This window comes from Rhinolophus sinicus, chromosome 3, assembly GCF_057876585.1.
Source record: "Rhinolophus sinicus isolate RSI-liver-muscle chromosome 3, RSI-T2T, whole genome shotgun sequence".
Lineage (NCBI taxonomy): Eukaryota > Metazoa > Chordata > Mammalia > Chiroptera > Rhinolophidae > Rhinolophus > Rhinolophus sinicus.
Genome location: NC_142503.1, coordinates 43,524,886 through 43,669,064, shown reverse-complemented (window position 1 = coordinate 43,669,064; position 144,179 = coordinate 43,524,886).

Sequence of the window (144,179 nt, the reverse complement as noted above, 5' to 3'; positions counted from 1 at the left end):
TTTCCACTTTCTCTATGGTGGTTTTTGAAGCACAAAAGTTTTTTATTTTGATGTTCAATTTAACCGTTTTCTGTTTCATTTTTGCTTTTGGTATCATATCTAAGGAGTCATTGCCAAAGCCAAGATCATGAAAATTTACCTCCATGTTTTCTTCTAATAGTTTATAGTTTTAATTCTTACATTTAGGCTCTTTGATCCATTTTGAGTTAACTTTTTAAAGTGTAAGGCAGTATACGGTAGAGGTCCAACTTCATTTTTTTGCATGAAAATATCCAGTTGTCCTAGCACCAGGTTGTTGAAACAAACTCTTCATTCCTTATTTCATTGTTTTGGCATCCTGGTGCAAAATCAATTACCTATAAATGTGAGGGTTTGTTTCTGGATTCTCTATTCTAGTCCATTGATCCATAAGTCTGTCCTTGTATCACTGACAATTGTCTTGCTTATATTTGCTTTACAATAAATTTTCAAATAAGGAAGTTTGAATCCTTCAACTTAGTCCTTTTCCAAGATTGTTTTTTCTATGTTTGGATCCCTTGCCTATTCGCATGAATTTTAGGATCAGCTTGACATTTTCTGCAAAGAAGCCAGTGGGGATTTTGATAGGGATTGTACTGAATATATAGATCAGTAATATCGTCTTTTAATCCATGGACATAAGATGTCTTCCCATTTACTTTTAAAATTTATTCCAACAATGTAAGTTTTCCATGTACAAGTCTTGTACTTCTTTTGTTAAATTTATTCCTAAGCATTTTATTCTTTTTAATGTCATTGTAAATGGGATTTTCTTAATTTTATTTTTGGATTGCAAAGTATAAATTTTTTTGTGCATGGATTCTTTCAAATTTTTTTATATGCAAAATGTCAACTGCAAATAAGTATAATGTTACCTGTGGGCTTTCTATAAATGGCCTTTATCAAGATGAGGAAATGTCTTCTATTCCAAGTTTGTTGAAAGTTTTTATCATGAAGGGGTGTTGGATTTTATAAAATACTTTTTCTACATCTATTGAGATGATTGTGTTGTTTTTGCCCTTTATTTTATTGATATGGTATATTTCATTAATTGATTTTCAGATGTTAAGCCAATTCTATTCTACTGATAAATCTTACTTGGCCATGGTGTATAATCCTTTTTATATGTTGCTGGATTCAGTTTGCTAGTATTTTGTGTGTGTCTTTGTGAGGAATTTTTTGTTTATATTTCTGAGATATTGGTCTGTAGATTTCTCCCCCTCTGGTCATGTCTTTGGTTTTGGTATCAGTGTAATACTGGCCTCATGAAATGATTTGGGAAGTGTTTCCTCTTCTTCTATTTTTTGGAAGAATTTGTGAATAATTACTAATAATTCTTTAAGTATTTGGTAGAATTTAGCAGTGAAACCACTAGGGCCTCAGTTTTTCTTTGTGAGTAGTTTTTTGATTACCCATTCAATGACTTCTCTTGATATGGATCTATTCAGATTGTCTGTTTTTTCTTGAGTCAATTTAGGCAGTTGTGTTTTCCTAGGAATTTCTTTCATTTAAGTTATCTAATTTATTGACATGCAATTGTTCATAGTATTCTCTTATAAACCTTTTTATTTCTATTAAGTTGCTAATATCATCTCATTTATTTGTGATTTAGTAATTTGAGTTTTCTTTCTATTCTGTTTTTCTTGATCAATCTAGCTAAAAGGCTTGTCAATTTTTTTGAAGAACCAAATTTTCATTTAGATTTCTTTTGTTTTTTATGTATTCTTTATTTAATTAATTTCCACTGTAATCCTTAGTATTTCTTTCCTTTCACTTGTTTTAAGTTCAGTTTGCTTTTTACTCAGTGTCTTATGGTGAGTATTTAGGTTATTGATTTGAGACTCTTTTTTAATACAGATATTTACAGTGATAAATTTCCCTCTACGTACTTCTTTAACTGCATCTTATAAGTTTTGTGTCTTCGTTTTCATTCATTGCAATGTGTTTTCTATTAATCTTTGTGACTTCTTCATTGATTTATTGGCTATTTAGTAGTATGCCATTTAATTTCCAGATATTTATACATTTTTCCAAATTCTTTTCTGTGTTTTGACTTTTAATTTTATTCTGCTGTGTTTAAGGAGCATACTTTGTATGATTTCTATCCTTTGAAATTTGTTGAGGCTTTCGATGTAGGTTTCAGAAATATTTTTGATATTGTAAAATAGCTCTTCTAAACCAACGCATATCTTCCCATTATACAATTGTTTAAAATATGCAAAGGATTTGTCACAAATCAAAGTAAAAATAAAATATTGTGTGTAATTCCTTTTCTGAATTCATTTGTTTAATCATTGAAATTAGCTGAAATTATGCTACTTTTGTGGAGACCACAGAATGATAAAGATCTCACTTACTTAATATTATGGTCTATGCAATATGTTATATATTCAAAATATATTATCTGTAATCCTCACTATAGAATTGGTTTCAATATTCCCATATGGAAAAGGAGGAAACTGAGTCTCAATATTTAAGTAACTTGTCCAAAGTCACATAGTAATGAGGAAATATTAGGATTAAGACCCAAACTTATTTCTACCATCATACTCTTCTTCTAAGGCTGAGGAAAAATAGTCACTCAGAAATCATTTATCCCCCTCATCTTTCTTTGCTTCTGTAAGACCCTAGGACCCATAAAGAGTCATATTTAGACTATTGTTGGCAGCCATACTGCCATTTTCTATTTCTACTTTTACCTGGTGCCTATTCTAGAAGTCTACTGCATCATATAATTGGACATGTTTATTGGCTCTTTCCAAAGTGAATTCACTAACAGGGGTAAAGGGATTTAGATCCTGTTACCTTTAATGCAAATGCCTTGATATTTTTGTAATTCCAAATTAGCCCCTTATTTTATTTTTATTTGGCTGGTATTGCACGAGTATGTTTCTGATTGTGTTGCTTTTATTTTTTCCATAAATCAGAGGGGAGAAGAGATTATACCAATGGAAAATTAAATCATAAAGATAATAAGCAGAATCAGAGTAAACTAGATGCCACATTTTACAAATTCTTTGGGAGACAGTCTTTTACTTTAAAAAAGGTACTCATTATCTTCACATGTTCAGTAATATTTAAATGTTAAAAATGAAATGTAAAAAACATTGAATAATTAGTTTGTCAGTCTCCATGAGGGCAGTGGCTGCCACATAATCTGCTTTTTATTTTCAATATATAGGGCAGGACTTAGATCCTGGTAAGTGCTCCGTATGTGGTTGCCAGATAAATTAATAAAAAATGAAATGACTTCTGAAAAGAATGTTTTTACTATGTACTACTGAACTTGTACTCCTTAATATCCTTCCTAAAGAATTTATTCATACGTTCCGCAAATATTTATTATGTACCTATTATGTGCCAGGTACTAAATAAGGAACTGGGGCCACAGGAGTGACCTGGGCAGAAGCAGGCTCTGATTTTGTAGCTCACTGATCATGAAACACGTAGTCACAGCAATCAGTAGATAAAATTACGGTAAGTGGTTCAGTGGGAAGCACATAGTACTAGAACATTATAGAAAATAGGATCCTCATTTAGTTTGCGGAAGGTTTCCTTCAAGAAATGACATCTTAGCAGGTGCCTGAAGGAAGTAAAGGGCTGCTGTGTAGATGTGGTCTCTTAGATCTGCACAGCAGATTTTGTGTTTTTAAAAATTTAATTTCTCTTGCCTTTAGATGGGGCATGCACATTTTAGTAATCTACAATGCTCACAGCCTTGTTCTGACTGGTCCCTGGACTAAGTAAAAAGTTTTGTTACCTGCTTGTTACCTGTAGGTAGGTCTCTGAATATGAGTATGTGAGTATTGGTGTAGAACCTTGGCTCTCAGTTTTTTGTTTTGTTTTAACTCAATTTATGGTAAGAAATGCATTCTACATCTTGGTCCAGTACACACTCATTTTCTCTCTGTGTATGTGAAAGAACCCACCTTTATTACTGATCTATTCTATTATTTGAAAAACTCTGGTCATGGTCCAATAAGTTCATTTTATTTCATGGGCTGTAACATAGTTTAAGAAAAAACTTACAGTTTGAGAACCCAGAGAAAAGGCTAAGCTAGGCCAGTTTTTCATTGTATACAGCAAATAATCACTCATCACAAAGAAGAAAGAGACAGCTTCCTTCCCACACAACCTCTCGAATTCTGAGGTCAAACCTACTATAATTCATGTCCTCACAGCCAGCTCCCCCATACGCTTGACTACATTGATCTCTAGAAAGCCACCACATAGGAAATGAGAAGCAATAACTGGACAAATTACCCTACTTAATTGCACATAACCTCTCAGAAGGCTCTTCTTGTTGGGTCCCCAGCACTCTCATCTTCATGTTGCAAGTTCAAGTTCAGAAGAGGGTAAAAATAAGGAAAACGGACAACCAGGCAGGAGAGGAAGAATCACAGAATGAGAGACGTGGTTGGGGCTTTGAGATAGCAGGCCCTCCTCAATAAAGTTTGTTCTATGGCATCTAAAAGGTTAAGTATTAAGGTTCTGAAATGGGACGTGGACCCACCTGAGGTCCCCTGGAAGCTGGAGTGGAGGCAAAGGCATGGAGGTGACCTGAATGAGGTGGGTCTCAAGTCTAGAGATACAGAGTTTGTGACATACTACAGGGTGTATATTTCCATCAAGGGTCACTTTGGGCAATGCCAAGGCAAAAAAATCAGCATGCAATCTTGCCTTGCTGGGAGAGGCCATAATGATCCACTTCCACTATGAATATCTGGAAATATTTTTCATGTGTCTGCCCACACCCCCCACTCTGGCCCCAACCACCCCCTATTACTGCATTATTTAATGGGATTAAGAAAGCTGGCCATACAAAGGGGCATCATTCAACACACTCTACTCTGAGTACAAATTTAAAAGAATATTTGGAAGGGACACTTTCTGGGCAGCTTTAGACAAACAAAATTACTTAATAACCCCTGTGGAAAAAATTACAGTAGGTTACAAGAGCAGAGGAAGTCATGGTAATTTGGAAACAATGTATGTTTCTCTGGAACAGACTTAACTAATAGAAGACACTTGATTTTGTTGGTGATAATTGCAAAAGATTTCCATGATGAAGTAGGTGAAATGCTCCCATGTTTGGAATTTTATCCCGAATTGTTTTAACATGTTGCCTTTCCCTTTGCTGGTACTCTAGAGTCAAAACACAGCATTTTTCTATAACCCTTGCAACGCTTGTATGGAATTTGGGATTGTTGAGACTAATTTAGACCTCTTCCCAAAGAGCCAGTTCTTGCAAGTACCAGACAGACCTTGATACACACAGCCTCACCCATACCATGGTAATAATTTCTGCTTAGTTTTATATATATTCATATATATGTGAATATATATTTACATATATAAATATATATTATATATATTTTTATACATATTTATATATATACATATATAGTCTCAGAACTTTCCCTGAAGCATACATGATGTCCTACTTGACATGTTTATATGGCTACAGCAATCTGTTAGGTTGGGTTCTCTGGCAGTTTTCCTTGGTTTTCTGGAGTTAAGTCCATCTGCTTTTGCTGCAATATGCTCAACATTAGTATGACTTGGGTAAGTTCAAAATCCAGGCTATATGTCCCACTTACACCTGGGGACACACACACTTTCTGTGGCTTTGTTATATCCCTCCTCTAGGCGATGTGCTTTGTTATACGCGTATATAGCTGGAGACTTATCTGTCATTCTCAGGCAGTTTCTGTGCCTCATTAGTCAGGATAATTGAGAACCAGCTGGATTTGTCAAACAAAGTCCATTGGCTTAGCTTCAAAGTCTTGCATTTGTGCTACATTGGATGATATTAGGAAGATGGCATTGGTAGCAGATCAACTCTGGTACCCAAATAGCCTAACGGCTTAGCGGCTTGACATAATAACTTATATGGTCTGTAGTGATGTCTACTGGCATGGGGTAAAGCGAGATGCTATCTGGCTGGGACCGATAGGGCCCCCACACCTGGAGAATAAATATTTGATGGATTATTGTTGGAAGTGTTGTTTGAAAATGTTTTAAACAAGGGGTAGGGGTGATGCTGAGTTGCAGGCCTAATGCCAAGTGGGTCCTCAGTTCCCCAGCTCCTACTTCCCACAGTTGGCTACAGCTGAAAGTTCACAGGGACACAAGCAGAGATAAAATGTGTTGGCTGCTTGGACTACTCCTTCCTGTCATCTCATTCCGTGTGTCAAGTGAGAGAAAACCTCCTGCAAACCCCAGACTTTGGGAGCCACAACCATATGGGCATTCAGAGTCAAGGAAAGCCTGCACCCAGGACTATAGCTTCACTGCACAAGCCTCTCATTCATTCCCCAGCCTTCTCAACCTGAGAAATAGGATATCTTATAGAGAGCAACAGCCAGAGATATCAAGCCTTCATCCTAGGGGAGATCATGTCCCATGTCAGACAGATTTGTAACGTCTAAGGTCAGAGGGCAAGCACCTAAGCCAAGTTCAGCATGTTCCTCTTACTGAACTTCCATCTGTCTGTGTGACCTCTCCTATTACTTCCACGTCTCTAGCCACTGTTTAGACTCTCCTTGCTGAACTCCTCTCAGCGACTCTCTCTTTCTTATTCCACTTCAATACTTCTCTTTTGAGTGGTTACTGGTGACTTATAACTCTACTCTTTCTTCAGCTTCATATGCAAGCCATCAGAGTGTATTATTCATGGGATTTGGAATGAGGCAACTCTGGATTTGATTTTCAGCTCTTTGCCTATTTGTAGTGGCAGCTCAAACAACATGCTTAACTTCTCATCTGTAAACCTTGCAGGATGTCTGGAAGAATTAACTCATCCCTTCATTCAGTAAATGCTCATTAAATATCCTAAAGTAGGAAAAGCAGAAAGCACAGTGCCTGGCCTATAAGTACAGGATAAATAGTAATTGTGATAATTATGATGAAAATAATAATAGAAGACAGAAGCAATATTAAATGCCAATCTAACCTGGTTCCCACATTCTTAGCCACTTCATTCTGAGCTCTGTAAATATCGATCTAATTGTTTCTATGGCCTTTGTTGGGCCTCAAATTTCTAGTTCATTCTCACTATAAACACCACATTTTGTGTGTGTGTGTGTGTGTGTGTGTGTGTGTGTGTGTGTGTGTGTGGCTTGGCACTTGCAAAGCTTCAGGTTGTAGTCTTTATTTTTTCCCCCTCTGGATAATGTAATAATCTATGAGAATTTGAACTCCATCACAAGGTTCAGGTATCAAATTACTCTCCCTAGAAGAGTTCCTGTGCCGAGAAGAAGTTGGATGGCATCCTGAAAAAATCTCTACCTGCCATATGGTGTGGCAAATGTCAGGAGGTAATTGCTTCCTCCATTCAAGTCCACCTTGCCAGGAACCTGATGCTACCTCTGTAACACACAACACCAATGGCTTAACCTCACTTTAGGCCTTCAAAAGAAACTACTTTGAATGTTTTGACCCCATGAATTCTCTGAAGTCTCCACAATCCAGCAGGGCCTGGGTTTCCCAAGTTCATCCTCCCAAGTACAGCTCTCTAGTTTTAGTTAATTGTGCTTGTTCTTACTCCTAGTTCTTGGAATTGGTTCTAAATTAATAAGAGTGTTCCTAGTACAATTACCAAGTAACTGTTCCCTTAGTATTTGTGGTTAATAAGCCCCAGCTAATAATCACAATTTGCAGGAACTTGTTTATAATTGTTTTGTCTATCTTATTTTTTTACTTAGAATAAAATACTAATTATTTTTTCTTTTTTACTTGTTTTATAGCTTATTTGTCATTAAGTGACAACTTCTACAACATGGGTACCTAGAGGACATTGTCTTTCCTTAACTGAATATGTTGTCTAATTTATTAACCACATGTATGAATGACTGGTCAAATTAATTGCTTTACAGGAGAGGCCTTGTACAACAAGGTTTTTGTTTATTTTTCTTGATCACATCCTTAAGTTTAGGTAAGCAACAACATATTTCATCCTTAACCTCTTGTCACCTTCATTTACTAATTGCCTAGCCATGTTGATGTTTTTTCCTAGGGTTACAAATTCAGGTCCCTAAATGGAATGGGATGGTCTTGTGCGAGAGGGCTAGAAAGAAATGGTGAAGCCATGCTTCACACAGGGAAGCCCAGTGGCGCTAGTGTTTCTGATTTTTCAGAATATTAATAAAACTGATACTAGAGATCCCCCAATATATCAACGGGCCAGACATAACGTAAGGAACAGCAGTTTACAACCCCCAATTTATTGTCTTAGGGCTTTTGTTTCTGTATTCTTTACATAATAAAGGCCAAGGTACTTTGACATTTGAGACAATTGCTTCTAGAGACAGAGAGACAGAGAGACAGAGAGAGAGGGGGAGAGAGAGAGAGAGAGAGAGAGAGAGAGAGAGAGAGAGAGAGACAGAAAGAGACAGAGAGAGAGAGACAGAGAGAGACAGAGGGAGAGAGAAAGGTAGGTGTGTGTGTGTGTGTGTGTGTGTGTGTGTGTAAAATAAATGACCATCCTCAATTCTATATCTAGACATTTTCTTGTTAACATAATGTCTATGTATCTGTGGGACTTTGTTTCTACACTCATATAATGTCTCACAGGTTTTTCTCCCACCGTTTAACCCCACAGGTAGAGATTACATAGTTCACAGGTTTCCTCTGCTCCCCGCCAAATCTTCAAGATTTTGGCAAAGGAAGCATCTCACTAACATTACGCTTAACAGATCCATAGGTTTTTGCTGAGTAATTGACAGCTCTCTCTTGATGGTTGGCATATCATATTCCCCTGACTTTCGTAATGTCGAAACTTTACTAGAATCTAAAATCTCCATTTCATTACTTATCCATTTCTTTACAGTTTCTTGACATGCTCTTAATTTTTCTGTGTCCACCCGAGAAAAACAGAAATCATGGTCACTATGAACTAGCCCCAATCTGTAGTGGATTATAATGTGAAAACAGCTTGAGAGACTCACACAGAGATACATGCTTATGGAGGAGAGATAACTAAGGGGAAAGCAGAGGTGCAGGAAAAAGACTGAACTCATAGAAACTTCATGATATCTTTGACAAACACAATTGGTACTTCTGCTGGAGAACAGTGAGTATACATTTATCCCAAAACAGCTCTAGCCATCCCCAGGAACCTATACACTCCACCCCATCTGCAGATAGTGTAGTTTCAAAAACATATTTCACTCTTCAAAAGTCTGGGCTAATTCTTAGATAAACCAGGAGAAATCTGAGCTATCTCGGAACAAAGGGTTTGCTTTTATTGCCCTAGTCAGATATTTATTTTCTTGTTCCATTAAGTTTCAGGTTCCTTGTCTTTGGCTGATTTTTTTTCAATAAAATTCAAAAGATTTTTTGCTTAAAATTCAAAAGAAGACTAAAGTTGCTGTAGTACTCATTGGGATCTTTACAGTTGGATTATGATGTGGTAGATACTGCCAGGTACCACTCAGATGACCCTTTCAAGACCAAGGTAGTCATTTCCTCAGCTTCCAGGATAGTCAGCTACTGATGGCTCACAGATGAATCTCAGGTAAGTATTTGCCCATAGACAAAGAGAGCTGCCTCACCCAAGTTAGCACAGCCCTCCTAGAGGCAGCCAGCCTCCAATGACTGGTTCCAGTGGTCTCCTTGCCTCAATTTGGATGATCTCTGAAGCACCATCACAGTACCATAGATCTCAATGAGACCAGCTAAGGCCTCTATTGCTACCACATCTTAATTCAATTTCTCCATCTTACAGCCCTGCTCTCATTTCCCCTGCAAGCTTTTCACATACAAATCTCTACCTCAGAGTCTATTTTCTGGGGAAATGACAAGAGAGAGTTGATACTGAGAGTGGTCCTAGGAAGCAGACTCTAAAATGGAATTTTTGAACATGATTATCTGCTGGCCAGCTGGCAATGAAAACCCCGTCACCAGTAGTAGGTAGGGTACCAAGAGCCCCTGCTGTGCTGTCCTGGCACAACTGCTGATACTACTACCAGTGGTGAGGTGAAATGGAACATCAGCTAAAAAGAATGCACTGGTTGGTGTGATACCTGAGGAGAGTGTGAAAAGTATGGGGAAAAGTAGTAACCACGAAGATTATGACATTGGGTGGAGGGCTGGTCTGGTGCCTTGCCCCAGGGCTCTGTCAATTCTCTAACCCTCTGACATGATGTAGTGTGAAGAGACCAGAACCACCTGGACAGTCCACAGAATATCACATTGGCCCATTGTATTGATGGCATATTAATTGGATTAGAAGGTCATTGTAAAAGACTTTTGCTCCTGAGGGTGGGAGATAAATTCTATGATAAAGATTTGAGTTTACTTCTTATCAGTGAAGCTTGTAAGAGCCCAGAGGCTCAGGGCATGCTTAGATATTCCTCTAAAGTAAACGGCAGATCATTGCCTCTTGCCTGCCCTCCTCTAAGAAGGAAGTACTGGTTCTAGAGGCCGCATATTTCACACCTGTGAATAATGCTTGACACAAAGGGTGAGAGCTTTGAAAGTGGAACCCAAAGTAGCAAATGCAGGCCATGGTACAATTAGCCTTGTACATTGGACCATAAATGCAGTCAGTGCTATGGTACTAGAGGCATCTGGGGAGCTAATAGCTAGCCCTGATTGGAAAATCACAATGTAGACCGCTACAGTTCTGGAGCAAGTCAGGCCATCTGAAGTCTAGAACCACATCCACCATTCAAAATAAAGTTCCTGCTATATTACTGAGCCCTGGTAGAGACTGAGCTTCTGACCTATATGATCAAGTGACCATGAAGCTACAGCTATAGCTAGATTCTGTCTACCAAGTCATAGGTCATGCAGTCTCAATAGCAACCCACCATATGATGGAAATGGTGCATCCAGGATTAAAAACATGTAAGGCCAGAGACACAAGTAAGCTGTACAATCAAGTGGCCCAGATGACCCTGTCATCAATGACTATTTCACTGGCTTCTTTCCCTCAGACCATGTCTAAGGCTGCATGGGAGTCTTTAGACTAACTGAAGGAGAAATTAAAAGACTGAGGTTATTCGTAGATGAGTCAGTTCAAATGTGGGTACAAGCTGAATATGGACTGTTACTGTACTACAGTGTGACTCAGGGATGGTCCAGAAAAAGGGCACTGAGTTAAAATCCTGCTGTTGGGCAGAGTTTGGAGCAATACATCTTGTCATCCACTTTATGTGGATTCTAGGAGCAGTGAATAGTTTCACTGGTTGTTCAGAGGTCTGGAAGGAAAACTACTGAAAGATAAAGAAGGGAGTGTGGGGAAATAGCATGAGCTGGGCCTATGAGAGCAGTCACAATGGGTGAATGTCATTATTTTGTCAATTAACACATCCCAGGGCATCCACCCAGAAGAGTGTCTGTCACAGTTCTAGGCAGAGAATAAGTGCCCAACAAGATGTATTAATTGGGAAATAACAGATAATGGTGGTTGTCCCGAGTAGAATGCAATGCGTAAAACTGTTTGAGACATAAAGAGGAATGATACCCCTCTGACAAAAAAAAAAAATTCTCATTTGAGATAGTTTTTAAAAATAGACGTAACTAGAAGTGAAAATGAGATGACAAACCAACATGAAGTAACACTAAAATCTTATTTTGTTCTGCAGCACATAACTATCAGTAGGGTATGATGAGGAGGATATTTTAACTTGGGGTCAATAAATGGGCCTCAGCATTTCAAAGGAGATTTAGTGAAACTGAATGGATGTCTGTGTGTGAGTGTATTAAATGTGAAGTGTTTCACTACCTTCAAAAACATTGGATAGTTCAAAGCGTATTGGACGCAGTCATGAGGTCTACATTCAGTTTCTTCTTGCTAACTAGCAAGCTTTCAGGCTTGAGTCTTTCTAGACCTTGATTTTCCTCATCTATAAAATAAGGGGTCAGACTTGATCAGAGACTTTCGTTTTTCCTGCTCTACTATACCTGTGTGCAGCTTTGAAACGTGAATGTTGCTTCCACATGTGCACCCAGACTTTGACAATTATGCATCAGCCCTGCTAAACTGACCATTTTAGAAATTCCTACTCCTTCATCACTACAAATAGGAAAAGGCTGAGTCAATATTGTACTTAAGTTCCCGTTCAATTATAAATTCCATCTTTTTTGATGTAGCTTCTGATAATAGAAATCATTATATAGAGGTAAACAGTAAGGTATTTTTTGTTTTGTTTTGTTTTTGGTCTCTATTCTTGTGCTTCTAGAATACTCTAGGACCTACACTTCTTTTCTCAATAGCTTGTCACTTTTTGGTAAGTGTGTTTTCATTTTGATCAAAATATTACAATTAAAAATTTAAAAATAACTGTATAATGTACTGTCAGTTTTACGCACTGCATGCTTTTCCTCTAAACACAAATATTTTCTTTGTCACTGCAGCTCTATAGAAAAGCAAAAAGAGCAAATAACAAGGGAATTAGAAAATAGTCATTTCACGGGAGTAATTAAGTAATTAAAAAGACATGCCTCAAGTGATTTAAATATGTGAATTAGATGAAAATAAAAAGTAAATTATGAACCCTCCTCAAATGGTATTTTGGCATATACAAGTATTTTTCTCTAAAAAAATTACTATGGGATATACTCCTACAAAATTTGAAAGTAACAGAAGATTAGTCATGAGGGAAATGCAAATCAAAATGACAATGAAATACCACTTTACACCCACCAGGATGGCTATAATAATAGAGAGAGATAATAACAAGTGTTGGTGAAGATGTGGAGAAACTGGAACCTTCAGACACTGCTGGTGGGATTTTATAATGATGCAGCCATTTTACAAAACAGTCTGACAGTTCCTCAAAGTTTACCATAGACTTACCCAGACTTTTTATATGACCCAATGACTCCACTCCTACCGTGTTTCCCCCAAAATAAGACTGGGTCTTATATTAATGTTTACTCCAAAAGACGCATTAGGGCTTATGTTCAAGGGATGTCATCCTGAAAAATCATGCTAGCGCTTATTTTCCAGTTAGGTCTTATTTTCAGGGAAACATGGTAGGTATATACCCAAGAAAAATGAAAATACAGGTCCACACAAAAACTTATACATGATGTTCATAGTAACATTATTCATACAAGCCAAAAAAAGGTAGAAACAACCCAAACATCTGTCAATTGATGAATGGATAAACAAAATGTAGTATGGTTATACAATGGAATATAGTCATGTGCCACATAATAACATTTCCAGTGAATGAAGGACCGCATAGATGATGGTCTCATGTGATTATAATGGAGCTGAAAAATTCCTATCGTCCAGTGACACTGTAGTCGTCATCACGTTGTAGTGCAATGTGTTACTCAGGTGTTTGTGGTGTCGCTGGTGTACAGAAACCTACTGTGCTGCCAGGCACAGAAAAGTATAGCACATCAAATTATGTACAGCACATAATATTTGATAATAAATGACTACTACTGGCTTATGTATTTACTATAATTTTTATTGTTACCATATAGTGTAATATTTCTACTTATTAAAAACAATTGCTGTAAAACAGTATGCTGCTTTACACCAGCAGTGGCTCCTTACATATCTTTACAGCGTCTCTTGATTGCATCATTTTTTCTTGTGCTTAATTTAATTTCATGTTTTGTACAGTAATATGCTGTACAGGCTTGTAGCCTAAGAGCAATAGGCTATATTATATAGCCTAGGTGTGTAGTAGATTATACCATCCAGGTTTATCTAAGTGCACTCTATGATGTCACACAATGATGCAATCACCTAATGATGTATTTCTCAGAACATACCCCCACCATTAAGTGGCAAATTACTGTATTATTCAGCAATAAAAATGAATGAAGTATTGATACTTCAAAATGATACTTCAATAAAAATGAGTGAAGTATTGATGCAGCAACATAGATGAACCTTGAAAATATTATGTGAAAGATGCTAGATGCAAAAGGCCACAAAGTGTGATTCTGTTTAAATGAAATTTACAGAGTAGGTGAATATATAGAGATAGAAAGTAGATTAGTGGTTGCCTAGGGCTGGGTTGTGGGGGGCGGGAAATGGGGAGTGACCACTAATGAGTATGTAGTTTCTTTTGGGGTGATGAAATTGTTTTAAAATTATTGTAGTGATGGTTGCACAACTCTGTGACTATATTAAAAACTACTGAATGGGTGAGTTGTATGGTATGTAAATTATGTCTCGATGAAATTGCTACAAAATGTGATAGAAGAGAGACAAAGACTCAGAATATAAGATAGAATGTACACTGCAACCAAGAAAGGATACAAGAAATCCTACTGTGACAACAATGCAGCAGGCTGACAAAATTGTACATATGAGAGCAAACAGGGCTACAGGAAGAATATCTTTAGTAAGAAAATAGGTGTCATTATACAAATCATCTTATTTAGAAGTACAGTCTGATATTGATAAAAAAGAAAGCATATATCTCTTCTGATAAATAAGAACAAGCCCATTAGAAAAAAAAAAATATATATATATAAATTAGCACCCAAATATGGCATGATCTTTAGCAAATAATGTTCAAAAAAGTGTTGTCTGAAACACAAAACTACATCTCCACTGGTCTAGTAATTTAGGAGTGAGGAGATGACCAACAGTCACTCAGAATTTATATGTAATGTCTTAGGCCAATAACAGAAAACAGAATCATTTCCTTGTGATGGGTTTGTATTTTTCCTGAAAATGATCTGAAATTTTGATTGCATATTTGTTCACAGAACAGTCTTTCCCTTTTAGTCATTTGCAGAAAAATCATCCAAAAATGTTTGTATCTTAAAATTTGTTTTTCTTTTATTAAAAAAAAAAGCTTTACATAAAGGATATTTTATGACATTTTCTTTTGAAATTTTTAAAGAGAGAACTGATCAAATTTTGCTTTCTGGAAAATTTAAACTTTTTCTCATGTAAGGAACATGTAGCTTAAAAAATAAAATAACCCCAATATCTTAATTTTCACAATCTCTTTTTAACTTAGGAAGAAGTTTTAGGATCCAACAGTTATAGTTTTGCTCTAGTTTTAAAGAACTTTTGGCTGAAGTTGAACAGTTTTTAAAATTTCAACTCAGCTTCTTCACATTTTAAGTAAATATATTTCTATCAAATTATTCCTATTTTAAAAAGTTAAATTACTTCTAGCTTACATAATTCACAATAATTTCTTTCTTTATATTTTTCTGTTTTTGAGTTTTTCTGAAATGACCATGCTCCTTTTAAAATAAGAAAACTGCTATTTAAAAAACTAAGTCCCTCAAAATTATCTTTGAAAATATTAACATGCAATGTTATGTTATTCAATATACAGTAACAGTTTGACTGATCAATATCTCCAGTATACCATACCTCAAAATATATTTTAGATTAAAAGCATATGTTAAAAAAATTCCCAAAACACAGTAAAAGAAAATAACAAACATTTGCTTATTATATATACTTGTATATACTGGATGAGAGAAGATTTTTATAAACCTCACATCAAAGGCAGAGCAGTAAAAGGAATAATAAAAGATTAGTCAAAATAAAAAATATATTTTTATGTGAAATAACATTAGCCTCAATAAAAGACAAAAAGAAAACAAAAAGGACATATTAATAACATGTAACATAAAATGTAGTTAATTTTTAACCTAAAAAAGATAAGCCAATACAAATAAAAGGGCAAAAACATAAATAAGAAATTCACAAAAGAAGAAATACAAATGAAATAAAGAAATAAAATATTCCTTCACTAATAATCCAAGAATGCAAATTGAAACAAAAATGAGATACCATTTTTCCTTAGCACAGGAATAAAGACATAGTAAAATAATGATAGAAGATATATATATATATATATATATATATATATATATATATATATATATATACACACATACATACATATACATATATACATGTATATATATATACACATAGTGGTGCTTCGGTTTTCAAACATAATCTGTTCTGAAAGAACGCTAGAGTTCTGAAACATTTGAAAACCGATGTGCGGTTTCCCCATAGAAAGTAACGCAAAATGGGTTAATACATTCCAGACCTTTAAAATCAACCCCTAAGACTGCAAATTTAGCATGAATTTTACTACCTAATGGTACCACAGATCCATAAAACTTACGGCTTTCGTAAACTGAAATGTTCGTCAACGGAGACTTTTGAAAACCGAGGTATCAGTGTGTATATATATTTGTGTTTGTGTGTGTGTGTGTGTGTGTGTGTGTGTGTGTGTGTGTATATATATATATAAATGCAATAATGTATTATATAAAACTTTATTAGCAGACCATGAATTTGCTGAAAGAAAAGATTTTTGTACAAAAATAAAGAATGAAAATAATTATGGAAACCATTATCCCTTTTTCTAAATTAAAAATTCTTTTTAGAATAAGTTCTGGGGATCTAGTGTACAACATGGTGACTAGAATTAATAACACTGTATTATATACTTGAAAGTTGCTAGGTGAGTAGATCTTAAATATTCTCTCCACAAAAATTAAATGGTAATGGGGTGGCCAGATGGCTCATATGGTTAGAACGCGAGCTCTTAACAACAAGGTTACAGGTTCAATTACCACATGAGATGGTGGGCTGCACCCCCTGCAACTAAAGATTGAAAACGGCAACTGGACTTGGAGCTGAGCTGCGCCCTCCACAACTAGATTGAAGGACAACAACTTGGAGCAGATGGGCTCTGGAAAAACACTCTGTTCCCCAATATTTCCCAAATAAAAAAGAAAAAAAAACACAGTTGAAGAAAAAAAATTAAGTGGTAATTATGTGACATGATGAAGGTGTTAGCAGAGCTATGGTAATAATCATTTTGCAATAGGTAAGTGTATTAAATCAACAAGTTGTATACCTTACACTTAACACAATGATGTATGCCAATTATATCGCAATAAAGCTGGAAATAAATAAAACTTCTTTTTAGTTAGGGAGTTCCTCTCATGTATGTATTATTGAAAAAACTATCACTTACTGCCTGTCATTGAACTTAAGATCTAACACAGTGTATGGTAACACAATATCTACTATTTATCTGAATGAATCCATATGATATATTAGTTTAATGAAACACTAGTTTTTGGTTTCCAGAGTTCTCCTTCCCGCATGGCCTAAGTCTTCAGCCACAGAGCCTCTCACCTCTCAGACCAGCATGTGGCGGCTGATTTTGCAGAAGAGGTAGGTGGAGCTCTTTTGTCAGCCTACAGGGCTCCAAAGAAATAAGGCCCTATTGTGTCCAGTCCAGGAAGGAGCAGCAATTCCATGGGCAGGCAGGTTTCAGCGAGCCCAACCACAGTGGCGCTATTCAGGTCAGCTATCCTTATGCTCAGCTGTTGACGCGTAAATCACCCATGAATTATTAAAAAATAATGCTAAAATATTTCCCATTTTTATACTCTAACAAAAATAATGTTAGAAGTTAAATTTAAGATCCTCTATAATAATCAACTTATGTCAGCCAGGTTTTATTTAAGGCCTACTTATTTCCATTTATTTAGGAAATGAGGTTACATTTGTTGAAGAAGCCAGGCCCCTAAATAGCATTGTCCCAGATATTGCTACCTAAAGAATTAATACTTAATAAGAATTAACATTTACTAAGCACATACTAAATTCCAGATAATGTTCTAAGTACTTTACATATATTAATTCATTTAATAAGATGAGAAAATTTTATAGTTAAGGAAAATAAGGGTCACCCAAAAGGTATCTGACTTGTCCAAAGTCACACAACTAAAGATGGCAAGGCCAAAATTTGAACCCTGGTGGTAGGGTTTCCAAGACTATGTTCTTAATTCCCAAGCTATTTGATAAAGATAAAAGAAATAATGACTGAATATGGAAGAATAGTTGGTTATTTTTCTGATTATAGATTATTGTAGCAAATACAGAGTTGGAAATTCATAATGTGCCTAAAGAAATAAAATTGCTATCTCACAATTTAAAGGAGAACAAAAAGGTTTCAAAATCAGGTAGGCTCTGGCTAGGATGGTGTGTTCAATGCAGCGTAGCTGGATTGTGGTTGCCAGCAATTTGCGTCTATTCACATGTAGGAAGCCAACACATTAAGCCTCATTCCCTCAGTCATATTGAATTACATTTTGTAATTTAATGAAATGTGAAGTTTGACTACGAAGTGCAGTCATCATCTCAAAGTGCTGATGTGATGTGTTCCTTGGCAATGGATCAACTGGACAGACCCAATTCCCAATCTCCCCTCCTGCTGAAGGTGATCATGACCTTGCCACCTTTTGGTCAAGATGCCAAATGCTTTTTTTCTACATCTTTTCTCAAAGTGGTTATGTTAGAAGTACTAATTATATTTCTATTTTTATCTTTTATCATATATTCTCTTTTCCTTTTGATAAGAAGTTCATGAGTAGAGAATGATGGAAAGTGTAGCCCAAGAGTTTGAATACTCTACGTGAGGCAGAGTCTTACTTAGAAGGACACTTTAGTGTCAACATAATAGAGACTTTTAAGTGTGCTTTTGTGTCTTTTAGAAAGATCCTAGTACTTTTGTAAATAGGCCCTGTTAGTTGAGCATAAACACACATATTCACGTATACACATGCTCACACTGGATTCAGCTGACTAACGTTATTAATATTTTTCATCTACCTTCATAAAAGTAATTGGACTAGATATTTTTTCTTATACTTTTCTTATATGATTTTGGTTATCAAGGTTATACTATCCTTACAAAATGAGTTGGGTATTTTTCCTCTATTTTTAAAATTCTTTTAACAAGAATTTATAATGTATGGATTATCTGTTTCTTAAAGTTTGGGTAAAAGTTGCCTGAAAATCTGGGCAGGTGGGTATTTTTGTGAGAAAACAATTTTATTTTTTTTTTGCTATAATTTCAAACTCTTTGATAGCTATTGATCTACTGAGATTGTCTATTCTTCAGTCAATTTTTATAATTTATGTTTTCTAGAAGACTATTTTACAAATATTAACTCAAAAATATGGAGGAACTTTGATAAACTAATTATAATAGGGAAATCCAAAGGCTATTGAGGTCTCTACAACCTAATAAAGTCTGATTTAAAAAAACAAGAACAAAAACCAAAAAAAAAAAAAACACAAAAAAACACCTTTTTATTATCAGGTAATTTTAGACTTATAAAATAGTTGCAAAAATAGGACAGAGTTCCCATACAGCTTTTACCCATTTTCCCCTAATGCTAACATCGTATACAGCCCTTTTGTAACAATGTAAAAGCCAAAAATTAACATTGCTATAATACTATTAACTAAACCATAAACCTCATTTGGATTTCACCAGTTTTTTCACTAATTCTGTTCCAGGATCTAATTCAGGATCCTGAGCATCGCACTTAGTTGCCATGTTTCCTCCAATACGTGGTAGTCCCTTGGTCTCTCCTTGTCTTTTATGAATTTGACACTTGCAGAGTACTGGTCTGGTTTCTTGTAAAATGTGCCTCAATTTGAGTTTGTCTGATATTTTCTCAGGATAAGATTAAGATCATGCTTATTGGGAAGAACACCGGAGAGATTTCACTTCACGGTGTAACATATTAGGGTTTAAATGATGCCAGTATGAGTATGTCTTATTATTGATGATGTTAACCATTATCATTTGGTGAAGGTGTTATCTGCCAGGTTTCTCCACTGTATTTTAGGGATAGATGATACTTTGAAGTTATGTAATATCCTGTTTCTCTTAAGCCTTTACCCACTAATTTTAGCAATAATTGGTGGATTTTGCCTGCAGTAATTATTACTATGTTGTTCTATGGTGATTTTCTATTTTCCTCATTCCTTGTACATTTATTAATTGGAATTCTTCTGTAAGGAAAAGTAATATTTTCTTCATTCTTATGTACTCTTTCAATTATTTATATCATCATGAATTTAGATTTATTTATCTTCCCTTAACTCTGAAATCTACCACTTCTCCAAGTAGCCCTGGTTACTTTTATTGATGAATGGTATTTTGAAAACAAGATTTGGACTGTGAATGTTTTAATTTTATTTTATAATTTGTGGCTTTTAAAAACTGAGTTTGACACATTTATATTGTATTGTGGAGATTGACATATTTGGAGTAATTCCTAACACCTTTTTAAATAAGTTTCTGCTTACTCTGCATTTTCTTTCAGTTTTTATATCTTTCCTGTTTTCTATTAACTTGATATTTTCTTTATTCACTTTTTTTTATTATTCTGTAAAGCTGTGGAGTGCTATTAGATATTTTGCTATTACCATTAAATTATTGGTATACTTCTTTAAAATTCTTTTTAGCAAAGTCCAATATTATTCAGTATTTTTAGCCCCATCTTGCACAAAGCATGCATCCACAGCGTCTATACGTCGAATCTTTTCCATCTTCAATGACTGGTATGAGTATCTCTAATGTTACTTCAACATTTTTAAATGTTATTTTCTTCAGTACAGATATTATAAGTGTACAATTTGGTCAATTTTCATAAAATGAATAATTAAATACACCGTATAAAGTGCATGCAGATCAAGAAACAGATTATTGTCAGCACCCATGGAAATCCCCACTAATCCTCCCATCCTGGAATCACACCCATTCTTCCCACCATGAGTGACCATTACTTGACTTCTAGCAGCATAGATTTGTTTTGCCTTATTTTGTACTTCGATGTAAATGGATTCATGCTGTATTTACTCTTTTATTTTTAGCTTCTTTCATTCAATATTATTTTTGTGAGATTTATCTATATTTTTGCATATATAAAAAAGTTCAATCTCAATGCTATATACTACTTCATTGTGTGAGTATAAAATTTATGTACTCATTCTACTCTTAATAGGCATTTGAACAGTTTCCAGTCTTGCAGTAATTATTACGGTGTTGGGCTATTTCTGATGTCTTTTGGTGAATATGTATAGAAATCTGAAACTACCATGATGTTTTTTCCATTTCAGGTGATCTGTTTCTTGTGTCTCAATGCTTTTAGAATTCTTTGCCTTCGAATTTCAGAATGTCATAAGAAACTGTTGATTGCTTTCCAATTACATTGCCTAGTGGAGTAATTCTTTTTCTCTGCATAATCAAAGCTTCTTTTAATTAAAATACAGTTATTTTCTTTTGTATTTTTAACTTTTTTAAGTACGTCATTCACACTCATGATTCATATGCAGGATTTCAGTTTTTGCATTTTGTATTCTACTGTTTCACTGATTATTTCCAGCTTCTTTTTCTACTTTGTCTACCCCTCTGCATGCTTCAGAATTTCCTCCAGCTCGTCCTCCATGTTATTGATTTGTCTTTGTGCCTTGTTGATTCTTGTTCTCTATCTTATCTTCTCTGTCTCTCTTCATATATAGATATAGATATAGATATGGTCTCTTTTGACTTATAACACTATTTAAAATTTTGAAATAACTTGTTTTTATAACTAAGATGGTACTTTTAAATTTCAGTCTATTTACTTTTCATTTCATCTTTTCTTTCCTTTTTGTTAGATTTCATGCATCTCTCTTTTTTTCTGTTATCCCTTTTAAATGAAAGTATTTATTACTTACCTTTTTTTTAGTTTCCCAGAATACATATTTTCAAAAACTATAGTTTGTTTGAAATATAGCATTTTCCTCTTTTTTACTGCAGATTTTTCTCATTTTTCCAATTAAAAAGGAGACAAGGCTATCTATAACTGTCATTTTCTAATAAAGAAGCTAACAAACAATAATTAAATAAATAGCATAGATGTATTCTTTTTGCCTTTCCTCCCTTATCTGGGTAAGTTTCCTGTTTCCCTTTCAAATCTAGGCTGAGTGCTTAACTGGACAAAATAATGTAATCTTCAGCCATTTATGTGATTCAGCAGCCTTTGGTTGGGGAGATAACTGGGGATTAAAAGCCATTATACTTAAAGAATTTTATGACTGTAAGCTTTTTCTATATATTTTTGAAAGTATTTCACTAAGTTTGCATTCTACTGAGTTGAGAGAATATTCTGTTTTCTTCAGTAGACTCTGGTTGCCAGCCATACTGGTGCAAATTCAACATCAAGAAATTCCCTTTACTATGTCCATTGTTTGGTGAGGGGGTATATATATATATATATATATATATATATATATATATATATATATATATATATATATATATATATATATATTTATTTCCCCACCACCAGCTTCCCCCCTTCACATATGCTTACACTCATAATATGTAGCAGCAGAACTATCTCCAAGTGAGTTGAGTCCCACCTCTTCAATGATCCCTATTCTAGACACTATTTCTTGATATTACCATTGTTAATCACCTTCTGATACAAAGGATATGAGGGGGAAAGAGCCCATGCTTTCCTCATGAGATCTATGACATCGAAACACAGCACAGAGATGGGTTCTAATTTCAGTGGTGTTCCCCACAGCTTCACAACTCTCTCAGTATTTGTCCTTTCAAACTAAAGGATATTTAGAGGAATTTTCCAGAATGTTTTCTTACTTGTCACAATTCATACTGCCCCATTATTCTCTCAATTGTATGGTAGCTTACTGAGTCTTTCTTTGCTTTGATTCAAAGGTCATTTCTTTCTGATAGAAATGCCAGAAATTTTGTAGTGCCAGATTGACACTATTACAAAGTTTAAGCGCTGGTATAATTTTATTACATATTTTTCCCTATCTATAGTCTTTCAGTTGGTTTTGATATGGCTAGTACAAAAGGACTGCTAAAATTATTTACAGGAGCGTCCAGTTAGCTCAGTTGGTTAGAGTGCTATGCTCTTAACAACAAGGTTGCCAGTTTGATCACCACATGGGCCACTGTGAGCTGCGCCCTCCACAACTAGATTGAAACAACTACTTGACTTGGAGCTGATGGGTCCTGGAAAAACACACTTAAAAGAAACAAAAGTTTTTTTTAAAAAATTGCTTCTACTTTTATCTTCTGTTAAATCCTTGTATTTTCAATATTAGAAGTTCTAAATATTTTTCTTTTGTTTCTATTTTAGGGAGTCCTGTATGGACCTACACCTTATAGGGCATAATGGGACAATTCACCACTTTCTTTATCTGTTCTATAAATGAGCCTTTTCATAAGTTAAGTTTAATACATATGTAGTTCAACTGTGGTTATGGAAATGCACTACCCAATTTGCTCACTTTTCTTTTCCTCTCTTGATTTTGAAGAGGCAATTACGTGATTTTTTTTTTTTTCCACATACTCAGAATTCTTTCTCTAGGAGGAATATTGCAATCTTCTTTGCCAATAGAATTTCTGTTGCAGCAATATGATAGAAATAAAAGTATTTTTTCCATAAGAATATAGTTTTAGTTCATTCCTCTAAGGTTTCCACTTCGTATATGGAATACATGCAACCTAGATATAAATAAGAAAGATTTTGAAATTGAATGGCAAAGAATGATGAGAGATATTTTAATATTGCTCTCATACAATCATCCTGCTTCAAAACTTCCCTTGATGGTAGTGTTACGGAATTGCAGAAAATGCAAACATAAATGTAAGTTATTAAAAGTAGCATTCTTCAAACAACAAGTGTTGGCAAGATGTGGAGAAAAGGGAACCCTTGTGCACTGTTGGTGGGATTGCAGATTGGTGCAGCCACTATGGAAAACAGTATGGAGGTATCTCAAAAATCTGGAAATGACCCTTATGACCCAGCAATTCCACTCCTAGATATCTATCTGGAGAAATCCAAAAACTCTAATTCGAAAAAAATTATGCACCCCTATGTTTATTGCAGCACTATACACAATAGCCAAGACATGGAAACAACTGATATACCCATCGGTAGACGACTGGATTAAGAAACTGTGATACAATGGAGTATTACGCAGCCATAAAGAAGAATGAAATCTTACCATTTGCAACAATATGGATGGACCTAGAGAACATTATGTTAAGTGAAATAAGCCAGACAGAGAAAGACAAATACCATATGATCTCACTTAAATGTGGAAGCTAAAGAAAAGAATAAATGAATGAACTAATCAGAAACAGTCTCAGAGACATAGAGGAAAAACTGAGGGTTGATGGATGGGAGGGGGGGTGGGGATAAGGGGGAAGTTTAGGGGATTAGAAAGCACAGTCAGCAACCTCAAGATTGCCATGGGAATACGAAAGTCAATTTGGGGAATGTAATGAATAATGTAAAGATTTTGTAGGGTATCCGATGGACACTTGTCTCATTAGGGAGACCACCTCAGGGATGATATAGATGCCTGATCACTACACTGTACACCTGAAGCTGAGCAATAATGAATGTCAACTACAATTATATATATATTTATAAGATTGTAGTTGACATTCATTATTTTATACATACATATATATGTGTGTGTGTGTGTGTGTGTGTGTGTATATATATATATATATATATATATATATATATATGTTTAGTTAGTTAGTTAGTTAGTTAGTTAGTTACAAGAAGTGGAGTACAGCATTGGGAATAGAGACAGTGGAAATGTAATGGCTGTATGTGAAGTCAGAGGGGTAGTAGATGTGGGAAGGGAGGTTATCACTGTGTGAGGGATATAAATGATAAATGTTTAACTATTACATTGTTTTGTACACCTGAAACTAATTTAAAAAATGTTAACAAAGAAACAAAACAAAACAAAAAAAATTGATTGATGAAAACCAAAAAAAAAGTAGCATTCTTGTGTTCTATAAACCTCTTGTTTCTACCCTATCACTTTCTTTTAAGATCAAATGTGAATCAAGGGCTCTCAATGCCAGTTTTCTAAAGGAAAGGCCAAAATGTGCACCAAGACCTTACCCGAGATGTTACAGACTCTAATGCAGATCATTTAGTGCTCAAGACAGCCTTGGCCCGTGACACTGAAGCTCCTGGACATGAATAAAAATAATCAAGTAGGCAGGAAGCTAGACATAGATTCAGTTGCCCCTAGGATAGGCTTAGATAATGTCCAACTAAATATTGTGGGAAAGACACTTTGATCATTACACAAATTATTGGAAACTCATTTAGTCAAATACTAGAATAGGTTTGACAATGCAAAACCAATTGTTCCAACAATGATGCTGCCTTAGATGTATCGCAGCTACTACTCATCGTGTCTGAATGTCACCACTGAGCCCACTCCTCCCACTTCCTCTCAACAGAGCGTTCCAGAAACTGCCCCCAGTCAATTAGGGTCAGCTAATCTGCCATCCCAAACCCTAAAGAGTTACTTAATATCCATAGTAGATTACCATTGTAAGAAACCTAAGGGAACATTCAATACCTTATACTGCTTGCCAATTATTTACTGAGAAATGCCCTGCCGTTTTCCTTGAAGACACTTCACAACTGAAAACATTTTGAGAAAACTTTGGGAAGCAATTTCTATTAAATATTCTTGGCTTATGGAATTTAGTTTATCTCTAATTTTAGTTATAACTGATCCATTATAAGGACATGATATCAATTCCTTCTTACATAGAGAAGGTTAGGAAAAAGTGGTCAAAGAGCTTGAGAATGTTGCCCTGTAGTAGAAGTGCTGCTGGAAACTTTCCATAGACGCTTCCTGAACTGGAGCACCTCATTAGAGTGAGGGCAGTCAGAACGAACTCATTTTGGGCCTTACTAGCACACTCCCAACAAAGGTGCACTACTAGATCCATGGAGAAAGAATGCATTTTTAATTGCCATTTTCCCATTTATATAAGAAACAAATAGTCAATGTCAAAAACTATAAAACAGAGAGAGATAGAGATGGAGGATTATAAAAAGAAATTAATAATGACCTGTTAGCCCAATCTTTGAAAAATTGCCATGAACAGTATTTATATGTAGGTGTTTTAAACACAAATTGAACATCAGAACGTATAACTGTTTTATACCCATTAGAAAGGCCCATTCTTACAGCATTTCCCTGCCCTCATGCACATTTTTATCTGTTGGCTAAAGCTTTTGAGGTTGAGAAGCTTCTTTCTCACTTAATTAAATCCCTCAAGCTCTGAAACCAAAGAAGAACAAACTGAGACCTGGCTTTTAATGCTCATATTTGTGTTCTTTAAAATTTCCATTAGAAACAAAGAAATACTTTTATTTGGAATGGGAACCAGAAATTGAATAAGAATGAAGGAAATGTCCAGATTTGTCAGTCTCAAGTTTACGTTAGCAGTTTCGCTGTTGGTTTTTGTTTTGTTTTTAGCATTTCCATCATTTGGATTCTCTTCTTTCCATCACCCATCTCTTTTTAAAGGATGAGTACTGTTTCAGTATTTCTCTGAAGCAGAATTATGCCATTGCCGAGCCAAATTTAAGCATTCAACCTACTGTTTAAATCAGAGTTGTTATAACAATGAGCACTGAAGTGGAGGAGGATGAAAGTATAGTCTGCATTTTACTATGGTTTCTAGTGCTTTCAGGCCTTACTGGCCCACCTGCAGGAAGGATGGGACCTTAGGAATTATGTCTGTTTACATTAGGCAACTTGTCCAACTATTCAGTGGAGGAACATTTGGAAAGGTTGTTCTTCCCTTTGGAATGTTGACTAGGTAGTACTGCATCCTTCCCTCCACATAATAAGAACTGCCCACTAACTCAGCTTTTTGGTATTGGTGTGTTTTTCAGGAGTGGCAATGTATTCTTTACCTGTCGAGGATGAGAAACCATGTGATGGATATTCAAAGATAACCCACAGGAGATTCCACTTTTAGGAAAACACATCTGTCAGTGAGATAGTTAAAGAATAAGGAACAGGGTGGGCAAGCTTCCACTGATGGAGTGGCAGAGCACACGAAGACAGGATGCCTGCCGAGTGTGCATGGGTGGAAGAACCCAGCAAGATGTTTGTTCTCCTCTTACTAAAAACCGAGTGACGAAGAAGATGAGAAGGCAGTTCTGGCAATGTTTCCATAAGAGCACACGAAACCCAGATCCAAAGAGAAGACGTGCCAAATGCTTGAGAAAAAAGCATAACCACAGGGACTCCTAAAGCTGTCAGCAGGGCCAAAAAAAAAAAAAAGTATTAAATCCACCCACCTGGTTAAATGAGCTATTCATCTTATGGCCTTGTGGATCATAATTGTCATCCCATTACTTGGGAATCAAGTATGGACCCTGGTTAGGGACCCATGGATGCAATTAGGACTGAAGAGAAGGGAAATTAAATTGTTGTATCTGATTTATCTTTTTAGAGTAAACAATGAAACAACTGTGAGGCATATACTGCATACTTCATGTCTTGGATCAACAAGGGAGCCATGCCAAATGTCAGATTAAATATTCCACAGCTGAAGTGTTTGCATAACTTTTCAGTGGCTACCATTTAAAGAAAGAAAAACAGTGATGGGCCTTTAAAAAAATATTCTCTTAACTTGACATGCTCACGGTGTACTGCCAGCAATTGCTCTCAACTTGGAAGGCAAGGCCATGCATATCTTGTCCCTGGAGTGTCAGTGCCAGCTGGCAAGCGAGGCCCAATGTTTCCATTCACTCCAGCAGCATGAAGCCCCACTGTGCGCCCTGAAGGTCGCAGCTGCACTGCTGTATTGTTTAATCATGTCTGCTTTGGCTAAGAAGCAATCCATTTTAAGAAGGAATTTTTTGGTTCTTGAAGTGTCTGTCATGTTTCAACAATTAGTTTGCAATCGCTGTGTATGTTTTCAGTTTGGGTTGGCTCTGTGGATCTGCTGAAGAAACTAGAGACAGTTCTTTTATTGAAACAAAATAAGTTTAAATAAATCAGCTTTATTGTCATTGGCTCTGGCATGGTTTGGAGTAAATTTAGCTTTATATTCTACAGGGTTGCTCAAGAGGTGATGCTCTTCAATCTCAGGTTATGTGAGGGAAGGGAGAGAACTGACATATCCCACACACCTACTAAGTGTCATGTATTATTTCAATGACTATTCCTAAATCTAAGGAAGTAGTTGTTCTTCCATTCATTTTACTGATGAGGAAATGGAAGTACTGAGATGGCCATTCACTTGCCCCAAATCACATAGTATAGTTAAGAGCATGGGCTGTGAAGTCCAATTGCTTTGTTTCATCACAGATCTGCAACTTACTCTCTGTGACCTTGGGCATATCACTTCACCTCTCTGTTCTAAGTTCCTCATCTAGAAATGAGAATAATAATGGGAATTCTTCACCAAGGATTAAGTAGAGTGATGTGTGTGAAGTGACCAACACACTAACTGGCCAATAAATGCAGCCACTGTTATGTGACAGTGCACAGATGTCAACCTAGTACAGCTCCTTTCCAAGCTGGTGCTGAGGGCACCTTACCACTCTGCCGGTCAGTGCCACTCTTCTCCATGGGGAAGGTTTAAGTCAACACTGACATTCAAGGGACTCAAAACAGAAGGTGATTTAATGCCCTTACTTTAAAATCATTTTCCCTATTGAGGCGAACAAGGCTTGTAGCTCTGGTTCAGTCTCAGGCATCTACAAAAACTCTTCTTTCTGCAAAGGAACGACAAAGAGAGGAAAATGGGAAATATAGAGGCTGGAGTGCTCTGTCCTTTCATTGTCCAGGTCAGTGGTTTTGATTCAGAATTAAAAAAGGAAAAATCACCCTGTGATGTTTTCTCGTGACAGCTGATATCTGCAGCGAAAGCGGAGCTTAAGGGGTGATGCTAACTGATTATCAGTCATCACACTGCCTGTCAGCCTGGTACTCAAACCCCGCCCAGGTGCTTCCTGTGTGCCAGGATTTCCGCTGGGCCCTGTGGTGCAAAGATGAGTAAGACATGGTCCTTGTCCCTGCAGAGCTCCTGATGAGCAATCAAATGAGCCTAGACAACGCAGAGTTGTTTAAATTCTGGCTCTTCATCGTAGCTGTCAAACTCCTAGACCTCTGTAATCCATTCAAAAGGAAGCCTTGTATACTTCATTAGCTGTCACCTAATCAGGAATTTCTGAAGATCTGTGAAGAGGATTATATAACTTTAATAATCCTTGGTGAGAAAGCAAAATCCACAAGTAGGAGACAGGTCCATAATGCAACCAACGTGGTTAATCACTTGGATTCCTTGCATGGATTCCTTGGCCCCCAGTTGCACCAATAACTACCCCCAAGGACTTGGAATCAGAAAACCTGAACATGAGTTCCGGCCTTGCAACTTATAAGCTGTATGATTTTTGCCAAAATAACTCAACCTGTCTGAGTCATATTTTTTTAATCTGTAAAATAGGGACAATACTCTAGCTACAGGTTTTTTATGGAAGAGTGAACAGATTAATGTCCTTTTTTATATAGTTTTCTATTAGATGTCTTTGAAAGCCCTTTTCATGCAGTAAACATTTGCAAATATTTATTCTTGTTACTTCCGTTCATACTTTCACTTCCACCCATTTTGGATGAATTTTGTATATTGTGATTTTAGATTGTAAATTTCTTGCTTTATAGTTTGATGTTTGTGAATATTTCAATAAAGAGCGTGGAAAAGAACAGCATCAGTGAGCAATTTTTCAAAGTAATGTCCATTAGGGGCAATAGGTAGGAAGAGAGCATCTCCCACTGTTTAAGTTTTTTAAATGATTATTTACTTTATGTCAGATACTGTACTAAATACTCTGTGTGTGTGTGTGTGTGTGTGTTAAATCTCACAGCATTCTTATTCTCACAATAAACTTATTAGGTATTATTATTATTTCCTTTCTACAAGTTCAAAGAAGAGATGGTACATATACAATGGAATATTACTCAGCAATTTTAAAAAAATGAAAATGAAAATGAGAATGAAAATCTTGCCATTTACGACAACATGACTGGATCTAGAGGTCATTATGCTAAGTGAAATAAGTCAGAAAAAGGCAAAATGATTTCATGTATATGAAACTACAAAACTACAAAACTAAAACAAATAAATAAAACAAAAAAGAAACAGACCCATAGAGAATAAGCTGATGGTTGCCAAAGGGGAGGAAGGTGAAATTTAAATAAAAAGAAAAAAAAGGTATAGCATATGCAGTTATATACAATACATAACACTAGATTTTTTTTTTTTTTTAAACTACGGTTCTGAAAACCTATGCAATATTCTCAAGGTCAGAAATCTAGTAAATCATTCAACTATTTTGAAATATACTGGGGGTGCCAAAAAAACGTATACAAGTGGACACTTTGGTCAATGTTGCTCAAGCAGTAGTTCGCCATAATCAGAAATGTCTGGACGCTGATGGTAACCACTTTGAGCATCTCTTGTAATTGCCGAAGTCAAACGTGACTTGTATTCATCTTTCATTATTGGTATATATTGAGTATTACAATTTTAATAGTTTTTTCCTTTCTTAAGATGTGTATACATTTTTTTGCACCCTCTATACATATACACATAGATATACATATATACATATGCACATATATGATATGTATATTTATATATTTATATATACATATATATGAGTGTGTGTGTGTGTATGTGTGTGTGTGTGTATAAATATGTGGTATTGTGGGGTGGAAAGAAAGTCCTTAAAGGCCATGTTTTGTTTTTTATTTATGATTTTTCTATTTTATCTCAAAATACTCAAATCTTAAACTCTTAAAGGCTTGGTACTATTTCAAAGTTCTTAGTACTATTTCATAATTCTTAGTAATTGCATCCTAAGGCCATGCTTCCCCCCCACCCCACCCCGGATTTGATGAGCTCTTTAATCCCCAAATACTTCTGTAATCTGTCATTAAGCCTCACAACTCCTGGAACCCTCATATGAAGTCAACCCAGATTCTAAATTTAATGAGCTTTATCCACCACTAATCTCTGTATCTATTTTTAACAGAAATATCTTAGTTATTTCCAAGATAAAACATGTCTCTATAACGTGCCACTGCAACAAATTCTACATCCTCATAGATCAGAGTATAAGACAGGTTAGGGAGATAGAGCTCAACCCAGAGACTGTTTTATCTTTTACTTTTTCAGTTGGACTGTAGATAGAAGGAAGAACTGTGTGGTTTAGACATTATGCAGACTAATTAACAGTCAAAGCTACATTTAAATTTGTATGCCTGTCAATGTATCATTATGCTTCATAATTTCTAATTCCATTCTCTGCCCTATCCCACCTTTGGCCAAAGCAATACACATCAAACCAAAAAAAAGAAAAAAAAAATCCAAAACCTGCTTTATTTGATGACAATCATAAATGTGGAATATTCTTTCAATTCACACGATAAACTGTATTTCCCTGGAACCCACCAAACATGAAAAAACTGCATGTAGCTAGTGGGACTTAAGTCAAGACCCTTCAGAGGAGCCACTTGGGAAGGCTTGCACTAATGAAGCCCTTTGGAACTTTTCATTGGAAGTGGCTCCATCTTTAAGATTGGCTTGGGGAGATAGAAGAAATGCTGGGCAGACAAAACTAAGATGTCTACCATACTTATTGCAGCTACCATATGAAGGATTTGGATTCATTGAGAGAATGCTAACAACCATTTCAGCTTCAATATTGTCTGATGATCTGCTTTCTCCCATATGTAACGTGCTACTCTGCCAAACCCAACTGTATTTTCTTTCTTCGCAGAAACTCAAACTACTTTACATGGAGAAGGCTGCTTAATATATAATTTCCCTGTGAGCAAAATAAAAATGACTTTTGAGGTTCAAAATTGATTCACAGCAAATCAACCCTAGAACAGTTATCTTCCTCTTTGGTTTCTTATTCTGGACCCATAAGCCATCCAGTACATCACACAGACCATCAGCTGTTCATCCTACTTCTAACTGGCTTCCAAAGTTGTTGAGGTCTGTGCTAGAAGAATGAAGAGAATATATGTCTATTGTGTTTCCAGAAAATCCAGAGTTCCTGGGGAAATAAATGTTTTCTAACTTTAAAATATAGTAAAGCAACTTGTTCTTTGAAATACTGGCATGGCAAAGGATCCTCTTCTTTAGCAGATAATCACTACACTAGCATTTCTGTTTGGCAAGTGTACATTTTCCTAAGTTGGTTTCACTTAAAGTGAGTACACCTGTGAATAAATAGAGAGTGACAAAATTCCTGGTGGCCTGGCTGTGGCTTGTGTTTGGTGCCCATACTGTAGCAGCAATGCCACGGGGGTTCCTCATTATCACTACATTTAGAAGCTAAGAATCTTGGAAATAATATTTCTTAAAATCATGTATTTATTGTACCTGTTTGTCTATGACTAATTCCAGAGTGTCATCATCATGATACCTAAGCAAGTCTACTAGAAAACATTTTTAACATGAAGATTCTTCAGAAGATTCATTCTTGAATGTAAATAAAGACAAAATATGGAAAATAGTAACTTAAAGGATGGCTGGAAAAAACTAAGATGTCAGCATGTACTCAGAATACTGGAATGGAAAGACGCAGAGGCCCTTTTCTCTTCACCATGCTCACTCTGTACTTCTAAGCCTTCATTTTAACCAAGTAGGGATTGAATGAAATAACTGTTTTGAATAAGAAACTAATTTCGGATGCCACAAAAAAAAGTCATTTTACAATGACATTGAATATGATAAAATTTTAACCTCCAGCTTTTGCATCAGACTCGGACCCAACTGTCATAGAGTTACAATGTATAGGAAACATAAAATAAATAAATAAATAACATCTTATAAGGAGCACTGTAAGGAAAATTTATATTAAAATCCACAGGTTCCACAGCTTCAAGAGGCACCACCGGCAGTGTGGGCTGTCACCAGCATCACTTTTCACAAGTCTGATGTGGGGTGGCAGGGGGAGGGCTTGCTGAGCTAGTACAGAATCACAGTATTATAGACTGAATATTTGTGTCCCCCCAAAATTCACAGGTTGAAATCTTTTCTCCAATGTGATGGTATCTGGAGGTGGGGCTTCGAGAGGTGATTAGGTCATGAGGATGGATACCCCACGAGGATTAGTGCCCCTATAAGGGACCCCAGAGAGCTCGCTTGTCCCTTACACCACGTGAGGAGACAGCAAGAAAACGGCCCTTTATGAACCAGGACGACGGCTCTCACCATAAACTGAATCTCCCGGAGCCTAGATTTTTGGACTTTCTGTCTCCAGAACTGCGAGAAATAAATGTTTGTTGTTGAACACACACAGCCTATGATGGTATCTTTTACAGCAGCCTGAACTAAGACGCAGAGTATGTCCTGTTATTGCCTGACTACACTGCTAAGAAGCAAACTTTATAAACTTCCCTTTCCGTTTTAGGAACTGTATCTTTTTACACTTAGCACCTTGTAAGCTCATGCAACCCCCTCTGTCACCTGTTGCTTAGTTTCTCTGAAGCTGTTTATAGCTCAGGTTATGTCCTCCTTGCGTCTACTTTTTTCTAATTTCATAACTTGAGTGTCATGTCCCAACTCGTGAGACTTGTTTTCATTGCTTCTCTACCATTCCCCTGTGTTAGGGATCATTTAAAGTGGTTAGAGAAAAAAATAAAAAATATGCATCTGCCTAACACTCAGGGAACATCTACATGCAAAACACTGTGGAGCATCCAAAATTGCATCAGTCTCGGACCCAACTGTCACAGAGTTACAATGTATAGGAAACATTATTATTATTATTATTATTATTATTATTATTTATAAGAACAAAGTGTTTGGTGTCAGTGACAAGTTCCAAAGAAAATGACATTTGGTCTTCACGGAAGATCAGGAAGAGTCTCATGGAAGTCATTTTTGGGATTGAGCCTTAAAAATACTCTTTTAAAAAAATTATAACAAACACTCTATTTCATTTTCCTGATGTCACAGCCCCAGCAGTGGTTTTGTATCAAATTTAATGGAAGTTACTCAGAACGTTTGTGCGTGGGAAGAAGAAGAAAGGGAAGCAACCAAAAAAAAAAAAAAAAAAAAAATCCTTGATAACTTTTAGCATCTGTTACACTCCCATATTTAAAAGATTCACCCGGGAATTCTGAATTGAAGGAGAATAGAAAACAAGAATGAGTGGCGGGAAGGTCATATTGGAGAAAAAAAGCCACAGAGCGTCCCAAGGACAGATCTCGCTCTCTCCCAAAACCAGGAGGATGATCTCCCATAATTGTTTGGAGGGAAAAGATCCAAGATACAAGCAAGAGAATATACAAGCAAGAGAATATCAAACCAAGATGGCTTAGATGATAGAGATTTATTATCTCACATAACAAGAAATCCCATGGCTATAAAAAGAGACTCAACTGTTTTTCACAGATCAGTGGTGATATTTGAAACCAAGATACTGGCCGAGAGTGTCAAGAGAGGACACGGAGACAACAACAACAAAAAAGTGACTGCTGATAGAAATGTAAAGAATGTTAAGCAAGAAAGTGAAGAAGCATAAAAACTGAAAGTAAATTCCTTATTATCTAACATTTTGCCACTTTTAGTTTAGCACAAGACCTTACCTCTATCCCCTTAATGATTATTTTTAAATGAAAATAATTCGCTATGACTACTTAGCAGTCTCTAAGGAATGTTACATGCTCATTTCAGAAAACTGCTTTAACCAAGCATAAGGATCACTCAGAGTCCTTTCTTTATAGACAAGACCTCTGATCCATTTCAAAACAATTTTGTTTACTGTCACCAATAGTAATCAGAGCATTCATCCCTAGTGGATACTTGTCACCTTATGAGAAGTTTCCCTATTCATACAGGGAGCACCCACTGAAATGCGTAAAGAAACTCAGCAACCCACAGGTCAGTCTCCCAGTAAAAACAGGAAAGGTGCTGTTTTGCAAACTTGCTATAGTTTGTGACCAGGTCAGGCACTCACTAAAAGTTTCAGATATGAATGCCCAAATCAGGGACACCTCTTCACATGTCTTGGCAGGGAGTCCTCTAAGGCCTTCTTGTAATCACCCTGAAATTCTACTTTGCATGGCAGGATAAAGGCATGTGGACTTGAAATAAGTTAAAAAATGAAAAGACTAGTTGCCATATTTCGCTGTTGAGCTAGCCTTGTTAACATATCGCTTGTCATTCCTCTGCGTTATAGAGGTGAGTGTCAATGCCCAGCCAAGGCAAGCATCACTCCGTGCTCTGCCACACAACTGTTTTTCTCAAGCCAATAGACCAAAATAACCCAGTCATAGGAAATGGGCACTAATGATTCTGTGGGATGCTGAGCCTTTGTAGATGATGCAGTAGACGTCAGGCCACCTGAGCTGGCAGATTGATTCTACTGCCCACACCTAAGGAATTAACTCCTTGCCCTTGGGGAGACATGCTTTTGTCACAGAAAATAATGAAACCTGTCTCACATGAGTTTAACAGTGCTACATCTATAAAATTATACCAGAGCTCTCCATTTAACAAACTCACTTGTGTAATTTTTAGATTGTTCAGACACTATATGCTTTTTGAGTGGATCTGAATGAATGAAAGGATAAGTAAACATCTATAGATGTACAGACATATAATTAACATTTACTGCGCACTTAGATTGTGCCAATATGTATTGCTAACATATATTAAGTCATTTAAAACTTATCAGGTAGTAACTGTTATCATTATATTCTTTTTATAGATGACAAACAAAAGGAATAGAAAAAGACATTGATAGATGGGTTGCAGCAAGCTCCAAAATGAAAACAACAAATAGAATGCATTTAATGAGATTTGCATAGCCCCAATTTATACATATTTATTTTGTCTTTTTTTCCTTTCTCCTCCCAGCTTCATCCCACAAACCAGTTTTAAACCAGGATAGGCGGAGCAGCAATCTTCAGGACTGTAAGGGAAAGCTGCTGTCAATGAACGGGACATAAAACATTCCACTATTTTCTAGAATCATGTGTCTGTGGGCATTTGCCTCAGAGAGGTAGCTGGGAAAGAGCTCTGCAGTGGCTCTTCTAATCATGTCTTCATACTTTGCAGTTCTAAAATGCATACGATTTGATGTGTCAAATAATTAGTTCTCAGCATCTTGTGAACCAAGGACCTATTTCCAGAATGATTTAGTGCAGTTTCCTCTGAAGTCCATACTAAAAGAGGAAATTATTAGGCTCAGAAGGGTTTTAGCTAAAACGCTGTGTCTCTACTTACTGAAAATGACTGTGCCAATTAGGCCTCTCACAAATTTCCCTTCCACACTTCACTCTGAGGGCGCCAGTCTTTACCTCAGGTGTTCCCTCAGGGTCTGGCGTGGTGCTGGAAACCCACTGAGGTGGGAGCCACTCAGCATGGAATTCCTGGAGATATAAGGCTCTTGTATGGCCATACATTCAAATGTGATGTTTTCCCCCCTAACCACACATTCAACTCATTCTGCTGGGGTTAAAAAAAAAAAAAAAAAAAGATCTAGGCGGGGCTATGCCAAGTGTGATCTACAGACCAGGTGATGGCCTGTGAATTATTACGAGTCCATGGAAAAATAAGTACAGAACTTGGGAGTAAGCATTTAGAAATATTTATAGCAATTTGACAGAGTAATTTATCTATGTCCATTATATTTAAAAATGCAGCTTATATTTTGTATGTCACTTTTTTCTGTTTTATTTTTATTATAATTTATCTTCTAACAGTAGATTTTTTCCCTAGTTATGGATCATATTTCCTGCTTCTTTACATCTCTGGTACTTTTTTTTTTGGATTGTGGAAAGAGAATTTTCACTGTTGGGTGCTGGATTCTGCTGTATTCCTTTCCGTAGCAGTGGACTTTATGCAGTTACCTTACCAGGAATCAGTTTGATTCTCTCAAGATATGCTTTTAGGCTGCCTCCTAAAAGTAGCCGAGGCAATAGCAGAGCTCACCTTGTTTGTTTCTCTTCTCTGAAAAGATCATACTCCTAAAGGGAATTTTGTCCAATATTTGACAATCATCATTTCATATATTTTTCTGGTCTCCTAATTGTTTAAGATGGAATTGATACATTTTTACTTCATGATAGCTGCAGACAGATATCCTAAGACTTTATCTTAACATCTTTTATCTTGATATCTAGTAATTCACTGATAGTAATTTTAGCATATTTCATAAAAGAATCAATCTACAAGATAAGAGAAGTTTAAAAAAAGAAACAGAATACATCCAAACAAAACAAAAACCCAAACAACTCAATTAAAAAATGAGCAATCAACTTAAATACACATTTCACTGAAGAAGATATGCAAATGACCAAAAGCACGTGAAAAGATGCTCAAAATCACTAATCATTGAGGAAATTCAAGTCAAAACCACAATAAGATACCACTTCATACTCATTAGGATGGCTGTTATCAAAGACAACAACCACAACAAGCCTCCAGAATATAACAAGTCTTGGTGAGACTGAAACTGGAAACCCTGTTCATCACTAATGGGAATGTAAAATGGTGTAGGCTCTGTAGAAGGCAGTATGGTAGTTCTTCAAAAAAATTAAAAACAGAATTACTATATGATCCAGCAATTTCACTCTGGACACATACTCAAAAGAATTAAAAGCAGGGACACAGGTATTTGTACACCCACATTTGTAGCAATATTATTCACAATAGTCAAAAGGTGGAAGAAACTCAAATATTTACCAACAGATGAATGGATTAAAAATGTGGTATCCCATACAATGGAATATTATTCGGCCTTAAAAGGAAGGAAATTCTGACTTATGTATCACATGAATGAATGAACTTAAAGATATTATGGTAAGTGAAATAAGCCAATCACTGTATGATTCTACTTACTGAGGTACCTAGAATAGTCACATTGATAGAGTCAAAAAGTAGAATGGTGTTTGCCATCAGCTGTGGGGAGAAGGAAATGAGAAGTTATTATTCAATGGGTACAGAGTTGCAGTTTGGAATGATGAAAAAACTTCTGCAGGTGGAAGGTGGTGATGGTTGTACAACATTATGAATGTACTTAATTCCCCTGAACTGTCCATTTACAAATGGCAAAATGGTAAATTTTATGCTATGTGTATTTTATCACAAAAAAAGAATGCTTAAAAACAAAAGAAAACAAAAGAGACACTGAATCTTCTCCCCAGATAACTTGAAAATCACTGACCTTCAGAGGCTGGAGGGAGGAAAAGGGCTAGGTGAGGGGGTTTGATGAGCTTTCTACCCAGCATCAAACATGACAAACAATAGCCTTTCAGACTACCTAGGGACCACCCACCCGGGAAACCAGGAAGTCTAAGTATGTCAAGTCTATAGAACCTGCCATTATGGTTATTTTTGTATCATCTGTTCCCTTACTCAATGAGCAGGGAAATTCTTAACAATGGTCTGTGTGGTGGACTTCATGGAGAGTAAGGAAACTAAAATCTGAGAAGGCTGTATTGTCTTCTGCAATGAGTCTTAGGGAGAGACCTCAAGAAGTTGGGGAGGTAACGGCTGCTGTGAACAGGAACAAAAGCAATTAAGCCCTTGTGCTCTGAAGGGAGGAAAAGAGAACATCAGCCCAGGACACACTGTCTACCAGGAAAAAGAATGCTATTAAATAACATGTATAACATGATCCCATTAATATATATATTAGGAAAATAAATACATATTTCTACATATATATGCATAGAAGAAAATTCCCCAGATGGCTATAAATCAAAATGTGAACATTGTTTATATCTGTGTGGCTACACTTTCTCTTTGTATTATTATTTTTTTAATCATCTGTTGTTTTCACAGTGGGTAGGTGCAATATCTATAACTGGGGACAAGGAAGTGATTTTTATTTAAAAATTAGAAAAGGATTGAAGAAAGATGTTATATGACCCAGAATTGAGGTATCTTTAATTTTATTTTGGGAGATTTATGCATAAATTAGTCCGTTTCATTAAGTCTCATTTCATTTTTTTTTTTTTTTTTTTTTAAATATCAGAGATCTGGCCAGAAGTTTACACATTATAAGGCCACAGTGCTTACCATTTTATGTGCTGGAAATACATTTCATTCATCTCGGTCAGATAAGACTAATTAAGGTCACTGGCCTTTGTCATTTAAAAAATCCTTAAATCCAATTCTAATCTCATTCATTAATGCTGTTAACAAAAGGGTTAATTGCTAACCTATAATGTTTCATGTCCATCAAGACATACATGTTATAGAATTGAATGCTATTAATGCATTGTTTTGTGTCTTTAGAGAGGGGCTGATGTATTCAGTACTCTGAGAGTTACAGATTTATTTGTTCTGAAGAGGTTATCCCTGGGGTAATTCATTATCACTGGTACAAGCACAGAATGTTCTGTGACAAGAGAATGTCTAAGATGAAACAACATAATTAATCAAGACAGGGCATGAATATGGTGACTATGCAATATGAGCAGATGCTGTCAACTCCTGAATTGTCACCATGCAGCCTGGTGGCTGGGGCAATGGCCCACATAGAAGAGATTGGCAGCTGATACGGGCATCCTGCTTTCCTATTGCCACATCAAACTCATACTCAGTTGCTTCAACTTTAGCCTGACCCTGCTGGAAAGGACAATCCTGCTGTCTTATAATTCTCCTGCATTAAAACTTTCACCACTTTCGAAAGGAGAAAAACAAACAGATTTGCATCTCAATCACTCTCTTTCTTTTTTCTTTCTCCAATTACTACAAAGGTGCTGTGGAGGAGTGAAAGTTCCTAAAGGCAGTCTTGCAAGATCAGTATTCAAATGTGTTATCTCAACCTTTCAAATCCTCTGCAGCCATTAAAAAGTGATGACATAAAAAAAAATTTAAAGGCATGAAAATGTGTTCACTTCGTCTTGTTATTGTGAAAAGAGCAGCTCACAAATGTAACCCTATGAATATAGGGTAGGATTCAAGCTAAAAAGATGAAGAGAGTTCCCACCTATTGTAAAAGATGGGAAGGAATGAGTTCCGATCAAGGTAATGGAGTGTGCTCACATACTCCCATGATCACATCAAAATTAGAACTAAGTTATAGACCAACCAACTTGGGAACCATCTCAAGACTAGATGAACAGAAGACCTATAACTAAGGATATAAATAAGAAGCCACATTGAGACTGGTAGAAAAGGAGGAGATGTAAAACTGCCTGGCCCCAAACTCACATGTGGCATTTGAAAATTGGGAGGTATATCATGACCACAGAGGTCCCCCCATCCCGAAGAGCAAGGAGTCCAGCCCCACACTAGGCTCCCTGGCCTGGAGCACTGTGGGAAGAGGAGTTCCCACAACATCTGGCTATGAATACCAGTGGGAATTCCATCCATTTGGGTGAGATATAGGGCTGCTGGAAACCCAAGCATCCTCTAAAAGGGCCCACACAAAGATTCACTTGCTCACAGGCGCTCACTCTTGGGCTGTAATGAAGGAACAGTGGTTTGGGAGAGGAGGGAGTACCAGAGATGTGCAGGGAGAAACTAAGTTGTGTGGCTTCCAAGCAAGGGCTGGAGAAACAGCTGTTACTCTACCTGTGTGGAGCCCTCCTCCCACACAGTCAGCATATGGGAGCCATTTTGCTGTGTTGAGCCCTCCCCCCACACACCCAAATCTGCATCTTCTACAACCACAATGGTATGAAACTAGAAATCAATGAAAAGAAGACTGAAAAACACATGAACACATGTAGGCTAATTAGCAAGCCACTGAACAACGAATGGATTAACAACGAGATCAAGGAAGAAATCAAAAGATGTCTTGAGACAAATGAAAATGAAAACAAACTGACCCAAAATCTGTGAGACACAAAAGCAGCCCTAAGAGGGAAATTTATAGCAATATAGGCCTACCTCAAGAAACAAAGAATCTCAAATAAAAAAAATCTAAGTTTGCACCTAAAGGAACTAGAAAAAGAGCAAACAAAGCCCAAAGTGAGTGGAAGGACTAAAATTAAAAAATAAAAAAATAAATCAGAGTGGAAAAAAAAAATAGTGTGTAAAAAAATATACAAAAAATTGATAAAACCCAGAGCTAATTTTTTGAACAGATAGATAAACTGGAAAACCTTTAACCATATTCATCAAGAAAAATAAAGAAAGGAACTAAATAAATAAAATCAGAAATGAAACAGGTGAAGTAACAACTGACACCACAGAAATACAAAGAAATATAAGAAAATACTACAAACAATTATATGCCAAGTTATTGGGCAATCTTGAAGAAATGGATAAATTCCTAAAAACATACACTCTTCTAAGACTGAGTCAAGAAGAAACAGAAAATCTGAACCAATCGATTACTACCAACAAAACTGAATCAGTAATCTAAAAACTTCCAACAAACAAAGTTCTATATTGGATGGCTTCATTGGGGAATTTTACCAAACATTCAAATAAGAATTAACACCTATCCTTCTCAAACTATTCCAAAATATTCGAAAGGAGGGAGGCTCACACACTCTTTTTACAAGGTTACCATTATCCTGATTCCAAAACCAGACAAAGACAGTACACAAAAAGGAAAATTATAGGCCAATATCCCTGATAAGCAAAGATGCAGAAATCTTCAACAAAATGTTACCAAATTGAATTCAGCAATACATTAAAAAGATCATATATCATGATGAAGTGGGATTTATTCCTGGGATGTAAGATTGGTTCAATATCTACAAATCAATTAATGTGATACACCACATAAACAAAATGAAGGATGAAAATCATATGATCATATCAATAGATGCAGGAAAAGAGTATGACAAAATCTAGCATTCATTTATGATAAAAACTCTCAGCAATGTGGGAATAGAGGGAACACATCTCAACATAATGAAGGCCGTATATGACAAACCTACAGTTAACATCATACTCAATGGGGAGAAGTGAAATGGGTTTTCCTTAAGATCAGGAACAAGACAAGGATGTCCACTTACACCACTTTTATTCAACACAATATTAATATTAGAAATCCTAGCCATAGCAATCAGACAAGCGAAAGAAATAAAAGGCATATAAATTAGAATAAAAGGAGTAAAACTGTCATTATTTGCAGATGACATGATTATATATATAGAAACCTAAAGATTCCACCAAAAAGCTATTAGAACTGATAAATGAATTCAGTAAAGCAGCAGGATACAAAATTAATATTCAGGAGTTGGTTGCCTTTTTATATATCAATAACGAAAAATCAGAAAGAGAAATTAAGAAAATAATCACATCTACAATTGCATCAAAACAAAAACAAAAAGAAATAAAACCACCTAGGAATAAATTTAACCAAAGAGGTAAAGTAAATGTTCCGTACTCAGAAAATTATAACACATTAAAGAAAGAAACCGAAGAAGATACAAATAAATGGTAATATATATCGTTCTCATGGATTAAAACGTCCACACCACCCAAAGCAATCTGTAGATGTAATGCAGTCCCTATCAAAATACCAATGGCATTTTTCACAGAACTAGAACAAATAATCCGGAAATTTATATGGAGCCCCAAAAGACCTCAAATAACCAAAGCAATCTTGAGAAAGAACAAACTTGGAAGTATCACACCCACTAGTATCAAACTATACTACAAGGCTATAGTAATCAAACCAGCATGGTACCAGCATAAAAACAGATACATAGATCAATGAAACAGAATAAAGAGCCCAGAAATAAGCCCATGCCTATATGGTCACTTAATCTATGACACAGGAGGCGAGGATGTACAATACGGTAAAGACAGTCTCCTCAATAAATTATGTTGGGAAAACTGGACAGTTACATGCAAAAAAATTAAAATTAGACCACTTTCTTACTCCATATAAAAAAAATAAACTCAAAATTGATTAACTAAAAGACCCAAAACAATAAAACTTCTAGAAGAAAATATAAGCAGCAAACTCTTTGACATTGCTCTTAGTAATGTTTTTTGGATATATCTCTTTGGGCAAGGGAAACAAACAAACAACCAAGAAAAATCAACAACAACAACACCAACAACAAAACCACACACACACACACACACAAATGGGACTGCATCAAACTAAAAAGTTTTTGCACAGCAAAGGAAACCAACAACAAAACAGAAGGAAAACCTACCAATTGGGAAAAGATATTTGCCAATGATACATCTGGTAAGGGGTTAATATCCAAAATTTATAAAGAACTTAACACCAAAAAAAACCCCCAAATAATCCAATGGGCAGAGGCTATGAATAAACATTTCTCCAAAGAGGACATACAGTTGGCCAATAGACATATGAAAAGACGCTCAATATCACTAATCATCAGGGAAATGCAAATAAAAAACACAATGAGATATCACCTTACACCTGTCAAAATGGGTATCATCAATAAATCAAGAAATGAGAAGTGTTAGGGAGGATGGTGAAAAAAGAAAACTCTTACACTGCTGGTGGGATTGCAAACTGGTAAAGCCACTATGGAAAACAGTATGGAGATTCCTCAAAAATTAAAAACCAGAACTACCTTACGATCCAGCAATTTCACTTTTGAGTATTTATCTGAAGAAGTCCAAAAAAACTAATTCAAAAAGGTATATGCACTCCTATGTTCATTGCAGCATTATTTACAATAGCCAAGATGTGGAAGCAACCTAAGTGCCCATCAATAGACAAAGAAAATGTGATACATGTATACAAAGGAATATTACTCGGCCACAGAAAACAATGAAATCTTACCACTTGCGACAACATGGATGGACCTTGAGGGTACTACGCTAAGTGAAAAAAAATCACTGAGAAAGACAAAAACATATGAATTCACTTACATGTGGAATCTAAAAAACTAAATAAAAGAACGAAACAGAAACAGACACATAGATACGGAGAACAAACTGATGGTTGCCAGATGGGAGGTGGGATGAGAGGGTAGGTGAAAAAGGTGAGGGGAGGAAGAAGTATAATTGGTAGTTACAAAATAGTCACCGCAATCTAAAGTATAGTATAGGGGTGTTATTGACATATAAAGTACAGCATATTATTGACATGTAGTTAATATATTGTAATGACTATATATGGTGCCCGGTGGGTACGAGACTTATCAGGGAGAATCATTTTGTAAGTTACGTAAATGTCTAACCACTAAGTTGCACACCTGAAACTAATGTAATATTGGATGTTAACTGTAATTGAAAAAAAAAAAAAAAAGACGAGAAGGAGTAGAGGCTTAATGTCAATATTAGATTGGGAGAGTAAAGATTTGAGGTTTGTTCGTTTGTTTGTTTAGCTTATACGCTTTTTACATTTCCCAAACTTCCCAGAGTAGAAATACATTACTTTCTAAAAAATAAAGGCCTCTCAATATATGTTATTTATAGAATTATTCCCTGAAACCAATTATAGGTATCAATTCAATTAAAACCGATATTTTCCTATAAATCTCCTTCATCTTGTCATGTGGGATGAGGCTTAAACAGAAATTCTCCAATCATTTCACATTTTTCTCAAACTAAAATCTTATATCCACCTTGACCTTCTTTATCACAATATCAGAAAACTTATCCAGAAGGGGAAAAAAAGACACTGTCTAATCAGCTTTTCTCACAGCTCTACAGCAAGATTTAATAAAGAGGCTGCCTTAGGCCAAGGGGTCACTGCCTTTGGGAATGCTTTTCCCTCTCCTTGCCTTGACACCAGGAAGGAAAAAAACACACAAAACAATTGGCTTTCATTCTGTGCTCAGAGCTTTAAAAATACGTTCACAATTAATAAGACAAATGCAAAGAGCAACTCTCTCCAGAACAATTTGATTCCCTGCTGATGAACAGTTCCCCTTACCCAAGCACATTCTAAGTTGGTGATAATTGGCAGCAAAGGGAATCAGAGGTATGGGATAAGAGAACTCATGTTATGTCAGACACTGTTCTTATCACTGGACATATAGCCAGCCCGTAGTCCTTATGATCATACTGGGAGGAAGGCATCGTTAGCTATACCAGGGGTTAGCAAACCACATCCCATGGACCAAATCCAGCCTATAGTTTGTTTTTGTAAATAAAGTTGTATTGGAACACACCCATTTGCTAATTATTGTCTATGGCTGCTTTCCTGCTACAATTGCAGAAGTGAGTAGTTGCAACAGAGACCATTTTTCCTGCAAAGCCTAAAATATGTATTGTTTGGACCTGTACAGAAAACATTTGTCAACCCCTGACCTGAATGATACCTATGAAGAAAACGAGGATCAGGGACATTCAATAATATCTCATGGTCACTCTGCTACTTACTGGCAGGGCCAAGAGATAAACATGTGTCTATCTTACTTTATAGCCCGTGTTCTTTATATTTCTCCAAATCAGGACTTGAAAGAGTAAGACCCCAACTTGCTCCAAAGTATGTCATCGTGTGGCATAGCAAATTACAAGCTGAGAAAGATGAGGTGAAAAACTGAGCTATTATTTTTAAGATATATTTTGAAACACAATAACTGTTGGATTCCTTGAGCTATGTAAAGAATATTTCACTTTTTCCTCCAACTTTCTAATTTAATTCTACAGCAAAAATGCTAAGACAAACCATTTGGGGGAAATGGTTTGGTGAAATCTCACATGCAAAATTGGCATTAGGTTTTATGATATGCTTTCACATTTGAAAAGATCCTAAAATATTTGATGTGTTTCCTTAGTGGGATATGATACTGCCTGTATGAACTTGCTAGCTTTCTTCCCAGTCAAGAGAGGGAGGGGTAGGGAAAAGTGTGCTTAAAAAAAAAAAGAAAAAAAAAAAGGCTAACCTATTCTTCATTTTTAGCATGGCTTTATTTTACATGTCAATTTCTCTTTCAAAACCTCTTTTGCTTAACTCCTTAACCACTTATTTAGCTGAGGCACAAACTTTGCAGAGACTTTTTATAGGTGCCTGATGTAAGAAGCTGCTGTGGAAGAAATTTCTAACTCTAACCTGCTCACACTATCTCACCCAATGGTGACACAAAGGTAAAAAGGCCTTAAAAATGGAGACCAGAGAAGAAAGGTGTGCTAGCTCAGTTCTCACCAGGGTGGTGAATGCAGGAAAGGCTACATCTCCCCGAGACTCAGTCTCTCCTAGACAGAATCTAGTTGTTTTGTCAGTCTGAACAAGGCTATGGTGGGTTGGGGTGGGTGGAGAATAAAATGGAACACTACAAACTGACTTCTGTCCTTAAGGTAAGTTGGAATTCAGATTTTTGAAAATAAAGTCTTCCATACATTTCAGTCCCTTTACGTTTGATTCAGGACTCAAAGGGAAGAAATTAAATAAGTAACAAAGTGGTAACCGTCCCAGGCAAATATGGGAAGCAGAGATAAAAGTCTTCATTTCATAAATTTAATTTGGGAGCATGCACCATTCTCTGCCATTCAGGCAATGAATTTGCTACTATTATTTGCTAATTTCAACCATTCTTTTCCTTCCAAGAGAGGGAAGGGGAAAGAATTCCAACCAATCAGCTCAACTTGGTAAAAGTGCTGATTAATTGTTTAGTGGGGATGGCATTGAAAGTACTGGCTTGAGCATAGCTTGGAGCTTTCTATTTCCTACACATTCCACTTGTCTGTTAGCACGAAAAACTTGGTTGGCAATTGTGCACTCCGAAGGCCCCTAAGAGAACAGCCTCTGACCTCAGCTCATTCATCACTGATGATGTGAAAGCCAAGTGCACGGGTTCTATCTAGCAGGATGCATTCTGAGTCAGTTGGGTCACGCTGTATAATCACAGGGTCAGGATGACCCACAGCCCAAGACAGCTTCTTCCAATTCAGCTTTTGTTCCTCCTGGGTAGGACAATCCTCCTTGTATGAAAACCAGTGGAAAAGTGGAGGCTGTTAATTCAGATTTTTCTCAATCCGAGTTTACCTTTGTGCAGCCTACTAGGTGACATGTGGCTTCCGTGGGGAATGTTCCAGAAGTCCAGTACATTCACACCAAGTTACCGCTGGGATGATGAGCTGGCTTCCTTAGCTGCCTTTCTTTTACTTCTCCAGATGTCGAAGTGCAACAGAATCATTAACACCTCTGTGGCCCCCTTTCTCATTGTCCCAACCAGAAAGTGTTCCTTTCTGGCCCATGTTTCCTCACATCTCCACATAGAACTCATCACACTGCACTGGAGGCACCTGTCTGTTATCTGTGCCCTAGCTGCTGTGTTTATCTTTGTAACCACAGCACTCACTTCAGTATCCAGCACAGTGTAAAGTAAACGTTCTGAAAGTCTTTGCTTGTGACTAAGCAGAAAATGTGATGATGGACTATAAAAAGTATTACAATAAGTATTAATTAAAAGTCATTATTACAATTAAATTGAATTAAATAAATTAAAATTCAATATTAATTAAAATACTGATCAAAGAATGACAAAACATGATATGTATCCATATTTACTAGAAGAAATGAAAAGTTTAAGCAAAAAAGGAAAGGGACAACTGGCAGGAGAATTAAGGTTTTGCTAAGGACTATGTGCAGGGAGCATCTCATTCTAGAAGAAGCCAAGTAAGTAGAATACATGGTTCTCACTGCCCTCAGCTACCAGGAAAATACAGACAGGGAGCTGTCACCAACAGGGTAAATAACCCATTTCATATCCAAGGGGGCTAAGAGCAGGAAGGCACCAGGAGCCCCAGGTCAGGGCCGAAGGGCAGTTCATGGAGATGAAGGTGAGGAAATGGACACTGGCCTTGCCAACATTGTCCCTAAGTTTAGGGTTAGGACTGTCCATCTTCTAGGGCAGGTAGGCAAACAGAAGCTAGGTGTGAAGACATTTGTACTACACAAGTACCATTTCGCTCATGCCCAGCTTGTAGAATACAGTACAAATGTTGCCTTAATATAGTAGAACCCACACAACATGCATTATGAAGAATCTCCTGTAAAATCTATTTAGAAAATAATTTGGCATCATCTTCTAAAGATATATATATATATATATATGTATATATGTATATATATATATATATATATATATATATATATATATATACACACACACACACACACACACACACACACACACACACATATCTCCTAATATGTACTCTAGAAATTCCAGTATTAGGTGAGAAATTCTTGCATAGGTACAATATGAGTCATGCACAAGAGAGTCCACAGCTGTACTCTTTGCAATAGAACAAATGGATCTCTATCAACTGGAGACTGGTTAGCCAAACTATAGACTATTTATATGATAAAATATTACCTAGTAGTGAAAATGAGTTAATTACAGCTATAAACAACATTATGGAGGAACCTTAGAAAGGTAATAAAAATGAAATAAATGATTTACAGAAGAAAATGCATAGAATGATTACATTTTTTCTTAAGCCCCTTAATAAGGAAAGCTAAATGAGATGTTATTCAGCAAACATATGTAGTAAAACCATTGGGAAAAAAGACAAAAGATAAAGGCCCAAAAGTCAGGAGAGTGGATACCGCTTGGCAGTGGGACGTGCAGGAGGCAGGGTTGGGGAGCACATATGTAATTTTGACAGACAGTAGTGGGTTCATAGATGCTCACTTTTTCTTATGTAACATATATACATATATACATGCTTCTGTATGAATCAGATATTACATAACATCAAATCAACCTCTTATAACAGGTCTTTGTGTGTTGAATGAGTTTTATATCTAGAAGCTTTGCTGTCCGTTGTTTCACTGTAGAAGAATGAAGAAGAAACAAAGACTCAGATATGGCGCACAAACTTCTTTAACATGAAACGTTTTTTCTAGAAACCATTCATCCTTAATTTAAAGATGAGAAAACCAAGGCATAGAGGGGCCAACTAATTTGCCAAAGTTACCCACAAGGCAAATGCCACTTTTGACTGCCCTCATTTGTCCAGCCAATAGTAATAGTTAAGCTGGTTTTACTTAGGGTCGGGGTGGAGCCAAGGCAAATGTTTAAGGGCTCTGATTTTTCTTTCCACTTTGCTTGTTACAGTTCATCTAAATTGTTCATTCTGACCTTATTTCCTAATATGAAAGATGCAACAATGAGGTTTGGCTGTCACCTGGCTGGGGGACAATGGGAAGCCTGGAGTACTCTGCAGCTTACCCTGATGTCATGGCTCCAAATATTATCACATGGTTGCCTTACACCTACACTGAACCAGGCACTATACGAAAACACCATTTCCTTTCTTCTACCTCCTTCCCATGCCTGAAGCACATAGACAGAGGGTGCCAAAAAAAAAAGTATACACATTTTAAGGAAGGAAATCTGTATTAAAATTGTAATACTCAATATACACTGATAATAAAAGACGAACACAAGTCACGTTTGACTTCTGTAATTACAAGAGGTGCTCAAAGTGGTTACCATCAGCATCCAGACACTTCTGATTACAATGAAATACTGCTTGAGTAACGGTGACCAAAGTGTCCACTTGTATACATTTTTTTGGCACCCCAGGAATATGTTATGCTGGGTCTACCGCGTGGCGGAGTCCCACCTCAGCAATCTTGCTGAGAGTCCTTCCCTAGCCGATCCTCTAGGGACATGTTGCAGATGCTTCTGTCTGCTAGAAGAAAGCCCTGCATTGCACATTAGATGAGGCAAACCACGTTCTATCAGCCACACACGTTATTTGAAAAGTTGACCAATCATCTGCGGTTTCCTGACTACCACTGAGGACTTGCAATCTATGCAACAGGAAATAGTAGTGATATTTATGGCATTTTCCCATAGCAGTGCTGATAGCAAGTTGCCTCTGAGCCTTGTTTTCTTAGGGGTGGCAGACATGCGTGTTTGTGATTGTAACATCAAGAATCAAGGAGATGTCTTCCTGACCCTCTGTTCTGTTTTAATGTCCTCCTCCTGCAAACTATGTCTCTGGAAGGCAGATGGCAGACTCTGGGGGGCTACCCAGGGAGACTAAGATGCCATTGCTTTATTTCCCCTTCACTGTGCAATCATTTAAAGTTACCAGGTTACCTCAAAAGCCAATTTCTGACTTACTTTTTCTTATTTATATAAAAAAAAAGTTTTTTGTTTTGATGTTGTTCATGAGATACTTGGAGTTAAAAATAGTGATAAAAGTCAGAACAAAGTTTATCCTGCCATTCAAAAGAAATGAGGAAATATAATTCCCAGCTTAAAAACCAAACTGTTCTTTTGAAATCTGTTTAGGGGTGGGGGAAAACATCACTATTCGGCTTCAGTGTCTTAGTACTTAAAAGGGCTATATTGGGCTCCATAATTTAACTGCCAAATTCGACATTCATATCCATCTGGACATTTTTAAAAGCATCCTTGAGCCAGTCAGAATTGGCAGTTGACTGTGTAATCACACCTGCATATGGCACAGGGTTTTTGTTTTTTTTGTGTGTTTTTTTTTTAATGGGCAACAGCGAGAGCATGCATGATATGTCTTCGTTGAGAGCCGACACTTAAACATGTTTGCACGTGTGAGTAATTATATTTTAAATCCCTCTGTTAACAAGCCTTTGTTCTCTATTTCCTACAAATCAAATTAGTTGGGGGACCCAGTTCATTTTGAAATTATCTGGAAAATGTTTTAGTGTTCTAAAATGTCCTTTGTACCAAAGTTAAAAGGCAAGCCACAAACCTCTACAACCAGTGAAATATAAATGCATAAAACCAACAACAAATTAAATATGATAAACATCAACACAATAGGAGCGTGTAAGTCAAGCTCATATCTCCAAGTACATGTCAACTCCTACATGGGATTTACTTCGGACTCACTGTAGATAAAGACAATCTTGAATGTTTATATATCCGGAGAACCTGACTTCAGAAAGATCACATTTGTCTCAGTCCAGTGTAGGCTGCCAAGTCTCTCCTTCTACCTCCCTTGTAGGTGCAACGCTAACTGCATGTACGTACCTCAGCAACATCTGGGAGTAATGCTGGTGTACAATAGGGGGCTACTCTTGGAGATGATTCTAAAGGAAGATCAAAGATAATGGGGAAAGGAGCCTCTTTACTTGGGAAAGCCCAAATAAGAAATTGTCTTCAACCACCTACCCTGCCTCCTTTGCCCGTAAACAAAGTTCAATTTGGAAAGGCACTGAGATAATCTACAAAAATATCTTGGGACAGTCTTCGTAAGGGTGGCCCACTGACTGGCTACTCTGTTTCTTTAGATTAATAGTCACTGTGGGAAAATCCTACACAGCATGTCCACTCACCCCTACGCAGGAGATTCCATCTAAACAGCTTTTGGGGAATGCTTTAATAACTTCCAACCACCAACATGGTAGGGGACATCCAAAAACACACCCAAAATTAAAAATTGTATTTAAAACGCAACTCCTATCTCACATATACAGATAACCTGTGGCAACTTTGCTCAGTCTCCCCATCACCCTCCCCTTTTCCTACTTTCTATCTTCCTATCTGTCCATTGGCTGGGCCATCAATTTCTGACACCAAAAGCCATTGTTACCCTTTATGTGCAGAAAATACTTTTGAAAAATCAGAAATGCCATATGTAAAAAAATGTAGTCATCACAAACATCATTTGAAAATACAATAATGTTTCTTACTAAATTTGGTTCTCTTTCTTTGGCAGATAGATATGAAGCAGATACACTCATATGAACTTATAGGATAAAACTCATTCTTGGCTTTGACTTCTGAAATACATGAACAAAAATCATTTTATATTGCCTAGCCAGTCACTGAAGGAATCAGTCTTGCCTTTCCAAGTGGGAAGGGATTTTAAGACTTAGATGGGGCAAGTGTCTATCACAAGATTTTATGATCACCCCAAATATGACTTGATCAGCCTGGGAGGAAAGCATATGAGTGGGAAGGGTGGGGGTGACATTAAAAAAAAAAGAGCTGTTCTTAACTAGGATCATAAGTTCGGGTTGCACAGTAGTTTTCTTGTTTCTGATGCTAAAAATTCAATTTTTAAGTGGTAAGAAAGGGCTCATGCTACACAGAACACGGCTCGATTCAGCCACTTCATGAATAATCAATGACTGACATGGACGTGAATTTATATCTGACATAGATGGGTCTGTGAGAATTCAGTAGCAAAGAATGAAACCACTGTAGCTGTCTTCAGTGGAAAATGATTAGAAAGGAACTAACTGCTTATAACAAGGGTAGAAAGACTCTAGGCTGACTCACACTGAAGACCTGTAGAGCAACACTGCAGAATCTGCTCACCAGGGCCACTGCCTTCCATCATTATTCAGGTACCCAGGGAACCAGGGAGCTTCTGTGACAACTGCAGGCTCTAGTCCCACTGCACCCCTCTGAGGTCCAGCCCAGTAAAGCAGATGCCGCACCTACTGACACCTGTGAAGCTGGAGATGAACACTGGGACCACTGAACTGCTGCTGCAGGAAACCCACGACTGCATACCAATGCAGTCAGACTCTGCTTCACGAGGACCTTCCAAATCACCCTCAGCTACATTTACAGTTGACCTTTGAACAACGCAGGGGGTTATGAGTGCCAACTATCCGTGAAGTTGAAAATCTAAGTATAATTTATATCAGCCCTCGGCATATGCGGATTCCCAACCACCAGCTGGCCCTTGAATGACAAAGGTTTAAACTGAGCAGGTCAATTGGGAAAACTGTGGGTATAAGCAGACCTATGCAGTTTAAACCCATGTTATTCAAGGATTGACTGTATTTGGAGGACGTTAGGTCATGTGAAGCTATAAGATAGCTGGAAAATATAATATTTAGTTTCCCAGTCTCTAGCATGATATAAAGCAGTGTTTCTCAAACTTTGCTGCATAATTAGAGCCACCTCAGAGGATTTTAGAATTCATCTTCCAGGCTATACCTCACAACAAGTCAATTTAAACCTTTAGGGCTTCCTTTTTGTTTTGTTTTTGTTTGTGTTTTTTCAATGCCACAGGTGATCCAATATGCAACCAAAGATGCAAAGCATGGCTTCTCTAACTTCACTGTACATGTGAATAAACTGGGTATTTTGTAAAAATGCAGGGTGTGACTCAGTTGGTCTGAGTTAGGGTCCAAGAGTCTGCATTTCTAGTAAGCTGTCAGGTGATGCTGACACAGATGACACTTTGAGTAGAGATGTACTGCAGCACGTCTCAGAACTGAGCAGGCATCAGAGTCACCTGGAAGGCTTATTCAAACACAGATTGTTGTAGGTCTGGAGTGCAGACTGAAAATTTAAATTTCTAACAGGTTCTAGGTGATGCTGAAGCTGCTGTTCTGGAGACCACAGCACAACTGATGCAAAGTGCGCTACAAGCAGGATGAAATGGAATTGAGTGAGCCAGTAGCTATATCTACAACAGATGGCCACCATGTGGGGTTTCTAATGAATTCAAAGAATTTATATTCCATTTGGATCCAACAGATAGAGAGAGACTCAGAGGAGAAAATAAAATAAAATTACTTACACCAAATCTAGTTACCTGTATCTATCTTCTTTTCATGTGTGGAATGACTGGTGAGTTCCCTAGGGAGACCTCATGTATACCGTGTTTCCCCAAAAATAAGACCTAGCTGGACAATCAGCTCTAATGCATCTTTTGGAGCAAAAATTAATATAAGACCTGGTCTTATATTATATTATATAAGACCTGGGAGCAAAAGACACATTAGAGCTGATTGTTCAGCTAGGTCTTATTTTCGGGAAAACACGGTAGCTGGGTGGCAGAAGCAGGGAAAAGGAAAGAGAGATTATTAGTTTCCTATATTTCAGTAAAGAGATAGGATTATTTATGTCTACATTTATTCTTTGGAAAATCAAGAAAAAATATCTGAATGTTAGATGGATGGCAGAGGTAAACAGTCTCTGGCTCCTGTGGTTTCCATGGGAAGAGAGTTCAAGTGACATACAGCTTACTGTTAGTTCATTAAACACACATCAGATGTTGGGCATTACATCTTCACTGCAATGCACTCTGGGGGTGAGGGTGGATTTCCTGAATGATTTATCAGCCAACAGCTTTTAAAAAGAGTTTTATCATAAGCTAGGCAGATATTAATAAAATTGGTATAAGGCAATACTAGTTTTTAAACAATGTGTTTCATTGTAATTTACCAATCAGATAGTTTCACTCAAAATCATGGTTTGGGGTCATTATTTACACTTTATTAGGATACCTCATCATCCCATTTCCACTATTTCTACTCCATATTCATGGAATACTGGACTGCAAAAATGGAGATCCTATATGTCACTCATGGTTACTGCATAAGCCAAATGAACCTGAGAATTCTATCATGATCTGAGGCTCTGTGACCTCCATTTATTGAGGAATTGAGATAGCTAAGCACCTGTTCTTAAACAAAATACAATTGTATTGATTCATAGAAGATGGAAAAATCCCTTGTGAGAAGACAGTTTGACTAGCAGTTTCTCTTGAGTTTCAACTCAAAATTACCACAATGTCTTCCCATCTAACTTGCCACCAGTGGTTCAAAGTGTTCTCTCTGACACTAGCAGAGTCTATCAAAATTACTGAAATGCATGGTGTACACCTAGGCCTTGGAAATGCACAGACATATATGACAGTGAGCTGTTTTTACTCATACATTTGACACCATACGAGAGGTTTTCCACCTCTCCTCTCCCCTCACAGCAACCAATTCTCTGATACTCTAGACACCAATTAGGTATCCAACAATTCAATTTAATTCTGACACTAACTTCCTAGAGTTAGCACAGACCTCACAGGCTGAGGACTCAGTCTGACCAAATGGTTATAAATTGGGATTTCCTATGACCCCCTCTTCAGATTTGATAATTTGCTAGAATGGCTTACAGAACTCAGGAACATACTTTACTTACACTCACTGGTTTATTATAAAGGGTGCAACTCGGGAACAGCCAAATGGAAGAGATTTAGAAGATAAAACATGGAGGTGGGGAAGTGTCCACCCCCTAGCACATCAATGTGTTCACCAACCTAGAATCTTTCTGAATCCCATCATTTAGGGACTTTAAAGATTTCCTTACATAGGCATTACTGATTAAATTATTGGCCATTGGCAATTAACTCAATCTCCAGCTCCTTTTTCCTCCAGGAAGGTTGAGAAGTGGGGCTGAAAATTTCCCACTTCAATAGGAAATTCAAGGCTTGGTCTTTCTGGTGACCATTTCCCATCCTGAAACTCTAGGGATCCACCAAGAGTCACCTCCTTAGAACAAAAGATGTTCCCATCACCCTATCACTTAGGAAATCCCAAGGGTTTTTAGAAATTCTGTGCCAGAAACTGGGGACAAAGACCAAACATCTTTCTATGATATCACATACAGTGTTTACAGCCCTTGAAAGTCTTGCAACTAAGTGGTGGAGGTAAGATGTGGACATAATATAATTAACAGTACAGCATCTTTTTTCAGTGTTATAGAATAAAAGTGTTACAGGCATTCAGAAACAAGAGTTCAATAACCAAGGGCTGAAATAGTCTGGACCAACCCAACCTCCAAGGTGAGTGTGGAGGTTATTGCACTTGCTCCATGCCAGGGTAGGCACAAACAGAAAAAAAGAAAATCCCTAAAGCTCAGTTCTTCAGATCTGAAGGATAAGGATGGGGAAAAGGAGAGAGAGTGAGATCAGGAATGGAACTCATGCCTGTATTTTACCCCCCGACTCCCCATCTTCATTCTGTGCTCCAATCTCGGAAAGATGGAGGACGTGACAGGGAGGCAGGGGGAAATAAACTTTAGAAACATTAGATGAGTGGAAGGCCTGCCTTCTAGTCACAGTGAAGCATGGCCTACAACCCCTTAGAGGAATCCCAGCCTACAATTTGGCACCAAGACAAAGGTAATACAGAAGTAGTAGCATTGGAGAAGGCTGGAGGAGGAAAGAGGACTCCAGAGCATTTCAGCCGACCACACTTTGCATAGGATGTGAAGGACCCCAAGAAATCCTTATGTGGTCCATGAGGAGATACCGAAGTTCTGAGACAACCTGTAGAATGGCAACGGTTCAGGGAAAGATGGAAGATGCCTTTGTGGGCAGGAAATTCAAGACAACAGCAAGTAGACTGGGCTTTGAGTATTGGAAAAACACTCCAAAAGAGCCAAAAGGACGAGTCATACTTTAGCAGGGACCAATCAAATGGGCAAACGAGTCTGGACACTCCTTCTGCAGAGGCCAGCAAAAAGTCCAAAGACACAGTTAGGTCAAATAATTTCAAAAATTTCAGAGAAAAATATAGGAGTTCTATGATTCTAAGAGAAATTGTTGTTGGGTATGTAGATAAGGCATTATCCATATAAAACTAAAAATTGAAACCATGCTACTGAATGAAATCTGAGAGTCCATGTTATATGAGCCAATCACATGGAGAAAAGGAATGTGACTAAGAGGTCAAAGATGGAGAGGTAACCATGGTAAACTTTGACCTCTCCTTTTTGCTGCAGAAAGTGAAGCCGAAAGGCAGAGATAGCCGTTTGTCATTTATAAAGATGTTGTTGAAAGAGATTTCTAATGCTGCCCCAAACCTGTTGCCAATTCATTATTCACATAGCAGATGCTGGGAGTTGTCTTATTGACACCATGTGGCAAGAAAATTAAGTTAAAAAACACTTCTGAATTTTATCAGTGTATCATCAATTAATGGTTATTAAAAAGAGACAGCAGAGCAGTTTCAGAGGTAGGTGACTGCATACATAGCAGGCAAGGAAGAAGAGAGCCACATGAAAAACAAGTGGTCAGTAATGCTGAATGTCCAGTGAAGACTGAAGTGTAAGCTGAGGCCCTGTAATAAAGTGTTAGAAGAAACCAGAATAAAGAATGGTGGGGTGGGGAAGGACAGAGGGAAGAAAACAATTTTACTCATATGGGAAATTTTGCAGTATAGAAAAAGAGGGTGCATTTCAAGGAGTTCAAAGAAGAGTTTCTGAGACGTCAATCATTGGATATCTATTTTGGGGATTCCTACTAAGTTCGGAAAACCTGGTCCATATTTATCAACAAAGAGGAAATGAGGACTAGGAGGAGGAATGATAAAGGATATAAGAGAAAGAGGAGTTACATGTGATGGAATGAGGGGGATGTGTGATGGAGTGAAGCCCTGGAGGAAGAAGGAAGGGCTTAAGGAGACGGGGAGAGAGTGGAAGGGATCTCCTCTTCCAGTGGAAGTGGAGGACAGCATGACAGAATTCTAGATCATGAACTGTGGACAACGTGAGGAGGCAGTCATTGCTTACAGCATGGTTTCTCAACCTCAGCACTGTTAACATGTTGGGCTGGATAATTCTCTGTTGTGGGGGGCTGTCCTGTGCAGGGTATCCTTAGCAGCATCCTTGACCTCTACCCATTGGGTGCCAATACAAACCTCCAAGTATGACAACTAAGACATTACCAATATCTTCTGGAGGAGGCGGGGCAAAACTGCCCTTGTTTGAGAACCACTGGGTTAGAGGGACTGGGGGGAGGCACCAAGATGAGGAAGCTGCTCCCATATCCCAGACGGCCTCAAACCTCAAACGGGTGAGTCCACGGGAGAAGAGAAATGTGCGTGTGAATAAATACCGAGGCAGGAGTTATAAAAGATGGAGCAGGGGCTAAATCCCACTAAAGAAAACCTCTCTCCCTCTTTGGTGGTCTCTTAAAGCAGCAGGGTCACATGGCCTGGTTAGAACTATTCATTCCCTTTCTGGAAAGGCAGCCAGAGATCTCACAACGTCCTTGTTCCATATGCTGTGATAGTTGAGGTTTACAGTGGACACATCTCTGCTTTTGTAAAATCATGTATTAATAATATGTTTCTTAGGTTCAAAAGCCTTGTAGCATGGTTATAGTCAATTATTGCAACTGCTTTTAAAACTACATGTGAAAGGGCTAGAGGAGGGCACACCCTGCCACACAGTGGGTCTTCGCAGCCTCTTCAAAGCCCCAAGGCCACTTATTACAGGCCATGGGATGGGGAGTGTGGTTGCCAGGCCAAGTGGGCAAGTGTGGTTAATCTCCATGGTCTCAAGGAAGTTCGATAGAATACAGAGGGGCAGAGTTAAATAAACTGGAGATTCTAGAACCCTTTGTTTCTGAATCAAATTGATAAGAATAATAAGTTTACTATCTGCAAGTATAAGCTTAGGGATAACCACCATGTGGCAAGAAGCTATCACTCTCAAAGCCCTCCTAATCTCTAGCCCCTCTGCCACAGAATGAGGGGTGGTAGGGACTACTGGGTACTCATTTCTTCACGTAGTAGGCATCTTCAGTAGCAAAGCTACAAATAGTTCCCCCACTTCAGTAGTATGTAAAATGGGATTAGGAACCTTCCCCTGGCCCTGGACAAAGCCATGCATGCTGTGGTTTAGTTAGACACATGACTGCACATTTCTCATCAAGCCAATGGCACAAGATGGGGGACAGGTATTAAGAAAGTTAAAGAGAGAAGCAGAAACTCCCATTTCCTGGTGATTCTGGCCAAGGGAAGTTTTCCTTTCCACTTTTATGGAGGAATCTCTCTCCAAGAAAATGAAATAGAGCTCCAGAGGAAAAATGCCTCTCACCTTCCACCAAGCTTATCCAAACTGCCACTCAGGAACATCACTTAGTTTTTCTGAATTCTCAGTGCATTCTCCCTCTCCCAACTTGAAAATAACCTCTTCTGATGATATGAGGAAGAGTGCTATAGGGGAAATAACACTAGATTCACTCATTCATCCATCCATTGATTCATTCATTTGACCTATATTGATTGAGCACCTGGTACTGTTTTGAGCACCTTGTACTGTTTTCAGCTCTGTGGATAAACAGTGAATAAGACCTGGAGTGTTTCTGCCCTCCAGGACTGCAACGGGAAAATGTGCCACTGATCAGCACTCTGCTTCCAAAAGGTGTTGGTCTTTAGGCTTCTTTTATCCATAAAACAAAGGGCAAGGATGGTTAGTCTTAAAGCCTATTCTAGCTTTAACATTCACAATTGGTAAATCAGTCCAGAGCAATGGAAAAAAATATTTGGTCTATGCTATGAGGTGAATTATGTCCACTCTCCAACAGAAAAATCGTGTTAAAAGTTGTAACCCTCAATACATCGGAACATGACCATATTTGGAAACAAGGACTTTACAGAGCAATTAAGTTAGAATGAGGCTATTGAGGTGAACTCTAAGCCAATCTGATTGGTGTCCTTATAAAAAGAAAAATTTTTGGACACAGACAAGTACAGAGAGAAGAAGACCATGTGAAGATAAAACGAGAAGATGGTCATCTGCAAGCCAAGGACAGAGGCCGCAGAAGGAACCAACACTGCTGACACCTTGATCTCTGACCTCTAGCCTTCAAAACGGTGGGAAAATAAAATTGTATTGTTTAAACCACACAGTCTGTGGTATTCTGTTATGGCAGCCCTACCAAAATAATGCAGTCTGTATTAAGAATCACTCAGAAACACTTATTTAAAGATACACAGGCCTGATCCTAACCCACCAAACTGAACGAGAATGTCCAGGTACAAGGGTCCCAGCTACAGGTATAACAAAATTTAAAAAGGAACTAGTGGTACATCTTATGTCACCAAAGTCCGAGATCCACTGGTCTATAAAATTTAGTCTGCTCGCCCTATTTTTATCTCTAACCTTTTCTGATGTTATTGACTTTCATGGAGACATTTACTGAAGCTTCAACTCTTCAGATGCTGTGTGAAACACAGAAATAAAGAGACCAGTCTTCCCAAGACATCCGCTATCGCAAGTCATCTGCCCTCTTCATATCTCACTAGGTTTCCTTCTGAACAAGGCAGAAAAACAGTGCACTGCTTGCTTCATGAGGATGTTTTGAAATTGAATTACTAAACGCTTGTTAAAGCTCTCCATGAAGCCTTTTGATGAAACAAAACTCTCTTATCTACGAAGTATTGTTTAATAATCCTGGAGGCACAACAGGGGTGGAAAGGCTTAGCTCCTTTCTTTTATGCAAATTAAGCACCAACTTAATCCACCTAGCAAATTACTGAGCCAGCAGCAAGATTTAGTTAGGGGCTCTATGAATGTCCTCGCTCTTTCCAATTCCTCTCTACTTTTCTACCTCAATCATTTTAGTGTGCTCCAGTCATCAGAAAATCCCACTAGTGTAATTTCACATTAATGACCTTCTTGACACCTTGCGTTGTTATTCTGGTGGGGTAATACTGTGCTGACTTAAGCATTAGTGTGATTGAACTAATTGGTTTTATCACAGTTGTCCTCACTGTCATCTTCTTGAAGTAGATCCCTGAGGGAGTGTGCATGGAAGGTTTGCTGTGCAGAGTTGAAAGGAGGTAGAGAAAGGTATCTAGAAGTCATAATTATCTAGAAGCCTTGAGTTCTGTAGAAGCCACAAGTAGAGGACCAGGCAAAGAGAGGTGGGTGTAGGAAGTTGGAAAGGGGGAGGCTCAGTGGCAATTTAGCCAAAGATCCTCCTTATCTTTGAGGTTATTTGCATTTCATATTGATGTTCTTAAAAGTGAGAATATAAGCACCAGAGATAAGATTAAATCAGAGCTTTCCAACAGATGTGCACAAAATGGCTTACAGGTGTGCTGAAATGCTATAGATATTGCTTCTCTTCAGCTCTTGGAGCAGTCCACTGGCCTGGGAGAACTGGTCCCCAAGCCCATCCCCTCTAACAGCTGAAAGCCTAATCAGGCTTCAAATTCCCTTCAGTGTATACAATATGTAGAAAAACACCAATTTTTTATATTCCACGATGGGGAAAAATTTAGGAACAACTGGATTAATGACCTTCCACAGCTTCCTCTGTTTTCACTGCTTCCCCTCTCACCCTCCCAGTTTAATCTCTACACAACTACCAGATGGATCCTGCTAAAATGACCTGCCTTGGTTCAAATCCTTCCAAAATCACCCATTGTTTCTTTTAGGATAAATCCCTTAATATGGCTAATAAAGCCTTTCATGTTTTGCCTCGATGTACATTTTAGGCCACATATCACTTCTACCTCATTCTCTGCTCTGACTAAGCTGAACTGTTTTCAGTTCCTCCAACAAGTCATGCAAACTGTCAATTCCAGATTCTTACACAGGATACCCCCTCTGTCTGGAACACACACATACACTCCCCACACACATACGCACATACATACATACACACACACAACCCGGGCAATTTCTACTTGTTCATAAGGGAAGGAATCATATCTATTTGCTCACTATTTGTATCCAACGCCTACTACCTGTTTCACATATAGTAATACTTGTTGGATGGGTGATTGGATGAATGCATGAGTTTTTCATACTGGAGAGTCAATAGTTTTGTTGCCTTTAAATTTAGTAACTGGTTTTGTTTTGTTTTAAATTCTACATCAGTATTGGAAATAAAATAACTTCCTCCCCATTGAATCTCCTCAAAGAGGTCCCCCTGTCACTGTAGGCAGAAAGAACAGGGCTGCGGGGAGAGAGGGGGTAGGAAAGGAAGGAGGAGGTGAGAGGAGACAAATGAATGAGATGAGGTCATCCTTAGGAAAAGGTGTAGCTACTGGACTGGCCAGAACTGGATTCCAGAGGCCAAGAGCAGATCCAGGACACCATCTTGCCCCTCAAGGTGAACTTTAGCTATTATAATGGATTATATTATTAGCATGCAGCCAAGAAAAATCTCTACCTGTTTTGCCATGATAGTCCTGACAAGGGCTAAGTAAAGACAAAAACCACTTCTCCCAATGGGAAGGAATGGTCAGCAAGAACCGGCCCGGGAATGCCTGCGATACCACCCCTAAATCTTGAATATTTCCTGCCCTCATTTTAAAGATGATGAAATCCTAAACTTCTTTGTTCTTCAGGGCAGTTGTTCTTTTTCTGGGCCTTCCCACTGCCCCACCATCTTGAGAGTATGATATACTATCTCCTTTCTTTTAATAAATCCACTGTTTGTTTTTGTTTGTGTTGCTTATTTGGTACATCCTGGAATTCCTTCCTGTAATGTTTACCAAGAACCCTTATTCTCCAGTCATACCACCATCTCTGGCCACATTAAAGGCAGAAACTTGAATAAAATCAGCACTCTGTTTAGCAAAGAATAAGGCTAAGAAATAAATATTGAGTAAGAAACTACTAATGTTTGCTGTAATCTTTAAGAGAGGGAGGAAGTAATGAAGGAAGGACGACAATTTAACAAATATTGAGTGCTTATAATGCAATGAGCATAACGCTAAGTGCTAGGGACAAAGCGGTATACGAGAAAAACGGTCTCTTTCTTTAGGGATGCTGGACTCTAGTTGGGAGTCCATAACTCAGAGAAGTAATTTCATTGTGAAAAGGGCATTATGAGAAAAGCATAGTTGCCATAAGCAAGTATCAGAAGCCTATTTCACCTAATCTAGTGGGTAAATTAACACTTCCTTGAGGAAGGGACACCTAAGCTGAAATTTGAGAGTTGGCTAGGAGTTATACAAGCCAAGTGTGAAGCCAAGACTGTTCCAGGCTATATGCCAAAGGTCTGGCTTCCAGAGAAAGAATGACGGGCTCCAAAAGCTGACAGAAAGTCAGTGTGATGAGAGTGCAGACAGTGAGAGGTGTGCTCTGAAGTGAGTGTGAAGAAATAGGCAGTCTGTGACGCACAGAACTTTACAGACCATGTCACCTATTTGGGGCTTTATTCCAAGGGCAAGTGAAAAGTGCTTCAAGCTGAGAAGCAATCTGATCAGATTTGTTTTATAGGATTACCTTGCACATAGTGCGGAGAATGTTTGAGAAAGACAAGTAAGAATGTAGGATTCCATACGGAAGGTCCCTGTGAAATATCAGCCGGTGCCTAAACTAAGGTGGCAGCAGAGGGACTGAAAAATGGTAGATGGGTTGAAGAGTTTCAGTAAGTAGAAGCAACAGGGCTTGACGATTTAACTAGCCAGGGGAGGAGGAATGAAAGGGAAGAGGAAAGGAAGACTTTGAGGCTTCTTGCTAGAAAAACCAGGTGAGATGTGCTTTCACTTACAATACTGAGGAAAAATAGAGCCTGGCAGGGAGTAGGGAATGAGTTCAGTAGTTCATACCTGGGTTGCAGGTGACTGACACCTATCTATATTGAAGAGCAATAGTATGTGCTAGAACAGTGGTTCTCAAAGTGTGGTGACAGAGTCAGCAGTTTCAACATCACCTAGGAATTTGTTACAAATGCATATTTTGAGGACACATCCCAGAGCTACCGATGCAGAAACTTGGGGTGAAGCCGCTGTTCTGTAGCTCCATGGTCTTCCATTTAAAATTCACTACTTATCACACCCTGCTTTTTATGAATACTAGAAATGAGATGTCATGAAAACAATAATACTTGGAATTCAGGTGAAGGTTCAATTCACAGGGCCCACCTTCAACAAGACTTCCAGGCGATTCTGGTGTACCCCCACATTTGAGACCCACTGGACTATAATCTATGATGAATAGGAAGAAGGAAAGGTTGGAGGAAAAGAAAGAATACAGGCTAGGACTACTCTGGGTGGGAAATTAGTCTGCTTTCTCCTACCTTGCTGACCAAACTGGATCAATTGTTCCAATTTATCATCTCTCACTGTCCTGTTTTGCATCTCAGTGAAGGTTCATTCTTTTAACAGGCCTCCCTTCAATTTCTCTTGCATCAATTTCAGATGGCTGCTAGAGACATCTTAATAAAATACAGTTCTTACTATAACTATTCTCAGGTTAAAAAGCTTCACAGGCCACAGGGGCCCATTCCACAAATCCCAAGTTCTTTGGCTGGCAGTTAAGGCTGTCTGCGCTGTAAACTTGGTGTAACCATTTACCCACTACCCACACCCTATGCTCAAGCCCAACTGAGCTGGCTGTCACTCCCAGAACATGTTTGGCACTTGTCCACTCTTATTATGTACTCCTTGTTCTTTTCCCTCCACCCATAATCTATTTTCCCCTGTTGGTATTTTACCCATAGCCCAGAAAGTCTTCAGTGACACTCTGAAGCAGTGATGTGTTGGGGATGTCTTATTCACACATTTTCCCAATGCATCATTCAGTGACTTCATGCTGGTAGCTTGAAATCAGCCATGATGGGGGAATTTACATCATAGAAATCGGCAAACTTTACATTACTCATTCTTTTACCCTTAGAGATCCAGTTGTTAAATATTTACCAATACATCACTGCCAAGGAGGGATGAGCTTGTCCTCCTATGACCCTCTCTAGCAAACACAGACCAAATTTGGACTGCTGCCTGTTTTCGTATATAAAGTATTATTGGGACACAGCCATACCCATTTGTTGACGTGTCATCTACAGATTTGTTCACACTATGGTGACAGTGTAGAGTAATTACAATAGCGACCCTATAGCCTAGAAAGCCTAAAACACTATCTGGACCTTTAAGAAAAAGTTTGCCCATCCCTGCCCTTTAGCACAATATTGTATATGCACTACTATCACACAATGCTTTTTATAAATAGTAGGATGCAGTGAGATGTCATAGAAAATAACACTTGGAATTCAGAAGATGTGGTTCTGGTCTCTACTTGCTGCTAGCTGGGAGCCTTGGCCAATTTGCTTAGTCTTGCTGAATTTGAATTTCCTCATCTAAAAAAGAATGGCCTACCTGAGAGCAATGTTCTGAAATCAAACATGGGAAAACATCTTGTACATTAGAAATCATTATGCAAATATAAGATAATGACATTGTAATTTATGTGCAGACCTCTTTTCCCCCCACTAGACTCTCAAGGCATGTTTCATAGCTTCTTCGTGTTTAGTTCCATCGCAGTTAGCCTCTTGCACGCAGGTGGTATTCATTAGGTTACTGTGGAATGAAGGATGGATGGTGGGGATTCTCTTTAGAAGCCCTAATAGCTAACATGGTTTCTCAGCAATGATAGCAAGATTCGCCTAAGAAAAAAATCTGTGAAGTGATCTTGTGGCCTCCTACTTCCCTGATTGCCCCATCCCCTACTTTGTCCTGCTGCTTCTATTCTGACTATCTGAACTTTCCCTCCAGGATCCATCCATTAAATGCGTGTGTGCTAATAAAAATAGGTAAACAGTCTTTTGCACAGTCTCCACTTGGGATATCAACATAAGATAGCTTTATTTTTTTTTTCAAACAACTGTCCACCAAATTTATTTTGTTGAAACTCATTTCCCACTAGTTGGTGGTTCCTTTTAGGAAATCTTTTTTAGGTTTTATAATTTTCCTATCATTTTCAGTATGAGTCTGTGTCAGTCTCCTTTGAATCTTTTATTTGCTAATTATTATATACACCTAGAGCAGTACTGGCATATAGCATGTGGTCAGTAAATATTTGTGGAATGAATGAATTTCAGTATTTAAAATTCATTCCTCTCCATTTTTAAACTAAACTGTCAAAATCTATGCAGGAGTACATTTTCCCTCTGTGCTAGTACTGGCTAGGCCTGTTTGAGAGAAAGGGAAGAAGGTATGCTGTTCACACACTTCCTCTTCCCAGCTCTTTCCCTTAGATGCAAGGACCAGGAGAAGAAATAGGAGAGGCGATTTTCCTTAGGGGACTGCTATGGTGAGGCTGACGTATCCTCCTGAGCTGAATGCTGCTCTCTCTTTCTCCAGCACTGGCTAATCACCAGTGTCTTCACATGGCAGTTGTCTCTCTGCTGCCTCTTCCCTAAGCCAAACGTGTTCCTCAGAGGAAACCATTGGGTTCTCCTAAATGCATGGTTACTGGTGAGAAGATTCAGCTGTGACTTAACATTTCTCATCAACCTCTTCTTCAACTCCCACCTTGGTGGCCCACCACCCACTGGTGATCCACTCTTGCCACTTAGGCTGCTCTCTCTGGAATTCCAGCAAGCTACACTATCTTTGTTGGCCCACTCAATTTGAATACAATTCACAGATTCTTGCCATGCTATGTGGTAGGAGTACAGGCTGCTTGGTCTACCTCTTCTCTTTGCCCCACTCTCCTATTCTTTTTCTCCACTTCTACTAGTTATGTAGTTGCCTAACAGGCTAATAATACAGCAATTTGACTGGTGATTCTCTGGAAACCAAACCCTCCACCATACTGGCACAATGTGGACATAAAATAGTGCTTTTCTCCAGGAACACTGTCTCCTAAAAATGACCAGGCTCTCTCTACCGAGTCTTCTTGCTATAATGTTTAAGGGGGAGAAGGAATGTGGTTGGATTAATGGAACTGATTTTGGGGCCCTATGATAAGCCTTTTAGGCTGAGAAGATAGCTGTAAATGCTGGCGACTTTCTAGACTTTGGAAATTGGGTTTTTGGGTGATTTTGGTATTCACTTTTGACCTCTGCCACATTTCTGGGACCACACGAAACTGCATTTCCACACTCTGTTATAATTAAACAGTGATACCATTTAGATGCTTCAAAACATAAAAGCTCCAGTAGTCACTGATGATAGAGGGGGAGGTGGTAGGGTCGAAGGTTAGGAGATCCCATGAGAAGAAGCCATTCCCATCTTCATAAAAGTGCCCTCTACTACAACAAGATGAAATATGGTTCTATTTCTGAAGTCCTATGGTTATCTCAGGATTGTGCTTCAAACCTGGTGTACTGTCAGCCATGAAGATCTAAACTTTTTGTACCAGGGAGTTGGAATTCAGGAAGAACGTGGAAGGGGCAATGGATAGGGAGCAGATGAAAGCAAAGTAATGACAACTAAGATTCAGATAAATGAGATGGCCTTGAAGGAATAAAACGTGGCGTTTCCTGGGAGAAAGACTATATTGAGTCTGAATCATGCTAGCAACCCACCATCTCTGTGAAATGAACTAAAGTGTCCACTTCAAACTTTTCATGAGAACTACTTGAAATTCTTTAAATCTGAGAAATTGTCATTTTTCTTTGTCTTGCTTATGCTCCTTCCAATTAGAGAAATCTTGAACAATGTTTAATAGCTGTTTTCTGATAGAATATTTCTTTCTCACAAAGAGACTCTGCCCCGAATATCAGTGAATATTCGTAAGTGCTCTCAAATGATAAAAAGGGATGAAAATGGAAAAGTAATTGCATGTCTTGCACCTGCCTCCTGAAATTCATTAGCAGCTTATGGTACTCTGAAATCCTCTTTGAGGATGTTAAAAAACAATCATACAATTGTTCTGCCTCATCCTGTGTTTTATGATTCCAGCCCTTAAGTGGCACAGACACAGAGGAAGGTTTTGGATACATAGCCTGTTTTCAGACACAGAATAGATCTCCGCATGCCATTAATTCTGAATTCTCACCACTTTTCAAAAGCACCTGTTTTCGCTTCAAGGGGAAATACCAACTTGAAAGTAGCAAATTAATGCACAAAGCAAAGAGAAGTTTGGAAAGTGATTGCACTTTTAAAGTAATTTCACAGGCAGAAATCTTTAATCAGTAGCTTCTTAAGTGCTATGATTTATTTAGAAGAAACACTTCATTTGCTTACATAGAAATGCCAAACAAAATGATAGGTGTCGGTGCACAAACAGGAGGACCTTTCTCCTTTCTATATCTCACTCTATTGACGTTCCTCACTGCAAGTATGAACACCATCCCTGACTCCATCTGTGGCTCCTCTTGCTTCATACTGTCTTCACCGGGCTTCTGCAGTGTGCCTCATACACTCCACTGCCCAGGGTCACCCTGCAAAGTTTGCATGGCAACATTTTCACAGAAGTGGAATCGGAGATTGTGACTGGCCAAAGACCACCTATCTCTTTCTGTCAAAGGTTTAGTCTCAACAAAAAATGGTAAAAGGTCATACTTTGTGCCCTGATAAGAGCTCTAGGGATGAATATCTGAGGGGTGAGACGAGATTATATAGTTCAAGATTTCAAGTCAATCTGGTCATCAGAAGTTAGTTTAAACTCCAGTGTCCCAGGTGCTGAGAGGGATAAATAGCAAGTACATGATGACATCCTCCTTCTCAGGAATCTACATTTCACCTACCAGACACGATTAGCCTAGGCTAAAGAGAATCAGATACAAGAGATACAAGACAGTATGTTCGGAAAGTGAAAAGCTGCGGCAAACAAAAAGAGTTAAAGAGGGCCAGAGAAATGGCTTCAGTGTCAGGAATTGAGGAGGGAACTGAAAGAGGCCTGTAAAACTCACTGTGACTTCAGTGAAAAAAGGAGAGCAAAGAGTTTTTCAGACCAAATGTCAACCAGTTGTTGCTTAAGAAATTCCTGGCCTTCCCCCATTTCGGCCCAAAGGAGAAAACTTACCTTGCTCTCATCGTGTGGCTGGAGCACAGGGTTCCTACAGAGTGTGAGCTCTTGGAGCTGACCCTGGCCGCTGCTCTGTCAGCCCCAAACCCAAGGAATCAGTCAGAACTGTGAGCTCCCATGAGCTGCTGCTAATTGAGCTCAGCTCTCATTAATTGACTGCATGTTCTGCATTAAGGTTCTATCAGTTCTGCTTGGCACGAGCTTTATTTGCCTTTCACAGTTAAGGCAGAAAATAAGCAGGTATCATCAGCCCCCATGAAGCCTAGCATGGGTCATCGTTCCACCAGAAAAATGTTTTTCTGGGAACCACACTTTTGTCACTATTCTCTACCCCTCCTTTGAGACATCTGCTTTTGCATGATGCTTTCAGACCCTCAGCTATAGTACACTTATTAACTATTCTAGCTTTTTCTGATCTTACAAAATTTACAAAACCACTGCCCTTTTTTGCCCTCCCTGTACGTAGGTTTTAGAATTACTGTATTACTAAAAAGTGTTCAGCTTAGTCTCTGATTTGCAGTGGGTACCCAGTCACCATTAATCACTTTTCTTCTTGTCTCTTTCTGTAGTAAGTTACAGATGAAGACAATGAAGCCCATAGAGATTATGAATCTCACCAAAGACCCAGATCTAAAAGCATTTGTCCCAGGAGATGAATTTAGGACTGTGGGAAACCTCAGCTACTGTTCTTTCTATGGGACAAAACTCCTTCCCAAAATATAACTAGAAGTTTAGTTTAACATGTATACGATTCAGATCCTCTCTCTCTCTCTCTCTCTCTCTCTCTGTGTGTGTGTGTGTGTGTGTGTGTGTGTGTGTGTTGGTTTGGTTAGATTTATTGAACTATAAGTTACGTACAGTAAAATTGAGGTGTATTAAGTATATAGTTTTATGCATTTAGCAAATCTGTACAGTTGTATAACCAACACCACAATCAAAATATAGAACTTGCCAGCACCCCAGAGTCTCTCCCCGCCCCTTTTTAGTGAATCTTCTCCCCCAACCCTCAGGTCTTGGGATTTGATTCTGGTGTTGTTGTTTTTTTCAGAATGCCAAAAATCATACAGTATACAACCTTTTGAAAAATTGAGACCTAATTCACATACCATAAAATTCACCCCCTTTATGTGTACAAGTCAGTGGTGTTTAGTGTATTTGAAACTTGTGCAACCATCACAATGTCTAACTCCAGAACATTTTCATCAGTTGAAAAAAAAAAAGCCCATTAGCAGTCACTTCTCATTTTCCCCACGCCTAGATCATGCAAACCACTAATCTACTTTTTATCACTATGGATTCGTCTATTCTAGACATTTCTTATAAATGGAATCATACAATATGTGGCCTCCTGTGTCAGCTTCTTTCACTTAGCATGTTTTCAAAGTTTCTCCATGTTGTAGTGTAGCATGTGTCAGTACCCCATTCCTTTTCACGGTTGAATAACATTCCATTTTCTGGATATACCACATTTGTCTATTCATTCATGAGATAATAAAAATTTGAGTTGTTTCTACTTTTTGGCTATTATAAATAATGTTACTTTGACTATTCATGTAAAGGTTTTTGGGTGAACCTATGTTTTATGTTATTTTGGGTATGTAAGTAGACTTTCTGGTTCATATCACAACTCTATGTTCACTTTCTTAAGCATCGGTCAAACTATTTTCCAAAGTGACCACACCATTCATTTACACGTCAAATGAAGTTGGGTTGTCTTTTTCAAAGCCTTTTATCTAACTTCTTTCACATAGTATAATGCTTTTAAATTTCCTTCATGCTGTTGCATTCACATTACATTCCTAGGAATCCACTAGCAATCACATTAAGTTCACTCTATACTACCATGGCTTCTTCAAAATGGTCGCTGGGACAGTAAATGAGGGGTGGTGGTGGTGAATCTCACAAGAGGAGAGTCGGTGGGACAAACTACTGCCTCACTGCTGCAGCTGGTCAGAATGGTATCATGGAGTTCATCATCTGCATCCTCTATTACACAGTCTAGATTCACTTCCCTCTTAGCCAGCATACCTGCCAGCCTAAGTCATTTGCTTGATGAAGTAACCTCACATTTCATCCTTTAGGATTCTTGATTATCATGCTTGTCAATCCACTGTTGATGTAATTTCTCACTTACAGGTAAAACTGAGCATGAGAAATCCATGAGATGACCCATTGGATCTCCTCCTCCTTATTTGAAGATGGAGTCCCTGACCCATCATGCAACAGCAAAGTTTACCTCCTCTTCAGGATCAGAATCAATTCCCTCTGCTAATAGGTAGCTTCTTTCTTTGCCTATGAGCCAACAAAATGAGAAACCCCATATTACCCAAGTTGCGATGGGGGATGGGGGTTGGACAGTCAGTATCAGTAGTTTTATGATTAGTAAGATTCTTGTTGTGGTCCGTGGTAGAGGCATGGCCTCTTTTGGAATCAAGACCTCTAGACCTATGCTTTCCAGTATGGAAGACACTAGCCATGTGTGGATATTTAATTTTAAATTAAATTGAAATTCAATTCCTCAGTCACATTAGCCATATTTCAAGTGTTCTATAGCTACATGTGGCTAGGAGTTATCATTTTGGAAAGCACAGAACATTTCCATCATTGCAGGAACTTGTATCAGTGCTACCTTAAAGTCATATATTGTATTAATTAGAGACACAGTGCCATATAATGGATATATATATATATATATATATATATATATATATATATACACACACACACACACACAACTGTTTGAGAGTGCAACAATTTCTGCCGTTCCACCAATGACATGTATATATATATACATGTCTTGTCTAGGAAGGGAGACATTTTCAGGGGCTTTCAGGAAAGACCTTGGTCTTTTCTACTCTTCTCCACAGGTCAAACAATAATTGTGAAGCTTCTTCCAGTTGCTGAGTGTGTCCACTTTGATTATGAATTTGGAAAATGGAATAACCACCAGGTATATCTATGGATTTAATGGGCCTACTAGACCTGGGTGAGGATTCTGCTTATCCTCTCCCACCTGCTTCTGCCTCATCGCAGTTACTAGGCCTAGTAGGCCACTTTCATTTATAACTGTGAAAGTTTATGAAATGGAAGAGAGAGTTTTATATGCTGAACTCATAATGCTATATTGACTGGATGTTTAGAGGTCCCAATATGTGGTCTTTATAATATATCCTTTCATCCATCAGAGATTTACAGTTATCACATACATATATTTGAATGGTGTGAAGTTGTTTTTTGTGTGTTTTTTTTTAACTTATCTCCGCTATTAGGTTATGAGTTCCTTGACACTGTCTTATTTGTTGTTTGATTTTCCTACAAAGCCTGAATACTAATGGTCAAAAAATGTTTGCTAAAGGACAACATTCTTTATAGTTTTTCTCTACTTATGACTCCATGAATGACTTTCAGTAGTTTTTCAATAACACTAAGTAGAAGTAATTTTAAAATATACTTATAGGATCTGACACTCGATAACTGTAAGGTATTATCCCCCAAATTTGAATATAATATGATTTGTCTGTGTACCATTCAAAACACAGTTGGTCCCAAACATAAAATACTGGCTCAACTTGTCACCACATGTTGATTTTAATCTCTCTCTCTTACCAGAGACTGCTTTTTGGCAAAAGGCAGGAGACATGGCCATCAACTGTACGAGTCATAGAATGTATAATCTCCACCACCGGACAAGAGCTGATCCATGCTCACTCTCAAGTTGGAGAAATGTTGATGATGTCTCTGGTTCATCAGTTTCAGGTGGGTGTACTAGGGCAGGTAATTTAACCTCTCAAGCCTGGCTCTAAGGACAGAGGAGTGAACTCATACCAAAATATGGAGGCTCCTTCTGAACCACTAGTTGGAGTATGAAGAAGAGGCATTTCTAGAAGAAGTGACAATCCTGAGATGACTAGAAAACAGTTGTCCATCATTTCTCGTAATAAATGAAAAAAAGAAAATAATTGTATTTGTTTCTCTTAACAAAAATTGAATAGCTTACACATGAAATTCAGCACCTTTTGGATACTGTATTGTTCTCCCTTCACTTTATAAAAAAAAATCATGTTTTCGTAAACTGCTTTCAATAAAAAAATGAAAATCCTTTCCTTTTTTTATATAATTTCAGGCAGCAAATTCGCTGGCTCAAGGACAATCCAAGGCAGTTGCTTCTTCATATACACAGCCATTGCAGTAGTTACAGTTTTTTTTTGACAGCAGGAATAGAGCAAGATAAATCAACTTCAATGTTTTTGTAAAACATAAAAAGCCCCACAAATCTGGCCCATCATTTTCAACCGGAAGGAATATAAATAGCTGATGGACTTTACTATGCATAAAGCCAAACAAAAGCCAAAAAGATTTTGTCTAAAGGTGATTAGAATGCATGTGTTTATGGGATCAAGATGTGGCCACCCTCTGGCTTAGGGTCCATCTGATTTGGTCTGTTTATAAATAGAATTCTGGAGTGAATCAACACACTTCCTGTTAGTATCTCTCAATCTCATGTTTTTGTGTGTGTGTGTGTTTTTTTTTTCCTCTGAAGTATGAATTTGATGTCTTTAACTGTTTGGATAGAGGAAATGCTGTTTGTTGTTTATCAAAACCTAAACAGTTGCAATCCAACAATGTTCATTCAATTTTAATACTAAGTAAATAAATGTGAGCAATGACTATATTATGGAAACATGTGGATAGGTTCAAATTCAATTAATTTTACTTCCAATTCAGCTTCACACGTTTTCAGATTTTTTTTGTGTTCCCTTCAGATTTCCCAACCTTGCTAGATTAGTATGGGCAGCATAGTCTGTAGAAATAGCCCATTACCTTGCCTATTACCTTTTTTTTTTTCCCTTGTTCCCAAACCATAGTACTAAGTCTGTTTGGATTTAAAGGGTTTTTCTTTTTTTTTTTTTTCTCTTGAAAGTTCAAAATAATTTACTTTTGAGAGCAAGAGTGAGTGATTTGAAAATGTGCTGGCTTGAAAACAGAGCAATTAAAGGCATCATTATGCTTTCCAGATCAGGTGTAAAATGGACAGGAAAAACACGTGCATTTCTTTATAATTCTACCCAAATGACTCATCCTTAACCCATAGTAATTGTGTACTTAAAACTTGCTTCATTTCAATGTCCTTGTACTTTGGATCAAACTAGGGATCATTTCAATGTTTCGTAGAATCAAGGTGAGTAATGCCATCAGTAAACAATATTGACCCATTATGTGCCATTTCTGATTTACATCCTTCAACAAGCAAAGGTGGTCTGCCCATGGATGCTTGAAGGGTATTTGCAGTAAATTACATGGTGGGACAGCTTGAATAAAATAATTATCTTTTAGAACCAAGCTAACATTCAACTCTATTGAAAGAGTAATTTGAAAAGTGAAGTTCTATTTTTCTGTTGAAGTACATGTAAATACAGAACTAATTTGGAATGACACCTATGCTAACATAAAATATGCTCTGAATACATTTTTTTTCCTCTCAGCTAAGAGTATTTTAATCAAAGGATTTTCTAAAGTTGACTAGGGTCGTTATTAATTTCTTATTAATTTCCTAGGACTCTCCCAATGACAACTGGTCTAAACCTTCTTGAGTTTTCTCAAGACCATTTCTGTTACTGTGCCTCTATTCTCAGCAGGCCAGAAGGAAGAAAAACTTTATTTTAGTTTATTAGTTGTTAAACCATGAGAAGCTATATCAAGATATGATACAGAAAACTGCCTTCTATCCAGAGATGGTGAACTTCAAGCTAAATGCATTAACTTCATGAGACTTTGGGGGTCACTACACTTGAGAGGGATTAGTGCATTCCATGCAAAGCATAGGTTTGGAGTACCTTTCATTATAGCCACAGTGGACTAACAAGTTTACCATTCTACCTTAAATAACTAGAAAACTGGACCATTTTTCAAACTTTGGACAATAGACCATATAGGACTATGATGCCTACGAGGAAAGAAACAAAGAAAGTGAGCTCTGTGAGTACCCCATATCACAACCTTGAACATTTCCAAACTGCGGAACAGGGAGGAGGAACCCAGTCAGAGTAGTGGTCTCCCTGTGCTGAGAAAAATTGTTTGGAGTTCAGAAGGTGGCTAAAAGTTTCAAGGCAAAGTCCCACAGAGGGAGAAAGAGCTACAGATATCAACATGGAGTAAAGTTCAGGTCTTTGCCTCTATACTGACTGTGCATTCGTGTAAGGAAACTACGAAGGCTAAAGGGAAATCACCAGACAGAAGTAGAAGAAATAATCCCCATATCTTACACAAAACTGGGAGTAGTTGGTTTTTCCAACGCCCAGAGAGTAAAGAGCTTCTAACACACAAGACACTGAGTAGTGTCCTCACAGAGGCATCACCTCAGTAGTGAGGAATAATTAGTGTGTTCTGAACCCGTTCCAATGAAGTTCAAAACCAAGGATCAAACTGCTTCAAGTAACTTAAGTTCCAAGTAACTGAACTTTATCTCAGAATAACCCCCCCAAAAAAAAATTTGAACGAAATACAAAATTTTAAAGATAGATAAAATATAGTACCTAGCAATGTAAAATTACAACTATTATAGATATACTTCTCCTAAGCAAAGTAGAAGAGAGTGTGAGCATGACAGAAAATGTTAGATATGAAAATGACCCAAATCAAACTACTAGAGACAGAAAATATATGAGATGAAAAATCCGCTAAATGGGATTAACAAGAGATTAGATTTCCAGAAGAAAGATTACTAAATGTAAAGATATAATAAAAACTACCCAAAATGTAATTCAGCTAGAAAAAAAGTTAACGGTGAGCTGTGGGATGACATCAAGCGATCTCTCAAGAATGAGAGGAAAAGGGTGGAGTTGCAGGAAAAGTATCTGAAAAACTAACGGCTGCTAAATTTCCAAATTTTAGGTAATCTGTAGACCAAAGATCCAAGAAGCGCAACAAATTCCATATAGAAGGAAGATTAAGAAAAGCATACCTAGGCACATCATAATCAACTGCTGAAAAACTGATGAAAAGGAATACTTAAAATCAGCCAGAGGAAAAGAAGGCATATTACAGAAGAACAAAATAAGAATAACAGCAGTCTTCCAGTCAGAAACAGTATAGACCAGAAGATAGTGGAGCAACATCTTAAAAAAAAAGTCTCTCAAAGCAAAAGGCTTCCTTTCTGTCTTAAGGCAGCATGAGGACCTGATGTTTGGGACACAAACTGCCAACCTGGCACTATAAGGCAATAGCCTGGGGACCAAAAAACCATCCTAAGGACAGAAAGATAGATAGAGCCTGGTCAGGTCCATTTTCGAGGTGCCGAATCTTAAAAACCTTTCACTCTGGATTATGTATTAAGCAAATAAGAAACATCTTTTAAGCCACTAGTCATTAAGTTCCTGTTAAATATGGCCAAATAAAGACTATGATATTGGGGCTCTCTTCTTTACCAGGAAGATGAAGGTCATTTAACATAAATTCCTTCACCTTCACCGATACTTCTCTCTGCCTCTGTCAGGATCCGCTAGTACACAGCTTTGACTCTAGTCATGAAAGAAAAATACCTCCCTCTCTTATGAACGCAAAGATCTCCATGTCTCTCTTTTCTTCCCTGTTTTCTCCAGGAACTTGTCTCTTCTGGCATTTTTTCCCTCCAACTATTCTCTTCTCATTGCTTTTATTTCTGTTTCCTCTTCGCTTAATTCAGTTGACTTCTCATTGGGTAGAATTTATCTTTTTCTCTTTGATACCTCAAATTAGTGGTCAGTGCTTATTGTTCTATATCTCCACCCATCAACTTGTTTCTCACCTTGCAATATTCTAGTATTTCTTCCCTTTATTCTAATTTCTCATAAAAACCTCCAGATATTTACTTGCCATATTTGATATTTTCCCTCTATATGTATTCATGATTTCTACAATATGTAACTTTTCATCTAAAAACACCTTAACATGGACATAATATTATATTATTCTGAATCTTATCCAGGTCTGTAATTGCTTTTCATTATTGTCAAGAATACAGCACCCTTCTATTCCCTGGCTATCGCTATTCTCCAACATTCAATGCCTGCCATTCTATGCTCTTTCTCCTTTCCTCTAAAACATTCATCCCTCATGGTTGCAATCAGTATGCAAATGCAGGCAATTTCCAAATCTATACCTTTAGTCCCCTAACCTCTGACAAATTCTCACTGTTTTATCTCCAGTTGCATTCTAGTTAATTATTAGTCTAGTCAACATATCTAAAAGCCAACTCATCCTTATTCCCAATCCAGCTACTTCATTCTTTTGCTAAACCAATTGAGAGTACACCAGTCACAAAGTTTGAGATTTTAAATGTACTTTCAACTATTCCTTCTCTATTCTTCATTTCAATACATTCATAAATTATGATCAAACGTTGTTTTGGATCATATCACCCTATTTTAGATATTTATCATTCTCCACTAATAAAAATAGCTTTAGTTCTCCTACCCTCAAGTCTCTCTCATTCTTATAAATTTACATCTCTATGCCATGAAAAGCATATTGCTAAAGGATTCTTTTCGCCAGATCCCACTTAAAAATAGCTTCCAATTACCTGCTGAATTTCTGAATCCTAAAGCAGCTTCTAAGGAATTAAAACCTGGCACAGAGAAAACCTTTAGAACCCCCCTATAGCAGAGGCATACGATTATTAAATATTTTGTATACAATTCCTGCAGGTACCCAAGTGATAGCTGCAATTAATTACAGGTTTGATTGGACTATTAGCCATGGGTAATAAAGGTGGAGCTTGAGGTTCTCAACTCTGTGTAGTTATTCAAGACATAGGGTTTCTTGATTCCTGACAGGTACATTATCAATAGACTTGAAATTAGTAATAAATCTTCAAGTAACCTTCCTTCTCATGCAGAACTATAACTACTAAATCAAGCTCTCACCATTTCAACCACATTGATGTTTCAAAGCCCACATTCAGACAAAACCGTTTTTCACCACTTTCAGTTCTGTTTTGATCCCCTGTTTTTTCCTAATGTAATACGTATAAAATCTAATTTTTCTTCATTTTGTCTTCAGTGCCATGATATGATCTCCATAGATTATACAAGCTGTTAAAATTAGTAAATAACGCTTTTGATTGTGCACATATAAAAAGATTTGGGCTTAATTAACAAAATATTAACCCAAGCCCTTTAGTTCAATTATGTCAGTTACACTTTAATGATGAGAAATATGCCAGTGTGTCTAGCATGAAAATATATGCAAAGCCTATTTTTTTCCACTTTGAACCAAGGTCCCAGTACTTGACTAGGCCAGTCAAAGAGGCAAGCTCCCTATGTTCCATTGTCAAGGATAGAGAGGATTGCTTCAAGGTTTTCTATATTTTTAATCAAAAAAATCCATCCTGATTTTATTGACCTTGTTTCTATTTTCTCAACCATTATTGTGCATTTTGTAAATAATAACAATTTTATAATTGTAACATGATTTCATTTCTAGGACTGTTTCTATGCTTGGAAGTTAGTTTATAAGGGATGGGAACAGATTTTATTTCAAGGATGGGCAATTTAGAATAATGGGAATAATGGATTGGGAGTTTTGAGTCGTTGACCTTCCTCAGAACTCTGTAAGTAATCAACATTGTTATGTAGGACAATGACTTTTCAATATGCACAGAATCACTGTGATGTTTATTAAAATGCCGATCATGGGACTCCATATCTAGAGATTTATTGCCAGTAGCTCTAGAGTAAGGACCAGAAATCTGTATAGTAAGCAAGTTCCCCAGGAGCTGAGACAAATATTCTGACTACACTTTGAGCATCACTGCCTTAGGCAAGTTAGCTCCTCTGGGCTTCAATTTCCACATCTGTAAAGTGAGGGAGTTAGATTAGATGACAGTGGGAATATTGTCAGCTCTTAACATTTTATGACGCATAGTGTTTCCTGTTTGTAGGAATGAGGGAGGTCTTGGTCAATTCCACACAAGTGGTGTTCAAGTAACTGCACCTCTTTTCTTTCATTAGTATACTGCCTATAGAACTATTTTTCTATTTCTATACCTACCATTATTTTTTGTGTGTCCATATTATCTCATAGGTAGGCTCTCAAGACTAATCCTCTTAATTTCCCATCATAGAACTTGGAAACAAAAAGAGGCAATAGAGACTATCAAATATGGCTACTATCCCCCAATAATATCCCAAATGGAGGGTCACCCAGCCTGTCTTCGTTTACTTCCATTATTGGGAACTAACCATTTAAAACATGGAAATGTCTTCCTTCTCTTAAATGAAAATCTTCCTCATTGGTGGTTTTATCCATGTGTCCTAGTTCTGATCTATGGTTCTACGTAAAATGAGTATAATTCTTCACCCATGTAACAACCATTTGAATATAGTCTTTGCTCCATACTCAATTTCAACTCTCCTTACACACTAGTATGTCAGTTGCCCTTCCATGGATCTCTCCTAAAATGTGGCCCAGCTGTAGTCTGAGCAGTTCCATTTAGAGCAGGACCACGTAAAACTAAGGGAAGGGGAACACATTTGAATCTCACATCACAGAAAAAGGGAATATCTCCCTAATACACTGTTTTCCAGGATAAGGTTGTATGCTTACTCAGATCTATATACTTACCTGATTGCTTCCTAAATAGCCCTAGGAAAAACTTGTATTACTCCTAAGGTCATGTAGGCAAATCATTACAGCCACCACTGTTTCTGCAGACCAAGGGGCTTTAGTGTAGCTGATGTTCCGGGTTTCTCTTGCCAATCATGAAATTCCCCAACACAGCCTCACCTCATGCCCGTACTCCATAGCTCTTATTTCCTTCCCAGGGGCTTCCCTATTACCAGTGGGACACAAGAGGCGGTTGGGCCTAGTCAATGGCTTTCTTTTTCCCCCAAGAGGAAACAGGAGTTGATCAATCAATTTTTCTTTTTCCCTCCATCACCACAGCCATTTTCCCCACCAGATAGCTGAAGATAAAGAAACATTATCTTCAGGGAGGCAAGAAGAAAACATAGATCTCCTTTAAATAAACAGTAGGATATATAAGACAATGGAATGGCAGTTTTAAGGTGATGAAAGAGGGAAAAAATTTTAGACAAGTATTACATATCTAGCAAAAATACTCTTTAAAAATAAAGATTAAATAAGGACATTTTCAAACAAGAAAAGATTAGAATATTTGTTGCCAAGAGAACCATACTATAAGAAAGATTAAATGAATTTCTTCTGATTAAAAGGAAATTATCCCAGATGGAAGCATAGAACTGAAGAGAAGCAAAGAGAAGTGAAAACAACAAATATATAGGTAAATATGAAATAATTTTTTAGCCTGTAAAAAAGACTTTAAAGCAAAAAGTAATTGTTTTAGGGGATTTACAGTATATATAAGAGTAAACTCTATGAGAATAATTGCAAAAATAGCAGATGGGGCTGAAAGCTTCTTGCATTATTTGTGAAGTAGTAAAATTTTAATTCAAGGTTTTATTAAATTAAGGAGTGGATTCTTTAATATATAGCACAAACACTCCAAGGAAATATAAAACTATTAATAAAAAGCCAACAAAACATATAAAATAGAATAAACATACTTAAATAATTCAAAAAAAGGCATGAAAGGAGTAACAAAGCGACTAAACAAGATGGGGAAAATGGAAAATAAAATAGTAGACTTAAATCCTATCATATCAGCAATTACATGTAAAACAAAGAAATATAAATACTCTAATTAAAAGATGGAGATTATAAGAATGAATTTTGAAAAAATCCATAATGAAATATGTTTTGCCTACAAAAGACATACTCTTAATATAAGGATACAGATAGAACAAAAGTAAGAGGATGAAAAAAGTTATGCCGCATAGGCACTAACACTAAAGAGGGAAATTTTACAATGATAAAAGGGCCAATTTATTAGGAAAATGTGACAAGCCTACATGTACTATATGCAACTAATACCATAGCTTCAATATTGATGCAAAACTGACAGAACTAAAAGGATAAATCCACAATCATAATTGGGGATTTTTATATACTTCTCTCAGTCAGAGATAAAGCAAGATATTTAAAATAGCAGTATATAGGGTTTAAAAACTGTTAACAAACTTGACTGACATAATGAATATTTATATAAACACTACAAGCACCATGTGGAGAAATACATACTTTTCAAATATACATACATGAAATAATAATGCAAACCATATGTATGTTCTTTAGATAACTCTTAGTACATTTCAAAGAATTGACTCATTTGGTATATGTTTTAACCACAATGAAACTTAACTAGAACTCAGTAACAAAAACTAGAAAGTCCCCAACATTTGGAAATTAACATAAATCTAAATGGCCCATGGGTCACAGAAAAAATCACAATGGGCGTTAGAAAATATTTTGAAGTAAAAATAATGGAAGTACAATGTATCAAAATATGTGAGATGATGCTAAAGCAGTGCTTACAGGAAAATGCACTAGTTTTAAATACTTATATTAGAAAAGAATAAAGGCTTAAAAACAATGGCCTAAGTGAACACCTCAAGTGTATAATAAAAGGGGGAAAAAACATTCTTAAAGAAAGAAGGAAATTGTGGTGAACCCAGAAACAAGCCACTCAGATAGATGCCCCATCAATAGCAAAGAAGACAGATTGCCCCAGCTTTCAGCAGGTAGCCTCTGGCTGTCCAGATCCATTAGGGTTTGCCTCAGTTGCAGAAAACCTCCTTACCCATGGGCATGCCCTTCTTGGACAGCCCATATCCAATGACTGATTGCGTTGGAAATATAAAGTCCCAGACATTTCCGACCAACGCAGGACTCCCCTGACAGCCTAAATACCCCTCAAGCTTTGAGATTTTTCAGGCTCTATCACAGTTAGATTTTTCCCTTTAACCAATGAAGTTTCACCCTCCTCTCTTCCATGTCAGCCAATCTCTAATAAATACAATACATGACAAATTCTATCACAGGGTCTGCTTTCAGAGACAGACTTTCAACAGAATAATAAAAGGATTGTCTGGCTAGGTCTTATTTTCGGGGAAATAGGGTAAACTGTTTTCCAGAGCTGCTGTACAAGTCCCACCAGCAACGTATGAATGACCAATTTCTCTGCACCCCATCTAGCATTTGCTTGTGTCATTATTTTTTATTTTAACTATTCTGATAGATATGTGACATCTCATTGTTGTTTTAATTTCCCAAATGATTTCTCCTTAGCTGAAGATATAAAAGAGCAAATGAGCATGTTCCAAGACTCAAATTTTTATTTGGTAATATTTACAGGTTTGTGACACTCTTGTTCTACTCTGGTTCATGATTGTGTTTGTGAGGGATCGATGCTTATTTCACTGGTCTGAATTCCTGTGTTAAACCTCAGACCTACCTAAACCCAAAGAACCAGCCCTATAATTTAAGACTAGGCTGCCTCTTTAGAATTCAGTGCTTTGTCCACTTGTACAAGAGTCTCTTCCAAATTGAATTTCCAGCCTCCCTTGGCTACTCTACACTTGGTTCATCCACACCCTTTTGTGAAATTATGAGTACTTCCATAGTTGGTCTTCCTTTCCCTGGAATTGGTATCACTAGTTCACTTGGCAGAGGGAGAAAAATAAGCTGTACATTTGATCATATAATACAGACTGCGGGAGCCATTAGATCTGTATATCAGATATTTCTTCTCTTCCTGGGCACATGAATTATGCTACCCTTTGGAGTTCAGAAAACCATATGATTTACTTTGATGAATAAAATACCAGCTGAAGTAACATTTTCCATTTTCTGGTTGAAGCCTTTAAGAACTTGAGTGCTTTGCCATTGCCTCTCTGGATAGATTAGTAATGCTCTAGATGGTAGAGGTGCCATCATCCTGCCAACCTAAGTGAAACAGTATTAAACAGAAACCTGGAAACCCAAGTATATATAGCATGAGTGAGCAATATATCCTGTTGTTTTAAACGACTATTTTTTTTTTTTTTACCATTGCATAATTGCATCCATCTTTAATGATATTATCTCAATGGCACTATGTGAGGTGTGGTAAAAAATTACGGTAGATGTTTAAATTAAAAAAAAAATTATCACAGTAAAAGACACATTGCCATTAATACCCTCAAAATACTGCCCCTCACTTTTCCCATTGTTCCTGCCACTTTCTGAAGCAGTTCTGGAAGTCCTCTTTTATGAGTGTCTTTAGTTGTACTGTCGTGGCTGCCTCGATGTCCTGAATCAATTCAAAACATTTTCCTTTCATGGCCATTTTGATTTTAGGGAAGCACCAGAAGTCACATGGTGGAGATCCGGTGAATAAGTTGGATGATAACACACCATAATGTTTTTATTTGACAGAAATTGCCGTACCAGAAGTGATGTGTGACACAGAACATTGTCATGATGGAGGATGATTTACGGCACACTTTAAAGCATACCTCCTGTCAACCGTAGCTCATACCTGACTGACTGCACCGAACAAGTTGAAACTTGTCACACACTGTTACTATGGTTTGACAAGACAAGATCACTGACTTCCCTTTGGATGGCACTTAGCATCAGCATTCACTGTATTCTGTGATCACATCGCTTCTGGTATGGTGATTTCTGTCAAATAAAAACATTACAGTGTGTCGTCATCCACCTTATTCACTGGATATGGCACTGGGTGACTTCTGGCTCTTCCCCAAAGTCAAAACGATCATGAAAGGAAAATGTTTTGAATTGATTCAGGACATTGAGGCAGCCACAACAGTGCAACTGAAGACATTCATGAAAGAGGACTTCCAGAACTGCTCCAGAAAGTGGCAAGAATGATGGATAAGTGTGTTTGAAGCAAGGGAGAGTATTTTGAGAGGGATTAATGACAATATGTCTTTTACTGTAATATATTTTTTTATTTAAACATATTGTTAGATCACACCTCGTATGTACTTATTTAGTTGTGAGAATTCATTAAATAGAAATCTAAATTTGAATTAATCTTTATAACTTCATAAGTCTGTTTATAGAAATAAACTTGCTAATTGAAAAAAATTATGGTTGCACCATGTTCCTGAATAAGAGTTTTGAAAACGTAGTTTCTACATGTAGATGAGTAACAGAATTCCATGGGCTGAGATACAAGCACACCAAAATTCATTCCTGGAACTGAGTCAATACTTAATATTTTGTGAATAACTAATCTACACGAGGGAGATGAAATGATTAAACAGCAAAATGCTGAGCAGAAATAGCTAAGCAAATATTTCAACAGTTTGACAACAGCTTATCAACAGATAATTTAACTAAATTCTGTACCCCAAACTGAGCAAGGTGCTGGATAGATAAAAGAAAAACACAGTCTTTGTGCTTTAGTCTGTGGATGAGAGAAATGCTACAGAGATTATGACAGGAGAGATGTGCCCCAGGTTCTGAGGGAGCACAAGACAGGGCCAATGTCACAGGTATCCAAGTTTACACATCACGGTTAAAACCCATCTCAGCTCACACTCCATTAGAAAGTTATGCTCTTGATTAACCAGAATGAAATTTAACCCAGAATGCATAAGGGCGGAGCCCAGGAGAAGCCAGCCAGAGAACACAGTGTACTCAGATCAAAGAACCAAAGAAGTACAGGGTCCCCCAGCAAAGACAAGAAGTCACACCTCATAGGAAACAACTAGAGACAGGCATTTCGTATAGCTCACTGAAAGCAGCTTGGGAAAGAAACAGAAACAAGTCCCTCTGGACAAAAAACAAATTCGGAGTATTTTAGTTTTTGTGTTTATGAGTGTGTGTGATACTTTTCTTGAAACTTGAAAGGTAAAACTCCTTTAAGTGTTAACTAATGGTCTTGAAAAATCGAGACTTAAACATGTCCTTTGTGAATAATCTTTTATACTTGACTCAGTGTAATAAAAAGTAATGACAAATAGGGTTTTCTGCATCCGAAGAAGGTGAGAACTAAAGCCCAAGTGTACAGATCACAACTTCTAGAAACTTTCTGAAGCCTTCAGTCATCCTCAAATACTAATGGTGACTAACTGGTTTCCCATACTCACTACCACAGCATTCTTAATATCGAGCTCGGATTCCATTAACAAAATTTCTTTCACCTCTGCTTATACAACACCCTTCCTATGCAGTGCTCGGCTCCCCATGCTATCCCTTTCCTTTGCACTAATGAAGATCTATTCTAATAACATGTCTTTATCACTACGCTTCAGTTACCAGCCATATTTTTAAACCACCTGAAATATACATAAAGAGAGGGGAGGGAGAGTGGGTAAATAGGGACAGATGAATGTGGATGGATGGAAAATCAGGTCAATTGCGAACACACAAAAATTCAATCTCTGCCCTCAAGGAGTTTACAATCCAGCAGGAGGCAGGTATGTAAATCAGTACAATATACAACTGCTTCAATGCAGAGATACACGATGCATATACAATAGAGACGAAGGAGCACACGAGACTTCCAGGGGAAGATGGGGAAAGCATCACAGAAGCACTTGAGACAAAATTGAAAGTTCATAAAAGTAGGAATTCTTTGAGCAGACTGGGGGAGGCATTCCAGACAGAATGACGACATGTGGAAAGATACAGAAGTGTTAGAAAGTATGAAGTATTTGAGAACCTGTAGAGAACCTGACATTGCTGGGGGGAATGAGGACGGGGGTGAAGCCTGACAGACAAGCAGCAGTCACTTCATGAGGGATCAGGAAGAAAAAGTCATAATGGTGGTAAATACTATAGAAAATGTACAATAATAAAAACCATTCAATTTAGTCATAAAGGTAAGGCATGTTTTCTTGTTTTCTTTTTAAAGAGTCTGTTTCATTCACATTGACACATTTTTAATTGGTTTTAATGTATACTAAGTAATGACTAAATAAAAAGGTTATGTAAAATGTGGGTAAGGTATAAATAATAATACAAATAACGCTCCTTTACCTAGTTTAAGGAAAGTTGCTATCATCTATAAAGCCCCTTCCAGAGACATGCCTTTGCCTTCCTGCTCGGAAATCACCATTAAAGAGCTGAGCCCAGGCTAAGCCCGTGTTCTTTTCACTCCCTGCCTCCCTGTGGATGTCTGACTCTTCCCTTCCCATCTTAATCTCATCCCTTGGACATAAACATAAATGCTTTTTTTTTTTTATCCTAATAGGAAAGGATGCCTCAGATTTTTTATTTTAACACCTTTATTTTACACCAGAAAGCTGAGGCACAGGCAAGTAATATCCTCTTGTTAATTAGGTGTAAATTCAGAACTAGCACCTACAGCTCCAAATTCCAATTCTAGTTTCAGTCAGAAAACCAACCTTGATTTTACCTCTAGTTTCGTTACTGTCCCACCTTGCATGACTGCATGATGCACTCACTTCCTTGGAAGTTTGTATTTTGCATCATAGTAAAATTTGCATAAACTCAGGTTAAAAAGCCAGAAGGAGATGATAGAGAGAAAAGCACAATAAATTGCTATCCCTCTATTTGGGTAACTTTAGGAGAATTATTATAATAAATTACATCTTCTCTATTGCTGCTGTAATATTTATTTTGAGGGCTTGAGGGTATAATGTTTAATGGACTAATTATCAATAGTCTGAGGCAAAAGGTGTGTCAAATTAAAGTCTGAGTCACTAAGCACTTTAATTTAAAATTCAAGAATCATGTTGGCTCTGGATCAAGGATGCCAATTCAAGTAACGCTAAAATGAGAAAAATTAAAACACGTCTTTTGTCCTCACTAAAGAACCAAACATTTATGACAAAAATTAAAGCATCACAAAAAGTACCATGGGGCTCTGCTCTCACCTGCTTCGAGGCACAAACCTCGAAGGTGTCTGAATTTTGTCTGCAGATGTCTATTTATAGATACATTAGGAAAGGTGGCTTTTTAAAGGCTTTGCACCCTAGGTATGAAAATCATTATTCAGCCAGTAACTTCCAAGTTTCAAATCACTAGTTATTCTTCTCTCATCTGGGTCTTATCTATTTGTACTTTAGAATAAAACAACCATAAGGGCTGAAACAGACTTCCAAAGGTCATTCCATTTTTGAGTGTTGGTGGGAAAGGACTTCAAAGGCTGTTTAATCTAACACCCTCTATTTACAAAGAGGGAAACTGGGACCCAGAAAACTATCAATATCTGTTGAAGGTAATGGGAAGGTGGGACTTGGGACATGGTTCATTATTTTTTTCATTACATCAGTCATTTTGTCAGGTAACATTACAGAATGCACTTCTCACACAAAATGGATGACCTTGAAGGGAGGGTGTTGGCTGAGTCTGTCAATGAATGGAGTTGAAGTTTCTGACTTTTCTCTTTAACTCTATGCCTTTGCTCAGAAAGAGCCAGCAATCTGTGTTTCATTCCAGGAAAGCCATCTGGAAGGGTTTCCCAGCAGCCCACAGAGATACAACAAGTCTTCCAAAGTGAGCCTGTTGGATCATTAGTCCCATAGGAGGATCCTAGGGTAAGTGGGTGGGAGGGTGGTGAAATATAGGTGGGAAAATTAGCACATTAGCCTACCAAGGCTTTACAATAGGCTGCTGACTTCATTGAACCCAGGGTATCTCCAACTAGTTTGACCATAGTTTCCTTTCTCCTTTCTTTTTCTTTTTTTTTTTTTTCACACCCATTATTATCCCTCAGAGTTATATTCTGTGAAATGCACCGTATAAATTCTGTACTAAGTAATGTCTTCTGCTCACTTCATTTTGTGGGATCAGTTTTCATAAAAGGGCCCATGCTCTGCTTAGGCACCCAGGTAACTAGAGTTCCATTGCTGGTGGAAGGAGTGATTTCATCACTTCATTGTAGATGATCTAGAGTATCATTATTATGACACATGATAAGTCAATGATATTGTTAGCAGACTTGCTGCTAAGCTGCCTCCACAAGCCTGTGATAAAATAAAAATATCAGCTCCATATTCCCATCCCTAAAAAAAAAAATAATCTTTTCAAAATCTATGCCAACATTTTTGTTTTTTTCTGGCAACAAATGTACAATTTTCATATTGGATGATAATTACATCAAACAAAATTTAGCTGATTCTTACAAATGTCAATATTTATAGGTGAATTGAAATCCCTTTTCACTAACTCCTTTCTTAAAGGAAGTTCATTCATTCATATTTATTAAACAAATATTTACTGAGCACCTACTATATGCCAGATACTCTGTATGGCTGTGAACAACAGACCAAGATACCTATACTCTAGGCTTACATTCTAGTAGTGGAGACAATCAATTAATCAGTAAATAAGCAAACAGATAAATGTAAACGTATTAGTATTATACATATGTAGTATATAGTAAAATATGTATGCTGCTATGTGGTGGTAAGTGCTATGGAATCAAATAAAGCAGGACAAGGTAAAAGGGAATAATAAAATGTGGGGTGATAATATTTTAAATAAAGTAGTCAGGAAAAGTACCAATTACATGTTTGTAAAAGAACCAGAAGTTTCCTTTGTCTTCTATCTCATCCTAAGTGTGATTACCTAAACTCCTCTGGGAGAATGGAAGACTGGAAAAGTGGAGAAAGATCGCTGCCTCAGGTGGCAGCCTTGTACCAGTAGCTACCCTTTTCCGTTTTGCTGTGGTGACATCTGTGGCAGGGCCAAGTTGGATAGCCTATGCAGAGTCACCTAGTATCTCCCCTGAGCAGGGACTCAGTTGAACATATAACTTGAGATTACACTGATGTGCCCACTTCCTTTCATCTCAGAGTTCCTAGAGGTAGGAGGCCTGTTTTGGAGGTACAAGAGGTGATTTGGGTGTTATGCAAATACTGGCAGGAGATTCAAGAATTGTGCCTTAAATAACATTGTTATCTTCTAGTTTTCCCTGAATCTTTCTGATTCCTTGCAGGAGGAAATCTCAGTTTAATGACAGTTCCTAACACTTCTCTAACACTGCTAGCTTTCATATATAAATAAAAAGAGAACAGAGCTTTATTGCCTTAGACAATAACATACCTAGTCAGAATTAATGACACTGATTTATGTTCATTGCGTTTAATTTTGCTTAAACTTATTTAAGCAAAAGTGAATCTATTTAAATAAAATATTTTGGAAATAGCAGTATGGATGATTTCAGATGTTGAAAAAATTGTGAAGTTGGAATACGAGTGACTGAAATTAAGGAAGTACTATCCTTGCATCACAAAAGCTGACAGCAAAGTTCTAGATTTCCCTCTTGGTCTTAGATTCACAAACCACTAGATAATGGGTTGTTCAAAAAGCCACAGTTACTGGTGATTTTCAGCTCTGTATTACATATGGAAATGTCTGCCCGTGTCTAAATACTTTTCTGATAATTCTATCCTATCAATAACCAATATGTGATTTCAGTCCTCTTTGAATCTACAAGCTGCCCTTAATCCCTTGAAAATCTTCTTGCATGTTGATATGGAGAAAAATAAGCAGCAATCACGAGCACACTGTACCTTCCTGATGACCTGATGACTTTTTCAAGGATTTCTGATGATGCTTGAAATTGGAGTGCAGAGCCTCCATGGTGACCGGAGGATGTTATTGTCATTTTTCACTTGACTAAATAACTAGAATTATTATACAAATCTTGACATCTGTCATTAGTATCCTGGAAGGAGTTGAAATGTACACCAAAGCAAGGATATTCCAGCTGGGTCAACTTTGCCAACTGAACTAGTTTCTCTAATACCTATCTATCCCTCATGTCTCATGTCTCATGTCCACAGATGGGATACAGGATGTACTGATGTGGCAATAGTGTTAAAAATAAAATATCACCCCTTAAGTTTAAGCATGGTCAGAAGTAACACTCATGTAACACCTAGACCTCTCTATTCACTCTGTTTCCCTCCAGTTACCCCGCATGCTCTTCCCTGCAAACCTGTCAGCTAACAGGACAGGATGGCCTGAAAAATATATTTTTAGCACAAATCATCTTGTTATAAATCAGTCAACACATTGAGAGAACAAACATTTTATTCTTCCTCTTTCAATTTTTTTTTCTCTCTCTCTCTCCCTCTCTCTCTCTCTCTCCACACACACACACACACACACACACACACACACACACAAATTCCTTTACCCACAACGTGAATCGTGTAAATTTATCTTATCCTTCAAAGCTCTTGCATTTTTGGTATTATCTTAAAACTTTGGATTATTTTTTTCTAAGAAACGAGTGAATACAAATGACCCTTACACTAGTCTTCAATTCTTAATCACTTGTACCTTGAAAAACATAATTTAAAATTCAGCTTTATGCAATTTCCCCATCTTCTAAAAGTTTGTAGCTGATTACTCGTTGGTTGTTATTAAAGCCATGTCAACATAGCTCACTCCTGAGCTTGGGTTTCTATAGAACACTCCTTCAGAAAAACTAGGCAAAATTGGTTGAGTCTGCGAATTTTCCTAACATATTCCCAATGAAGCCACGCTGGGTTAAATTTCCTGTGCAAGCACAGTGAGCCTGCTGAAGGAGTGGGTTATTAACTACGATCTGAGAAGCAGAGAATGAGTTATTCTGCTGATCTCTGTGTTCTCTGCCTTCCTCTCTCCACAAGGCCAGGCAGGGTATAGAGTGATACACACCAAGGCCATGGGGCTACAAGAACTTACATTGCCCTTTTGCTTTTAAGCAAACATGGATTGGGGCTGGCTTACTTTTAATTTTTAAAATGTGTGTGCTGGCAATCACAACTCATCCCTGAGACACAATCCAATCAGAAAAACTAGAGTTTTCAGACTGGCTCCACATAGAGTGTCCACAAAGGCCTACAGTGCACCTTGGATGACTTTCAAGTTTTTTCAAGGCCATCTGGAGTCTTTTAAAGTTGTCATTGTTTAAAGAACCTGCAAAGAGAGGAGAGAGCACTTTGGGTCTCGGGAGGAAAGGAAGAAATAAGATTTAAGGTAGCCAACAGATGTGGAAAATCCAGGAATTGTCCCCTCCAAGCGCTTTGGCTCTTACCTGCCTTCCTCCTGCTGACCTAGCTGCCCTCTCCCAAGGTGGTTCTTTCCCCATGAACACCGCGTGCCTCAATGCAGAGAAAAATGGCAGTCTGCTTTTCCTTGTCTTTAAAAACCCTGGGGTCTTCTCATTGCTTGTAATTCTATCTTGTCACTTAAATCTACACAACAGATATTTCTCCTTGATTGTCCTCCTACTGTCATAGGTACAACTTGCCAAACCTAGTCCTGAATTTGCAGCCAGATAATTTTTATTTTTCCAAGTCTTACCAAATGCTGGCACATCAACATTTTACTAATGGTAACTTCTCTGCTTCTCATTTTTGGCATATTTATGCTTTTGATCTCTTCCCTACACGAAGATTGCCCTCTGCTTTTATCCCCTCCACTTCCTATTTCTACAAAGATCTTGATTTGACCCTAATCATTACTCTCCTTCCATCTGACTTCTCAGCATACACCAGCCCTATATACTTTCTCACTCCTTGCATCTTGTCTGCTTAGGTCATGATGCCAATTTCTACTTTACCAATTTAGGTTCTGATTTCCTGTTTTTCTCTTTTCAGGCTTAAATAACTTCCTTCTCTAGCTCACTCTTGCTACTTGAACACATTTCAGAGAGCCACGTTAGCAAAAATAATTTTTTGACATAAGACTTTATATTTCCCTTGAAAAGCACAAAATAAAAGCACAATTCAAAGAAAAGTTGATCCAACTTGACTCAACAATGTTCCTCGGTGAATTCAAGTAAGGGCAATTTACTATCCATGCACCTATTCAAAAATATACCCTGTCAGTATCACGGAAACCTCGTAAGTACTGTTGAGAAGTAAAAGGTACACATGGTTCACATTCTTCCTATTTAGACAACGTGGTCTTAATCAGCAGAGGCTAAAAATAGAGATCCCTGGTTCCTGGAAAGGATTGACTGCAATTTCTCTTTCTAAGGAACTGGGGGTGAGAAGTCAAAGGGTCTTTGCCTCCTGGGAACACTCCCCCACCCAATCCTCCAAAAAATAAATAAATAAAAATACATTTCCTCTACCAGTATTTTCTAAACATAAGAAGGTCGAGGAGTATATTTAGGTTTTGAAAAACCTTTTCCTACGCAATGTGTAATATAGAGAGAGAAACGTACACTTCCTGCTATAGTATTGAATATATTTATAAGCCTTGAATTCTTGGAGGAAAAGTCAGTACTAAGTCTATGAAATGCAATCTTCCAAAATGTAAACTTTAACTGTGAAAGATACATTTTTTTATCTTTTATGTCTTGAGAGTTACTGGAAGTAGTTAGGCATATATGTGCCTGCCTGTCTGTCTATCTATCTACAATGTTTATTATTATTATTATTACTATTGGGATATTGAATCTGACCACTAGATTATAAATTAACAATCCCAAACATGGTCATCTGCATGAATAGATCAACAGTAAACAAATTATAATGTTCTGTTCCTTAGTTCTCAACCGATTTCAATTATGTTTCATTTCTCTCTGTTTGGACATAGAAAGTTAAGAAAATTGAGGTTCTGAATATGCCTGAGTTATGTACGTGGAGAGGTGAGTTCAGGGCAGCGTTGGATGTCATTGCAGGTGCTCTGACACAATAATACCTAAATGAATAAAGCTCAGTAAACACTAATTATGCTCGTTCCCTCCCACCCCCAGCCCACAGCACTCACCCACACCCACAGTGACCATCCAGGGGTCCTGTTTGTACTTAACGATTACTCCACTCTATTGTGACCATGCAGAATTTGATTACAGTGTTTCGGAACACTCAGAGTTCTGAGTACTAACAAACCCAAATATAGGTTATACTTTATTCTTCCCTTTTCTACTCAATGTCCTTGTGTAGAAGAATGAATCTTCACTATTATCAAAGCTTAAAAACTATAAATACCTATGATCACAAGATTGAACAAATTTCCCTGAGAATGGGGAGAGGTATTTTATATTCATTATACTGACAGATCATTGAGTCATTCTTCCTTCTGAGGGCTAAGCTACTTCTTGGAAGTAAATTCTGAGCAATGAAAAAATTGATTTAAATCTCTGCAATACTTTGGGCTAGGTTATTGTTAAGTTGTCTCTTTTAGGGACACAATTTACATTTTCTATCAACAGATACAAGCTTCCCAGGAGACTGACATAGCCGGTGCTGGGATCTACAGTTCATTGAGAAGTGCATTATAAAAAGTTTTGTAAACATTTGAAAAGTTCATAAACTCAAAACACAAATCGAATTTTAAATCTATCTCTGAATATAATACAGAGAGTAATAAACAAATTATGTTTATTTGTGAGGATAAAAGACGGATAAAGAGATAAGTTATCTAATACACTATTTAGAAAAGAATCAATGAAAATAGAGTCCGGCTGGCACAGAGAATCACGTCTAATCCATCTTCTCTGCTTTGCCAAGTGATAGAAGACCACATGATTTGAACAGTTAAAAGTAAGATACTGCTTTTGGCTGGGTTTTTCAAAGACAATGAGGTGATACTAGGGTGTTAAACATGCAAGCCCCTTTCTTGTAATACCTTCTGTGCAAATGTCAATATCTGCAAATAAATGGCAGGTCACTCAAAAGCTAATAATTAAGTCCCAGTTTTTTGGCTAGAAATAAAAAAGAAGACTCATATCTAACATATAAAAATCACTGAGCTTTAACAATAGGAATAAAATGGCTATTAGAAATACTTTCTGTAAGTAAAAAAGTAATACTTTCTGCAAATTTCTGAGAAATAAGATTTTTTTTTCTGTTTAGAATGGTCTTTTAAGAAATGAAATATGAATTGTCAACACAAAATTCAGGTAGTAATGATTTTTTTTTTTTTTTTTTTGGTAAATTAGTCTGCTATGAAGGAATCAGTAAGTGATAGTTTTGTAAACATTTGAAAAGTTGTCTCATTCAACCTTTGAAACAATACATTCAATTGAACAATGGCATGGAACACATCCTTACCTTCTCTTGTTCCAAAAAGTACTTAGGGTAGTATACATACAATATGTTCTGAGCCAAGTGAAACAAAATGTAGGGAAAAAAGCACCAGGAAAAAAATGTGTGAAAAGTAAAAAATGTCTGCCTTTCAGTCGTAAGATACCAGTGATATTTTTCTGCTTTTCTATACCTTCTAGTATCTCCTTATTTTCTAGATTGAACATTTAAAATTTTTATAATCACAAGTGAAAAGGAGGAAGGGAACCTACACTCATTTGCTCATTTCTGCCAAACATTGGGGAAGTGCTATGATTGATGACCGAGGAGATATAATGCACTTCTCAATGAACTGTAGATCCCAGCACCGGCTATGTCAGTCTCCTGGGAAGCTTGTATCTGGAAATCCTGGATTTCCACAGAGTACTTTAGACCAAGCTGATTTGGATCCTCTGGAGTGGGGCTCAGGAAGCTACATATCTGAATCACCCCCAGGCGATTCTTTGCACACTAGTTTGAGAAACTCTGCTGTTGAGACACATTGAAGGAATCGCTACACCTGACTGATGTGTAACACTTCCCCAAGCTGAGATTTGGAGACGTGATTCATCAGGTGGGAAAGAGGAAGGGGAGAACAGAATGGCCCTCAGGTCTGATCCTTCTAGCTCAGCAGTTCTCAATGCTAGCAGTGCATTATAATGCAGACACTCAAGCCACAACCTGAACTACTGAATCTGAATCTGCATTTTAACACTATTCCTGGATGATCCGCCTGCCTGTGACATTTAGAGAACCTCTTTTGAGAAGCACCATAGATCAAGGGTTCTGAAAAGGAAATCTTTAATTAACTTGACCTTCAGGTAGCGTTTTTTTTTCACTTGTCTTCACTCTTAAATTTATATATGTATTGAGTGGAGTTTACTTTTCTTTGCTTTGAATTATGCTTAAATTCACCCTAATCCTACCACTGCATAACAATTACATAGAATAATAAATGAAACTATACCTTTGCCCAAGGTAATTGGTATTGACAATTTGGTATAAAGAAGAATTCTTGATCTTTTCCTTCAATTTACGAAAATACGCCTCAATTCCTTTCATATTGGGTCCTTTGTACACACTATTCCCCATTTGTGAAAGTCTTTTCTCACTGTTCAGTTGAGATCCAACTCATCCTTTAGGTCTCATGTTAAAACGTTATTTCCTCAAAAAAAAATTCTGATCTCTAGACTAGGTCAGTTTCCCTAGCACATGCTTTATTTTTTCATTAATAGAAAAATTTTATTTTACTCTTTTGGCTAGTCAATAACTTTAGAATTTCCTGCAATGATTTTTACTAAAGGAATGGCGTATTTTTAAAGACACTTAGGTACACAATGCAGTAAATCACGCATCAATAATTCCTACCATATTTAAACTTAGTCCAAGTACTGCTATATGTAGAGTTTTACTGCACAACTGAAAAAAAGTAATGAATTTCATCTTAGATTAGGGGTTGGGGTATCAAATCATACGATCTCACTTTTTTTTAGATGATAAATCATTTCTAACTCAACTTTTTTGGTAATTAATAAAGTTCTTATAAAATTGTTTCCTTCTCCAGTATGTAATGTTATTTCTTTGGAGTCACGAGTCTTTCTTCTGTATAATTTCAGAACTGTGTTGTGAACTATGTTTATTGTATTTATCATTCAACTAATGTGTTAGTACTTAACATTGCCAATGAATATGATGTTGTGTGATTTAAAATTCTTTGGTTATTATCGTAGTACCGTGACCTTGAATCACAGAGGTCTATACCAAATGTTTACTGTTATTTTGTGTTTGCCTTGTTTATTCTCTATGTATTTTTTATTATGAAACTGAATCAAATTAATTTAGAAACTATTATAGTCATCTTACACCCATTACAAAAATATGTAAGTCAAGCATGCCAAATATGTGTGTAAATTATATCAAACCTTAAAATTTCTACCAAAATGGGTTGCAAAATCAGTCAAGTGTTGAGGTAATCACTGAAAACATTCCCTTGTGAATGGTTTATAATTTTCATGCTGGTTTCTCCTTTTTACACAACTTTTAAATGTTTGACTTTAAAATGTTTCTTTTCTCTCCCTCTTTTTAAAGTTTTTGTATAGTCTCAGCCTGGTTTATTTTACATATTTTCTGCATGTAGACACTACACTTTATTCATTTTTACCATTTTTTACATAAGGAGCAAATGATCAATTAATACTGTGGTCAGAACTAACTTCTGGCAGTGATTGATTCTGAGGATGTAGGACACACTTTCTCTAAGACATTCAATCTCCTTAAAAGTGTATAGGGTCCGAGATAGTCATGAGAAAGATAAATGCGCTTATAGCATTATATTAGACAAACCACAAATTCTATGATATTAAGAATCTCGTGTGCTACCAGGTGCTTCATAAGTGTTAAACAATTCTCTTCTGCAAGAGACATCATTCGGTCCCTCTATCTCTTTTTATTTTGTTTGATTTTTGGCTACGTAACCAAAGACTGAGTTAAAACCTTTTACTGCACTTGTATCCCATTGTATTTGGCAACTTCACTTTCATCTCTAGCAATATCCCTGTCCTTGGGAAGCCTATATTCTAATCAGGCTGTCTGTCAATAAAACAAACAAGCAAATACTCAAAAACTGTATTTGTTAGTGGTGTTTATTTTCATCACATATTTTATCCATAATCAATATAAAAATATAACCTTTTTAGTTTTGGTAATAATTTCTACTTAAACCATTTTTGTTTTTTTGGTTTTTTAACGCCAGCATGGCAATTCCTAATTCTAATTGTTAGCATTTGCCTAATACAACTGTGTCCTTCCTTTTATTTTTAATGTTTTTGTTGTATTTTGTATTTTATTTTGAGAGTGTGTCTTCTAACAGGAGAGTTAATTCCATTCACATTTGTTATTACAAACAACATTTGGACATAGTTATGTCATAAGTATTCAGGAGTTTTTTATATTACTGATTTATTTGGGGGGAAACTAGAACATTTGAGGAATACATCGCCTGAATAGGAAATTGCAAATGAAGGAATAGGATATGAAGGAACCAAGGGAAAAACATTTGGTCAAAGATGAAAGATGGTCAACAAACTCAAAAAGCTCCAGAGAAATCAAGTAAAGTGATGATTGACTTTGACGGCTCATAAGTCAACAATGGCCTTACGTTTTCAGCAAGTTGATTAAAGACTGGGAGGTAAAATCAAGTGTAAATCATGCATATTATCTTCTCTAAGAGACCTTGCTCTCTCCTCTCTCTCACTTGATAGTTGCACTCTGTTCATTTCCTTTCTCTTTTCCTCTATCCTACCTTCTTCCCCCCCCCCCACACACACATACTTATCAACAGTTGTATTAGGAGGACCCTGGGCATAAAACAAACATTACTTCTCAGTAAAACATCTGTGGCTGTATGATCATCTGAGCTAATTCTCTAGAACAGCATTCACTGCACATACCACTGTTACCCAACCAGAAAACATCAATCACTGAAGGTACAGCCCTGTGGGGTAGCACCACCTACTCTCAGGAGTTAATATTCCATACTCAGAGGTGTTCATTCCAGGGTGTATAGACTGCATCCAAGGATTTTAAATTTCTTTCTTTTTTTTTTAATCGCCATGGATTCTTTTATGTTTTTGTTTTCTTCTTGGCTAATTCATCACTAAAAGGATAGAGCCTTAAGAGAAGACTTTCTTAAATAGACAATTAATGGGATTCTTTGACTAGAAACAAAAAGTTATTGAAACCATTCCTTGTTAATGGTTTATAATTTTTGTGCTGGTTTTCATTTTTTTTTCACAATTTTTAAATGTTTGGCTTTAAACTGTCTCTTTTCTCTCCCTCTTTTTACAGTTTGTGTACAGTCTCAGACTGGTTTGTTTTACATATTTTCTGATTGCAGACACTCAACTTTAAAGTGTATTCATATTTTACCATTTTTTTACATGTGAAGAACATGATCAGTTAATATTAAGGTCAGAACTCACTTCTACTGAAGGCAAAGAAACAAATCAGTAGTACCTATTTGCTAAATGGTTCTTCCTTTTAATTGTTTGATCACCTTTGAAGGAACAGCAATGGTTACTACTTGGGAATTGCATTAATATTTAACGTTGCCTGTCAATCTGTAATCTTGGGGCCAAGCTAAGTTTGTATAGTGGAAGCAAGATGAATGAGGACCCAGATAATTTAAGTTCAGGTCTTTGTAATTCTTTCTAGTAGAGTAAACTAGGGCACATCACTCAACTCTCTGGATTTTGGTCTTAATTGTTCAACTAACTGTTAAAGAGAAATAGCATCTGTAGGGTTGCTATTGACTTAACTGAGATAGTGTCACATATGTATTCAAATCCATATTTTACCACTTACCGTCTATATGAACCTAAGCGAAACATTTGACCTCTCTGAGTCTCAGTTTTCTCAAATCTGTAAAACAGAGAAAACACTAGCTAACCTGATATTTTTTGTGGGGATTCATAATAAGGTATGTAAAATATTTAATGATATAGAAGATGCTCAATAAATACTATATATTATTAACAACATTATTAATACCACAACTGGGAATATCCCTTTTTTTTTTTTTTGACTGAGAAAAACCATTTGTATAAAGGAACATTTCTGTCTATAAGCTAGCTAAGGAATAAGAGGAACAAAACCAAAGATGAGATATTTTAGGGACAGAACACATCCACATCCAGTCTAGTGTCCTGGCTCACTTTCTAGAACATTTCATTTAATTCAGCATTCTTGGATTTTTCACTAGACTCCTCATAGAACTTTGGAAGGACCAAGACTATTATGTAACCACAATGGGAGCTGCCACAAATTTTTATTAACTCCAAGGATCCCAAATACGCTTTTTCCTTCTGGTTTTTGTTTGGTTACAAACAAATCATGGAAGACGTAGACTTAAAATTTACAGTGAAGTAATGTTTTATTTGGCATCTTAAAATTATAACCCTAGATATATTAAAATCCCCGAATGAAACCATTTTACAGTCATAGTCCCTGAAATCAGTTTTCTTCACTGATATGTGGCGTTGTATATTCTGTCCACCTAGATTGGTTTTAGGAAAACAGTGTGGAAAGAGCAGGTGTTCAAGTGCTGGAAATGAATCGCACAAGGTGACACAACAGCCATGCAAAATATAGTTTCATTTAGTCTGATTAAAATATATCCTTAATTTCAATCCCCAGCATATACTTATATCAAACCATCTCAACTCAAAACCCTCTTCTACCTCTTTTCAAAAAACTCCTCTCTAAAATCCACAAAAGAAATCGAAACATCTCTCTTCATAATTCTAAAATTATAATCATATGTTTGATTCTAAATGTTGGCCCGGATCTCTCATTCCAAATTAAATTAATTTTCAGAAGCAAATCTTAAATCAGAGATAACCATATGCTCTCATCCCAGTAACAGGCATGTAAAGCTATTTCTAGGATGTTATTTCATTATGTACCATCAGAGATTCTTTTTCTAGGGTTTTCTCTTGTACTGTACAGACCTCAGGAAAATCTAGGTTAGTAAGCATGACATCATATATGACTCCTGGACAAATTATGTCAGTAACACTTGCAGACCATATATAAAAACACCAGGACAGAAGCCAGAAAGCGTACTTGGAGCAGAGCCAGACTCCGGTCTTAGAGCCCACGTCTAGCCCAAGTGAAGCAGCACTGAACTGAGTTTACATTTGATGGATGGGGCTCGTAAGGCATTGCCATATCATCAGTCATCGTCATAGTTATTTGGAGGTGCCTCCTGGCATGACTGTGGGGTTGAGGAGGAAAGGAAAAATTCCCAAGTTACTGAAAAGCTATTAGGAGCTCTGCTTATTAAACTAGTTTCTGTTCTTCTTTCTTAATGTTAAACCATGCACCCCAAATATCATAGGAGCTTCTGTGCAGACATGAGAAAAGCCTCTACAGAGGAGAGGGCAGAAACATATAGAAGCCCTTTGTGAAATGGCAAAATACAAATAGACAGCCAAGACTAAGAAGCCAAACCATTCAGCCAGGAGGAAAAGCAGTGCTCAGAAAGAGATGTCTTTATTTGAAGAAAAATAAGACAGACTTGGAGGTAATTACCTACCTAGATTCTAATAAGAAATACCATTGTCAGAGAGCCCAAAGATTTACCCAGCTCAGTATTTTGTCTTACACCGTGGCCCTAAGCAATTTTTTCTGGAAGGATCTGACTGCTGTCATTGCCAGAAACCTTAATTAGGAAAAAAAAAAAAAAAAAAAAAAGTAGCTAGGTATGTACCTAAACTTTCCTAGAAAATTCCACTGGATTCTCACACAGCATTGTAGCTGGTGAGAGGATTCTTATACTGCTATACTATATTCCCAACTGAAAGGAGGGTCTGTCCTGGAAAGGAGGGATTTTCAATCTTTTAGCTGATGGTAGGTCAGAAAATGGAATATGGAGCATATCATTGACAGGAGTATAAAGAAAGTAGAGGCCCCAAGTGTCGTCAACTTATTATTATCAGAGAATATCAGGAACCATAAGTCTAATTTCTATTAGAATAATCTTAAATTTTCTCTTCTCCCCTATATGCTATTTTGACTTTCCTATGACTCCCAATATACATTTAAAAGGACACAGGACAACTTCTTGGCCAGTTTTTGGTTGAAAGTCTATAATCAGAAGGATAAGAATATTAAAGTTTCAAAAGCTGCTTTTATCTGGAAATCAAGCATTTGAACTGTGCTTCCAGCTGGGCCAGACACAGAGTTTGGAGGCCCGAGCTCTGTCCAGAGTGAGGAGACTTGTAAGAGAGCTTTTCTCCACTGAGATGGGGTTCCAAGGACCTATTTTCTCAGGTTTAGAGTAAAGAGTAAAGACCTAGACTTGACCCGCTCGCCTCAACTCTGTTGAACTGCAGAGAGGAGTGTCTCGGTGCCACATGCAGCTGAAGAGGAAAGTGGAAGGAAAAGGGAAATAATCATTCACTGAGTTGCTGTGGCTTCAGAACACCTGTAGCATGACTTTGAACCTAAAGTATGCCAACCAAGCTATTTCAGAGGCCCTAAACTTGGTTTGAGGGAGCCCAAATAATAGGACCTAAGGTACCTGACAAAAGAAAAGGTTAATTCCCTCTAACAAAGTTCACTCAAAAAGAAATAGAAATCTTAATTAGTCCATAATATTTTTTAAAATGAATGATTAGTCATAAATATTTCCTCTAAGAATATCTGAGGCCCGTATGTCTTCATGAAAGAACGCTATTACTGTCAGTCAAGGAAGAAAAATTTCCAGTCTTACTCAAACTCTCTCAAACAATAACCCAACAGTGATAATAAAGCCAGATAAGGACAATAAGATATAGACAATTGAGGGCCCAATTTCTCTCATGATCATAGATGCAATAAACAAACAAATAAATAAATAAATAAGCAAGCAAGTAAAATCCAACATACAGAGAGTACTAAGCTGGTTCTTCTTCTCTTTCTCCTCCTCCTCCTTCTTCTTCTTCTCCTTCTTTTTTTTTTTTTTTTAAATCCAGGAATGCAGAATATGTTTCACATTAAAAAATCAAGCATAAATTACCACATACATAGAATAATGGGGGAAATTATATTATTATCTCAATAAATACAGATAAAGTGAACACTTGTTGTCTTTTTTTTTATTTTAGTCATCTTAGTGATTGCAAAGTTGTAGCCCATTGTGGTTTTGATTTGCATTTTTCTAATGACTAATGATTTTGAGCATATTTTCACGTGCTTATTGGCCATTCACATACCTTCTCTGGATAACTGTCTTATTCAAATCCTTTGCACATATTTTTAATTAGGTTGTTTTTTATTGTTTACTTGTATGAGTCTTTTATGTATCCTGGTTATAAGTTTCTTATCAAATCTACAATTTGCAAATATTTTTTCTCCCATTCTGTGAGTTGTCTTTCTACTTTCATGAGCGTGTCCTCTGAAAACACAAAGTTATTCTACTGATGAAGTCTAATTTATCCATTTTTTTTCTTTTGTCAGTTGTGCTTTCAGTGTTGTACCTAAGAAACCATTGTCAAACCTGAGGTTACAAAGGTTTACTCTCATGCTTTCTTCTGAGTTTTACAGTTTTAGCACTTACACTTAGAACTGTGATTTACTTTGAGTTCATTTTTGTGTATGGTGTGAGGTAGGAATTCAAATTCATTCTTTTGAATGTGAATATTCAGTTTCCCAGAACCATTTGCTGAAAAGACTGTTTCTTCCCCATTAATTGGTCTTGGCACCCTTGTTTTAAATCAGTTGACCATAAATATAAGGATTTATTTCTGTACTCTCAACTTTATTCCAGTGATCTACATGTCTATTGTTATGCAAGTACTACACTGTTTTGATTACTATAACTTAGTAGTAAGTTTTGAAATTGTGAAGTTTGAGACTTCCGACTATGTTCCTCTGTCTCAAGATCGTTTGGCTATTCTGGGTTCCTTGCAATTCCATATGTATTTTAGAATAAGCTTGTCAATTAATGCTAAAAATGAAATTTGGATTTTTGAGAGGGATTTCATTGAATATGTACATTATCTTGGAAATTATTGCTGTCTTAACAAAATTAAGCTTTTCAATTAATGAATAGAGAATGTTTTCCCATTTATTTACATTTTATTTAATTTCTTTAAATAAAGTTTTGTAGTTATATGCCTTGTCTTTCTTTTTAAAAATCTATTCCTAAGAATTTTACTTTTATTTTTTGATTCTATTGTGAGTGAAACCACTTTCTTAATTTCATGTTCAGACTGCTCACTGGTGGTATTAAAAATTATTTTTACATATTGATCTTGTGTCCTGCAAATCAGTAGAAAAATGAGCAAATAACTTAAATAGGCACTACACAAAAGAAGAAACCCAAATAGCCAGTAACCCAATGAAAAGGTGCTGAACATTAGAAAAATGAAAACTAAAGCCATAAGATCTCAATACTTTCCCATTGAATTGGGAAAGAATAAAAGTCTGATAATAACTTAATGTAGGCCATGATATAAGCATCAGAAACTATTCTATTTGTAGGAGCATAATTGTTATGGCAACGTTAGAAAACTGCCATTATCTGGTAAAACTGAATATATGCAAACACTATAATCCAACAATTTCACCCTTATATATAAGTACCTTAAAGATATGTTTGTTTAGGTATACCAAGATTCATATTTAAAAATGTTCATAGCAATATTACTCATAATTCCAACTTTTTGAAAGAACCCACATGCCCACCATTAGTAGAATGTATATATATATATATCTTTGGAACATATATAAAATATATACGTTCTATTCCATTGTAACAACATAAAACATAAGAACATAATGTTTTATGTTCTTACAGTGGAATAGATTTGAATAAATTAAAGATATGTAGATAACCTTACAAATGTATGTGCAGGAAAAAGTCATAATATAGTAATTACACTATTAATCTATTTACATATAGTTCAAAACAGGCAATGCTAATCAAATATTTAAGGGTATGTAAACAGGTGGTAAAAAAAAGTCTAAAGAAAAAAAAAGTGCTAGAAAAGTCAGAGTCATAGTTGTGTTAAGATGTTCTGTTACTTTGACATAGAGAAGATAATGACATAGTGAAGACAGAGTGATAAAGGCTGTATGAGAAAGTCTGTGATTCCTGTAATGTTCTGTTTCATGACTTGGTGGAGTTATATGGATATTTGCTTTACAGACAAATGTTCAAATGTACTTATAATTTAGAGTACAGCATTAGGAATAGAGACAATGAAAATGTAATGGCTGTGTGCGATGTCAGAGGGGTGGTGGGTGGGCGGAAGGGGGTTGTCACTGTGTGAGGGATATAGATGATAAACGTCAAGCTATTACATTGTTTTGTGCACCTGAAACTAATAAAGGTTAAAAAAATAAAGTATGCAATTTTCTGCATAACACATTTTATAATAAAAACATTTAAGCCAATAAGCAAACACATTGCTTTTTCCTGATTAGATTGCATTTACCTGTGACTAGATAATCCTGCCTCTAATCAGAGATAGATGTTTACAAAATTTAAAGTTTTTGAAATGGGAATTTTACACTGATAACATGGATAACAAATCAAACCAAGCTGCTGTGCTTGAACTGGGTGATGAGAGGCCTGGGTAATGGTTCACTCACAACTCTTCCTTGGACATCCTCCTTACGACCCATCAAAATCCTAGAACTCCAGGGCATGAACAGTTTGGAAACCACTGTTAAAGGCTATGGGGGCAGCAAGAACCTTGGATTTCACTTAAGTTCCTTATTTTGCAGAGAAGGCTTTATGACATCCCCAAGGTCATCAGGATAGTTAGTGGCAGAGTTGGCTTGAAACAGATTTGATTTTTAACAGTGTATTTATTTACACAGCTTAGTTTTTCAATGAATGTAGCATTGAGAATCATTCATCCATAGTTTCTAATATGTCTTCCATAATTTGTTTACGGCATTAGCAATAAACCAAAGCACAGCTGAAAATTCTCTGGGGATGTGTGGATGTGTGTGTTAATAAATATACATCTGTACTATATGTCATAATATACTAATAAATATGTTATAATGCATATTCATGCATATCTACCCTAAACAAATAAAGCCACTCTATAAAGTTAAAATCAGTTGGGCTACTTTAACCTCAATGAAAAAAGTGAGCAAGGTAAAGCATTTATTACAGGGTAGCTGTGATTCTACACCACTAAGTTAAGCAAGGTGAAATGGGTAGAACAGAGCAGGGTGAGAGATTTAAAACAGTATCTACCAGAAGAATTTCCTCATATTATGAGTGGTAAATGTAAAAGTAAAATGTTAAATGCAAAAGTAAAATGGATCACCTCTTTAAAATAAAATGATTCTAAAATTCTTTTCTCTGATGATTTGTAAAATGGGATAGATTTCTATGGGATTTTTAGAGTGACTGGAAGGACTAAACACTTTCATTAGTGGCGTTTTGTGCATTACAACATAGGATTCACGATGTCATGGGGGTGTGGCCACGGAGTCAGCCTCACGCTCTTCCCAGCCATGTGTGGTAACCAAAGAGGTGTCCTGTCCATACCTGCCTTTAAGAAATAACTTGTCAGTTAGCTGTTCTCAGCAATGTTTGAGACAAGGTCACACTCCTCCTGGGCAGTCTCTAGCCAATGTCTCAGCCAAAAGGAGGTACCAGGGCACCGTCTCTGACAATATGGGATGCCTCTGGGGATAATTTTTGTGCCCCAGCACCCACTGGACTAGCCAAGACTCTGTAGAGCTGCACTGCAGTCTGAAGCTTTTCCTACTTAATGCTCATTCCCTCCCCCTCGCCTTTAATAGGTCGCATACCTACACCATGATCTAAAGCTTTTCCTTTCTTGTCCTTGCTCCTTCTTCACTTTATCTTTCTTTCATGAGCATCACCCACAATGAATCTCTGGCACTTTGAATTCTATCATGGTATCTCAAAGGACCCATTGGACAAGGGGCCAGAGAAGCTCTGATCACTTCAGTCTGTGTTCTTTTCTTTCCTAATGATACCGTACTATGCAGTTACATAGAAGAAGAACATTATTTTACTTCATTATAATAATAGTACATGCAGTTTAGAAAGAAACAAATTTTTAAAATTTACATACTGGCCTAGGAACACTTGTCACGTGCACGAAATTATTCCTCTCCAGAAAAATTTTGAGAGGGCTCCTTTTCATTCCACCCCATTCATACCTTCTTTCTTTATAAGATTGAGAAGAAAGAAGAACTAAGAAGGGCAAGAGACCTGAAGAATCTCTCTCATCCTCCATCACAGGCTGAATGCTCATGGCCTACTCATCTATGGCTACTCTTAGTTCTATTTGCAGACGTCTTGAACTCAGAATTAGCCCCAATTGTGGCTTTTTTTCTGGTGCCATCGGAAATGATAAAAGAGAGCCCATGGATGAAAACAATGCAATAGTTATATTTTATTTTGCTAAGGGAAAATATTTACAGAATTCTCTATTCCTATAGATCTTTGGAACTTCCTAGACCCCTGTCCTCCAACCCACCACGCATGCACACAGGAGTAAATACACGAACACACACAAAGTCAAGCACTCTTCTCTACTCTCCGCATCCCCATGCCCACACCTCTATGACTCATACGGCCTTGTCTCTTCCTGCATGAAATACAATCATGTTAAGTGTGATTATTTTGGTCGCATTGTCTTTCTTATGCATGTTTGTACTCAGGCATCTATCTTAACAGCAGAATCATGGCAGGCATAAAATCATTCAAAGAGAAAGCAAGAGAAGGAGGAACTAAATGAATATAGAGTCCATTTAACTTTAAGATCTAGCTGGACAAGTAAATATAGACAAGTAATTTGTTTTTAAATCTCAGTTTTCTCATCAGTAGAAGGAGGATATAATAATTCCTTTAGAATATTTTTCTAGTGCATATATTGCTATATAAAATCTAAAATTAGAATTGTTCTTAGATCAGAAAACAATTTGTGTTCACCCAAAATAAGCTAACCTTTATACATGTTTAAAAGTAAACACTAAATATCCATTTGTGTTAAGAGTAATTCATTTAGTTTTAAAGATCCATGTTGTGAGATTAACATGCTTCAATGAAATGTCATTAAATTCTTACCTTTACCCCTCAACCACTCTTTTCAGCTGCAAATTTTTATTTATATAATAAATGTTTTCACTTATGTTCACCAGAACAGCCTGAGTTTTCTCATCTACTCGTTCGTTCAGGTTGACTTAAAATACATCCAGATGGTTTGAGGATGAAGCAATTGTACTGACATTATAAAGTAAAATCTTCCAGAAAGAAATTGTTTAGACTTGTATATGTGACCTATTTGTTGAATTCCCCAGTAGGCTTTATGCGAGGAAGAATAATTTTTTCTCGATTAAATCGAATATATATTGCCAACACATAGATACACTGAACAGCCATCCAGTAAGTTGACTCACTTGAATTTATGGTTATGATAAAGTAATTTGCAAAAACAAACTCAAGTTGGTAATCAGTGAGAACTAATCCCAGATTCAAAATCGAGTCCACGGATGGGGCTGTACCACCGTGGCCATGAATACTCGATCATGGAAATGTTCCCCTGAAGGCTGTGAATGACAAGCCTGATGGAAAGCAAGGGGGAATATTGGGCCTACAACATTGTTCACCAAATGTGGTGACTAAAGAGAACAAGCAGTTCCGTCTGGGACCCAGAGTTTTTGGCAGCTATCAAGGCAGCTTTTGCCTTGGTGGCACAACAAAGTTTGGGTCTTTTTTTTTTCATTGTTTTTTTGAAAGGGGATGAGTATAATAATTTTTTAACATTGGCTCCTTTGTGTTACAGACAGTCTGTTAGCACACATTTTCAGATTCACTTCAGAAAGGAAACAAAACAAAAGTGTGGATGCATGTTAATTACCCAAAAACATGGTGCACCAGATGGCCACCAAGGTCTGCTTCAGTCTAGTAGGTAAATAATGCTTCCCAATCCCTTTGTCCTCTTTGAAAACCAAATTTTGAATTATTTTCCCTCCAATTATGGTTAATACAGGAAACAACCAAGGGCAACAGGAAAGCCACATTTACAAGTGGGCCAACAGGGGTGAAGGTAAACATTTTTCCCCTCTTGCTAAATTCTGAAGAATTATTGGGTCCAGAAGAAGTAAAAAAAAAAAAAAAAAATTATAATGCCTAAAAGCATGGTGTCGGCGTTCAGTCAAAACACAAACACCAGAGAAAATGAGTTTATTTTCGCAAAGCATGCGTAATGTTTCAGGCTTTGTCTGCTTCTTCGATATAGGTGTAACAATTTTGACTTCAAGGGTCCCCTCTCTAGGTTCTGTAATGAACCCTCTTATATTACTTGTGTGAGATTTAAAATTCATTGTCAGTATATACAGTCATAATCCATTCTAAGAAAAACAAAACTTGCTCTTTTAAAATGCCTTTCTGCTGAGTTGAGTATACATAATACATTCTGCATGACATTTCATTTACTACCTATCAACTCAATGTGCTCCATGGCGGAAAGCATTAACTTCCATTATGTATCTGTAAACTTGAGGGGCAGGGCCATTGGCTATGATCATTGCTACAAATGAGGGATGTGACAGATGGAAGAGTGGAATTAACCTGCAAGAGAACTTAGTGGCTTGGGGTATAGACCAAATACCTGGGAGAAGCTGGGAAGGAAGCATAGCCTCTCCACTCTAGGAAAGGAGTCCCATATCCTGGCACCCATGAAATTAAGGGAGACATCAGATAAGATGGGACCATGCACATGAGAACCATGACCTTCCAGTGGAACTACTGATGATGGATGATCAGACCCAGCTAAAGCATTGATGGAGCAGCCACTTCCTGCACATTTAAGAACAAACGTCCCTCCTTCCCAAGCTTTGGCATCATACATGCTTCATACATTTACATATAACCCCAGGCAGGGAGGGAGAAGAGATATCGGCAAATTGATGGAGATTGTTACTACCCTCCCTGGCAGAATAAGGTCTCAAAATAAAAATCAGGTTGAGTTTGAAGAAAATAGAAAAATTATTTTGCATAACTGACTTTGCTGATGGAGGGTCATGCTTATAATGTTTATAATCTTGAAGTTTGAGAGAAAACAATTAGGGAAAATGGAAAGACATTTCCTAAATAGATTTAGGAAAGGTGAAAATGAACAAATGAACAGCTCTACTGAGGGAATTCTCATATTTTAGAATATTGGCCACACTATAAATGAGTTTCCTGAATGCCAAGGGTTTTGCCTGCATTAACTCATCCACTCCTCCTGACTGTGTTATGAGGATGCCTGGACTATTATCTCCAATTCACGGAATAGGAAAGGGATATTCATAGCAGTAAATGACTTGCCTGGGATTCAAAACTGGGCTGGTAGGAAGTTAAAGGTGCAAAACACAGGACGTCAATCTCGGTGCTCTGCTGTGCCCTGAATGTGCAGAACTGAGGTGAAGTAGGAGAAGCTATTATATTGCAAGTGTCCTCCTCTTACTCCCTCAGCAGCCTTGGCTCAGAATCCTTGCAGAATTAGGACTCTTGCTCTTCAGATTGCCATCTGAAACTACAAATTCATCGCAACCCATTTACTTCTTTCATTTTCTAGTCTCTCCATGGTGTGATTAATTTAAATACTTTATTTCCTAATAAACCTAGCATTTTTAATGCCTTAAAGTAAAATGCTATCTAATTGAAAAACAGAATTAAACCCATGTCTCCCTTTGGAAATTTCTACTTATCTGAAATGAAGTAGTTTTCATTATATGTATTATTATTATATTATATATAGTCTGTATATGTTTTGTATAAAGAAGATTCATCTCTTTGTTATGAGTTCAATCATCATATTTTTTTCCAATTATAGGGGAAAAAAGTATAAGTTTTATTTTTTTAAAAAAGGGAAAATTAGGAAGATGGCAGTCTATGGAATTGCAATCCAAGAAAATAAAATACTTTTGCTAACAAAGTAAAGGTTATACATTGACCAGTAAACAGAATAAACAGAATAAAATTTCCTTTTTTTGTAGATTTTTGTTTTCCTCTCTGGCATCAGTGATATTTTTTTCATTTTACACAAACTCACTCAGTTTTAAGTAGCACCTCCCTATAGACGGAGAATCTCATAAGAAATATGGATTCAACTTCCAGATGACCAAATGACTGGCCCAGTTTCCAGGATAGAAGCCAAGATTTGATTTAAAATAGTTTCTCAAAAAATCCTGTTCCCTGATTATCCAAAGAGCCTGCTCAAGTCTCCAGCTTAGTGTATCCAGGACACACTTTGCAGTTTTCCACTTATTATAGCTTGCGACAACATGCCATGTTATTTCTTCTTTCTAATGTAAGCTCACCTGGCCCAGATGGGCAGTTTTCCTCCTGCCATGCTGGCTGCCCTAAGTCTCCTTTGTTGATTCATTTTCTTCGATTTGGTCCTTAACAGTTGGAATTCCTCAAAATTCAAGCCTTGGCCCTCTTTTACCCAACATTCTCTCTCCAAATGATTTCATCAACTTCCATGGCTTCCATTACTGTCACAATGCAAGGACTACGAAAGGAACATCTCTAGACCGGAATGCTCTCTGAGCTCCGGGTCCCTGTGTCTACAGACAACTGATATTTATTGACTATTCACCAAGTGTTATACCATGTATATTCTTAATTTAGTCTTTATATATTTTCATATTGAATTCTTTTGTTTTTTCTAAGTATACATAAAACGTACACATTCTTCAAAAAATCTAAATGATAAAAGAGGAGAGTCATCGCAGGCTCCCCACTGTTCCCCTTCCTATACCACCTCATCTCACTTCCACACCCAAGTATCTACTTAGTTTTATGTGTATTCTCACTAATCTTCACAATAACTCAGTGCAGGTGGTGCTACTGTTATCTCCTTTGTACAGAGGGGGCAATTCATGCATAAGAAGAGTTAGAAACTTGCCTAAGGTCTCATAGACAGTAAATGGCAGAACAAGGATTATAAATTCAGGCTTGTCTCACTTCAGCCCCTCCACTCTTCCATTACCATTTTGTCACTTCACCTGGGTGTCTCTCAGAGATACCCCAAAGTCAGCCTTTCACATTTGAACGCACACTTTCCTTCCTCGGACCTAGTCACCAAGCCTGAGCCTTCTCTTGGGTCTTAATGACGGCAAATGAGACAACCAAATACCCACTTGAGAAAACGTGGGGTTATCCTTAATACCACTTCCTCTTGCATAATTCGTATCAGTCACCGAACCTTGCTGACGTGATTCTTAAATCTCTCTTGGTTCTATGAGTTTCACTCTATTACCAGCATCTCTTGACTAAATCTGTTTCCAGACTTGCCATCTTCCATATTAACCTACACACAATCACCAAACGTACCTTTTAAAAATGCTCACATGAAAGATCCTGGATACACATGATGAAAATCTTAAGAATAAATTAGTCTTACTTTTTAAGTTCCTTTTAAAAATGCTCAGAGCATGTCATTCCCCTGTTTAAATAATTGCTCTTACAATAAAGGGAAATATTAATATCATTAGCATGGTTCACAGGCTCTCTTCAGTCCAAGCAGTGCCTGCGTCCCTGGCCTCCTGGCCTCCATTTCTGTATTCCAGTCACACTGGTCTTCTCGCAGTTCCTCAAACAAGTCACTCTCCTTTTAGCCACAGAAACTTTACATACACTATTGCCTCAACGGGAAGCTCTCCTCCCCTTCTTCATCTACGTGACTTTTTCAATATGCAAACTTTAAATTGTCCAGAAGAGCCTTTGTTGGCCCTCTAATCTATTTCTAGCTCCACTCTATATGATCTAATATCACTCTTTATTTTGCATTTAATACACTCACCACTACATATTTAAATCATTAGTTTAATGTATGTTTCCCCTAGTAGACTGTAAGCTCAAGGAGGGCAAGAACACGGTCTCTCTCACTCACCCCTGGGCCCGAAACATAGCAGGCTCATAATAACTTACCAAATAAAATTCAGTATGACCCTTAGTATGTAGCATACTTAATTGGCTCTCAAGTTTCCTTTCCCAGAAAATAGGGATGGCAGCCTGAGCTTAGATTCACATTACCTCTTTTAGGCAAGTTGAATTCACGCCGAGCAGGTCTGGCTTCTGGTACAAGTATTTAGAGACAGTTTAAATAGTTCACGGAGTTAAGGGTGTTCTGCAGTGGATGACCCGAGGGAATAGAAATGAGGCACTTTAAATCTTGGCCTTCTCTCTTCCTTCTCCTCTCCAACCCAAGAGTCATTGGAGGAACTCTAAACATCACAAAGCAAGATTACTGGAAAATCTTTGCAAACTCGCTTCTCTGTATATTTCCAAACACTACTACTTTAATTGATTCAAGTTTGCAAAATTGGATTCTAATTTCAAGACAACTCCCTAAACAATTCACCGCAGAACAGAACATTAGAATTATGGTAGGTATAATTAAAATGCCAGTGCCTTCTAATATTGTCTCTTCCTCCATTGCTCCCACCCACAACTGGTTTTCCGTACCAACAAAGAAACAGCTGTATGATCAGGGCTTCCATCTGGGAGCTTCCATCTGCAGTTTCTTTTGCACTTACACCAAGTGGCTCTGGAAAAGCCAAACACATTCTATTCTGGATTTTACTCTTTTCCATTATTTCACATGTGCAAAAACAATAGCTGAAAGATCCTTTCGGGCTTTCCCTAAAATTAATACTTCTAAGAAGTTCAAGGGTTATTAATGATATTCTTTTGGTCTTCTAATTAATGCTATTGTTAAAAATTCAGAAGCAGTTGAGGATGGGGTGAGGGACAGAAGAAGGACAGTCCTTGTCACATTATGTGGGAATGAGCTGTAAATGCTCAGGCTAATGGAATTGTTATGACCGTGCCTCATGCAACATAGAAAGAAACAGAATATGAAAACGATGAGGCATCTAATACTTCAGAACAGTAGTTGCCACACTTCTTCACTCTCAATACTTCTGTTATTTCCCACCATCAAACTCCCATCAACTATTCATAAAGCAAATTCATTTCTTACTTGTCACCTGAGCAGATTTTAAAGCCTATGGAATATAATATGTCCAGGAAATTGTAATGTTCTAACTCTGATCACTTGGCTATCGCTTTTCACAGTTTGCTCTTTGAAGCAGCTTTTGGGACCACTGCTGCCATAGGCTCCATATTTTTTTTTTTTATACTAATAACAGGCATTTAAGGGAACAAATGTCAATCTCTTACTCATCCTTCAAAACTCAGTTCAAGTGTCACACCTCTTCAGAAAGTCTTCCCTGATTTCTCCAAGAAGAGTTAAATGCATAAGTGGTCATTCTATTTTTCTCTTATTGTTGCATATTCACATCAATTGTATCTCTGACTACAATGCTATAACTTTATTTACATGTCTATTTCCTTAATTGACTTAATTGACATATTTTTGCTTCTGTCTTCAGAACCTAAAATATGAATAAATGAATGAAATTAGTTTCTTGATTTGTATTCATTTCTCAATTATACAGCAAAGTGTACCAAACAAATAAAAACCCTGTGAAGTACAGCATGCTGTCCATTGTCCAAAATACTCTATAATCCATGGAGAGAGACAGTGGTTTTTTTTTTTGGAAAAATCTACTATAAAGATAAATTTAAAATCTCAGTTTTTTTAAAAAAAATTCTCAGTTTAGCCACTTATTTCCACCTTCTCTCTGATCACATTTTTACTGTTCTTAAATATAAAGAATGAGAAACTAACTCTAATTATGTAACTGTGACAGCTTACTTTACACTGACAAACTTTAATTTCCCCATTAAAGGGGGACTTGTAGCATTGCTCAGGACATTATGGGGTGATACACAATGGACGTAATAGCACTTGCTATGGTGCGTGACAGAGAGTGAGTGGTGAAGACTGCTTAAGTGTCATTTTTATTAATATTAGGAACTTAATATCACATTTTGATTTCCTCCTATTCTCTCTATACTCCTGCTTTACAAATCTGTTGGCCAAAAGGAAATGATCAAAACACAGGAAATGACAGGGAAAATGTGAAATAAAAACCCAGAATATAAAAACCAAAAAAAAACCATCTTTGAAGAGTAGCAATGTATTTTATTTATATCAAATCCACATGCACTCTATCTAAAGGAATCTTCACTACCCACATGTAACTTCTTTTTTGATAACTAATGGTTTGCCATATCTTTCAGCTCAAAAGACTTATCACCCTATAGTGCAAGTAAGGTATTTTATTAGGAAAAGCCTTTCATAAAAGCAGCTCTGCAGATGAACTTTATGTAATGAGCTACTTTTAGACACTAGTAAACTGTATTTTATATGATATAGAAGACATATATAAAAGACATATATGTTATATATATATATATACATATATCACATATATATCAAAGATGCTAGAGCATTAGTTTCATAACTATAGTCTTCTAGTTAAAATTAATAGCCAAAAAATTATAATATATCAAAGGATAACCACATTTATATCTGCTTTTCTATCAGTAACTCCAAAAGGTCTTTTTTTGGCCTTATAATAAAAAATAATAAACAGGATATCAGTTAAAGGTAAAATTTTGAACTTAAAAAGTAAGACAAATTTATTCCTAAGATTTTCATCATGTGTACCCAGGATCTTTCATTTGCCACCCAAGTAGGCACAATCAATCAATCAGCAAACACATATTGAGCTCCTGGGAGATGCCAGGTTCTCTGCTGTTAGTTGAGGATTCTTAGTTAAATGAAACACAGTTCTATTTTCAAGAAACTTAGGTGCTAGTAGATAAGACAGACTAATAAATTAAAATGGCCATACTTGGTAACAAGTATTATTATACATTTAGTGATTAGGCACTTGTGGAGCCCAAAGAAGATGAAAAACCAGGGAAGGCTTCCTGAAAGAAGCGGCATAAGCTGAATTTGAAAGCATAAACAGGAGACATTGATCACAGAGGGCGAAAAGGGACAATCAGGAAGAGGGACTACATGGGCAAAGGAGTGAAGGTCAATAGTAGAACTTGTCCAGTGAGCTACAAACAGATCACTATGGCACCAACTGTCATAATGGCTACAAGCTGTGGAGATGATACAAGGCTGGAAAAGGGCCGTGGGTGTAAGGCTTTCATGAAAGCTACTGAGAGCCATTAAAAAATAAATTGGAAGTGACATCACCAGATTTGCATCAGAGCAGATCACTCCAGCTGGCTTACAAAGAGTGGACCATAGGCAGAGATATATGAAACTTTGTCACCCATAGTAAATACTCTGACATAGCAACCCAGTACACTTAAACAGCTAAGGCAGCATAATAAAAAGGACCTGGCCACTTTTGCCTTATTACCCAAGCTCTATTTATTTCCCTTGCTATAACCTAGTTAAGTAGTAAACTTTGCAGCATTAGTGAACTTCTGAGATAATTATCATCTGAGTGCCTGCCAGGTTTCATACTGTGCAAAGAGCTCTACATGTATATTAACTCTAATTCTGACTGCAACACTGCAGGGTAGTTGTTGCTATCTCCATTTTACAGATAGGAACACCAACAGCCCAGGGAAATTAAGTAGCTTTGCCAAGTTCACAGATAGAATTAGCAGGTAGGTGCCCAGCCAGTCTGTTTAGCACTGGTTAATTCGTACTACCTATTCATATGAGCCTATTAAATGAATACATTGCAGTACCTCTTGAGGATTATTTATCTTATTTCCAGCTCTTTGCTATTATAAACAATGCTATTCTAAATTTGGGGGCCAATGTGTAAGAGTTCCTTTAGAGTGGAATTTTTGGATCATAAGGTAGGGTTAGGTTTTAGATACATTTTACCCTTATTAAGGAGTTATCTGTCAATTCATTTTATTTATTTATGTTTAAATATAGTGTATTTTTGAAGCGTTAGTTATTTAATCCAAGTGGCTTATAACTAGCATCGTTAGGCTACTATATACATATTTTTTTGATGGCTTATGTGAATTTCATTGGTTTTCTTTTTAGGCTATTACATTTTAAACGCATCTATAGGTGTGCAGTTTGTTCTAACAATAAAATTTTATGTCACATGGTTGAAAAAGAAAGGTAGGATCATCTGGTAGAAGACTGCTACAATATAACAGAAAAGTTTTATACAGACGGTGCCAAAAAAATGTATACACATTTTAAGAACGGAAAAAGCTATTAAAATTGTAATAATATATACCGATAACAAAAGATGAATAAAAGTCATGTTTGACTTCTGCAATTACAAGAGGTTCTCAGAGTGGTTACCATCAGTGTAATTTTAATACAGTTTTTTTCTTTCTTAAAATGTATACACATTTTTTTGGCACCCTCTGTATAATACATCAAGTTTAGCACAAAAGGTGATGGACATCTCCCACAGGTATTTCATTTATCGGAAACATTATACTTTGCATGTGTAAGTGGAGTTTTTAAAATTAAATTTATTAGGGTAACATCGGTTAATAACATTATATAAGCTTCAGGTGTACAATTCTTATTACATTATCTGTATATTGCATTCTGTACTTACAACCCAAAGTCTAGGCTCTTTCTGTCGCCATATATTTGACCCCTTTTACCTTACTCATCCTTCTCATATCTCCCTTCCACTCTGGTAACTACCATGCTGTTGTCTGTTTGTGAATTTTTTTGTTTTGTTTACGCATTTGTTGCTTTCTATTTTATATCCCACATGTGAGTGACATCAGATGATTCTTATGAACTTGACCCCAAAGGCAAGGGATGTAAGAAAAAGAAAAAAATAAATGAGACTACATCAAACTAAAAAGCTTCTGCACAGCAGAAGAAACCATCAACAAAACTAAAAGGAAACCAAATGGGAGAAGGTATTTGCAAATGACACCTCTGATAAAGGGCTAATATCCAAAATATATAAAGAACTCATACAACTCAACAACAAGAAAACAAACAATCCAATTAAAAAATGGGCAGAACAGTTTTCCCAAGAAGACATATAAGCAGCCAAAAGATACATAAAAAAATATAAGAGAAATGCAAACCAAAACCACAATAAGATACCTCCTCACACCTGTTAGAATATCTATTACCAATAAGACAAGAAATAACAAATATTGGAGAGGATGTGGATAAAAGGCAAACCTCATACACTGCTGGTGGGAATGTAAATTGGTGCATCCTCAAACACGCATACAGAGAGCTATTCTGATATGTAGTTTTGCCATGTTTTTAATTTCAAAACCGTATGGCGTTTCCTCAAAAAACTAAGACTAGAGCTTCCATATCAGAGAGTAATTTTGGCTGGGTATAAAGGGATTGGCCCACATTTTCTTTCATTGTATATCTAATATGCTTCTCCATTGTCTTCTGGCATAATGCATTACTATGAATAAGTTTGATGACTTATTGGTAAATTTATTTCTTTCCTTAGTTTTCAATTTCCTTTTCTTTTAAAGTCCAATACTTTTACTCTAATATGACTTGCTGCTCTGTGTATATTTAAAATGACATAATTCTAGGCCATACTTCACAGGTACATAGTGAGCTATTCTGATATGCAGTTCTGTCTTGTTTTTAACTTCAAAAACATTTTGTTGAATTATAGTTTTTAGTATTTGTTCTTTTCCATTGTTTTGGTTTTCTTACTAAGTTATTCCTAATTATATGCATATTGGACCTTCTTTGCCTATCTTCTTTATCATTTACTTTGTCTTGAAGTATTTTCCCTTCCAGCATTTTTTTCTTTATGCTTACTATTTATTTTCAGGTGTTTCTGTTGTACTCATTTATTTTCATATTTATGCAAGTTTAATCTTCATTTCTGATTTTTTTCTTTGATTACTAATTCTTTCCTGACTTCTATCATCTCATTTCTGAGTTGTTTTATTCTTATTTATACCGTTCTTTCATATCACCTATAACCTTCTTAATATTTAGTTCATTTTGAAATGTTAGGTTATCAGGTTATACTTTTTGTATCGTGGGCATGTCTTTCTGGCTTCAATTTTCTGTAGGGATATTTTTATGCTCCTTATTCTCGCTCTCTTTTTTCTTATAGGTACTTAACATGTAAATACATTTAGTTTATCTTAACTTATAGGAGAGATATATGGGCCTATAGCATTTTCCAGTAAGTGCCTGTTGATTTTGAAATATGTTGCTTCTTTCTGCTTTCCCACTCATTGATTATACAATGGCATGATTTATCCTTACCACCTCTAACCTGTGGTTTTAGGAATATCTTGTCTCTTAGTTTTTTTGTAAATAGTATCCTTTTTTTCCCCAAAGTGATACCCCAGATAAGCAGTTGCTTCTATGCACTTGTAGAGAGATTCTAAAAGATTTAAAAAATTACCCCACTTCCCAAAATCCTTATATAAATTTTTAAAGTGATCATTAGAAGACTTACTCATAGCAACAAATATTGGCATTTGTGAGGTTTTTATACTCCTCCTTCCCCAGGAATTATTACTAAATCTACATTACATTCCTTTTTCTCCTTTTAAAAAAAGCAACAACAAAAAATTAATCTTTTAGTCTACCTCTATAGAATAAGTTCCAAGAATACAACTGTTTCAAAATATGTTTTTGTTATTCCCAACTATTTGGTCCAACATCTTGGACTAAATTCCTCCCAAGGCCACCATGTCATCACTATATATTTAACATTCTGGTTCTATTTTTGTCTTTGTTATTGGCTCCAGCAGATTATTTTCCCAGATATACTTTGAAATTGTTTTAAAATATACATTTTATCATGAACTTTTCTATTTGTAATGAGCATGGACCCTCAGAAGCTCAGTGTCTCATGTTGCTCAAACCACAGGAGCAATTTACTCTTTTCTGACATATATGTAGTATGTACTTAAAGAAAAAGGAAATGTCCTACCAAATGGGTATTTCAATTGTTTTTCAACTTATGGCTATGACTTATAGTGTTTTAATAACATTCTGAAGTGCTGTTGTATTTCCACAGAATATCTTTTTCATTCTTCAATGTGGAATTGTTCATGCATATTTCAAATTTTGGCACAAATTTTCAAATTATTCTTCCAAGAGGTTGTAAGAAAGATCTATAGTCTTCACTTTGCACTGCTACACTTTTCTAAGAGTTGAAAAGCCCAACAAGTGCACAATACTCTCTATGATAGAATAAAAGTGAGCTGAAGGGCAACCCATGATGAGGTCCAAGATTTTCCTCAAAAAAAATTTTTGGGGTCTCTCCAGGTCATGAACTTCCAAAATCCCAAATCACAAGCTAAAGCTGCAATAATTTTAACTTGAAAAAAAAAAAGTTATGTTAATATCAGCAAACGTACTAGGCCAGATGATAACATCACCTCAATTTAACTTTAACCTTCCAACCTTCTCTGTTCAGTGCATAGGTTGTTTCCACTACTACCATGCTTTGAACCCTACTTTTTATTTGCTAGTTAGTAACATTTCCTTTAAGAGAAAATAATATATTTGAATAATAATATATTCAAAACACAAAATCACAAAGGAGAAAAAGATTAGAAAAGAAGTTGATAGCAAAGTAAGAACAAATTTAAAAGAGGAAAAAGTAAAATTGTAAATGACAATAGAGCTTTCAGGTAATAAGAATAAAACAAATTAAGAGATAAAAAGATATTTACAATTGGAGAAGCAGGTAAATGAAAGAAATTGGAGAGTACTGCACAGCTTATATTATAGCAAATATACATATTAAAATACTAGTTCCTGGGCAATAAAATAGAAGACAGCCTTAATACATAAGCAAACAGAACAAAGAAAGTGGAAGAAAAGAAAAAAATGTTGACACTTCACTGAAGGCAGGATTCCTGCAGCAGAGAATCTCACCATAGAACATGGAGACAGGGAGCCCGTAGGAGTTCTTTCTAATTCTTGCCATCCTACTTATACTGACTATGCTTTAAAACAACCATCAGAGACAATTACGTTCTAGAGAAAGGAGCCCTCCTTCACTGGCTTCAGCTAAAGGTGAAAAACTGGTGAAAGTCAACTGATATTATGATACTTGTTGTCATCCTGTAAGCACAGAACCAGCTCAAAATGATCCTACCCTGTTTAATGAGATACTGAGACAACAGACCAAAACTGCAAGTCATAAAGCCAAAGCATACACAAAGGAAAGAACTTTGATCTCTAGCTGTACCCAGTACAAATGTCGAGCTCCCCCACTGCCTCCAAAACAGGGAACCAAATGACTGGGGCATAACTGAAACTTGAGCACCAGAACCCTTTCAGAAGCAGAGGGTGAACTGTCCAGGAAGATCTCATGTTGATGCTTCTTACCATAAATGGCTAAGCTCCAAATTCCTCCAATTAAAATTTGTCCCACCAGTGTTTCACATACCTGTTCTCCCGTATCCTTAACACCCTGGATTGGGGAGTTTGAGCTTTTGAGCATTAGCTTCCTGTTCTCCTGCATGGAGTCATTCATACTAATAAAATAGGCAATCTTTCTCCACAGCAATTCTTGGTGTTAGTGCTTGGCTCTGCCAGCACCGGGTGGAGGAACTCTTCCTGTTCTGTACCATCCTCCTCCTCTATTGTTTTCAAATACAGTGACTTTAAATTTCAATCTACACCCTTAGGTAAGTGAGATATTATAACTTATAATCATAATTTGTAGTCTATAAAAACCGCATTTCTATTTTGACTTCCATTATGTCAGACGACAGAAGCTAATTTCATCAGCACGCTGTGCCCTCTACTCTTCTCATGTTTAGCACTAAGTTCTAGGGTGCCAACCAAGTCTGAAGACGTGGTAGAATATGTGAATCAGAAAGCTTCTGATTCTTGAAGCTTTCTGCGTACATGATTATGTATTGAACTATTCATTATCTTTTTGGACACTCAGTTTGCGCCCTGTAGTACTTCCAGTAGCCCTCTTTGCTCTCTGCTTGCTCTCTCTTTTCCATTACTTCCCCTCAAAATCTCTACTCCAGGACCTGGGGACCATTCTGGTGCATCTGTGCAGAAGTGGTAGTCTAGGATCTTACTGGAATGTGGCTGTAATGGATTTTCAGCTCTATTCCAGTGTCTCCCAAGTCCATCTGGTTCTCTATTGCCTTCATGAGGCTGTGCAGGAAGCTGGGTCCAGGGACCCTCTGTCCAGGATGCAGAGTCTCTCTCCTTTTTAGCCCAAGGAAATCTTTTCTGTTTTCCAAAGAAAGCTCCACTCTCCTCAAATCTATGCCACTTGTTTCCTTTAAATCTTGTGTCTTTGAAATTTCCATCCAAAAATTATCTAGGGAACAATGAGCTTTGACCAACTACCAAACTGAAAGATAGCAGAGAAAATGGGGAATATTTGGAGAAAAAAAAATGTTGGGTAATAATTTCACAAATGTGTTCCTATCATGTAGTCCTTTTCCTTCATCACTATGACTTACTCATCTCAAAAAATAATGAAATAAATTCAAAAGATTGCTTTTTATTTTGATTTTTGATTTTTAGGATTTTAGACACATGTTTTTCTCTTTTAATTTATAATATTCTTTTTGTATATTTATATTGCAGATTAATAAAATATTAACAAGGTCAAGTTAATACAACACTTAACTATTAACTCCCTGGCTAAATATATATTGCCTCTACACTTTGTGAGCTTCTGTGTTAAAATTTGAGGGTTGGCTTTTAAAGCTTAATTTTTAAAAGAAAACATAAGTCTACAATTTTGGTGAAAATACAGTTTTCATTGTCTTCCTTTGATATTAAAATAACCTTAAATGTTAGAACTTTCTTTTTATCTTGAATTGAGACCAGCTTTAGAAAAATGATGAGAGGAAGGGGAGATAAATCTTTTCCCTTAGTATCAAGTCTACAGATGTGGAATCAAAGATTGTGTTTATAAGACAATTTCCAACAATATTATATTGTTTAGTTGATGCCTCTCTTTTTTCTCCCACATTCTATGGATGGAAAATAATTAGGTGTTACTCACTGACAGGCAATTAAGAGTCTTTTATGTAAAAACTTCTCAGAGGGTTGGACAAGGGGACTTGAAATATATCTTTTGATGTAATATCAGAGGGCAATAGCAGCACTACTTAAAAACTAAATGTATTTAACTTGAAACCTTCATCTCATATATCATTCTTGACATATTTTTTCCACATTAACAATCCAGAGCTCCAGTTCATGCAAATCTTCCTGATGACTCTAATTTAAACAGTTGAAAAATCAGTATAAAGAAATATAGTCTATGATACCTTTGTTCAAGGAGAACTATATATGTACCACCCTAGTAGGAGGAATGTAAATATCCCATATTAATAGGAGATACATAAAAGAAAAAGAGCAAGTAGGCATTTGGATTTTTCTACATCTTATTTCTACAACTCACTCCCACTTTCCCCAACTCACATATGATATGACTGCTAATTGCTCCACTAAAATGATTTCATTAAATTTTCTCATCCATTCCTTTAACACAAAATCTATACATTAAATGAAGGTTTTAATTATACATTCTCATTGACAACAACATAAAGGGTACATCCATAATGGTTTCCTAGAGAATATAATCAAATTAACTAAATAAATAAGAACAATAATCATAAAGACTGAAGATGCTTCAGAAACAGAAAAAAAAAAGATGTGAAAGAGAAAAATAAATAATGAAGTTTCTGAAAAATCTACAGTGCAGGTTTTTCACTATATATGTCCTAAAGTGGGTTAAAATACATCCATTCCAATCAGGAATAACCAATTATGTAAATCTGTACTCTTAACATAGAATACTAACTGAGGCCATGAGTAAGAGTGAGCAGAAGGAGAGACCCTTGGGAGAGCTGGGGTAAATAAAAACTCATGAGGCAGAAAGGATCCTTTTACTGAAGGGACAAATCCAAGCTTTTCCCTAAAACAGTGCTCTTTTTGTGCGGTTAGCTATTTGAATAAAGAATGTAATACAAATGTGCAATAATGAGTTGGGTTCACCAGGATATCAACCTTCCAAAACAATGTCCATCTCTCCTGTTAATATTTAATATTTAGTATGGTTAATAATTTAGTATGGTTGATGATTTTGGATAAAAGAAGATTCTCATTTCAGAGGGCCATTTTTTTACCAACTTCTTTCATCTCTGAATTTAGAGCTCAAATTCACTTCAAAGCTAGTAGGGCAGAGCTTTTAACCACTTTCTCATGGGCCCTAGCAACCACAGCAGTGATGCTTATTTGTATATGGTCATGATGGTGGTAATGTACTCATTTCTAATAGTCACACCATCATCCTCCATGGAGTAGAAGGAAGAAAAGGAGGCGGGTGGGAGGTGGGTGGGGGGGTGGGTATTATTTTTTCTCATGGATAGGTTTTATCCTGCAGTCTTTTTTTTCCCCTTGCCTTCTCTGCCCATTCCATCTTCACCCTATATAACCTCTCCAGTATCTCCTCATTGTATCTCTCATGAACCAAAGTAAACAACCTGGTGGGTATTTTTCCTACATTTCTCCCTGATCATTGAGATTATCAAAGGGAGAACTTGCCTTATCAGAAATGAAAACATTCTAGAAAGCTACTGTTATAGGAATATATACAAATAAGTAGAATAAAAGAGAGGGAAGAGAAAGAAAACCTAACATAAACTGGAGTTTAATACACTACTAAGGTGATATTTCAATCAGTGGGAAGAGGTGGTGTATTTCAACAATGGACGTGGACAACTCATTATCCATTGGGAAGAAAATTAAGTTAGACCCTTAATTCTCAGCAAATGCAAAAATAAATTCCAGATGGATTAAAGACTTATGTGCAAAAATTAAAACAAATATCTTTCAAATTTCTATATGTACAATCCTAGAGACAGGGGAGACTGTTTTACCAATTCTGGGAACCCAGACATGCAAAAAAGAAGGTATAGATGTACTTAAATATTTAAAATTAAAAATTTTGCTTGAAAAAGGGACTACATTGAGAATAATACTTACAACACATATGACAAGTAAATGATTCATATCTTAGTATACAAATAACTCTTATAAATTAACACAAGGCAAAGAACCCAATCGATGACCCTTTTTTAAAATGAGAAAGTAAAAACACGCCACATGTGAATGATGACTTGTCTTTTTCTTTTTTTTTAAAAAAATAACATGGTTATTGACAAAATTCACCCTTTCAAAGTGTACAATCAGCATGTCATTTATTTTTACGTTCATCTTAAACTTTCATGGGAAACTACCAAAGGAAGCCTAAAGCACAGGACTGTCTTTCCAAGCAGAGGACAGAAACACAGAAGCATCTGAAGCTTATGCTTGAAGCACAGGTACCATTGAAAGACGAAATACTAAACTTATCTGTGGTTACTGGTGACATGTACAAACATTCTTGATTAAGAGGGTCAAAGAACAGGATAGTCAAAACATACGAACTTCTTGCTGCTTATCTTGAATAAAACTTTCCACCACCACCACCCCTCCCCCTCCCCCGATTATTTCCCCATTATAGGAGAAAATATTAGAAGACTCTGGCTAAGAATTTGATTGACACCTCATTCTAGAAAGATTTTCTACCTCCTGGCATCCTCCCCTTTTACCTACATCTCTATTCCAGATGGGCATATGCATTTAAAGGCAAGTACAGATGACAGTGACATATAGCACAGTTCCAGGAGCACCAATCTCCTCCCCCTGAAGGAGCGCAGTGAGTCAGTCCTGGTCATATGAGGTTTAAATATTGGAAATACTCTAGCAAATATTAAGCCGAGGATTTTTACTTTGTCCTTTAATATGTATTTCATAGCAGTGTCTCATTCTGGGAGTCAAGTTATAAGAAATATCACCCCATGACAAAAGAGGGAGATTTTACTTCTTAGGGAGACTTTAAGCTTTAAAAACCAGGCTTTGTGAAAAGAGAAGCTTTGCTAAATTCCTTTGTCTACTCACTTAGCATATCGAGAGTAATCCTGGAGGGTCCAGCTAATCCACTTCTGTAGTATAGACATGATATCCCAAGGACTCTTGTTTAAGGCTTAACTAGACTCAAGAAGAAGAAAGGAGTAAAGGAAAATCCTACTCCTTCATCTCTTTCCTGAGGAAAATAAAGGGAAACTTAGGTGGGAAAGAGCAGCAATTGGACACGCGTTTACCGCCTACCCCTTGAGAATAGTTCTGGGCTTGTTCTCACGGATGGAAAACATGAGAGGGAATACAGAAGAGAAGGTGCTGCCTCTCTGGCTGTCACACAGCCACCTGAGCGGGACCCCAACAAGACAGGGCATCATGGTCTGAAAACAGAGAAGCCCTGAGCTTTGTCAGCCCTAGAGCTGATGTCAATCCCCATGTGGCCCACATGCTGCGTTGAGAGAAAGTGGACCTGTCAAGGACCTCACCAAGGCAAGCCTAGGTGACTTTGCAAAGGCAGTGGCAGGTTGAGGCAGGAGGGTGATGGTCTGCAGCCAGTGAGAGCTATGGAGAGGCCAAATCAGCAAGGAGAAGGTGGCTGAGGCTCCGTGGGGCCATTCTACTCCCAAAGAAGCCACATGCTTACCAGCTGCAGAAATGGAGCCAGTAAGGTCAACACCAGCCAGGGGCCCAAGAGACAGTGCCTAGGAGACAGCTGCTACCAGCCACTTCACACCAGGGTGAGCTAGAGGCCAGTGTCCCATTTGCTCCCTGCAATCCACACAACCAGAGGCCATTGGAAGGAGAGAAACAGGGGGAGGAAGAGACTTTCCAAAGACTGAGCATTTTTATTTAAAAACACACTTTGTCCTACCTGAAAAGTGTGATGAAATGACTGGGGTAAAAGTAAAATATTAAAGTGCATTGAGCAGTTTTTGTTTTCCTGCTGAATAGCCAGTGATAGCACGGGACGGCACAGCCCAGGAAATGCCAGTAAGTGAAAAATAGAAGTAATTAATTTTCTCCATAAAACCAAGTATGATGCAAGTTAAATGCTCTCCTCTGGCTCACTCTTGGATCCATACCATTTGTTCCTGTGTGGCTCGCAGATATGATCCTTGTGGGCTTCAGAAAACCTCTGCCTGGGAAGCTCTGCTTGCTGGCCTGCCTCTGGGTTGCCAGGGGGATGTAGAGAGGGAGCTGCAGGGCTCACGAGAATCTCCCGAATGGGTTTAAAAACCTGAAGAATACAGTGCTAACTATTGCCAAAATGCATATTCTTCTTAGTGCACTTCCCAGAGAAATTCAGGTACTGAGAAACACACTTCTAAAAAATTATATTATCCACAAGTAGTGAGCCGTGCAGCTTAAAAGAGCGTGTGGAAAAAACTCTTCTCTCAGCCTTTTTACATGGCCTTTTCCAGTCTATTTCTATTTCTCCTTGGTTAGACGTTGGGTCTTGGCTAAACCAATATGTTCTGATTTATTTTTCCTTTTTCTTTTCAAACCTTGGTAACTCACACAGGAGCCAAACCCCTCAACTAAAGAATAATTTATGATAGAACAACTAGCATTTTAAACAAAATTGTTTGGGGAAGGGGGCAGAAAAGCCAGGAGGTCAGAAGTTGATTCCTGAGCATGCTATGCTGGCAGGCTCCGCCTCGGGGTTGGCCTGCTGGGATGATCACATTTCACCAAGGCCTGTGCCAAGCCCAGAAACAATGCCGCCCAGATCCTATTCATCCCCTCTATGGTCTCGGCAGAGCCTACGGAGCCCGCAGAGCAGTGAGGTTCTCTGTGCTAAGGACACTGGCCCTATGGAAAGGCTTGTTTTTCACCAGTGGGAGTTACTGAAATGTAAGAGGTTTGGTTGCCTCAGTGAAAAGAAGCCATGTTTCTTGGATAAGTGATTCTTAAGCACATCATGTGGTTCAATGGAAAGCAACATGGTCCACCAACAAGAGCTCTAAGTGGTACTTAGCAAGACAAGACCCAACCAGCGCAATAAAAAAGGATGACTCAGTAGAATTCTTAAACGCATGCTTGACTCCTCCTCTCTACTTGCAAATTGCACACAGAAGCTACAGATCATGACATTGAATTCCACTCCTAGGTTACCTTGTCAGCTACTCAGGTTCAAGGTCAACATGTCTGACTCAGATGCAAATAACTCAGAGCTGGCATGCAACCTTGGACAGTGCGACAAAAAGAAAGCCAACTGGGAGAAGAAGGAATTCTGCTCCAAGACTCTAACATAGAAATCCTGCCTGAATTCCTAGCCTGTTGGCTGGCCCTACAGATTTTAGACTTTAGACAGCAATTTCAACTCTTACCTGAATTTCCAAGCTTAGGAATTTTGTACTTGCTTACAATCAATCATGTGAGCTAATTCCTTAAAATAAATCTCTCTTTATGTATATACATAAAAAAATAAAAAATAAAGCCAACTAGGAAGGGCTTGTAGGGTGGAATTTTCAGATCTATGTGGTGGGTATCACTGGAGGCAAAGGTTGAACCAGGACTGGCAAAAACCCTATTTCTCCTTTTTATACTATGGGGAAACTTTCAGATTCTCTGTAGAAAATGAGACAATTAAGTAAATTTCCCTCCGGGAGACTGACAGTGAATGTAGGAATAAATAGTGCGTTGGCAGTTGCTTGAGTGAGAGTGGTTGGTCTGGACATCTTCAGGTGGAGACACCTACTGCTGCGGTGGAGAACCCATGTCCTAGGGATGCCCCCTCCTGCTGCCTTTCCAGGGTTGCTGACCAGAGACAGGTGTCGATGTCAGTGTGCTCAGTGACACTGGCTGGTGCTGTCTGCAGAGTATCGTGCTGCACTGCCTCCAGAATCCTGCGTGCCTATCGTAAACCCGAGATCTGCGAGCTGAGGGAGCTGCTACCATCTACACATGGGCCTCCTTGGGGATTGACTGGGCTGGCAAAGAGTAAACAGGCTCTTGAAAACTCCTGTGGTGTGGTAAAATGTGGTTTACTTGGCAAGGCTGCCCTGTACAGTATATGAATCAAATCCTTAAGTGTCACTCCACTCAACTCAACAAATACTTCCAGCAGGTTTTCCCAAATAGTTTATTAGCAGTATGTATTTTGCATCTGAAGAGCCAGCTTTCTCTTGGGAGACTATGAGGTATACCAATAATCATATAAAATTCCCCAAGTCACATATGCTATTTATTATGGCTATAATTATATAATATCTAATAACTTTTCTCCCAGATAAAGTTAATTTTATCCACCCGTTTTCCATGTACTATCTGTTCAGTGCCAAAGGCGAAAATAAAAGCCAAAGTAGAAAACAAAGTATTTTTTTAAAGAGAATTAATATAGCTAAGAAAGTATGTCCTTCTTGAACAGTAATGATAGGTCCCTGCCTGGCTCCAACAGAGGATACTGTTTCAAACATTATGGCATTGTGCTGAGGAACATGCCCCACTGAATTTCCAACCCTTAATTTTCCAAATTGTACTTTTTAAACTTGACAAGCCTTCTTTGGTTTCTGAATTATATCCTCTTCAGAATGTCTTCCTTCTGGATTTTTTTTTTCCTTAAAGGCATATTAACCTGCTTTGTATAACTTTCTTAATAGTAAGATATTCTCAATGTTCTTCTCAGGCCCCTCTATCCCAACTTGTTAATTTTCACATCTGAATAATGGACGATAAAGGCCAATTTCAGAATCGGAATTTTTGCCTAAATAGCAAGGAAAATACTACGTCAGAGCAGGTCTGACCCAGGCTCTTCAGTTCGGTCTGGGGCTTCCACTCCCTTCATTTTTCTTAAAAAGAATCAGATCAGATACAAATCCAAGGGCTATCGAGCCATCTGAGACTTGACTGTTCATGCTCAGCAGACAGGAGAACCTCACGGTACAGGGTTTGCTGCATCCAAATCCTGGTCAATCTATACAGAAATCCAAACATAGAGACCATTTTACAGAACCAGACAGGGAAATATATTTTTTTTTTTAAAATATGGAACTATATATCCAACGCTTACTAGGATATATATCATTTTTATTGTCATGTCCCAGATGCCCACAAATCCTCAAATGTGTTCCATAGTGAGATTTGGCTGCTATTAAGGAGACCACAACTTTGGAAGGGAAAGGCCTGCCTCCTTTTATAAAAGTAGGAGAGAGAAACAAGGGAAAGATTGATTAAGGCAAGACAGGCCAAAATTTATCTATTAATACTAGTCTTAGTAATATTTAATACTGATCTTTAATATTGAGTTTCAGATTTTTTTTTTTGCCTACTTCTTATTGTGAGAAATTCTTATGCCATAAAGAAAACAATCACTGAATTCTCTTCGCTTCAATCAACTCTATTTTGCTGAAAGTCAGTAGGTTCTAAACTTTCATGACCCTTCAGTCACATTACCCTCCTGGTTTACGTGGATGGGTAAAAGAAATTAGTAATGGTATCTGTAACTTCATCATTAGTATAAATTACAGATATTTTTATATCATGTCATAGCTGTACATATGGATGAATTGTTTATGTTCATCATTGTGTTGAGATCCAGTAATTTTTATAAAAATTCACTGGAGAAATTGTTTTTAGTAGAGTTATAAAGAAGCGAATTTACTGCTATATTATAGATTTATTTTGGCAGCTACATGTCAAAATAATCTTATGTATTTTACTTTATGCATTTAAAATACTTTTCTAAAAAATAAAATAAATTATTATTCCAAGAAAGAATCCACAGGCATTGCCAGGCTGCCGAAGGAGGCTGTAGTACATGTGAACGTGCGTGCGCACGTGGACACACACACACACACACATACACATAATACACACACACATACGCACACACATACACACATACACACACATACACACACATACACACACACACACACACACATACACACACACATACACACACATACGTTAAAAACCACACAACCACATGCCAAGCCTACATGATTGATGGGGCAGCCCAGGCAATATACAGAACAGGATTCGAAGGAACCAGAGAAAAGAGTGTCATCTTTAGTTATCAATGTCACCTGTGGGTGGGAATGGGGAAATACAGGAATGTGCACCACTATTTGCTTTTCCCAACTCTGACACCTTTGGGCAATATTTACGGATGTTGGAAGGGAAAATAGTGAGCTACAGCATGGTTCAGACATCATAAAAAAATGGTCCTTCTTTTTGAGTCAGTCCACTATTGCCAAACATTCTAGAGGCAAAATTCACGCAGCAATTTTCACTGGAAGGATAGTTTTAAAATCCTAACAAAGTGCTTCTCTATCCTGAGACCAATCCAGGAACAACAACCTGAAACAAACAATTCCTGTCCTTCAGTAGAATTGTCTTTGTTTTTTAAATATCGCTTAAGGCCTTGTATTGAAACTACCTCTTTCTTGGATCAGCTGCTTCCAATCTTGTCACATTGTTTTTCAGGTTTGTGCTGCCAGTGATCATAGTTTCACAGTCCTTTCAAATACAAAAACTTCTCATCAAGTTTATTTCAAAATCCTTCAAGTGCAGAAGGCACCTATTAAATCACAGCCTCAGTAGATTGAGTGTTGGCCTTGTGGTCTGAAATAGAGTACTTAGCATTCCCAACAAGTAGCTAAGGAGAATGCAGGTAATTGAAATATAATAATTAGTGGCACTTGTACATTGAAAGCATTTTGTTATATTTCCTGACCCAACAGAAGCCCTTTTACTGATTAAAAAAAAAAATAGTTGGGCATTTAAAAATGTAATTGTATAGAAAAATGAAAAGGTACAGGTTAGATAGTGGTCCACACTAGAAGGGACTGTCAGAAATGGGGAGCAGCGTCTTCCAGAAACTTGAGGCCCAAAGAGAAATTACTTGAGTAATTTATAGCAGTGACTTTCTCCATCTTATTATGTCCTTCACTATTCTTTTCTACCTCTCTACTCTTTCCCTTCTAAATTTCCCTCTAAATTTCCAAACCCTCTTCTCTCTTTCTCTTCTGTTCTCCATTTTTTTGCTCTATCCTCTCCCTTTCTTCATACTATTTCCTAGCTCTTTCTCCCATCCCTTCTTTTGTTCTTTTCTCCTTTAATTTCTGTTTTCCCTTCTCCTTCCTGAAGCTTTATAAGGAAATCCTACCTTTGAAAAAAAAGGGGTCATAGGACCCCCTCAAGTAGTGGTGTTTGCATGATAATATCATTTCCCATTCTTTTACCTTCAAACTACTTATGGCTTTATATTTGAAGTATGTCTCTTTTAGTACTATATATTTGGATCATGCATGTGTGAGCACAAGCATATTTTAATCTATTCTGACAATCTCTTTTAATTGGAATGTTTAGACCATTTATATCAAATATATTGATACAGTTGGGATTAGTTCTATTATTCTGCTATTTGTTTTCTAATTGTCTAATCTGTTCTTTGACCTTTTATTCTTCTCTTTCTTTCAGATTAAGCAAATATTTTTTTACTATTCATTGTATGTCTTTGATTGGCTTTTTATCCACATCTTTCTGTATTATTTTTAATGCTTACACTGGAGGTTAAAATATGCACCCATGACTTATTACAGTTTACATTGAATATTTTATGATATCACAAACATTGTTTTTACAAACCCCTCTGCCTTTGTTTCTTTTACAAACCCCTACTGCTATTATATATTTTACTTCTACATATGCTGTAAACTCCACAATGCATTGTTATTTTGTTGTTCGACCTTTTTTTAAAAACGAACTTTTACGTTTAGCCACATATATATATATATCCTTTTGGTGCTCTTCCTTTCTTTTTAACATAGTTTCAAAATATGCAAAGCAAAACCTGATAGAATTGTAAAGTTAAATAGACTAATCCATAATTGGAGTTGGATATTTCAATACCCCCTCTCCCCTCCTCCTGCCCAGTATATAACAGAATAAGTAGACAGAAAATCGGTAAGGGTATAGAAGACTTAACACTATCAACATAATGAATACTTATGGAACACTGCGTTGAACATCAGCAAATACATAGTCTTTTCAAGAATACACAACACATTTAATGATATACACATTATTTTGTGCCACAAAACAACTTTAAATGAACTTAAAAGGATTCAAGGTGCAAATAATATGTTCTCTGAACACAATGAAGTTAAATTAGAAATCAACAACAGAAAGCTATCCAATATACCCAAATATGTATCAACTAGACAACATCATTTCTAAATAATCCATGGGTAAAATAAGAAATCAAAAGGGAAACTAGGAAGTATTTTGAACTGAAAAGGTAAGCAGAGGAAAGCAAATAACATAGACCAGAGCAGAAATCAATGAAATGAAAGACAAATGCAATAGAGACTATTAATCAACCTAAAGCTAATTCTTAAAAAAAAAAAAAATCAATTAAATTGACAAACGTGTAAACAACTAACTAAGAAAAAAATAAGAGAAAACATACAATTTCAGGAATGAGAAAGGTGACGTCATTATAGATTCTATAGATATTAAAAAGTAATAATAATAAGGGACTAGGGACTATTAGGGAAAGCTTTATACCAATAAATCTGATAACTATATAAAATGATCAAATTCCTTAAAAGACACTAAATACCAAAGCACACTCAAAAAGGAATAGAGGACATTAATAGTTATGTATCACCTAAAGAAACTGAATTTTTAGTTAGTAACCTTCCTACAAAGAAACTTCTGGGCTCATATGGCTTCAATAGTGAATTCTATCAAACACTTAAGGAATAAATAACATCAATTCTTCACAAACCCTTCCATAAAATTGAAGAAGAGGAAATAATTCCAAATTCATTCTATGAAGTAAGCATTACCTTGATATCAAAACAAGATAGACATTAAAGAAAACTAGAGACAAATATCTGTAATGAACATAGCTACAAAATTTCTTAACAAAATTTTAGTTAATTTAATCTAACCATATATTAAAATGACCAAGAAGTGTTGATTCCAGAAATTCAAAGTCAGTTAACATTTTAAAAATCAATCAGTTAGAATGCAAGTTATAAATGTAATGGTGATGTAATGTGCACCATGGTGACTACAGTTAACAATACTGTATTGCATATTTGAAAGTTGCTAAGAGGGTATAGCTTAAAAGTACTCATCACATGAAAAAAAAAATTAGAACTAGTATGGTGACGGATGTTAAATAGATGCGTTGTGACTATCACTTTGCAATATATATAAATATCGAATCATTATGTTGTACACCTGAAACTAATATGTTATTATATATCAATTATAATTCAATAAAAAAATAAATCAAGACAACTAGTTTATTTTGATGGAAAATCATAGTCTGGTTACCTCTGGGAGTAAGAAGATGCCTGAGTGGAAACAAAGGGATGATTTTGGGAGAGGCTGGTAATGTGATAATTACAAAAATCATAAACAAAAGGAAGAGAATGGTTTCATTAAGACAATCAACAATAAAAGTTAAATGGTGTTATTCAAGGGGAAAAACAACAACAAAAATCTTCCATCCCTTTTCAGAAACAATAAATTAAAAAAAAATAGCTTTTATATTTGATGTCATAAAAATTTTAATTTCTATATAGAAAAAAATGATCTAAATAATTGAAAAGGCAAGTCATATACTGGTTTCAAAAACTGCAAGATATCCTTCAGATAGTACAGATAGTACAATTTTCCTACAAATAAATATAAAGATGACTATAACAACAGAAAAATAGGTGTCAGCTATGGCCAAAAAATTGAGGGAAAAAAAATACAACCTACCTATGAAAATTATATTATAAAAAAGGAATGCATTACAAAACACAATAAGGTAGCATTTTTAGCTTATCAAAATGCTAACGATTTTTAAAAGATAATTGTATATTTAAAAGTGAGAGGGGTGGGAGATGAGGGGAAGGGGAAGGAGAACTGACTCTGGGTGATGAACACACAATGGGATTTATAGATGATGTAATACAGAATTGTACACCTGAAATCTATGTAATTTTACTAACAATTGTCACCTCAATAAATTTAATAAAAAAATAAAATAAAATAAAATAAATAAAAGTGAGGGAATAAAGTGCTCTCATACATTGTTGGTGAGAGAATAAATTGGTACAACTTTCTGAATATTTGTTTGCAAAAGCTTTAAAAAATGTACTAATTTTTAATGTGTGGATCCTTTTTGTAAGAATTTATCTAAGAAAAAATAAATACACAAATACTTTGGTGAACTTATTGTGTGAACAAGGTAGCAAAGTAACATACGCAGAAAGTTCCATTTTCAGAAAAAATGCATTTATATGCAAATACAAATATCTGAAGAGTTCAAACAAAAATATCAATAAAGACAACATCCAGGGAGGGGGTATTATAAGTAAGTTATAATTTTCTTGATGTTTTTCTATATACATGCTTAATTTACAAATTACTATTTGGTTTATTTAAAATTCTATAATATGACCCTCAATTTATATTTTTGGAAATTATAACTATATTTAAATAAGTATATATATGGAAAATGGCTATGAAGGAAATTATCACAATAGTTACCTCAATTATAGTCTTTGTGATATTAATCTTTTTCTTTAATATTATTGGTTTTCTTTCCTACAATACATATGTATTTCTCTTTAAATAAAAATAAATTTAGTGAAGTGCTAATAGAAAATGTATATTTATAAATATGCATTTTAGTTAGGCAAAGCAAGAGAGTCCACCATGAAAAATGGTAACTAAAATTGTTCAACTATGAAATAGTTAAATTTGAAAGAAACAATTAAAGGCAAAAATGAAGAAAAGTCCACGGAAAATCCATGAACAGAAAGGCTCAATGATTCCATGCCAACCTAGAGCATTGCAGACTAGACAATTTCTTTGAATAATCCAATTAGGTCTAGTTAGTTGAAAATATTTGAAGACTAAAAGAAAATCTTCAGGGTGGCAGATCTGTATCTATCTCAGGAATTAAGCAGAGAGACTCCTTCATGATTTTCCAGAGGACACTGATGCTTTCTTAAGACTCAGATGTCCCAAGGCATCTAGACCAGAGCTAGTTTGATCTTTGAGCCCACAGGGATAACTTAATTTTGCCCACTGTATTTTTCATTACTGAAATATTTGAAACAGAATTCTGACTATTTTATAACCAAACTGGCAAAGCTAACCAAATTCTCTGTACATTGGTGAGAAATGCCTGCCATAAACTTTCTCATGACACATCCTCAATTTTAGAACACATTTAGGACTCAATGACATTCCAACCAAAAGAACCAATGTGTTGCTTCTCTAACTTTACCCCAATATGTGATGAAATGTGGCTAAGAGAAATGGCTTATCTAACCCCAGAATGAATGAAAACTATTTTGTCATGTGGTGACTTGAAAGCTATTTTAAATTTAGAGTACATTTCACTGAGCGAGGTTAGAAAAAACTCTGCACACACAATAGGCCTTTATCTTGTTTCCCTAGATCAGTAGTTTTCAAGTATGTACTGCACTATCCCTAGAGGAGCAGCCCTCTGAGAAATGCAAATTCGTGGGCTCCACTCTACTACTGAATCAGAAACTCGGGGATTGGGACACAGCAATAAGTTACCTAGCAAACCACCCAGATGATTGCAATGAATACACAGTCTGAGAATGGCTGCTCCAGCTGGTCTTTCATGCTAATCCCTCAAGATCTACTCAGAGAAGAGAAGGACATGATGTCTAATGTGTATAGAAAAAAATGTTCTTCCATAATAAATCTGTGGAAATTTTACAGCATTGTTTATCATTTATTATCTCTGAAAGGTGAAAATTCTAGCATTTATCAGAATTCTTATAATGAATAAACAACATAGTGACATTTCAGAAGCAAATCCATATGTCAATGTGTTCCTGTTTAACATGGAACATGGTGAAGGCGGCAAAATCCTATTAAAAGAACTGGTCTTGTTTATCTTCCTTGGTCTTGTTTATCTTCCATTACATGTTGTTACATAATATCCCTATGTTCCCTATGTTTGTTCATTAAGTTGAACTTACACTAACACCAAAGCCCTGAAGTCTTGGCATCCACCAAAACTGATATAATAAGAATGTTCTCCTATCATTACCACACAACTTAAGAAAAACATAGAGTTTAAGATTTTTCTCTTTTAGCAACTGAGAAATATATTAGAAGATGAAGGGGACGAATTTGGAGGCACGCATTGCCAAAGATAACAGAAATCTGCAAATTATCAATTTAGCTGTGTCAAGTCTACATTCTACAGCAAAAATACTTTCTAGAAAAGAAAATCAGATTATACACTTTGGACTAGAAGGGTATGATTTGACAAGAGACTGATGTCTATTTCTAATTATATAGGAAAAAATATAAAGCAGGGATGATGAATGCAGCCATTTTTGTTTCAGAGTAATCTTTGGAATCTTCAGAAGATTTTGAACACATCCTCTCTTTAATTTTTACAGCAGAATGCTTTAGCTATCTGTGGCAGTTATCTATTTTACAATTTTATATCTGCGATTTGCACAAGACTCTGTGAGGATAGCTTGTGTCTACCCCACATGCATCCACTAGGATGGCTTGAAACCTAGTGGCTGGAGTGAGTGAAGGCTCATTTACTCACCTGTCTAATGATGCATCTTAGTTGTTGGTTGAGGATTTAGCTAGGATTGTTTGCCAAACACTTACTCATGTCTTCTTTATGTGGTCTGGGCTTCTAAGGGTGAGCATTCTAAGAGAGACAGGTGTAAAGCCATATACCTTTTAAAGCCCACCCTCTAAAGTCAAGGCTGGTAAGACTTCTACGATCCTCTATTAGATCACTCACCATCCCTCCTAGAATCAAGGGGAGAGAACACAGACTCCACTTCTTGGTGAGTAAGTGTAATAGTTCTAGAAGATCGTGTAGGACTAGAAATATAGCTAGGGCCACTTTTGCAAACATAGAGTGTGTCACAGTTTTTTGGCCATACCAATTCACATTCCTTCCCTAAACATAAGAATTAGCAAGACTTCAGATGCTTCCAGCGTCTATCCTTAGAACCAACCCAGTTTTTTTGAGTGGAGCCAAAGAAAGCTATCCTCACTGAGTCCTGCCCAACTTGCAGATTCACTAGCAAAATAAATGTTTTTCTTTTAAGCTATTATGTTTTGGATTGCTTTGTTATACAGCAATCAATGAGTGGAACACAGATTCTTACTTTCTCCCTGGATAAACACAGGTAAGAAACACAATGGCACCAAAGACACTGTTCAACACTCCCAGATGTTTAAAATAAGATAGGCTGGTTCTAAAGCGCTAACTCATTCTGTTACTCCACAATGATTTTGAAATACAACTCAGTGATAGTTATATCATTATAGTGATAACCCTGAATTTACTTGAATTTATACAAAAATATTATGTTACAAACTGATTATACTCTGGTGTGTTACAAGATATGGGTTGAAAGCCACTGTCCTAGACACTCTTGGGGATAAACGTTGCTTCAAAAAAAGTTTAACAAATGACTACAAAATTAACAAGTGAATGCAAAAACCTGAGTTTAGTTATTTCTGTCTTTCAAGAAGATTAGCCTGCAGTAGCTTGCTGCTTGCTAGACAGGAGCATGTACGAGTGTAAAAGGAGTAACAGAAACATTATCAATAAGCAACTTTTTCTGTTCATGCAGAGATGTGGTAGAGGAACCATTAGTCACTCTCTCTATCATCAGACACCTAGCCCACTGGAAAAGTTAGATCTTCATAAGTACAGTGCGCATGCTTCGTATTGTGCCCAGAATTTCAGCGTTCCATCTGATTTCACATTCTTCCCAAACAAATTTTGGATAATAATTTATGTGGTCAATATACTCATAAGTAACGTGTTCATAAAATAGCTCGAGGCTTTGTGGGATGTATTCTTGTCTCTGGACAAAGTTTTGGAATAATTTCTAAGAGAATGGATCTGGATAATGTACTTTACATACCAGCAGATAGTCCCAATCTGGAATCAAGACGTGAGAATCATGTTTGCCCTGGATTCGTCATGTTGCACTCTGTTAGCTGTCCTCCTCTTAACAACCTGACTCCCTGCCAGTTATAACACTATATCTGTTAGCTGCAACTAGGCAGTGAGTAGAATTTTCACTAAAAGCACTCAACGTAGTTTTCCAATGGTCTCCACTGGCACTTTAAAATCAGCTTCAAAGTGCTTTGTAAAATTAATTTGCTTGCTCAGGATTGCATACTTCCTTTATCACAGTATGCAAGAAAGCTTTGCCCAAGTTTCTGTTGATTAAAGAACTCAGCATTCTATCCAGCCCAGTCACCTTGCAAAAGATGCCCCAGATTTTATCAAAACAATTTGTTAAGTTTTCTAACAGGAACATGGTTTCTCATAATTAAGTCATCATACTTTAAGCTTTTGTACCATTCGTTAAAAACAAAGTCTCATAAAAAATAAAAACAAAACATTTTTAAAAGCCCCTAATTGGTTATGACCACTACAAAATGGACAATCTGAAATATTGAAACAACTAACCTAGTACATGCTGTTCTTAAAATGAAGCCAAGGTCTTAGTTTTAACCTGCAAAGAGCACATACTTTGCACATATGGGAAGACACTGGGTCCCCAATGCTCTGGGTTAGGCCATAAATAAAGGCAGTATCACGTGACAGATAAAAGCAGAGCCTGATTTTCCTGTCTGCCCTGAACACCCAAAAGATCAGAGGTCGATCATTGTCTCTGAAGTCTAAAACCATAAATTATGAAAAGACACTCAGTGAGGGATTACTTTTATTTTCATTGGTCTTCATAAACTTGGAAGCACTAAATGTCCATGTTTATATGATATATGTCTCTGCCTTGTTCACCAATCCATCGAATAGACTTGTATGTGCATATGTGTAGGTATAGATATCTAATAATACCTAACACCATCTCTTGATACATTATAAAACAAAAACAAGCCATCATTTGCATTCATTAATGAGCCCCTCTCCCTTTTTCACAAAAGCAGGGCTGTCCAAATAAGAGGTAAAACATTCCTGTGAGGCAGACCCCTGGCAATCGCTTATTACACTCATCATTTTAAATGAACATCCAACTGAGGAAATTGATTTTGGGCATTAGTGGGATGCTCTCCAGGCTTTATTATCTAGTAATTGTCCAAATCAAAAGAACCATAACCCTGGAGATTGATTACCGTAACTGGCCTCTGCTTCATTATCTATCATGAATGAAGAAATATAAATTTGTGATATTTTATATGGTCTAGGTGACCAAACTGTAAGTTTATAAAAGTAAACTAGGTCAAAAGCTTTTGGGACTGGGTCATAGGCATCCAGGAAGCCTATTATGCCTGATGTGGCCTTGTGTCCCCCTGGTCCTGTGCTCTGTGCTGAGTGGGTTCAAACCTGAGCTCTCCCTGCCATGCAAGCTGGCCCATGGATTTACCAACAGGGTGCCTAGGATACTGAGCCACTTCCCCTGGCATTGTGGCTTCTCCTAGCTCAGCGTGGGTTGCCAGCCAAGCAATGGACATGGGTGTGAGGAAGTTCACAGTGCAGAGGTTCTTCTCAGTGTATCTCTGCAAGCAATTCTGTTCAAAGAGCTCAAATTTAGGTAACTTTTAGATGAAATACAAGAATAAAAAACTAAACAATTTTCATTGGCTTCATTAATTTCTAAGTGTGGAACAGTAAAAGCTGTCAAAAATAAGTAGCTATCATGGAGGTAGGCAGAAAGCAAAGAAGATCATATTCGATGACCCCTTTATGTCTCTGATTAGTAAATATCAACTACCTGTGTCTAAACATATCTATTATTTGAGTGTAAACTATAGCTATTTCCCAAAGGTTTGGAGCTTCTTCAGTGAGCCTACTTTGGGGTCAGGGACTGTATCTAATTCACTTTTATATCCTTAGAAGTTAGTGTAGCACCTAGTAAAAATTCTTTGTAAATATTAAATTAATAAAGCATTGTAGGCTCAGACAATTTAGTGTGTGAACATGCTTTGGGGTCATCTTAATGTTTTAGAACCTGTTCCTTAAATTTTTGTATATGATTCCCTAGAGTGCTTTCAAATGGTAATTGTTTAACCAGTATTTTATTACCATCTATAGGGAAATAATTACAGCGTATCAGGGCTACCCTCCCCCTCTCCAAATCTATTCTGTTAATCTTGTCATTCTTAGTACAATAGTAAAGAGTGAAAAGTACAGAAAAAATACTGTTCCTGTGGGATAGCAGAATTAAAATATAAGTTGCAGCTGTATGGATAAAGGAAAATCCTGTTAAAGGAGAAATAGCACAGTAAAGATTGGCACAAAATATTCAACGTGATGAAAAGAAAGGACTTACAACCAAGATTACTCTATCCAGCAAAGCTGTCATTTAGAATTGAAAGATAGATAAAGAACTTCCCAGACAAGAAAAAGCTAAAGGAGTTCATCACCACCAAACTAGTATTACAAGAAATGTTAAAGAGACTTCTTTAAGAAGAAGAATTAAAAGGCCAAAAATATGAATAATACAATGGTAATAATTGCATATCTATCAACAATTACTTTAAATGTAAATGGATTAAATGCTCTAATCAAAAGACATAGGATGGCTGAATGGATAAGAAAACAAGAACCTTATACATGCCGCCTACAAGAGACTCATTTCAGATCAAATGACATACAGAGACTGAAAATAAAGGGATAGAAAAAACATAGTTCATGAAAATCTAAATCTAAATATACAGAGGGTGCCAAAAAACGTATACACATTTTAAGAAAGGAAAACTATTAAAATTGTAATACTCAGTATATACTGATAACAAAAGATGAATACAAGTCATATTTGACTTCTACAATTTCAAGAAGTGCTCAAAGTGGTTACAATCAGTATTGAGATACTTCTGATTACAGCGAACTACTGCTTGAGCAACGTTGACCAAATTGTCCACTTGTATACATTTTTTTGGCACTCCAGTGTGTGTGTGTGTGTGTGTGTGTGTGTGTGTGTGTGTATAAACCTGGGGTAGCAATACTAATACCAGACAAAATAGATTTTTTTTTTAAAAGGCTATAACAACAGACAAAGAAGGACCCAGTAATTCCACTTCTGGGTATTTATCCAAAGAAACCCAAAACACTAATTCAAAAAGACATGTATCTATATGTTCATTCCAGCATTATTTACAATAGCCAAATATGGAAGGAACCTAAGTGTTATTCATAGATGAATGGATAAAGAAGCAGTACATATATACAATGGAATATTACTCGGCCATAAAAGAGAATAAAACTTTACATTTGTAGCAACATGGATAGACTTAGATGGTATTATGCTGAGTGAAATAAATCACACAGAAAAGGACAAATACAATATGATTTTATTTATATGTGGAATCTGAAAAACAAAATAAATGTACAAACAAAACAGAAACAAACTCATGGATACAGAGAACATTTTGATAGTTGCCAGATGGGAGGGGGGTTGTGGGATAGGTGAAAAGGGGGAAGGGATTAAGAAGTACATTCTGGTTACAAAATAGTCATGGAGATGTAAAGCATGTCATAGGAAACATAGTGAATAATATTTTAATAATTATGTATGGTGTCAGATGGGTACTAGATATATCGGGTGATCACTTCGTAAGTTACATAAATGTCTAATCACTATTTTGTAAACCTGAAACTAACATAATATCATATGTTAAGTATAATTGAAAATTTTTTTTAAATATTAGAAAACAAATTTAAAAAGGAAGAAATAACATAAACACAATGCTAAGGAGATTCATTATTCCTAAAGACAGTCTTTTCAGAAACATTATGCTAAAGTCTTCCCTTTCTCAAATCACAGTGATAAATATCAGTTCCAGAGGGATCATACTGACCTCAGAGTCTAGAACAAAGTCCGTGAGGTAACATGCAATGTTGTCTATGCAGCTATGGACAAATGTGGGTGGTGTAGACAGGAATCATAAAAATGATCAAGAAAATCCCTATAAAAAGAATGCATCCAATGAGGGTGCCATGTCTTAGAGGAGAGCTGAGACCTTTTGGAACTGGGTCCCGAGAAGTCAGGGAGAAAGCATGGCCTAGGGAAAGAGATTCCTAGGACGGCTCAAGAAGAGAGTACTGATTAGCAAAGCACAGGAAGTGAAGTCCAGCACTGTTCACTGAGTGTAAAATCTATCTGATAAAAAGATCATGTCTTTTTCAAACTATCCAAAATGTTGTATATCGTGTATACAAACGTATGAGAGGCAAAAGGAAGAGGAATGGTATGAAAAGTAATTTCAACCACAGCAACCACAGTAGCCAAGGCTGAAAGCATTGACTTGACAAGTTCCAGTCACCGGCATCTTAATAGAAGAGACACCACTATTACAAGAAAGCCAGTGTAGAGAAAACCAGCGGGATGAAGGGGGCCTCAAACCAGAAGCAGCACCAAGGTGAGATATTGCTTTTCAGCAACTCTGGGTTGAGGATTTTGCCAATCCATGGGGAGAAAAGCCAGTTGAAAGAATAAATCTGTATAAGGTTCTTATGTATATACCCACTCATTGATAGTCAATTTGCATTTATTATAAATAAATAAACTGCGTGTGCATTTGTGTGTGTGTGTGTGTGTGTGCGTGTGTGTGTGTGTAGATAGTTCTTACATATTGGTTTAAGAGCTTTTTACTCTTTCTCCTAAAAGAGTGAGTTTGTCAACTTGGACAAATGTCTCAAACTTTTCATATAGTTTCTTTTCATTTGGCAAACTGTATCACCTCAGAGAGACTATCCATGGTGTAAGCAGGCTAAAGAAACATCCAAGGACACAGCCATGTCACAGGTTTTCCATTTATCAAGGCCTAGGAAATTGTAGAGTACTGATTCTTTCTCAAGACTCGGGTGACTTGTTTTGGCCTAAAGTCCTCTTGGGCCCATGTATCTACTTCTATTAGGTTTTGAGCACAACTTGATCTCCTTGTTCTCTGGAAGAACTAGTTTTACTCCCAAACAATGACTTGAGTCACCAATTCCCAGGGTTTTAAATTTCACAATACTGTATGTTAGAAAAGAAATAATTACGGAACTTTCCTAAATTATTGATTTATTTTGCTAAGTAAGCACATTAAAAACTTCACTAGTATTACAACTTACAATTTTTCAGAATGCTATTTTAAGAATATCATATTTTAAAGAAGAATATAACCTGAATATGCAAATCAGGAAATTTAATTTAGCATTATAAAAGCTTACTACATTTTCCTAATTTGACTTAATTTATTATGTAAGAATTAAACCATGTTGAGATTCAGAGGTTTAAACTGAAGTAAGAAGATTTCCCTCGCCAGTGGAGCACAAAAACACTACCCAATGTGTGGGTAGACTATTATATTCCCCTGAAGATTTTGATGAAAAAGCTATTAGAATGAGAAAAAAACATCAGCCAGTTTGGACAACTGAGAATCAGTTCAGAGTTGTGCCTTCTCTTTTCTGCTGTTTTGATTACTGACATTTACACTGGTCTTTAAAACAGCATAAATAGACTATCTATCTTACCCTGCATGTACTAATTTGACCTAGAAATAATCTCATACAAGTATGTACGCAAGATATTAACATTGGAAATCAAAACGCCTCCAGATTGGTTTCCATATTTAAAATGAGACTCATATTTAGTAAACAATTTTCAAGCTCATTAATAGTTGCCCCATTTCACATGCTCTTTGCACATAAGACACTGTGTTCTACACAAGAGAGTTCCAGTTAAGCATGTACTGGGATTGAGTTATCACGCTGACTTAATTTACTTTGGCAACTCTTGCATCAATCAAGCCAGAAAGGTATAATTAGAAAGATGTTATTAAATATTAAAAGTGTAATAATCACGGCAAACCGGGTCGAGGAGAAATGACTATTAGAGTTGGACAGCTTCTATTAAGCAGGCATCTGGGTAAATCCCCAAGACGCTAAACCATTAAGCAGAACTTTTAGAGAGACCATTAACATTTACTTTTGATACTTCCTGAGAAAAGTACAGAAGGCCTAGGTCCCTGAAATGATCTCAGATTGCCTTCTGAGGTAAATTATTCCTGATTATAATCAATTTGTTCTCCATTGGTACATTTCCTTACTTCAAATAAGCTATTTTTATATTTTTTTCCAGTTTGTATTACTCTTGATTATTGAAAAAAAATACTTTTTGTGACATGTTCAGCTAGGATTTGTCTCTCTTTCACTCTGGGTCACCAGTTTTCCTTATCTTTATTAGAGAATAAAATTTACTGGCTACATTCTGTCAGCCACACTTCACAAATCAAGCCCCGGAATCTTCAGCAGAGTCCTGGCTATACCTACAGAGCTCTCTACTAACCCAGCGCCATGAAGAGTTAGGGCAACCTTCTGGTCAACCATATCACATGACCGCAGGGTTGCCAGTGTTTACAGGGATCAGTAACAGGGAGTACCAGCACTCTGACCTTCCTTCCAGCTCCCATACAACGCCCAGCCAAGGCCTTCTAGCCAAGATGGTGCAGAAAGTTAGCCCTCTGATGCAAATCATTTGCTCCTAACACACAGCGACAACAGGGGAAACATGCAAAGGAAATTCCCCAAGAAAGATGTAGGCAGATTAAAATCAGCTAAATTCTGCTTATGAAAAACATTCAGAAATCCTGAAAGCATAGGCATGGAAAAGTTCTATTGATGAATAGAATTACCATATGACCCAGCAATCCCTCTCCTGCGTATCTACCCAAAATATCTGAAAACATTTATAAAGACACGTGTGCTCCAATGGTCATTGCAGCTTTGTTTACGGTGGCCAAGACATGGAAACAACCAAAATGTCCTTCGATAGATGAATGGATAAAGAAGTTGTGGTATATATACACAATGAAATACTATTTGGCGGAAAGAATAGATGATATAGGAACATTTGTGACAACATGGATGAATCTTGAGAGTATAATGCTAAGCGAAATAAGTCAGACAGAAAAAGCAGAGAACCATATGATTTCACTGATATGTGGTATATAAACCAAAAACAACAAAAGAACAAGACAAACAAATGAGAAACAGAAACTCATAGACACAGACAAAAGTTTAGTGGTTACCAGAGGGTAAGGGGGTTGGGGGGTGGGAGATGAGGGTAAGGGGGATCAAATATATGGTGATGGAAGGAGAACTGACTCTGGGTGGTGAACACACAATGGGATTTATAGATGATGTAATACAGAATTGTACACCTGAAATCTATGTAATTTTACTAACAATTGTCACCCCAATAAATAAAAAAAGAAAAAGGGAAAAAAGAAAAGTTCTATGGGGCAAATAGCTGCTGTGGCAAAATGATGGGAGACAATGTAGAATTTAAGACAAAATTGTTAACAGAGAAAAGGATTGATACTTCCTTATAATAAAAGAACAACTCCACCAGGGAGTTCTAACAAGTGTGAATGTTTTGCTACAGGTAACACAGTCTCAATATAAATAGATAAAAACCTGAGAGAGCAATAAGGAAGAATTAACCAATCCACAATATCAGAGTAGGATATTTTAACAGCCCTCTATCAGGAAAATAAAATAAAAAATCTTAGACTATATAAGATTTAAAATTAACAAGACATATACATACTCATCTTTAGAACAATGCATGCAAGAAACATCATATTATTTTTCCAGTTTATGTGGAAATTTTAGAAAACTTGATCACATACCAAGCCACAAAAACAAGTCTCCAAAATGTCAAATAATCTGTATAACAATGCAATTTAGATGAAAATCAATCAATAAATGTTAATTTATATATATTTGAAAACCCCAAGTGCACTCCTAAATAACTCCTTGGCTAAAGAGGAAAATAAAGGGGAAGAGAATGACAATAAACATTCCACTCAGAAATGCAGCTGAAGGGGTAGGTAGGAGATTACTAACTTCTGAGGACAAGGCTGTCATGACGTAGAGTTTAATGAAGAAAAAAAATGACAAAAATCCAAAGATTCTAGGAGACTAATAACAGCTTTTGAATTCCTACACAACGTCTGATGTCCCATCAGACATTATTACATCCACTTTGTGATGTTCTAGCAAGCATGTCTGTGTTATGTTTTTAGAGACCATATAGGGTTTGATGGTTACAAGGTCTGTTATGCTTAAGGAATCAGATCATGAACACAAAAGTCAGATGGCATGGGTTTGAATTTCTGTTTCTAGCTGAATGACTAAGAGCAAGTTATTTAGCTTCTTAAGCCCCAGATTCTTCATCCGAAAAAATTACGTAGTAATAATCTCTACCGTGTAAACTCTTCATGACGTTAAATGATTTGAAACACATAAAACATAGG